We start from the raw sequence: 110,000 nt of genomic DNA, 5'->3' as shown, positions 1-110,000 counted from the left end.
GTGCAAGTGCTTTCGCTCGACGAAGACAAACTGTTTACCTTCACATCGCTGCCGGCCATGGAGCTACTACAGGCATTATTTCCACCATCGCCCACCAGTTTCTGTAAGTCCTTTTCTCTAGCTAGCTGAAACTACTGGGAATTTGCTTCTTCGTTAGGTTTTTCAGCCATTTTGTAGCTCAAAACAATTTTTTTGCAGACGGCAGCGCTTCCAATCAAACAAGCAAGAAAACGGCGCGAACAGTTGAATGGTTTCCAGTTCTGATTGGCTGGTTACGTTATGTTCTTGTTTCTTATTGGCTTAGAGCAGCGGGCTAATATATATTTTAGCCCGCTGAATTTTCCATTTTAGCCGGCAAAATACGCCGCAATGCCCGATGAAATTATTATAATAGTAAATGAGCTTAATTAAAGCCAACAAAAATGCAAAAGCAACGTACGGCAAATCTTTAGTATTGAGTAGAACGGTAACTTCTCTTTCCATGCCAGAAAACTCTAAAATACGAAAACAATACCGAAGGTTGGCCAATAATTGCCAATCACGTGACCCCAAGCTGGGTGGAGGGTTTCGCGCGCTCCACTTGGTGCTTGTCTTACTTTCGCGCTTCCTGAGGCCCACATAGCTGTGATGCATCGACCAATCCCAGGATGGAAACTCATTCTAGTGGGCATTGCACACAGGTACAGTCGTCAACTCAGTTGACTACATACGGGATTACTTAATCCATGGATAACTGTACCGTGACTGTTAGGATGGCGCGCTTTCACCGGGTCGCTGTCCGATTTCCATGGCTGGTGCCAGAGGACCGTCTGTATTCAAGCGGGGGTCACATTTTTGGTTTCGTTGTTTTTTACCCGGAAATAGTCTTGAAATCTGGCCTGGAAGGAGTTACTGCTTTGCTATTAAATTGGTGCATAAAAGAAGTAATAGATAAAGATTGATTGTGGAAGATGGAATTAATGAATTTGAAATGATGATAGACTAGAAATGCTACTCATTCAGTTTAATGCACGTGAAAGAATTGGCTTCAACAAGATTCGAACTTGTGGCTCTCGCGGCGATACTGTAGGAGGCTTAATCCGACCAGGCTATCAAGTACCACGCACCTTTGACTAACAGAATGTGTTGTTAGATTGTAGAGTGAAATGTAGTTTTCCTAGACAGGGGCACAGACTAGAATATCGAAAAATAATTGAGGTAAGCTGCTCAATCGATATCATGATTGCAGATGTTTTTCGACGTCGCATGCCGTGTCTAGTATTGGTAGCTATATGAAGAGACAAAAGCTCATACTTCCCACAAGCATATAAAATTTTCACTACGGATGTTAGAACTGGTCCGCACATTGTCAGTTGGTGCATGGAATAACTCTAGAACAGCAAGATCTCTTTCCATGTCAGAAAACTAAAAAAAACATGAACACTTATATTGGATTTCGGGAAGGGTGCTTCTTACATGCCCAAGGGTATGGGTGGGTTTTGAGAAGGGCACATTAGTCCATATTCTAAGAGGGAGTGTGTTTTCTAGCCAGTCTGCATGAAATAGTGCTGGAATAATATTTCTATTTTTGCTGTTTTGCCCCGAAAAGGGGATAGGAATTTAGGGGTTAGGTCTAAAGAAGCTTCATGGTTAGGATGAAAAAATATCCCTTACCGGGGTAGAGTGATTCTTCCTTGTTTGTTGTTTAAGATAGTGAGCTTTAAACGGAAAATAGCAATGTCAATGATCCCCGAAAATAGCTAAAAACTATTATCACCACACGTTGTGTTACAGAAACTCTCTGACACAGACTTAATTTTACCTGACAAAGCTAGCTGCTAGTGAGAAGGGAAGAAGGAACACTTATTATCACTAGAAATACTCTTAGTCGTCTTTTGGTGCAGCAAACAAAATATTACACATCGGCGATTAATTGGAACAAGAGTGAGTTCCATCTTTTGTCAGCAGCAGTTTTATTTATGATCTTACCTTTTTCTTTAATTTCTTCTTCCCTCAGCTTTAGGGCGTTTTTCCATGGTTGAAAAGTCCGGCAAGAAGTTGTTAAGCTGATGTTTAGCTGAGGGAAAATGACCATCAAGATAATCTCAAGTCATTGGTCAAGAATTAGAAACGACTTTCTTCAAATCTGAAGAAAAAAAAAACCGGACGTAGTCGTGTATTAGTCCATCGTCAGATTTTGATTCCCTTCTCTGTAAAAATTGACAAAAACCGCTTAGGAAGACTTCTAATGTGTATAATGGAAAGTGAGGATTAGAACATCAACTGCTTATTTAGAGATGTTTCAAAACAGCAACAGTAAGGAAATATCGAGGGAGCAAATGCCTTGCTTTGAAAGAGCCACTGTTTTAGTATCGGACATAGGGAATTTATAGAACGTTTGACTGTGGTCCTTGACATGCGCCTTCTGTTAATGGCAGCTTGCCGTAGATGACTTTAATTCAGGTTGAAATCCTCTTACTTTACTGAAAGGTATTTTCCACTGACTCTAATTCCATTTCCTAGTCATCAACTAGTAATCAACTTTTCTTAAGTGGGCCAGTGAGTTCTCTTAGTACTTGTGGCCATGGATAGGTTGCGCCTCAAACTTAGAATTTAGTTGAACCTCGGCCCTTCTGTGACCTCATAAATTCTCGCAAACTTTTTGCGATTGTTTTGTGTATTTGCAGGCGTTTATAATCACTGAATAGATTATGCTTTCAATCTGCAAGTGAGGCTATTCAGAGCAGGAAAATGAATGGCAAAAATGTTTACAGGAATCCTCATTATTTAAGTTTAAACAATGAATTTTAAGGGGTAAAAAGAAATAAAAAGCTTCTTGAACCTAAAAATTAAAACTAAATAAAATAATACCCGAAAATAAAATTAAAAGTTAACATTTATCTTGCCCAAGAAGCAGCCGCAACAGAAATTTTAATAATGTTGTTTTTATGGTAAGTGTTGTATTGTAAATATATAATATGTAAAAATAATAAAATACAAAAAACATTTTCGACGAAGTCCAAAATAAATATTAAATCTTAAATTGAATAGAGTATTTTTTTACTTTTTTAATGTGGGTTCCTGAAAAAATTAGTTTTCCCTGCATTTTACTATGTTCCCAAACTTGTTTCCTGGCAGATAAAAAGGAAAACAGAGCTCTTTCTTAATTTAGAAAGCTTACGTTAGCACTGAATTATTGAGTAAATCAAGGCCGTCGTTGATTCTTCAAAGAATTTCAATTACCGTTACTCAAGAGAACAGGATAAATAACAGGATAATTGTAAGAACTGTACACTTTTTCACTTCCATGATTACCTCTAGAGTGATACCGTAATGTAGATGCATAGGTTAGATTACAAATAAACAAAATGTTTCGTCCACTGTGGCTTGACTAGCAGTCATTTCCAAGAGCCAGCGAGATGAGGTACCGGCCTTATAAACAAGCCATTTGTCTCACTTCCGTAGCTACAGAGTCATTTGTTTATCACAATAATTTAAGTGAATACCTGACTAGTTTTGAATGTGGAGACTTGGGCTACGCCCTTGTTTCCACTTGGGTCTCGTGCTCTCTGAAATGACTGATATCCACGTTACACCAGCCTGGTCTTGTGTTGTTGTTGTTGTTGTCTTATTTTTTCATATTTTGCAACTTTCATTTAACGAGTACAAATTAGCAATACTGAAACTTTAACAAATTTTAAAGATTGGGTGCAACGATAACAAGAGATGGTTTAATATGCAGCTCTCGTGTATCCTAGTTTAAGCTGAATTTGCCCGCAGTCTCTTGCAGCTTGGTAAACGTCGCCTAAATCCAACGAAAAAGCAAGAAAACAAAAAAATGTGTGTGCAGGGCACACCTCCAACAAGAGTTACCAAAAAATCAAAATATTCCCATTCGACCAATAACATAGATCGTGGCTCGCTGTCAATCAGGCTTTCAACGTTCTGATAGCGTTCAAGCTCTCCCGCCCCTCCTCTTCTCCGAGAGCTTACTCGCAGGCTACCGTTTAGACTGCATCCTCCACGTTGTCAGGGACTGGTTCATGGTTCATTTATTTCACACTATTCAGTACACAACATTAACATAGAAAGGCCACGTTTGCATTCTCAGTTTTTGTTATTCGTTAGCACTCGGGGTCTCAAGCCCTGTCTTCTATTGTCACGTGCTGAACTCTGTCAATCAGGCTCGATCTGTTGTCATTGTATTTTACCCATTTAGAGTTTTTCTTTCGCGCTGTCAGGGACGTGAATTTTTATGTTATTTCACAACACTCACATGTCTCGAGGGCTTTGTCGAGTGCCGAGCGAGTTTTCACTCCCTGTCTCTTCATTTTGCCTAATTCTCTCCTGCGTAATACCAAGCGCCCTCAATAGTTTTCATCTGCTTTCCTCACTAACTGTCGTATACTCTTGTTAAATCACGGATCGCTTCAGTGCGTCGAGTGAGTTTTCAATCTTGATCTCTACAACTCATCCGCTCCTATCGGCTCTGGTGCACTGCCATTTAATTCTCGATCTTCTTCTGAGCGATTACTCTCATACACTTTCTGCGACGATCGTTTACTTTCAGTGAGTATGCACTTTTATCCTTTCCTATCGACTCCTGTGCACTGTTAATGAATGCTAACGTTCGAATTCTTTGGAACGCAAATTTAATGTTTATCAGTATAATTACTTTTCGACTGCGGCTCTTACCCAATCCCCGTTCTCTCTGTCGATGTTTTTGAACTCTTGATTTCTTTTTCCGCAACCGGCCTTTCATATTTTTAGGACGAATTCAGTTCCTATCATTTTGGACGGCTCCTTACGAGAGTTCCAAAGTCAGGTAAGCCTTCTCTCTCCCACAGAGGCCTCTTTCGCGACAAGACAACGAGGAGCTCGCGGTGTCCAACGGAAACAAATAAGAGACTGGAAAGAGTGAAATTGTGAGGAGCCCGTTTTCTTCCGTTTTCCGACGATGCAACCCAAGAATTGTAAAAGGGCACCAAAAATTGAGCGGATATTCCTAGTAAAAATTACAGCTGTGAAACCGTAACACGACGCTTCGCCGACGTAATGTCATCATTGTCAAATGTGAACAAATTAATATATATAATATAATATAATATAATATAATATAATATAATATAATATAATATAATATAATATAATATAATATAATATATATATCTTATTCGATGGTTTTACATATAATACGCGCGGATATTTTGCGAGTTGCGTAGTATTTTTCCGAGCCCCGAAGGGGCGAGGAAAAATACGAGCAATGAGCAAAATGTCCGCGAGTATTATATGTAAAACCATCGAATAAGAGATTTATTATTCCACTACAAAAAGATTTTGTTATTTGGGCTTCTCTGTTTTGGTAACAGTTTTGAAATACACCCGGCATTAACTGTCCATCGGTATATGGCGCGTACGAATGATGTAAACAACACAGAAAGCCAGTTAAATGTCTTTAATTTGATTAGATAAAATGAAAAGATAAATGACAAGTGATTGGCATGCTTAAAACTTGTTTTCGAGTCTGCATCGTTTCAAAAACTATTCTTCGTCCAGTCCGGACATTGTTGCTCCTTTTTTCTGCCTTTTCCGTCCGTATTCGCTCTGTTGTAAACCGGTCAAACCGGGACACTACAGTGTATTACGGTCTCATATTTTGCGCGTTCTCTTGACCTTATTTGGTGAAATGACATAATAGTGGAATAATAAAATATAATATAATATATATGTACAGAAATGGAAGTGTGAAAAGCAACATGTAAATTTAATTTGAGCATGAGAACAAAAAAAGATTGACCATTAAAAGATTAAACAACTAAATTTTCTTCCGTATTTATCCTCGAATATAATTTATATTTTCCTTGTCACACTTCCATTTCTGTTGATATACCACCTATGAAGTCATCGAAACGAAGAGAAACGTTTTTCTCGTTAATTTTAGTTTTGAAATATTTATCAAAATCGATGCTTATTAAAAATTACAGTTCGAAGATTTGTATTGTCTGTTACTAAGTGGTGCTCTTTCCACCCCTGGCCTTCCCCCACCTCCGGGGTTTCTATCTCGTTAAAATCGACTTTAAAAAAATTCTCCCAGCGCGAAGCACTCGAGCCAGGCGGGCGCAGAGAACAGTGAAGAAGAATTAACTTACGACTTTGAAAAGCGTCTAGACTGATCAAAGGGTAACAATACAGGCGCAGCAGCACCGATAGCGTTTGACTGATGTTTTGTACGTTTTTCGTCGCTCTCTTCCCAATCAGTCTGCACGTGAACAGCCAAAACGCGGAAAAAAGTTATTGTTTTTCATATTTTATTTCCCCTTTTGCACAGATATACAGTGCTAACCTTCTTTTATTATTATTACATCGTATTTTAAATATAACTTTGGCATCAGCGTTATTGTCATTTCTATAATGAGTTCGGCAAAGCAGCGGCATTGTTCATGAACTCATCGCCTCCTCCAAGAGCCAGATTTCACTGAAAAAAAAAATAACAACAACAACAACAACAAATAATCAAAGGATAATAGGAAAGGTGAATCGTCAGTGCAATGTTCAGTATTATCAGAAAATGCAATACTCCTTTGACTTATTTCAACCACCAGCCTGTAAGACTACTGCACTGAGTGACTAATAATGTCAAATCAAAACAAGTAAGATAGATTTATAATCACACTTCGTATGATTGGCTTTCTCTCTTGACTTTGCTACCGTAATAGACACGCAAAATGCCTCTAGGAGTGCGAACGATCACGACGCGAAAATTTCGCAGTGGCAGCTTCTATTTATGCGTCTCACAATTCGTCGAGCGCTAGGCGTATTCTGTTTCTAGACAACCAATCCTCGGTGATTTCTCTTAAGTCTTCGTCACCACATTCTTTCATGCCTTTCTATTGTTGCTTTCGTACTATCATTATTAGGTAATAATGATAGAACCCTTATCTCTGGCTCTTGCTTTTGATAAATTAATTGAAAATACTTCTCACATTACCTGAGGTCCAACACACTTTGCAGCCGTATACACCTTCTTCACAGCATAGTTCGTCATGACCCAGTCCACAATCTTCGTCACGTTCGCAATACAGTCTATCGCATAACACTGGATCTTCGAGCACAATATCACTAGGACAATAATGGTACACATTCCCCCAGCCTTTGGCTCTTCGGTCCTCTTTTGACCGCCCTGGAATTGTTAACACAGTTGTAAGTCAAATAATAAGAAAATAAATCACTTTATTAAAGTGTCAATGTATTTAGCGCAGAGCACTAATTGGAGACACTTGCCAGATCGAATTGGAATTTAGAAGTGTTGGTTTTTGAGGAGAGGGGAAAACCGGAGTACCCGGAGAAAACCCCCCGGCCAAGGGCGAGAACCAACAACAAACTCAACTCATATATGACGCCGAGTCCGGCAATTGAACCCGGGCCACATTGGTGGGAGGCGAGTGCTCTCACCACAGCGCCATCCCTGCCTCTGTGTCTGAGTCTGCTGCCGTGGAATATTCATCATCATCATTAGGTTCACCGTCATACATCATCTCCGTCTTTACTACGGATATAATTTTGTGTAGAAGTTACAGGAGATAACCTTGTATGTCCTACATATTCAAGCAAAAAACAGAGAAAGGTATGCGCAACTCTGTAAAATACATCATTCTTCAAAATTCGGCGAGAAACGCAAACGTCAGGCCTTGGTTGTTCAAAGAGCGTATCGAGTGAATATATCGCTATCCAGCGGATAAAATGTACTCCAAGCAATACATTTTATCCGCTGAATATCGACTTACCCGCTGGATAAAATTATCCTCTCTAGTTTTTAACAACTGGGGCAGGTCTTAAAATTGGTGGATCGCGATGATTTAGTGTAAAGGTGGCCGCGAAGCTTATAGAGCTGATCATCATCGGAGGAAATGCAAGTGGTTTCTGTACTTCAGGAGCAAATGAAAATTTTAGGAAAAGTAATTCAAATAAATACATTTTCATGTCTGATGTTTAAAGGCAATGACTGAAGCAAATTGTTTTTACTGAAAAATTATGTTTTTCTTGTTTCAACTCATATTTATTCATTTTTGTCACTAATTTTTTTCAATTAGATAATGAGGATTGTGAATAAGTCAAAACCATATAAACATTTGAAAGTCTTGATTTACTTGGGAGAAGAAGTAAGGTTACATTTCATCAAAATTTAAATTGACAGACGTATTTACGTCTATTGATAAACAGAAATAAGTTTCAGTACCTCTGCGTTGATTCCTTGACATCGGGAAGACCTGATGGTATGAAAATAAAGTAAAATATCAAGTATTAAAAAGCTCGAAATTTTCTAACTGAAATAAATCTACAATGTACCCATCTGATAAAAGATCTTTGCTATGAGGTAAAAGTGGTACTGAATAAATAAGAATGCTGTATTAGTGACACAAGCATACTCAAAAAAAAAATCGGAACCTAGTTTAATGGCTAAGCTCCCACAAATCTTCAATAGCTCAGTCGTAGAGCATCCGTCGCGAACTAGTAATCGGAGCTGAAGTAGTAGGTTCGACTCCTATTCAATTGGAAGAACTTGGGTTTTCTCTGTTTGTTTAAACAAGATCGGTTGTAGCTGTTGACGGAAAGCTACTTGGCAGTATTTTCCTCAGGTTGTGGGAGATTAATTGGCTTTTCAAAGATTAAAGAGAAACATTCTTTGTGTCGGACATTATCTTGTACTTGCAAGCGGTCTCAACTTTTATAAGTCTATGCTCAAAATGTTATAGTATGATCTACAATTTGTCTAAAGCCATTGGACAGTACTTTGCAAGTTAAGTTGCCGCCACTCTGGTTCTTTCAGTAAGAAGTAAAGCAGCTAAAAAGTAAATCAAAGTTACTTCAATAACTTTTCACTGTTACTTACAGTTCCAAGGAGGCTTGTTAAAAGGAGAAACGTGAGAACACCCCGCATTGTCTTTTTTTCCTCCTTTTTGAAGTTCTGTAAAAAGCGTTAAAGTAAATGATAACGAGATTCCATACTACACTTCTAAAAAATACAAAACTTGTATGCTTTCAACTAAAAGCTTATTAATACAGGTATCTTTTTTGTACAACTTGTCGCGCAACAAATCCCTCATTGTAAGTTGCGAATTTATGTTGCGCGTGTCATCATCTCCGTACGCAACAAATTTTGAAGCCGTCGAAAGTAGAAATGGCATCTATTTTATGTTATTTGAAAACTTTGCTGCGCGCGTAACATGTAATTCGGGTAATAAGACAAGGCCAATTTGAAAATTTGTTGCGCGGCAATTTGGTCCAAAATGTTGCCGGATATTACTTGGTCTTAACTTGAACTGGATTAAGCTGGGAGCTGTTCGCTTCAACGTTTTCAAAAGAATAGGAAGTTTAGAATCCAAATATTTCAAGAAAGTGAATTTAAAATGATTGGTAAATACAGCTGGATTTTAGCTTAATGGAATATTTTAGTAAAAATAATTTGTACCGAGATTAGTAATTTGACGAGAGCCAAGAACTAACACTGTCTCACAGAGAATTAATATGCGTATATTCTAAATTTATTGTGATGAGGAAAAACAAGGCAAAGTCTTGACTGATAATTCAGGGAAATACCTAGATGTTTTTCTAGTTTTCATTTCAATCAGTCACATTATATGATATTTTTGTCAGTGGACCCAAACGATTGTCAAATACAGCTGGAATCTAGCTTGATATAGTCTTCCATTAAATCGTTCTTGCTCGATGGAGTATTTGCTTATGTCGTTCTTGTAGAAATAATTTGCACGAGATTCAGCTAGCAATTTTATTCGAGCCATGTAAAAGTCACTCCACACGGCAGAAATGATCACGTGACCATGTTTACCCCACATTTGCCGCTCGCTGTTTTTAGTTTCTCAAGAAAATTCAGTAGTTTTGCGTTAACATGAAAGGTCAGAATTAAAATATCAATGCGGTACAAATCAGTCATTTTTTTTTAAATTTCAAAATAGGCCATTACAGGAAAATACCTGGGTTTTATCGATCTTTTTATTTTATTTAAATCAGTCGCATATTTTACGAGTTTTTGTTTGTAGACTTGAAAGATTGTCCAAACACAGCTGGTTCTTGCTTGATAGAAAATTTCGCTGAATCACTCTCGTCAGATTAACTTGGATTGTAAAATGTCTTAACTACTTAAACGGCCGTTAACACGAAAATAAAAAAAAAAATAATAACAACAATAAAATAAAACAATGGTATGGACCCGTTAAAAAGTGGTGCGCTACAAATAGTTTTTGTAAACAAAATATAAACGGCACATTATAAACCCGCCGTGCAGTCCAAAGTTCTTTATTTTGTGCAATTTTCACTTGGCAATTGTTAAACCAAATCCGTTTAAAAGAAAACATTACTATTTTAGCATTCACAATCGTTTACTGTCTATTTTCGACCCTTTGAATGCTAAAATAGTAATGTTTTCTTTGAAACGGATTGGGTTTAACAATTGCCAAGTGAAAATTGCACTTAATAAAGAACTTTGGACTGTACGGCGGGTTTATAATGTGCATTTTATATTTAGTCATTATTATCAAGTAATATCCGGCAATATTTTGGACCAAATTGCCGCGCAACAAATTTTCAAATTGGCATTGCCTTATTACCCGAATTACGCGCAGCAAAATTTTCAAATAACATAAAATAGATGCCATTTCTACTTTCGACGGCCTGAAAATTTGTTGCGTACGGAGATGATGACATGTGCAACATGAATTCGTAACTTACAATGAAGGATTTGTTGCGCGACAAGTTGTACAAAAAAGATACCCGTATTAATAAGCTTTTAGATGAAAGCATACAAGTTTTGTATTTTTTAGAAGTGTAGTATGGAATCTCGTTATCATTTACTTTAACGCTTTTTACAGAACTTCAAAAAGGAGGAAAAAAAGACAATGCGGGGTGTTCTCACGTTTCGCCTTTTAACAAGCCTCCTTGGAACTGTAAGTAACAGTGAAAAGTTATTGAAGTAACTTTGATTTACTTTTTAGCTGCTTTACCTCTTACTGAAAGAACCAGAGTGGCGGCAACTTAACTTGCAAAGTACTGTCCAATGGCTTTAGACAAAGTGTAGATCATACTATAACATTTTGAACATAGACTTATAAAAGTTGAGACCGCTTGCAAGTACAAGATAATGTCCGACACAAAGAATGTTTCTCTTTAATCTTTGAAAAGCCAATTAATCTCCCACAACTGAGGAAAAAAGTGCCAAGTAGCTTTCCGTCAACAGCTACAACCGATCTTGTTTAAACAAACAAAGAAAACCCAAGTTTTTCCAATGGAACAGGAGTCGAACCTACTACCTCAGCTCCGATTACTAGTTCGGATGCTCTACGACTGAGCTATTGGAGATTTGTGGGAGCTTAGCCATTAAACTAGTTTCTGATTTTTTTTTTTCGAGTATGCTTGTGTCACTAATACAGCATTCTTATTTATTCAGCACCACTTTTACCTCATAGCAAAGATCTTTTATCAGATGGGTACATTGTAGATTTATTTCAGTTAGAAAATTTCGAGCTTTTTAATACTTGATATTTTACTTTATCTTCATACCATCAGGTCTTCCCGATGTCAAGGAATCAACGCAGAGGTACTGAAACTTATTTCAGTTTATCAATAGACGTAAATACGTCTGTCAAATTAAATTTTGATGAAATGTAACCTCACTTCTTCTCCCAAGTAAATCAGGACTTTCAAATGTTTATATGGTTTTGACTTATTCACAATCCTCATTATCTAATAGAAAAAAATTAGTGACAAAAATGAATAAATATGAGTTGAAACAAGAAAAACATAATTCTTCAGTAACAACAATTTGCTTTAGTCATTGACTTAAACATCAGACATGAAAATGTTTTTAGTTGAATTACTTTTCCTAAAATTTTCATTTGCTCCTGAAGTAAAAGAGACCACTTGCATTTCCTCCGATGATGATCAGCTCTATTAGCTTCGCGGCCACCTTTACACTAAATCATCGCGATCCACCAATTTTAATTGTTAAAAACTAGAGAGGATAATTTTATCCAGCGGGTAAGTCGATATTCAGCGGATAAAATGTATTGCTTGGAGTACATTTTATCCGCTGGATAGCGATATATTCACTCGATACGCTCTTTGAACAACCAAGGCCTGACGTTTGCGTTTCTCGCCGAATTTTGAAGAATGATGTATTTTACAGAGTTGCGCATACCTTTCTCTGTTTTTTGCTTGAATATGTAGGACATACAAGGTTATCTCCTGTAACTTCTACACAAAATTATATCCGTAGTAAAGACGGAGTCGATGTATGACGGTGAACCTAATGATGATGATGAATATTCCACGGCAGCAGACTCAGACACAGAGGCAGGGATGGCGCTGTGGTGGGAGCACTCGCCTCCCACCAATGTGGCCCGGGTTCAATTGCCGGACTCGGCGTCATATATGAGTTGAGTTTGTTGTTGGTTCTCGCCCTTGCTCCGGGGGGTTTGTCTCTGGGTACTCCGGTTTTCCCCTCTCCTCAAAAACCAACACTTCTAAATTCCAATTCGATCTGGAAAGTGTCTCCAATTAGTGCTCTGCGCTAAATACGTTGACACTTTAATAAAGTGATTTATTTTTTTATTATTTGACTTACAACTGTGTTAACAATTCCAGGGCGGTCAAAAGAGGACCCAAGATCCAAAGTCTTGGCGATGTCATATTATTGTCCTAGTGATATTGTGCTCGAAGATCCAGTGTTATGCGATAGACTGTATTGCGAAGATCACGGAGATTGTGCAGATGACGAAGTATGCTGTGAAGAAGAAGGTGTATAAGGCTGCAAAGTGTGTTGGACCGCAGGTAGTGTGAGAAGTAATTTCAATTTTCAATTTATCACAACCAAGAGCCAGAGATAAGGGTTCTATCGTTATTACCTAATAATGATAGTACGAAAGGAACAATAGAAAGGCATGAAAGAATGTGGTGACGAAGACTTAAGAGAAATCACCGAGGATTGGTTGTCTAGAAACAGAATCCGCCTAGCGCCCGTCTTCACACTAGACGAATTCTGAGACGCATAAATAGAAGCTGCTACTGCGAAACTTTCGCCTCGTGATCGTTCGCACTCCCAGGGGTATTTTGCGTGTCTATTACGGTAGCAAAGTCAAGAGAAAAAGCCAATTATACAAAGTGTGATTATAAATCTATCTTACTTGTTTTGATTTGACATTATTAGTCACTCAGTGCAGTAGTCTTACAGACTGGTGGTTGAAATAAGTCAAAGGAGTATTGCATTTTCTGATAATACTGAACATTACACTGACGATTCACCTTTCCTATTATCCTTTGATTATTTGTTTTTGTTGTTGTTGTTATTTTTTTTTTCAGTGAAATATCCCTCTTGGAGGAGGCGATGAGTTCATGAACAATGCCGCTGCTTTGCCGAATTCATTATAGAAATGACAATAACGCTGATGCCAAAGTTATATTTTAAATACGATGTAATATAAATAAAAGAAGGTGAGCACTGTATATCTGTGCAAAAGGGGAAATAAAATATGAAAAACAATAACTTTGGTGAACGTTTCTTTCCAGCCAGCGTCTCTATCCTGCGAAACAAACATTTCCGTAGGTTTTTCCGCGTTTTGGCTGTTCACGTGCAGAAATTGGGAAGAGAGCGACGAAAAACGTACAAAACATCAGACAAACGCTTGATACGCAGGCTATCAGTGCCGCTGCGCTTGTATTGTTACCCTTTGATCTGTCTAGACGCTTTTCAAAGTCGTAAGTTAATTCTTCTTCACTTTTCTCTGCGCCCGCCTGGCTCGAGTGCTTTGCGCTGAGAAATTTTCAAAACAAACCCTGAATACGAAGGGTTCGATTTTTGGGTAGAATTTTTTTTAAAGGCGATTTTATCTCTAAGAAATCTAACAAGATAGAAACCCTGGAGGTAGGGGAAGGCCAGGGATGGAAAGAGCACCACTTAGTAACAGACAATACAAATCTTCGAACTGTAATTTTTAATAAGCATCGATTTGAATTGAATTGAATAAGCATCGATTTGAATTGAATTGAATTTTGATAAATATTTCAAAACTAAAATTAACGAGAAAAACGTTTCTCTTCGTTTCGATGACTTCATGTCATCATTGTCAAATGTCGAAAAATTAACATAGATGGTATATCAACAAAAATGGAAGTGTGACAAGGAACATGTAAATTATATTCCAGGATAAATACAGAAGAAAATTTAGTTGTTTAATGTTTTAATGGTCAATCTTTTTTCGTTCTCAAGCTCAAATTACATTTACATGTTGCTTTTCACACTTCCATTTCTGTACATATATATCCCACCTGCATTAATTTGTTCACATTTGACAATGATGACATGACGTCGGCGAAGCGTCGTGTTACGGTTTCACAGCTGTAATTTGTACCAGGAATATCCGCTCAATTTTTGGTGCCCTTTTACAATTCTTAGGTTGCATTGTCAAGGTTACCTTCGTTTACTGTTTATTTTCGATCCTTTGAATGCTAAAATAGTAATGCTTTTAAAAACGGATTTGGTTTAACAATTGCCAAGTGAAAATTGCAAAAACTAACGAACTTTGGACTGTACAGCGCCACTCACTACAGGTAGATTTAATGTACGGTTCATCTTGTGCATTTTATATTTTTTTTTCAAAATTTATTTGTACCGCACCACTTTTTAACGTGTCCGTACCATTTTTATTATTATTTGTTTTTTCATTTTCGTGCAAACGGCCCTTAAAGTAGCTTATCAAGTTATCTTTTTTCCTGATTTATCGACTCCTTAAGGCATTTACTACTATAATCCAAGTTATTCTGACGAGAGTGATTTAGTGAAATTTTTTATCAAGCAAGAACCGGCTGCATTTGACAATCGTTTGAGTCTACAAACAAAAACACGTAAAATGTGTGACTGATTAAAATAAAATATATCGATGAAACCCTGGTATTTTCCTGTAATGGCTTTTTTGAAATAAAAAAAATGACTGATTTGTACCGTATTGATATTTTGCTAGCCATACAGTAGATTTAGAGCATTTAATAGAGAGAATTAAAATCACGTTCTCGTCAAACGGCAAATACGAGATTCGCGTTTATGTTTTCGTCAAAAAAATTAGAAAACAGACGAGAATAGAGCAAAAATAATTCTGACCTTTCATGCTAACGAAAAACTACCCAATCTTACTGAGAAACTGAAAACATCGAGCGGCAAATGTGGTGTAAACATGATCACGTGATCATTCCTGAAGTGTGGAGTGACTATTCATAAGAAAATTGCTAGGTGAATCTCGTGCAAATTATTCCTACAAGAACGACATAAGCAAATACTCCATCAAGCAAGAATGACTTAATGAAATTCTATATCAAGCTAGATTGCAGCTGTATTTGACAATCGTTTGGGTCCACTGACAAAAATTACATATAATGTGACTGATTGAAATGAAAACTAGAAAAACATCTAGGTATTTCCGTGAAGTATCAGTCAAGACTTTGCCTTGTTTTTGCTAATCATAATAAATTTAGAATATACGCATATTAATTCTCTGTGAGAAGTGTTATTTCTTGGCTCTCGTTAAATTACTAATCTCGTACAAACTATTTTTGCTAAAATATTCCATTTTCAGTTCACGGCTGGTTCGCTATACAGACAAATGTATGAAAAGTTCAAAACACAACTGGACGCTTTCTGTCACAGCTATATCCCTCTAATTTTTTTCTTAAAATGCTTTTCCTAGTGCCAAAAGTTTCCAATACAAGAATTTTTCAGAAGCGATGTTTTACGGAAAATTATTTGACATCGGATTTCCATACAAACACTGTTATTTCAAGCCTGTTTGCCTACCCGTCAAAATGGCGTCGAAAACCGTGATAAGGCCTATTCACATTGCCCTATTGCCCGTATAACATGTTACGCGCGGAGCAACGTTTTCAAATAACATAAAATAGACGCCATTTCTACTTTCGACGGCCTGAAAATTTGTTGAGTACGTAGATGATGACAGGCGCAACATAAATTCGCAACTTACAATGAAGGATTTGTTGCGCGACAAGTTGTACAAAAAAGATACCCCTATTTATTAGCTTTTAGTTGAAAACATACAAGCTTTGTATTATTTTAGAAGTGTAGTATGGAATGTCGTTATCATTAACTTTAACGCTTTTTACAGAACTTCAAAAAGGAGGAACAAAAGACAATGCGGAGTGTTCTCACGTTTCTCCTTTTAACAAGCCTCCTTGGAACTGTAAGTAACAGTGAAAAGTTATTGAAGTAACTTTGATTTACTTTTTAGCTGCTTTACCTCTTAAAAGGAGCAGAGTGGCGGGAACGTAACTTGCAAAGTACTGTCCAGTGGGTTTTAGTCAAATTGTCGAATATATTATACATTTTGACTGTAGACTGTAGATCACTGTAGACTGTTTATACCGCTTGCAAGTACAAGATAATGTCCGACACAAGCATGTTTCTCTTTAATCTTTAAAAAGGAACTCAATCACTCACAACGGAGGAAAATACTGCCAAGCACCTTTCCGTCAAAAGCTCCAACCGATCTTGTTTAAACAAACAATGAAAACAGAAGTTCATCCAAACAGTAGTCGAACCTATGACCTCAGTTCCGATTACTAGTTCGGATGCTCTACCACTGAACTATACGAGATTTGTGGGAGCTTAGCTATTAAACTAGGTTACGATTTTTTTTTTCGAGTATGCTTGTGTCTTTAATACATCATACTTATTTATTCAGCACCACATTTATTCCATAGCAAAGATCTTTTATCAGATGGGCACAGTGTAGATTTCATTCAATTAAAAAAGTTCGATCGTTTTAATACTTAATATTTTACTTTATTTCCATACCATCAGTTCTTCCCGAAGGCAAAGAATCAACGCATAGGTACAGAAACTTATTTCAGTTTATCAATAGACGTAAATACGTCTGTCAATTTAAATTTTGATGAAATGTAACCTTACTTGTTCTCCCACGTAAATCAAAGACTTGCAAAATTAATATTTATATGGTTTTGACTTACCCATTATCTAATAGAAAAAAATAGTGAAAAAAAATGAATCAGTACGAGTTGAAACAAGAAAAACATTATTCTTCAATAAAAACCATTTGCTTTTCATTGACTCAAACATCAGACATGAAAATGTATTTATTTGATTTCCTAACATCTTCATTTGGTCCTGAAGTACAGAAACCATTTGCCTTTCCTCTGATGATGATCAGCTCTATAAGCTTCGCCGCGGGCCACCTTCACACTAAATAATCACGATCAACTGCCCCAAGTTGTTCAAAACTAGAGCGGATAACTTTATGCAGCGGGTAAGTCGATATCCAGCGGATAAAATATATTGCATGGAGTACATTTTGTCCGCTGGATAGCGATATATTCACTCGATACGCTCTCTGAGCAACCGAGGCCTGACGTTTGCGTTTCTCGCCGAATTTTGAAGAATGATATATTTTAGAGAGTTGCCCATACCTTTCTCTGTTTTTTTTCGCTTGAATATGGAGGACATACACGGTTAAGTCCTGTAACTTCCACATAAAATTATATCAGTAGTAAAAACGGCGATGATGTATGACGATGGTATTAAGAATGATCGATAATTATAATCGTGAACCTAATGATGATGATGATGATAACTTGATTTTATAACTGTGATAACTGTTTTAACAACTTCAGGGCTGTCAAAAGAGGACCCAAGATCCCAAGTCTTGGCGAAGAGGTTTTGTATTTGTCCCAGTGATATTGTGCTCGATGATCCAGCGTTATGCGATACACAGCATTGCGCAGATGACGAAGCTTGTGCAAGAGACTTAACATGCTGTGACGTACATGGTGTATACGGTTGCAAGTTGTGTGTGAAACCAGGTAATGTGACAAGTACTTTCAATCAATTTATCAGGGGCACCCAACGACAGTTTTCTCTCAGATCCTTTGAAACGCTATTTTAGACTATCTGGAGTGCCTTTAAAGCTCTGTAAGTTCATTTCAGGCCGCGCTATAATATTTTTATCTGTTCGGTCATTCTAGGGCAACTTGAGTCTTTTCGAAATTACCAGGGCATCTTTGACCATTTCCCGAAAACCTTATGCCTTATTTCCTTCCCGAAAATCTTAGCTGACCTTTTTTTCGGCACTCGAAACGACATTTGTTTTCCATATCACAAAAGTTCGAAGTGAAAATTCCCTTTAGAAAATTGTAGGGGATTAAGGGCCTTCCGAACAGATAATTTACCGAAACGATCCGTTGGGTGCCCCTGATTTATGACAACCAAGAGCCAGACATAAGTTTTCTTGATATTACTTAATAACGATAGTACGAAAGCAACAATAGAAAGGCATGATAGAAAGTGGTGACGAAGGCTTAAGAGAAATCACCGAAGATTGTTAGTCAAGAAACAGAATCCGCCGAGCGCCCGTCTTCACACTAGACCAATTGTGAGACGCATAAATAGAAGCTGCTCCGTCGAAATTTTTGCCCGTGTTCGTTCGCACTTCCAGAGGTATTTTGCGTGTCTAATAGTGTGCTTATAAAGCTATCTTACTTGTTTAGTGACTGCAGTGGTCTTACAGACTGGTGGGTGAAATAAGTCATACGACTATTTCATTTTCTGATAATACTGAAAATTACACTGGGGATTGACCTTCGATTATTTGTTGTTGTTAATTTTTTTTGCAGAGGAATTTGAGTTTCCAGACATTTGGCGGAGGGGATGAGTTCATGAAAAATGCCGCTACTTTGATGAAATCATTATAGAAATGACAATAATGCTGACATCAAAGTAATATATAAAATACGATTTAATACAAAAAGAAGGTTAGCACTGTATATCTGTGCAAAAGGGAAAATAAAATATGAAAAACAATAACTTTTGTGTACGTTTCTTTTCAGTCGGTGCTCTGGGCTGCAAAGCAAACATTTCTGTAGGTTTTTTCGCGTTGTTCGCTGTTTGACCGTGCGGAAATTAGGACAAGAGCGACGAAACATGTACAAAACATCAGTCAAAGGCTTGATCAGCAGGCTAAAATTTCTCTTTTTTTTCTGAACTATGATAATCTAGACGCTTCTAAAAAGCCTTTTTTTCTTCTGCGCCCGCCTTGCTCGAGTGCTTGACGCTGGGAAACTTTGAAAACAAACTTAAAGCTAAGGTTTAGATTTATGGGGAGAATTATTTGCGATTTTAGTTCTAAGATATCTGATAAGCTAATAACCCCAGAGAGGAGGGGTGGGGAGAGGAATTTTTAAGAACAGGCTGACGGGTGTGTGTCGCGATACAGACATTCGTGAGCCACGGTAACCGGAAGTTACATTACCCGGAAGTCTAATGTTTCCTTTTTTGGCGTGGTTTACCACCTTGCCACGGACAGAAAAAGCTCTTGTTAATGACAGTGGCTTGAAGTTACAAACGCGATGGCGTAAAGGGAAAATTCAATTTCCGGTTGCCGTCCGTGGCTCAAAAACGTCTGTGCTTTTATTCTCCCTTATAATGTGTCTCTTTTTCAATAGTTACTAAAATGTGGTGGCAAATGTTCCACAACAATTCCTCAAATAGGTTTACTTGGTGCACGGGAAAGTGAAAACCGGACAGAAAATTCTCTGGTACCTAAGGATATGCCACGGGCCATTTCCGAGTTCGTTTTACCTCAGTTTTCACCTTAGTGAATGAATATGAGATTGACTTTTCATGTGGCGGTAAATCAAACCGTTTTCATTTAAATGAGAGCGGAATGAGCAATTCGGAAATAGCCTACTATTTTCGTTACCCTTGAAATGCTCTACAGGGAGTGATTTTAAAATGCGGAATCTTGTTTGTCTGAAATGTCAGCCGTCTCCTCCCACTAACCCGCAGGGGGCGCGGTTAGCGGTTTCACGTTAGCCGTCTGCCCATATTTGGGACTTAAGATCCACGGGTGATAACACTGGTGAAGTTTAAGAAATTAGTACAAAAACAAGATGGCTGCTGTTCGAAGGTGAGATGTGAATTTTGATAGGTTTGTTGGATTTTATTGATTAATGAGAGCAGAACACTAAATCACTGACCCTCTTTAAATCAGACAAGACTACAAAGATCTGGTGGACGTTATGCAGCTGGATAACAGCAGTTCTGAAGGCTCGTCTTCGAGCGATGAAGATCTCGATTTCTTATTTCTAGTATGCATTCACATATCATCAGAAATCTGCTGTTATTTTACTTTGTTTATCATAGTTTAACCACAAAGTAATCCGACTGGCAAAACAGTTCCAGCAACAAATAGCCGGCTGCCATGTTTGTTTTCAATTCATTCTTTCGTTCACCTCTATTGTAGCTAAGAAATCGTCTTCAAAATTACGTTTCTATGAAAAAGAACTCGATAAATAATAAGCGAAATAGTCACTAATAAGTAGTATTTCCCCTCAAACGCGGGATTGTGATGTTTTAGGGTGCAAAAAAACTTGCGGTAAATCACTTACCTCTAGAGCGTGGCCTTGTCGTTCAAACGTGAACCTCAAACCGCAAACCTGACGGTAAGGCACTGGTCATATCGCGCGGCCATCGCGCTTGTGAATCGTATCCAAGAACTTGTCATGAACAGATGCTTCGTTTGCTAACACGCCAATGCTCTCTTACTCCCAGAATTTCTTCATTTCTTCCACTAACGGGTCTCCGTGTTTTTTTCTCTGAAACGGCCCCGAAAGGATGCGACGTGTCAAGTCTTAGAGTGTGGCAGGTTGTCAGATTCACTTCAGATTCAGCACTCAGTTCTTGGGGTAAGGGACCGGATAGTACCCATCCAAGAGTCGTTTCATGGCGACAGGACCAAATTCCTCCCGTTTCAGATCTCCGGTAAAGAAACACCAATAGATGTCATTTCCAAGCAAGATATCCACTTCTGAGCCGCAATCCACGACTGGGTAATCCGCGAGTTCTAAATCAACCAAATGTCTGTAAGACTGTTGGGCAAGTTGCACTGATTGATCCTTTAGAGGGCTGCAAATTAGGGGAACTACATGCGCAGTCATCTGAACTGTCGAGCTGTCTACACCAAGTCCTTTGATACAGAAGCCCTTTATACAGATCTCCATTTAAACCAGCTACGCTGAATTGGAATTTCTGTTTAAATAATGTTTATAAATAAATAAATAGAATTCAACGACATCGCATTCTTTCAGTTGCTCATTCTCCTGCCCGAAAGTCTTGATAAGAAGCTTCTCGGATTTAACAGCCGATAGATTAAGCTTGTTCCTGGCATGTTCGGTCATATAGCTTCGGTGACTTCCACTATCAAACAAGATTCGCATAGTGAGACCAGTGTGGAGCTGATTAACGCTAGACACCTCGCCAATAGCAGTTTGCAGAAGGAGAGACGTATTCGAGTCTACGTACACGGTTGTTAAAGAATTCCTTTCCTGGACTTCTCTTCGGCCAGACACTTCTGTTAATATGGCACTGCCTCCCTCTTGACGCGCAGTTGTACATTTGGCATTGCCGCAAATAGACACATGATGTTTTCCTGAGCAATCATGACACGTGGTGCTAGAAGGGCAATTCCGCGCTAGATGACAGCGACGCAAGCACAAGAAACAACGCCCTTGTTGTTTTAATAGATTTCTTCTCGCTCCAATATCAGTTATTGTGGTACAACGTGCGCTGGGGTGCTTCTGTCTGCAGTAAGTACAACTCACAGACTTCTCTTCTGACTGTGTTACTAAAGCAGATGCGGTAGAGGGGCCTGATCTACCCTTAATAAATCTCCCGACATTCGACTTCACTGGGGTCACAACTGGCTCAGACAAGTTGTTTCCAATCAGTTCACAGCGCTCCATTGCTTCAATTTCGCTGTCAAAGGCCCTTAAGAGTACATCTAAGTCCCACTGTTCTTTATCTATGGACTTTGAAATTATTAAGCACAGATTTGCTGGTAGTTTCTCCATCAGAAGGAGTATCAACAACCTCCCATAAGATTCACTTTCCACCCCTATAGCTTAAAGAGCGCGAATGTGGGCCTCAACTTGATCGTAAAGATCCCTTAGACGTTTCAAGTTACTGTCAGATGCTACTGCTGCTATCTTAACGAGAATTTCCATATGAGCATTGATAATAACTTGTGGTTGCCCGAAACGCTTCTTTAGAATGTTTTTCCCCGCTTCATAATTATCGGCTATTAAAGGAAGACCACGAATGGGTGCGGCAGCCGTACCTTCCACTAAGGTTTTAAGATATTTGAACTTATCAACATCTGACAGCGCTTGGTTCTCGTCCACGGCACTTACGAATGAATTCCAAAAGGGAGAGAAAAGCATGGGATCCCCATGGAACCTTTTCAGAGAAATCTTAGGTAGTTTTGTCTTTACCCCAAGGCCATAACTAAACGAATTAGAAGTTACAGAATGAGAGTTGAACTTATCTGAATTGTTCTCCACTTCTGCAAGGAGCACCTCGTCTATCTTCACCATCATTTCATGAATAGACTCTCTGAAATTTCCTGTTTCTTCTATTTCTGCTTCGATTTGATCCTCTTTAAGTAGACCGAGGATTTCGTCATCTAGACTTCCAAGAATCTTGAGTTTCTCTTCAAGAGCAACCCGATATGTTTTCAGCTGATTAACCACGGTGGGCTCGAAACGGTCGAGTAGAGATTGAATCCTTTCCAGAGTTTTCGTGACATATCCCTTATGTCCTCCTCGAATTTTCTTCTTCTTTTTCAGATCTTCGTCCCCCATTTTGTAGATGAAATCCCCTTCAGACGGCGACTTGTCGCTTCTCGATGAAAGTATCTGAAATAATCCTGAGACGGCGAGTTGTCGCTTCTCGATGAAAATTCTCAGAAATTCTTCTTTAGACGGCGACCATACGCTTCCCGGGTCTCGGCACCATGTTAAGAAAAAGTTCTCCTGGAATGGTAGGCTCAAAATCCAAATTTAATCCCAATAAATAAACGGGAAAATGGTAAACAACAAAGTGTGAAAAGAAACTGCAACTCTAGCAAAAAACTAAAAAACTTGTACGCGTCAACAAATCGTACGCACCATAAAAATTTGAAATATCGCGCGCGTGTCACGTGATCACGTGCGCGCAAAGTTCTCCGCAAGGGGGTAGTCTCAACTTTTCAAAGAATTCAAACATCCTGTTCAGTTTTCCAGTGCTGTAGCTATGTACAGATCCGTAAAGTGTACCATAGCTTCATATAGACAGGCTTAAAAGCACAAATGTTATTAACAGTGATCGTTCTGATCCGGAAATGCTGGGTAGTGCAACGTGACACCGTTAAAACAACAATTATCAACTATACCTCGATATAACGAATATTTTGGTTGTTTTCCGCAAATATCTTTCCTTTTAAAATTCAAGAAAATAGCCAAAAATCGAGTTTTTTAAAAATTTTGATGTAGACCACGTTACGAAAATCAATTGACATCACTAGAAAGAACACATTGAAAGTGGTAAAATTTAGCCAAGTTTAGGAATGTTGTCTTTAAAACAGCGTAGATACAGTTTCGTTAAGTTTGAGGCCAGTTTTACGGGCAATTTCCATACAAAAACGTCTGTGAAATCTCCTGAATTCACGGAACTGACATCATCGTGATTTTAAAAGACAAGATTCCGAAACTAGGACCTGTCTAGACTTCAAGGTGCCCGTGCCAGGACCCGGTACCCGGTCACTGGAAAGGACGCTGTACTCCTTGATGACCCAAAGAGAAATCGTTTCCGCATTCGTCCATTTATCGCCAGCCATTATATTGACTGTATCGCATTGAGGTACGAGGAAAAAGGGCGGCAACTGACAAAATCCTGTTCAGAGCAATGCCCTTGCCAAGGACCGGTGCCCGAGTACTCAGGCACCAAACGAAGAGTATGTTCAGACTATTACCCATGCCTGCGAGCTGTACCCGTTCATCTAGCCTGAACGGGGCCTTGTGCTCTTTCCAAAGGTGTCAATTGATTTTCGTTACCTGGTTGATAAAGGTCTACAGGACTGTTGGGCGTGAAGTAATTTTACTTGTGATTTTAACAAGCATCGCAAAGCTCCCAGTGATTTTCCAGTCCTGCTTTCATGCGACTCTGGCCTGTTTTACCCCCCACAGGGTTACCAATCCCCACGTGCACTGCCTTCCCTTAACATTTTCAAAGGTGCTGCGCTAACGGTTCGTAGGTTCACCAAACACATCTCGTTTTACAGATGGTTCACCTATTCTACCAACTGATTGCAAAATAATCGAGAAATAATTTATTAACTAGTAATAATCAAAGATTAGGGTGTGCGATTCCAGGCTCTCTCTCCTTTGCCAAGTTGGTGATGACGTCATCCGCCCCTGCAAAGTCTGCGGGGGATGCGAGATACGTGTCCCAGGATCCATTCATTCGTTGATTGTCCCATACAATCTCGACTCCAACCTGTTTTAGAAGTGCTTTCTTTCTACGTCGAACGCAATAATGTAATGAAAATGACAATCGAATTTAACTTACCACGAAATGATTCTCTGCCGATTGTCATGTGATCATGATCAGGTGATCATGTCAGCAAGGCATGTTGGGTATCGGCGACCAAAAATCCTTAAGTCGACTGTCAAGACAGATTCTCGACGGGAACTGAAAATTGTACACTATGGTTATCCATCTGGGCTGGAGTATGGAGTATGGAGTCAAAACAGTGGAATTAATGATTGGTTCATGCTTAGTGGCGTATATCGAGTTATGGATGCACGCAGGAAGTTTGGAGAGCGCGAGAGAAGCGTGAGAGTCGCTCGAGGTGTAGCCAAGAGCAACTCTAGCTTCTTGAGTGCTCTCCAAATTTCCCAAGTGCATCCATAACTCGATATACGCACAGCTAAAAGCATGAACCAATTCTTTTATAACATAGTGAAAATAAAGTAAACTATTCCTAAAAAACAGCTTTTTTCCTGATTAATTACAAAATTCTCTCTGTACAAAAAAAAAAAAGGTGAAAGTCGTTTCTCATATCGGTTTAATCTTAACGTTTCATTTAACTTCGACAAGCTCTTACAAATATACATTTTTTTATAGTGTTCTCTCTGTAAAAAGTTTTTTATAACATAGCGCGCGCATGCTTCCCTCATCTGAATTGCACACGTCATCGGATGAACGCACGGCCGTGCGTATGTTGAGAAATGTACCATGATGGCGCCAATATTCCATCTGTGATGACTTCAAAGAAGAACTCAAGTGACAGCAACTACTTCTACCACCTTTCGTGTACGCGATTCAATATGAGGGAATAAAAACATGTCACAACAGTTCGATTACAATGTCAAGGTTTGCTTTTACTAAAAGGTTTGTCTGAAAGGCACGTATCAGTGGGTTGAACAGGAAAGGGATTCGGGTCGGAGCGTGCCTCATTTAGCTTGTACGTGACCAAGAAACAACTCAGAGCGCACGTTTCCACTCAAAGAATCTACAGCTATATTCAAATTAAAAAATACATTTTTAGTCCTTTCTACTGGAAAAGTTGTCGGGCGGGAGTAAATGGAGGAAATATTTTTTATGGAAACCTTTTCCTTGATTAGTACTTTAATAACTTTTTATACACGATCCTTGTGGTTTAGTTGAAACAATATTCGGTTTAATCTCGTATTGCCTGAGTTCACCAGCAACCGAGTTACCAACGTTGGATGTAGCGGTACATTTTCATGGAATAAATAATGTTAATTGTCTGAACTGTAAACGGTTTAACTCTTTTAAGGACGTCTGTCTATCAGAGAAGATGTAGAGACCTAACTGCAAAATACCCGACCATTTATTTATTTATTTTTTTTATTTAAACAATATTTGAACACGGCATTTGCTCTAAGAGCAAATAAGTGCTCATCGAGAAAGCTTACGTCGTATCAACTAACCCGCATAAACACATGGCAGAGACGGACTAATTAAGTTCGTTTAGCAAATTTATATTTGCATGTCAATGGAAAAGAATAGATGCACTGTCATTTGTCTCGTTCTTTAAAGCTTTAACTGCATCTTAAAGGGGAAGTATCACCCGAATTTGATATCATTTCAAAATTAAAAAATGTTTGTCTGTCAACTACGACTGCTAGCCTGCGAACGCAGACGTATTGCGACAGCAGGAAACACGTGTGCGTTCGCAGGCTACTACCCTGCTAGCAGAAGTTTCCTTCTGGTAAGTCATGCACGAATTAAGTCGTTCGCGTCTCTAGTATTTCGCGTAGTCGGCTTGTTTTACTTCCCTCGTATTCCGGCTAAAAGACTTGCCAGAAAGAAACCTCTGCTAGCAGGGTATCTGTCAACAGGAACAAAAAAAAAATAATTGTCTAGACTGTCTAGGTTTTGCTATAAATTACAGTGGAACCTCGATTTAACGAAGTCGCTGGGGACCGGCCAAATTTGTTCGTTAAATCGAGGGTTCTTTATATCGAAAGCCTCGATATAACGAACTTGAGGGGAAACGATCAAAATGTTCGTTATATCGAGGTCATAGTTAATGATTGATTTGTAACACAGGTGACGTCTGCCACGGAATTCAATGCTGATGTCGAAATGCTATAGTGCCAATGTCTGTGAGATATAACAAGCCGTTGACTGTCTCTTTACCATAAGGATAAAAAGGATTTATTGACTGTTGATCTGTTCAGCGTTAATCTTCTGTCGCGTGTTGACATTGTAATTCGTTATATCGAGGTAGATTTTACGTTTGGGCTTCCGGATTATGTTCGTTTTATCGAGGTAATATTCCATACATTTTACTGTAACTTTGGCCGGGACATAGAATATAGTTCGTTATATCGAGGACTTCGTTAAATAGAGGTTCGTTAAATCGAGGTTCTACTGTATCACCCCAGTGCAATAATACTGTCGATTAGTGCCTCTGGCCAGACACAGAGTAGGTCGGAGTAGATTGAAATTGAAAGAATGTTAGGCTAACGTTTTTCAAGTTCTCGCATTTTTGTCTCCGAGATGCGCTAGAACAGATCACGAGTTGTTCCTCTCAAGAATTGAGTTGATTTTTGTCGTCTCATTATAGAATTAATTTGCAGCTAAGTGAAGGTCTTATTTCACCATTTTAACAAAAGAGGTCAAAAACGTCATGACACTTCCACTTTTACTTCCCTTTTAAGGCGGGGTTACACCTGAAAGCCGTTTTCACGCCGCTTAAAATCGGTAAAATGGAAATATCTTGTTCGCATTTCAAGCAATACAAAAACCCTCCACTCATTTCACAAATCAATGTTTTGGGGAGTTTTATGAATTTTTGGGTGATTTCTAGGTATATTTGGAAGGAAATAATTTTTCTCGAAGGATTGGTAAAATTAAAAGAAATAAGAAATGTTGAAGATTTAGGGATTTTCTAGTTAATAATTGATAGACGGACACCAAGTTAGTCCACTAGAAACCTGGGGTGCTCTTGCGTGGGTATCAACTGTCTGTTAGTGTTCCAAAAATCATTTTCTTTCTTCTATCCATTCTTAAAACCTCTTCAAATTTCACTCAAATTCAGGTAGAGCCCCGCCTTAAGCTTGTGTGAGTCGTAGCCATTCTTTGTAGGCATTACTTAAGCCGATCCAAAACCCACAAACGTAACAGAGCACTGCCGGAATTTTACCAACTGTAGCGGTCTCGCTCAAGTTAGAAATGAAAATCTCGCTCCCGGGTTGTCACACGCGCAGTCGAGAATACCAAGCCAAATTAGGTTACGATTCTTTCTTTATTGTTCCTTCGTATTCCTATTCTTGTGGCCTCAGGGCACTTATCGAAGCGGTCAACTGAAATGATTACATTAAGAAATTACCTAAATATTCGTTTCTTTTATAGCTAAAAATGATCACAATCCAAGCGCACGTGATATTGAAAAGAACTAAATAAAACAGTCAAGATCTAGTGAAACTAATGGAATAGAAACAACTTACGACCTACATAGCAATGTAATCTTAAACATAAGTAAGTTGTCGCTTACCAACGTTCGCGGGTCTTAATTTCTTCGGAGAATTTCGCTCTAGCTTGTCTTCTAGATCTTGATCTCAAGGGGTCTTAGTTTGAACTGAAACGCGAGCTATGGGCTATGCCTATCTATAATGTGGTAATCACGGCGGTAACATAAATCAAACCACAAAATATTTCGCGACGTATTTGATTCCAACGGAAGCGGTCACATGGCTCCCCTAAATTAATACCTTAATTTACTCTAACCACTATACCTTATTTGCAAACGATAACAAAAATTAAATTTTCTCACTGTTCATCTTATCTATCATCTTAATGTTCATGGCACTTATTAAGAGTTCTCTGATGGCTCCTCGACGGGGATTCCCGGTCTTCACTGATCTTCTGACATCAGCAGCACTAGCTTGTGGATTGGTCTTTCCAGCGTTGACAACGGCTGCCTTCTTCTTCCGTCTGGTGTCAGATTTGGATTGCCAACGTCTAGCATCACCTTCCGTACCAATCCATCCTGGTCTGGTTGGGCCTCAATAATACGACACATCTTCCACTGATTTCTTGGAGTATCTTCATCCTTGACTATCACGACGTCATTGACTTGAAGATTTTCCCTTGGTCGGGTCCACTTCTGTCTGGTTTGTAACGAGAGAAGAAATTCTTTCCTCCACCTGGCCCAGAATTCGTTCGTTAAATGTTGAACCCGTCGCCACCATTTTCTTGAATACAGGTCAGTGGATGGAATTTTCCCGGTGGGGGCAGGACCACCTTCGTTTTCAACGTCAGGAAGTGATTTGGCGTGAGTGGTTCTGCTGTGTCTGATGATGTGGTACCTTCTGCTGTTAGAGGTCGGCTGTTAACTACTGCCTCTGCCTCGCACATGAAAGTCCGCAGAGCTTCGTCGTTCATTTGGTGGCCATTTTTCTCTAGTAGGGCGGAGAGCACACTTCTCACGGTTCTTATTTGGCGCTCCCAAATTCCACCCATGTGACTAGCGGTGGGGACGTTGAGTTTCACCTCGAACCAATCGCAGCTTTCTTTTAGCATCTCTTGTTTTACTTGACTTTGGTCCATTTCCGCTAACGCGTCCTTGAGCTCTCTTCGTGCTCCAATGAAATTCGAGCCATTGTCGCTGCGCATCTGACGCACGGGACCACGCCTACATATGAAACGGCGAAGGGCGTTGATATAGGAGTCTGTTTCCAAGGAGTTGGCAACTTCTAGGTGAATGGCTCTTGTTACTAGGTATGTGAACAATACACCATATCTCTTGAGTTCCTTGCGTCCTTCTCTCACGTACCAGGGTCCGAAATAGTCCACTGCGCAATATGTGAAAGGAGGGGTAGGTGTTAATCTGTCTGCTGGGAGATCTGCCATTTTCTGTTCTTGCACCTTTGCTCTGAGCTTTCTGCAAGTGACGCATTCATGGACCAGCCTGGAGACTACTGAGCCACCGCCTATGATCCAGTAGCCAGAGGAACGAATTTCGTTGAGTGTAATTCCTTTTCCTTGATGTAGAGCCCTTTCATGGTAGTGTCGGGCTAGAAGCTTGCTAACGTGCCCATGTCCAGGCAGGACAATGGGGTGCTTTACATCTTGAGATACGCTAGCTTGCTTTATTCGTCCACCAATTCTTACTAGATTGCTATTATCTAGGAACGGATCCAGACGGGAGAGTGGACTGGCTCCTTTAGGTTTCTGAATCCTGGGTCTTGAATCATTTTCTCTAGGGGTTTCGTAATCTGTAGTTATCTTCTTCAGTTTGCTCATCTCTTCTTTAAAAGCTTCTTTTTGCACGTGTCTTATGATTTCTTGTTCTGCTTCTGTTAACTCATCGACGTCAATCGGACGATACTCGCGCGCTGCGGATCTTGTCTTCACTCCATCCATAGTTGCCTGCTTTCCGCGTGTTCTTTCTAGTAAGATCTTTCGGTACCGCAAGCACAAAGCAACGGCGCGTTTTGCTCTGAACCAGCTTGAAAGGTATTCCAGCCGTTGAAGCAGAGTTGCGTATTGCTCTTTGTTTGTCGTACAAGTTGTAAAGGTGGATGCCTTCCTTACTTCTTTATCGTCAGGCTGCAGGGATTCGGGCACACTCCTCTCTAAATTCTTCCAGCTATCGTGGTGATCCCAAAGGAAAGAAGGTCCTCGTAGCCACCTCGAAGGCTGCAGGAGGTCTTTGGGGCTCAGACCACGCGAGGCATCGTCGGCCGGGTTGTTCTTTCCGTCAACGTACTTCCATTGTTCGGGGACGGTGCGTTCTCTGATCTGCTGAACTCTGTTTGCAACGAAGGTGTGAAACCGGCGTGCGTCATTGTATATGTATGCCTGAACTACTTTGCTATCGGTCCAGAACACTTCTTCGACTTCTTCGTATCTCAGCTCTCTGCTCAGCATCTCGCTAACTCGGACGGATACCAGGGCGGCTGTCAGCTCAAGGCGCGGTATGGTTATCGGCTTCAGAGGGGTAACACGTGCTTTACCCATAACTAGTGAGCAGTTCACTCGGTTTCTTGTGTCCACCAAACGGAGATAAGAACACTGGCCGTATCCTTCTGTGATAGCATCCGAGAAGTGATGTAACTCGACTTTCTTGAGGTTGTCCATTTCCTTTAATTTGAAACATCTTGGGACTTCCATCATCTCTAGAAGGGGGAGTTCATTTCGCCACATTTCCCACTGCATCCGTAGTTCGTCAGGTATGGCGTCATCCCAGCCTATGCTTTCCTTGCATAGCAGCTGCAATATTCTTTTTCCGCGTAGCAGGAATGGGGCCGCGAGACCAAGCGGGTCGTATATCGAGCTTACTGTTGACAGGATGCCACGCCTCGTCAGTGGTTTATCCTTTAGGGTAATACGGAACTTGAAAGCGTCGTTCTCAATGTTCCATTCTACGCCGAGCACACGTTCGGGAGGAAGTAAATCGCGGTTCAAATCAAGTTCCTTGATCTCCTTTGCGCGCGACCCTATGGGTGTGGACTCGACAACTTCTTTACTGTTAGACGTGAACTTGTGCAGTCTAAAGCCTCCTCTCATGCACATCTCAGTGCCGTTCTTGATCAATTCAATGGCTTCTGGTACGGTTGGGACTGACTTAAGCCCATCATCGACATAGAAATTCTCCTTAATAAAGGAAGCTGCTTCTTTTCCAAACTCATTTTCACCGTCATCAGCGGCGGTTCTTAGGGCTAAATTAGCACAGCCCGGAGAGGAGGTAGCACCGAATAGATGTACCGTCATTCTATATTCTGTTGGCTCCTTTGAGGTGTCTCCTTGTTCCCACCAAAGGAAACGGAGAAGGTCACGATGTTCCTCATTGACGTGTACCTGGTGGAACATGCCCTCGATGTCACAAGCGAATGCCACAGGTTCTTGTCTGAAACGGCACAGGACACCAACCAAGGAGTTTGTCAGATCGGGGCCTTGTAGTAGATGGCGATTAAGGGAATGTCCTTGAAAATCTGCTGAACAATCAAAAACTACTCGTAGCTTGTCGGGCTTCTTAGGGTGATACACCCCATGGTGAGGAATGTACCAAACTGTTTCATACTGCTCGGGGGCCTTCTCTGCGTGGCCTTCTTGGAACATCTTCTGCATAAATGACACATAATCTTCCTTGTATTTTGGGTCAGCGGCAAATCGTCGACTTAACTGCTTTAATCGTGCTTCAGCGTGTTTCTTGTTCCATGGTAAGTGAACGTTTTCATTGCGGAGTGGTAAGGGGATTTCATAGTGCCCATCTTCTGCTTTATGAATACCATTAGAGGTAATGTTCATAAACTTTAAATCTTCCTGGGACATGGCTAAGTTCGCATCTTGAGGCTCAGAAAAGTCCTGCTCGAACATTTTCTTGATTGCCAAAGGTGCCATTATCTCCTTACAGCTTCTCAGAGGGATGAACTTGCCAGTTGAAGTTTCTTCGCTTGCTATTTCTCGTGTAGCGACGCGATGGCATCCAGCTGTCATTTCGATTTCATTATCATGATCTCCGTGGTTTCTGGCTCCTACCACTCCCCAGCCCAGCGTTGTGCATATAGCGTACGGGTCGTTTGACCTTCCAGGAACTATGGATCTTGGCTTTAAGGCACGAACGCAATTGTTGCCTATCAGTAGGCCGATGCTCAAGTGCTCTTCATATGTTGGGATCTCTTCAGCAATTTTCTCTAAGTGCTCGTACTTTCGGGCGGTTTCCGGGCGAGGAATTTGTCCACGTTGGCCTGGTATATTCTCTCTTGTGTACGTCTTAGGGAGGGGTATGTCTACTTTGCCGTCAAAGCGTGATACGATGAGACCATCAATTCTTTGTGTGTCAATCTTTTCTATGGCGTGCATGGTGCCCAGCTCTAGCTTAATGAAAGGACCAGTTACTCCAAGCTTGTTTATTACGTCATCGGTGACAAAACAGGTATCACTCTGATCATCTAACACGGCGTAAGCTTTGACTCGACGATCTGGGTCATTCTTGTGGTGAATCCATACGGGGAGAATCATGGAGGTTGTAGTGTTACTGCAGTTTACGCAATTGTTCGTGGCTCTTACGGTTTCCTCGGTGCTTTCTTGTCTCTTTTCTTCAGGTGAAAAACGATGGAGGGCAGTCGCATGTGGCTTCTTACACACCTCGCACTGAGTTTTCTGCTTGCATTGTCGTGCTGTGTGGCCTTGACTTAGACAGGAGAAGCATATTCCTCGCGACATGCAGAGTTCTAATCTTTCTTTGAACAGCTTTTCCGTGAAGTTCTTGCACGCGGCAAGGCCGTGTTTTCCCTTGCACAGCATACACGAACTCGCATCCGGGGGGTGTTTGCACGACGATTCGCTGCCTGTGGTGGTTAGTGCGATGCCATGTTGCTTCTTCCTATCCTTTCTTTCAGGGGTTCGCCTCATCCTATCGGCAGGAAGGTTTCTTTCCTTTTCCAATTCTTTCCTAGTTGAGGTTAGGGCATCGTGCGAGAATACTGGATGATTGGCGTCAAGGGATGCTTCTTGTGTGAAATCGACGAAGTTTGCAAAGGAGTATTCACCACATTTTGCCTCTAGTTTCTTTGCGCTTTCTCTCCACTTATTGCCGTAGAAGATAGGCAAGCGAGCCGCGAGTTCTCGAATCGTTGAGTAGCTCTCGAGTTCCTTTAAGTACTTCACGGATTTCATCGTTTCTTGGGTCATGATAAGAAAGTCGCTGAATTCTTGCAAGTCTGCGCTTGTTATGCATGGCTTCCAGTTCCTCAGTTTATCTCTGTATGCTTCGTAAATTCTAAAGGGGTCTCCGAAGCGTTCTTTCAGTGTTTTTCGCGCTCTTTTGTAAGCATCTTCGGTCCGCAATCCTAGCAAACCACTGATCGTTTTTTGTGCCGCTCCACACGTGTATTCGCCTAAATAGTAAAGCTTGTAGTTGGGGCGAACAACTTGGTCTTCGATCAATGCGTCGAAAGCGTTTTCCCATTTTGGGTACTCTAAGATATTTCCGTCGAAAACTGGAGGCTTGAGAACCGGAACTGTCATTCTTCGCAATAATTCGACTTGCGTTTTCTGTATTTCTGCGTTCTCTTCCTGAATACGCCAAATTTGAGAGTTGTAGTGATGCTCCGGTGATTCGATACTTCTCGCTGATTGGTTGATATCTCGATGAGCCAAAGGCGTGTTGACGTCACGTTGCGAGAGAAAGTGAGGCGATGTTCCCGCGCTTGTATTCGCGGTTTGTTCGTTCACATCTGGTGATTGTTTTGGTGTTCCGACAACAATAGGGTCGTTAACTTCGTTATCTTTCTTTTTAATTTCCTTGCGGGTAGTTTTATCCGCTTGTGGTTGACCAACTGGCTTAGAGTCGGAAATTCTTTGTTTTTCGCTTTGTTTTTGTAACTTATCCGTGGCTTCTTGTAAGACAATGGTGTCGTTTAATTCGGATTCTTGCAGAATCTTCTGAATTGATTCGGCCGCGGAAAGTTCTCCATGCAATTCCTCTCGCTCATGTAAGCGCTCGAGCTCCTTTTCTTGAAGTTTTAATCCGTCTCGCCGCCTTTCGATTTCCTGTCGCCTTTTAAGTGTGTCTAATTTTGCTTTAATTTTCGCGGTTTCGATTGCGGCTCGCTTTGAGGAGGTCGTTGAGGACGTTCGAATGGACGATGCTGATTTTCTGGAGCGTAGCTTTGAGTTTTGCGAAACTAGCTCAACTCTTTCTATTTCTTGGTCTTTTATTCTTACTTTGATGTCTGCTAAACATTCTAACGCCGCATTGTTTACGTCTAGGAATTCGTCATGTATCTCTTGTTCCGTTTCCGGAAGTTCTAATCTGATCAAAAGATCAGTCACGTTTTCGTGTGCGGCTTGAAAGGTTTTTAGGTCAGCTTCTAAACCGTCCTTGCAAGCATTCAGTTTTACAAGGTCCGCTGGTTCTCTTAAGGATGCATAAATGGCGTTCGTACGCGATCGGAGGTCTTTCATTGATCTTTGTCGTTTCTTTGTACCGATTTCTAGACCCTTTTCGGTGCGGTTTCTACTCCGACGCTCCCGACATTCTTCGAATTCTTCATTAGTAACGTGGCTATTTTCTTTGAGGCTTTCATCGCCACCACGTGCTCCTTCAGAAGTACGAACTTCTTTGGTATTTTCTACTTTATCAGTATCCATTGTCTAATTTCAGTTTATAATCCTCTTAGACTTGAGTTCTTAGAGTTCGTTAACCCTCGTTGTTGACTGTAGCGGTCTCGCTCAAGTTAGAAATGAAAATCTCGCTCCCGGGTTGTCACACGCGCAGTCGAGAATACCAAGCCAAATTAGGTTACGATTCTTTCTTTATTGTTCCTTCGTATTCCTATTCTTGTGGCCTCAGGGCACTTATCGAAGCGGTCAACTGAAATGATTACATTAAGAAATTACCTAAATATTCGTTTCTTTTATAGCTAAAAATGATCACAATCCAAGCGCACGTGATATTGAAAAGAACTAAATAAAACAGTCAAGATCTAGTGAAACTAATGGAATAGAAACAACTTACGACCTACATAGCAATGTAATCTTAAACATAAGTAAGTTGTCGCTTACCAACGTTCGCGGGTCTTAATTTCTTCGGAGAATTTCGCTCTAGCTTGTCTTCTAGATCTTGATCTCAAGGGGTCTTAGTTTGAACTGAAACGCGAGCTATGGGCTATGCCTATCTATAATGTGGTAATCACGGCGGTAACATAAATCAAACCACAAAATATTTCGCGACGTATTTGATTCCAACGGAAGCGGTCACACCAACACCGCCAAGTGTTACTAGTTTTACGACGTCAGAGCATTTCAGTGCGATTTACGGCTTATTTGGTTAGTAAATACAGTCAACTCCCTTTATTGCGGACACCCTTGGGACCGCGAGTTAGTGTCCTTAATAGCGAGAGTCCTTAGTAGGGGGAATTTATTTCAGTCAAACGTCTGTAATTCATTTTTCCAGGGATTTAGTTGCTGTCCGTATTATCGGGGTGTCCGAAATAGCGAGGTGTCCGCAAGGCGAAAGTTGACCGTATTATAGAATCTCGATCTTCCGCCTGTACGCTTTCGTACGTGTTGTGCAAGCTAATGAGTTAACGCGTCATTAATTATTAAAGGTAGTCTGTGGTTGTACTGCCCTATGCTACAATTTCCGCGACAAAAATGAAAAATGAAAGACCAGCAAATTTGTCAATTAATTGACAAATTGGCATGCACAACGCGTACGAATTTTAAAGAGCATATAAAAGTCAACTTTCTATCGGGTAAAATGTAAATCATTCAAAGCAGACGCTAACGTCACTGTTCACGCTTGTTTCATCTTCATCAAGTTTGGTGAGTTGTACGGTATATAATTTGTTTTAATTTTTCTTTTGCATTGTTGATTTTTTTTAGTTATTTTAATTGCAATGCGACATTATTATTTATTATTATTAATATGCGAAAGACAGCCATCATATCATGAAATTTTTATCGAATAAAACCAAGAGATAAACGAGGTAGGAGGGTGTCCGCAATAAAGGGAGTTGACTGTAATTCTTGATATAATTGGTCACCTTCAAATCAGTTTTCGGAAATTCGATACCACGTAACTTAAACGAATCTCTAAATCATTCTTTATTAACACAAGGTTAAAACACAGGGTAAGAACGTTTCAGTCTCGAAACATAAATAAAAAATATTTACAATAAGAACATTCAGTTTAGGTTCAACATTGGCCGTAAAATTAGACGTTCTTGAGCAGCGAAAAAACACCCACAAAGCATTACGTGCAGGATATGACGGAAATCCTGCGTAAGGCTGAAAATGTGCAATGTTTAATTTTGGGGCTCACGGATTTAACGTTAAATCCGCTTACTAGAGTTTATTTAAAAAATTAAAAAATTAAAAAATTGAATAAGTGAATGACTATCGCTTTTAGTACGCATGTGCATTTTGCGGAAAGAAAGCCTAAAACAATTAGGCTTGACCTAACGCGAGTCGAGCTTATGGCCTCTACGGTACCGGTGCAGTGCTCTACCAATTGAGCTATCAAGCCAAATAGAGAACTGGTCATTATGTGAATTCGTAATATACCCGTAGATAAAGTGTTGTAAATTTTCATGCAATAAAACAATAAAATACAATACTGGTTTATTTTGAGAAAACTTAGCTATGTAATGGCGTGTTATTGCAGGCAGAGTCTGTCAGTAACACGCCAGCTAATATAAGTGGAGGCTTTTTTTACAACAATTTCTTGAATTCTAAAGAATTTTCTCGTGCCAGTTTGAGGAAAACTTGGAGTCGAACGTGGCCATTTACGATTAGAAGAGACACTATAGCTAGCTGCGAATGCTCTCAGTGAAAACAGTGACTGACTGCATTAAGCCTCGTTATCTTAATACCTTGAATTAAAGGGGGTGGTATTTATTTCACACTAAAATGAAAATGTTTACAAAGATACGATGGCAAAAGTTAAAAAAGTAACGATTGGAGCAGCGCAGCGGGGAACTGAGTAAGGGATGAGAACCCAGAACACCCTACAGGGCTCTCCTGCTTTCCTGGTAAACATAACCCGTTTATCAGATCTTTCAGTTAGTACGCGTGGTGCGATTGGTCAATTTAGCTGGCCGTATTTCACTGTGAACTTTTGAATATAACTATGTGTCATACTTTCGTTTCGCAGATAACTCAATGCGAAGCAGCAAGCATAGCCAGGTGTTTTAAGAGCAAGGATTTTACAACATTCATGAACGGTAATCTTCATGTAGAAGGCGAAGGTTATCAATTCTTGCGAGTGGACGAAGATCGGTTCGTTGTTGCGAAGAAAAAGGAACACGGAGGCCTATCTATGCAATCAAGTAAAAGGGCAGTGGTTATAGGTCACTGCCCTGAAGGGGGTCAGCTTGGTAATACCAACAAAGGAGTACATGTTATTGCAGAATACCTTAAATCTATGAACATGTAACAGAAAACGTGGATATATTAAATTACTATTTCTTTCAACTGAAGGGAACTACGATTCTTTCAAAAGACTTAAGGCATTTTCCGTTTATTCCTGAACTGTTTTCAGTTGTAAAGTAACAATAAATTAATAAGTAATATTTATAGTGTAAAGGATGTGATAATGACGCTGTATAATAGGCCATTTCCGAGTTGCTTTAAACCTCATCATGAAAGCGAGGCTAAGTGCAAAACTTTTCATATGAAAATTACTTTTGTTTGCATATAAATGAAAACCAATTTTCATAATAAAAACTTTGCACTTAGCCTCGCTTTCATAACAAGGTTCAAAGCAACTCAGAAATGGCCTATAGAGTGTGTGCACGGCGGTCATGTTGGAGGACTAAAACAATAGAAGATATTTGCATAAAAATAGAATATATTTCCCAAAGGAAAATCATTGTATTGTTTCGGTCCTCCAACATGGCCGTCGTGCACACACTCTATTGATAGTAACAATAAGTCAATTTTGAGAGCTACACTCGGAGCGCATGATTAATGAATCCGGGCAATGTGGTATGCTTCTTTGATGAAAAAGAGAGGAGATGGCAGAATCTAAGATGCTTAAACATTTTATCGAGCATGCGTAATGTTGGCGACAAGTTTCCGATGACGTAAGGCGTTAAGAAATATGAGTCGACAGGCCCTAGTATAGAAAATTGACTGAAGCTGCCCGAAATGTCGTTTTCACGAGATGTTACAGTTTCAGCAATCTAATTGGCTCCCTACTGACGGTAAAAGGCGCAATCTCGTACACACAGTCCTCAGGGTCTTTGGCCAGCGGTTGGTCGCCTGGCGACCGACCATTAAATCCCCGGCAAAAATAAATTGCAGACGTTTGACTGAAATAATTTCCCGTTATTACGGACTCTCGCTATTAAAGACACTAACTCGCGGTCCCGAGGGTGTAATAATAAAGGGAGTTGTTGTTGTTGTTGTTTTTTTTGCTTTACATAACACAATAATTACAATATTGAACACTGCTTACACTATTTACAATAAATACAATACCTACAATACTGACAATACTTATTGCTTACATTGTTAACAATACTTACTATTTACCAACATTCTAAAGTTTCTTATGCTCTAAGTACACATTTGCATCGGAAGAAACTTGTTTGCAAGATAATTGGCGTTATTGAGGCAGGATAAGCTAACGGATGAAGGACATAGAGAATATCAGGGGCGTTGGGAATAACACTATAACTGAAACGATAGTTTCTACGTGATATCGTTTAGGCAATAAAGGGAGTTGACTATATATAGTATTCAGTCGATTTGTTTGTTGTTCTTTGTTAGTTTAGATTCAATTCTTGACTTTTGGCGTTCTCTTACAGTGCGGTTCTCACTTTTGGATCAGTAGATAAAATCCTTAAGGACGGTGCCTACTAATTCCGTAGTATTTTTGTGCGGTTTCTGGCTATACGGGAAAAGCAGATCTTAGCAAGACCTATTGGAATCCAAAAAGAAAAGTGGGGGTAGCCACGCATTTTTCAGAGATAATTAAGCAGCAATATCTCTAAAAAGCTCCAAAATATAAAGCAATGTATGGGATTCTTTCCTAAATTGAAGCTTAATTATCTCTGAAAAATGCATGGTTACCCCCAATTTTCTTTTGAGATACCAAAAGCATTTGCTAAGTTCTGCTTTCTCCGTACAGTTTTAAACCGCGCAAAAATATTCTTGTATTAGTAGGCACCACCCATAGGAAACCCAATTATCTCGCGATGCGCAGAACGTATGCGCAGTAACAATAGTAGGCACCGTCCTTCAAGTTTCAGATAAGAAACGTCTCACAGTGTTACTTGATGTCGGAGGATACTGGGCTTTTTCTGGGACTTGCATACGACGTTCGAGTACAGGGGGTGGGAAGGGGCGGCTGAGATGCGTAGGGTGGGGTGGGTGTAATAAGATTTAGTGAGAGGGACTGCTGCGAACTTCACAGAACACAAGCGTGAAAAAGTTCCTTTTTCTCCACATGAGAAACAAAGAAAGTAGAAGATAGTTCTTGCACGCTCGGCCTTCGGCTCATTTCCTTTACTCATTTGCTGTGTATCCGACACAAATTAGTTTACACGTACAGAAAAGCAGCCATATGTTTCTTCAGGGAAACTACAAACGGCCAGTATTATACTGTATTCAAAACGAATTAACCTTTATTCTGCTTTGTATTAAACAACAAATACGATATATCGTTAGTCTAACATTTTTAGCCTAAAAAGTCTGGAATAGCAGAACCTGACTTACAAAAATGATCCCTACGAAACTTTTTCTAAAAATAAAAATTAGCGAAATTACTAACGTTTCGAGTTTCAAGTGAAATAAGTATGTAATGTTAATATGTACTAAAAAAATGTCAGATAATACCGTGTGGAATATATAAACGTAACATATTTATTTCTTCACTTGAAAATGATATCATGATGATATCGAAACATTGTGTAATTTCGCTTACTTTATTCTTTAATGTTTATCTACAACTACACCGATTAAAATCTTTCTACCCTAAAACTCCCGCAAAAAAACTCCCTTCCCAAAGAAGTCCCGTAAATCCAAAAACGACATTCGAAACTTCCTGTCATTAATATACCTGAGTTGTTCCCTGGGGGGGGGGGGGGATGTGGGGAGGGGGAAAGCGGGGAATTGACACGAGTTAAATGGGTCTAACTTGACATTACTTCAAAAGCTAATCATCAAATACTGGCGTACAGTGCAATCCGTAGATTAAGTACTAAATCTATTATCCCCTCCAAAATTAATTCGTCACGTGGATGTAATGTTACAAATGTCTCGAATGTGATTCACGCCTCGGTCACTCGTTACTCAGGAAGCATGCAACTTGATTCCTTTACGTAAAACGGATTTACCTAAAGGAAACAAGACAAATGTGCTGTATGGTTTGCGTTTTATGTATTATTATATACAAGCATGTAACTATCCCTTAATCACTTAATCAAAGAATTGTTAAAATGGCCACTGGTGTCTACAAAGCTATCCATGGATATAAAGTCCCTAGAGGAATAGGTGATCGAGCTATTGCATGAACGATCAACTAATTATAATCGTAGAGGAAAACACATCCTCGAGCTACCCAAAGTGAATACAACCATGCACCTATGGACTTAAACCCTGGAGATACACCGCAGCTAAGATTTGGAACGCTCTCCCGGATCAGTTCCGTGCCGCTAACAGTATTGAATCATTTAAGAACTTAATGTCTAAGATGGATTTCTTAAACTTTATATTCTAATTGCGCAAATACATGTAAATACGTATTGCTCAGTTGTAATATCACTATGTAATGATATTGTGATCCGCTCTTAGTTTTAATAATTTTTTTTAACTGTACATACATTTTTAAGCCATTCTCTCTTTTTATTATCATTTTTAGTTTATTATTTTTTTCGTGGTATGTCTGTAAAGTAGCTGATTAGCTAGGACCATTTACCACGTAAAATAAAGGGTATTGTATTGTATTGTATGAAGTTAGCGAAACTCTTACGAAACGCGTAGGATAATCAAGAGTTTTACAATAGGCCTTATCATCGTTTTCGACGCCATTTTGACGAGTAGGCAAACACGTCTTGAAATAACAGTGTTTGTATGAAAATCCGATGTCAAATTATTTTCATAAAACATCGCTTCTGAAAAATTCATGAATTGGAAACTTTTGGCAATAGGAAAAGGATTTTAAGAAAAAAAATGGAAGGATGCAGCTGTGCCAGAAAGGGTCCAGTCGTTTTTTGAACTTTCCATACATTTGTCTGTATAGTGAACCAGCCGTGAAATGCTACTAAAAATAGTTCGAGGGAAAAAAAAAAAGGGAAATGTATGGAAAGTTCAAAACAGGACTGGACGCTTTCTGGCACAGCTACATCCCCCCTATTTGTTTCTTAAAATCGTTTTCCTAGTGCCAAAAGTTTCCAATTCATGAATTTTTCAGAAGCGATGTCTTATGAAAATTATTTGACATCGGATTTCTATACAAACACTGTTATTTCGAGCCTGTTTGCCTACTCGTCAGAATGGCGTCGAAAACCGTGATAAGGCCTATTCAAGTTCGTTCAGTGCTGCTAACTAGTTTAGCCTTTTTCAAAAATTTTCAAAAATTCTGTTTAAAAATACACGCAAATTTTGGCACGTTTTCGTATCAATTAACTAAAGAGTGTTATCCGTTGTTTATCTTAACCTCAGCTGTGTTGGGTCAGAGTTTGTTAATATTTGCTCTGCAATATTAACGTTTAGGGCAAAAAAGTGATATTAAAATACACTTAGCTCACCTTGCATCAGTAATCTAGCATCAAGAGGCGAAACGTTGACTTAAGATTGTGAAGGTAAGATGAATTGACCAACTCTGGTCGTAAAAATGTACAATTCGAGTTAACTACTCCCCAGTGTGCTAAATCACAGGTTTACCATCCTCTGACTGTGTGGTGAACTGTGGTTTTGAATTGCTGTATAGGTTATCAAATAAGCCTTACTTAAGGCAATGTTTAGGCCTTTCTAGAATAATGAAAAACGGGATAAAAACTCTAAAACGGTAGAAATTTTAACATCATTTGCTGTGTTTAACTCATTTTCATCGGTTTAAAAATCACTTAAAAATGCGCAGTTTAGAAAGGTTAAGTTCGAATACGCAAGCAGTAGACGCAATATGTGTTCAAGGCTTCTAGCGTGCATTTGTTAGATTTCTCTACTCGTTTTATTTTTGCAGGTATTCGTCATGAGGTGTTTTGTGTTAGGTGTTGTACTCGTCTTCATCATTTGTACTTTCTGGAGTGTAAGTATAATTAATGTAACCCGGGGCACCTAAGCACAAAACTGTTTTTTCCTGTATTCCTAGGGATAAAAACTCTAAAACGGTAGAAATTTTAGCATCATTTGCTGTGTTTGACTCATTTTCATCGGTTTAAAAAGCACTTAAAATTGCGCAGTTTAGATAGGACGTTTTATGGAGGACTTAAATACACGACGAATTTTTTTCTTTCTAACATTTAAACCGAGTTGGGATATTCGCGACGACGTTTGAAAAGACGCCAATTCATCTTAATGGTTCCATTTTCGCTGCCGTCGCCGTCGCTGTTGCTAAAGCTCCCTAAAAAAAATTCCGAGGCTCGGAAGTCGAAATTATACGATTCCTTGAACAATAAAATGCAGGTCTCGAATTTGGCGAGCATTTCATTTTCTCAGTTAATTAGTTCCTTGCGTTCTGCTGCTATAAAAATACATTTGGTTTTAATTTAGGCTCCTTTTAACAGTTACCAACAACTGTTAATTCTAATCAACTATTCTTTGTAGATCAATGCGATGCCCAGCAACAAGAGACCAAACCGGGGTAATTATCTAAAAAAATTGTTGCATATATATGTAGACATTTTCTTTTGATGTAGATCATAATTTTCCTGGCGATATTGGCACAACATGAAAATAACTTTATTAGACTACAACTTATTCCTATCAAAAGTCCCAAGTTTGGCGTTTCACATTGGTTGCTTTCGTTTTAATGTCATCACATTTAATGGGTTTATCAACAACCAATAGATTTAGTCCTTACAGGAAGTTCGCGGCCGAAAATGTAGGCTCTCAGATAAGAAATAAGTGTAGAATCATAACTTATAGAGCGGTTTTCAATTTAGTGTCGAAAGTAATTTGCATTCACTTTGATATTGCGTTACTGCGCTTTGTGATTGGTTAGAAAAACCGCGTCATTTTCTCCGCCAGTGAGAAGCAAAACCGAAAGCAATTGCGACTTGCTCGCATATGTTTTCCCGCGCTTTGCGAAGGTTGTCTGTATTTACTTGGATTGGGTCAATGCGCTGTTAACATCTGTTGTGATAAGTCAGCGAAATTACTTTGGCAGTTTGGCTTTGGTTTTACGACACTCAATCGAGAACTGCTCTCTATAGCTAATAATCAAATTAATGAACAAGTAGGACTAACTTCAGTTAATTTGACGTTCAGCGGCATGGCTTGGAGGAATGGGGACAGATGAAAATGGTTGTCCCAAGCCACTACCGGGCATGAGTGGTATCTGTGTTATGGCTTGCTCCAGTCATGATGATTGTGATAGAGGTTACAGGTGTTGCTCCAATGGATGTGGATTCAGTTGCGTGCCAATCGACGTATGATCAGTGATCAGGTAAAAACAAAGGACGTCAAAAGGCATCATTTTGCATCTAACCTGAACATGAGGTACATTACTGGTGCTAAATTTGAGCAGCATCACTCTAATATTTCCCGAGATATTCTTTGTACTGAAACGAGTTGGGACGTCATCAATTTTTCAGCAAGAACTTTAATATCTCTGGAGCGAGAGAAGATATTCAAAACAAGTAAACACCATTCTTGTTCTCTTTTAAAGGCCTTTCAATTAAGTATACGTTTTTTTTTTTTACTTTATAGGTATTTCTTTAACAATTAATCTCGTCTTTGATTTTTCAACTCAAAAAAAAAAAATTCACGCTTTAGTTTCCAAAACCAATTAGGTGAATCGGATTGTTAATGGAGTCATTTCGCCCTTCAACGACACCTAGCTACGTAGTCATAAAAAGTCTTACTTATGATGTTTAGCCATTCTTTATACCCAAGTTTATCCAAGGACTTGCAGCCTAACACAGCAAATTTTGTTTTAATGACAGAAAAGATAGTTGCGACGGAATTTTTTCTTTGCTAAAACAATCACAAATTCTTAACAATTATTCCACGAGCGCGCGTTGGATATGAGATGATAGATAGCCAACGAGGCGCGTATCCAACAAGCGCAAGTGGAATAATTGTTTAATTAAAAACAATCAAGAAATATTGCTAGATCTTACTTATTTCGCTCTGTAAGAATAACCAACAAAAAATTTAATGGTCGCCATTTCTCTGCCATGGTATAATGGCTCATATACCGTGGCCGCTAAGCCAATCAAATAACTCGAATTGCATTATACAATGATTCTAACATTTATATCTATGTCTCTCACCCTTGCAGAAAAACTGAGACGGAATGGTGTTCTGTACACGAGCAAGTATAGAGTAGAAGAATACCTTTCCTGTGCATAAGGAACAGATTGTTTCTTTGAGTAAACAATAAATAAACAAATATCAACGGAAATATTGTGTATGTCTTGGCGAGCGTTATTTAAGCAGTGACCAAGCCGCGGTCACTCAAGAAACTGAGGGACTCTTAGGGTGGGTACCCTCTTTTCCTATATATATAGGAAAAGAACGTCTAATTTTTCGGCCAAGGCTGAACCGAAACTGAACGTTTTTTTTTTTTTTTTTCATGTTTTGATCCTGAAACGTTCTCTGTACGTTGATGTGTTACGTGATACACAATTTTCGAAAGCCGATATGAACGTAACCAGGAAAGTCAGTAAAAAAAAGACAATTGTGCTCCGTGTCGTACAAAAATTAAATTTCAAAATCATCAAAATTAACATTTATGAGAAACTACTTATTGCTTAATTAATGTGAGAGTTGACAAAACATAGCTGGAAAAAAGCTCTTTATAAATCTTTCTGTTCTACATTGGGGCAAAGCAAAGCTGTTGTTTCTGCGTAAGTTGTGCGGTTGGCCCAAGGCGGGAGAAAGGGGGGGAGGGGGGGCAATAGATGGTACAAGCACGATTCTGGGTGGTTTCTGATGCTGTGCCACACTCCGAAGCATAATTCACCTCTTCTAGTATCGACACGAGTGATGTTGCAGAGTGAGAGAGCCACACCATAGCTTGTTTCTGGGAAAAGAATACTGACGCAAAGCTCTTTTCTGGACTGCCTCTCCGGTGATAAAGGACCATCACACTTTTGAATGTAACTTAAAGGGGCATTGCCACCTATTTTTAGTGTCACTACGAATAGCCCAAAAACATATTTGTTTCAATGGAATCATAAAAAAAAATATTGGTCGAGGTTTGTTAACAATAACGCTACTAGTGCATAGAAACTACTATTAATTATGTTTGGCTGCGGGTGGCTAGGAAGGAAGTGGATTGCAACTTGAAAATATTGGCCAACTTTTTCAAGTTATTCCTGTGTATTTTAAAGAAGTCGCTACAACTTGACTATGGTATGTTCTTCCTACGAGAAAAACCTTTTGATATTTTCTTCCCGATGTTGCAAGAGCAATGTCATGTTACAAGCCAGGTTCTTTGTCAAATATTCGAGCAGTTTTGACCAAAATACAGCAAAATCATCGTGACAGTGCCCCTTTAACCCTTTCACTTCTATAATCTGAATGCTAATTCTCCTGACCGACTGACATACATTTCTGTTTAAAGTTAGTTCAGAGAATTTGGTTTTACATAAAACAATATCTTTCACCTACTTGATGATTTTCTTTAATCTCACCACCTGTCTGGTTGACAATGTACTGTTAACGTAGGGAGAAATTACATCTTGATCACTCCTGGGAGTGAATGGGTTAAGTAGTCGTGAAAGGATAGCCTGAAAATACTCAGGCTTGAACGAGACCGATTCAAACCCATGACCCCTTGAGATGCCAGTGCAGTGCTCTACCAACTGAGCTATCAAGCCAACTGGGAACTGGTCATATTGTGAGTTCGTAATATATCCGTGAAGGATGGATAAATGAATATGAATATATGAAACATGTATTTTGCACTGCGGATGAAAGATCAAATAGAAGAAAGATCCTCGCAGTTATTACGCAACTTAATCAGTTGCGAAAAGAAAGTCTAAAAAAAATTCAGGCTTGAACGGGATTCGAACCCAAGACCTCTGCGATACCAGTGCAGTGCTCTACCCATCCTCGGAGACGCAGGGGGAGTCAGTCGGGGGAGGGCGAGAGGCGAAATAGCAGGAAGAAAGTTTTCTAGAAAGGGCGAAGGAACGGGCTCCTTCGCCCGTTCTTAAAAACTTTCTTCGTGTTATTTCGCCTTTCGCCCTCCCCCGACTGACTGCCCCTGGGTCTCCGAGGATGTGATCTACCAACTGAACTATCAAGCCAACTGGGAGCTAGTCATTTGTGAGTTCGTAACTGAAATAAATGAAATTCAAAACCTGGATATATTTGAACTGCGAATATAATTTTAAATAGAAGCTAATGGATGAAGGATCGAATGATACTGGTAAAAAACTATTTTCTTAAAACATAAGAGATTAAGCAGAGTTAGAAAACAACTGAAGTTATCACTTTTTTACTTGTTTCATACATTGGGTCACTTCATCCTCGTAAAATGCTTCGTTTCCCATTTTGGTCGACCAAAATTTTGAAAAAATTGAAAACATTGCTGATTTCGATGACCGTATTGTGTACAAGAGTATCAAAGTCCGCGGGGAATATTTTGAGACAAATCATGTCTGTCCAACTAAAAACTTGATAACACGTGTAAAAGTATAGCGATCGTGATCCCTCAAATATGCTAGAAAACATTTTGCGGCTAAAAATTGGCTTATTTTATAGTGAAGAGGAGGTTTTGAATATTGTGAATTTTTTTTAAACGTCTGAGAAGTCGAACCTACTTCACATATCTGGTCCCAGGCTCCAACGCATTCCATGGAAAGAGCGGGAAACAGGCGCGCGTGACTTGATGGGAAGGAAGCGAAACAGTCCCACAACGCCTTGCCCACCACGCGCTATTGAAGAGAGTTACCTAGGAAAAGAACTGCTCTCGCATATAAAAATTTGCAAAAATAATGAAATTGATAAAATGGTGACGGTTTTCGCTAAACTGAGCATCTAGCTAGTATAGATTAAAAGCTAACTACAAGTATCACAAAAATATCGAAGGCTAAGAAGACAAAAGCATCACAAATGAACATGCAGTTCATTAAGCTTCGTCCGAAACCTTACTTTGTTTACAAACATTTATTTGAAAATTCCATCAAGAAATGATGAATTATCTTTGAACATCAGATAATTGATTTACACGCTTTATTTCCGAAACGAACTCGGTGACCCCTAAATTTTTTCCAATTATATGCCACTTTAAATTGCTTATTATCAGATCCGAAGTAAAAGTCCGGCAACAATTATTAATGACCAGGTGAAATATTTTCTCTATCTAACCTAGCTTAATTATATCATGACCTGAGAATTCATCATTACGTTTTAATTTTTGTCCAGAGATCAGTACTTTAAATAAATGTTTCGCATTTTCTCAGTTCAATCTATTTTTAAGTGTATCCAGTAATTGCTAAATCGAGAAGTCGTTGATAGTTTTGCATATTCTCGATTCAGGTAAACAATATCTAACTGTCTGTCTGAATCTCAGCTGTGTTAGCCCAGCCTCAGTCTGCGATATTTGCTCTTAAGTATGACACTTTACATGAAAGCTTCACAAATAATAAACACTTATCTTGTATAATCTCAAAGTCAAAAACACTCAAGAATACTGACGAAGTCGACTTAAGGATAACAAAGGTGAGATTCTTCGTTGGCCAACAAAATGGTGTCTTTAAGGCCTCACTCGCAGCCACCTCCACGAACGCGTTGATGGAAACAAACAAAAATCGTCGTCTATTTCTAAACACTACTTGAGCGAACATAACTCGAACGTGCCTCGTTGTCCTTCAGAACAATTTCACGTGCTAGCTAAATGTTCTAACAAATTTGATTGCCTAATTAAGGAGATGCTTTTCATAAGAAAACTTAAACCATCCCTAAACGTGCAAACAGACTCGATTCGCGCAAAGGTATTCACCTGAAGAACTTGTGATCCTTTGTTAATATGCTGATTTGTAGAGACTGTAAAGTATAGAAATCAAATCTTCGCATTAATTTATCCACTTTGCCTTGAGAATGGTGTCACGATGACGCCGAAACGTCGGCTATTAACTTTAATTTTCGCTTGCTTATGTTTCAGTTTAAAATTGTGCAGATTAATTTTCAGATTTTGTGGCAAAAAATTTTGAAAATTCTTTAATGAAATTCCACCTAGAACCTTCTCTAATGGGAAAATATATGCCGTGCATTTTGATGGCTATAAAAAATGTCGTCTAGGGTGCTGCCAGTTGATTTTGGGAAAGGCGTAACAACAAAGCAGCGTAAATTGATTTCGCGCATTAACATTTAAATGAGCTAGTCCTGTACTAAAGAGTACGGGGGATCGAACCGATATTCTTTTAATTATAAAGGTTCTTAAAAATATGTTATTTGAGGCGTTGTGACCTATGAGTGGTTACGACCGGACGCCGGATTTTCATTTGTGTTGCGGCAGTCCCCGGGGTTCAAATCCTACACCACGATTGTATTTATACAAGTAAATGAAGATCATTTTCCAACTCGGAACTGTTCAGCCGAATGGACTCAACTTTAATTTTAGCTTCATTTGAACTATAACTCTATGCATGCGCGCGCTACCAGTTGTGCCTCCAAACTTCGTATTCTGACGGTTTTCTTCCACACTAAAGAAGGGTTGTATACCCGAAACGTCTTTGTTTTTAAAACATTTCTGACACTTTTCGACATTTCTCGCAGTATCGATCTTACCATTTATACAAGTGTTACCAGTTGTACATTTAAAAAGGACGACTGGTTTGCCGCCTCACCAGTTGCAGCAGTTGGGATGTTTAACCCTTTACCCCCTAATATCAAAGAACAAATTCTTCCATCTTGTCCGTATACTTTTCTTACAAAACCACTGCGGTGAAGTTATTAAAATATCAAGAAAATTCACCTTGGGTGATCATATCCTTAATTCTCATGATCTCAGGGGTTGAATAAGTATTGATATTACAAGGCTAAGATGTTTATGTTCCGTTTTTTCTCTCATCTGTAGTGTCTCCAATTAGCACATCCGTGTGTCGCTAAATTTCAAAAATTATGATTACATTTTAACGATATGGGAAATTAGAAAAACGATGTTCCAAGCTTTTATTTATTTTTTTTTTGCTTAAGTTCCTCGTCAGGTTAAAAGAGACAATTTTTGTCACAGTAATTACTGTCTTTCAGTCATGGCTTACTGTTTAAACGTTTCAGTCTATGATTTTAAAGGATTTTAAACGACGTGGTTGAGTGGTTAGAGGTGCAGACTCGTAATCTGGAATTCGAAGGCCCTTCAGAGAGTCCCCTCTCTGACCACTAGCTTGGATTTGTTTCAGGGTAGTCCCCTGTTCAAATCCTCGGCCACACTTTGTAAATGGCTAACTGGTAAGCCTCCCTGCCAGTTGGGATTTTTAAAGGTTTCTGTTCCGTTTAAAATATTTGTTTAATTACACGGCCCCACAAGCTTCTAGCTTTAAAGTGACCCAACCCTTCCATTGGTTCAGTCTTTTGGTAGATTTCCATATCTTTCAAGAACTCATTTTCGAAAAATTTTTTGAGGAATATTGAATCCTTTTTTTTTAAGAGCGCTAGAAGTGAAGGCAGTCTTGTCGATATTTTCACCTATCGTTTGCATTAGTCCCCCACTCGGCCAAATGTCTCCAAATATGGAGCGTGACGTAAAGGACATCGTGCAAAAATATCCGAAGATTCGCGGTAATGCTTCAATTGTAAACAGAGAAAATGGTTGGAAAATGAGTGTTTTTGGATGCAGCAACTCTCGAAATGAAGAGAAAGGAATCAGCATGCATAAGATTCCTTCTGATAACGATCCGAGGCCTTTTCTTACGTCACAGCTAAGAATGTTAAATATCGGACGCTTCTCATTGGCTCGTTCCTAATGAGCCCACGAGACAAAAATCTGTCCAGCGGGGCTTAAAGCGCGCAAAAATTTAAAAATTTCAGTAACTTTTAGCGCTCGTAAAAAAAAAAAAGGATTCAATATTTCTAAAAAAATTTTGAGAAAATGAGTTCTTTACAGATATGGAAATCTACCAAAAGAAAACAAATTGAAGGGTTAGGGGCACTTTAAATCTAACCGTGTTGAAACAAACTAACATTACTTTTACTTTATTAATCTTCGTTTTTTTTTTCAGGGGCTCTGTCATGAGGCGTTTTATTTTCACCTTTATTTTGTTCTGTATCGTCTGTACTGAGTGGAATGTAAGTCTGTGCCATCTTTTGTTTAAGGGATGTTTTGCAGCCGGCTTACTATAACATCATTGATTTTAGCCACCAAATAGCCTTGTAAGGGGCTGTTTACAAGAAGGGAGGAAGATCCTAGCACTAGGAAGATCCTAGAAGGTGGATCAACCAAGCGACATATATTTTCTATATTTAGTTTGCATGCAAAAAGTTGTAATTGGCCCTAGCACTAGGAACTTCCTAGCTGAGGGATAGGAAGATTCTAGTACTAGGAAGATTCTAGCACCATGTAGACTACCTCCGCTCCGAAGATCCCAGTACTAGGGAAAAAAGAACAAACATGGCCTCTTCTTTTCCTTCTCCACTTGGTAATCAACCTGACCAAAATTTCTGCATCTAGACCAAAGGAAAAGTTGTTACGCCTTCCAGGAACTTCCTTAAGTGCTGGGATCTTCCTACCTCCAAAGTTAAGAAACCTTTCAATATCAACACAGAAAGGGAGGGGGGGGGGGGGGGAGACTGCCAGGTTATGGGGGTCATATAGTTTAAAGTTGGGGTGGGGGTGGGTGGGCCGGTACTTTAGGGGGAAGGGGCGCAGATATTTTATTTGATGTATTGCAATAACAACTCGTGAAAATATGCAAGCAAGACCATCGTTCCATTTTGTATATTGGATTTGTGTCGGTAACAACTGTTCCTCACACAACTGTAGTGCCGAAAGTAATTCTCGTTTGCTTTGGTTTTTCTTTACTGTTGTCTGTGATTGGTTAACGAAACTTGCGTCACTTTCTCAACCAATGAGAAACAAGACCAAACCAATCGTGCCCCGCCCGCACGTGTTTTCCCGCGCCTGGCACCGGTTACTTGTACTTGCTTCGGATCCTGATTGGTTCATTGTATTGTGTACATTTGTGATTGGCCAGAGTAGTTGCTTTGGTTTTACGACACTCGATTCAAAGCCACTCCATTGCGCTTATTCACCAGGCTTAAAATATTCCATTGCGCACATGCTACACATTGACATTTCAATCCTAGCGTTTGCAGGATGTTTGTCCCATGAACCTAGTTTAATGGCCTTAGCTCCCACGAGTCTCCTGTAGCTCAGTGGTAGAGCATCCAAACTAGTAATCGGAACCGAAGGTCTTAGGTTCAACTCCTAATAGGAGCACTCGGATGTCCTTTGTCCCTGTGTCATTTACTGAATAATACATTATTCTCATCTATTGGGTTCATTGAAATTTTAATATTCCGTTGTAAGTTTGATGTCATTTCAACCTAGAAAGAAACAAAACTTCTGGCTGGGGTACTGAAGGCTACTTTTTCAGCAAACCATGCAGAAAATAAAATCATAACTATCAATGTTTTAACATTTTTTTTACACGTTTCTTTAGTTTAATGCAGCTGCTTCCTATATTCGGAAAAACAGAGGTAATCTTGTTTTACTTAGATAAAGTTTCTGTAATTATTATTTACAAATGCTCTTAATAGTAGCAGTCAAATCAAAAGTTTAAAGAAAATGACAAAACCTTTAAGTTTACAAAACATGTTAATCATAATTAGCATTCTATTTTTGTCTACTTTATATAAATTCAACTTCCCACGCTTTGTACATTAACTAACTGAAGATGACAGAAGTCTCTGTCGAAACATGTTTTGTAAACTTAAAGGTTTCGTCGTTTTCTTTAAATTATTATTTGCTAGAGAGAGATAAGCATATTGACACTTTAAGTTATTATTAACACCATGCATTATTTATTTGGACGATGAAAAGCAGACGACTTCATGGATATGACCTAACGGTTTATCAATTTGGGCTTACTTCTGTTATTTTCATTTTCAGCTGCAACTCATATCTCGAAACGAAATGTTTGCCCCAAGCCGATCGTAATTTTTCCATTTTACTAAATTTTTAGGAGACTATACAAAAGCAAACGTTAATTTTTAGAATTCAGTCCGAATTTCTGGTGCGATTAAGGCCTTCCAACAGATTTCACCAAAATGAACCGTCGCGATCGGGTGCGCCTGTTCGTGCGGGTCCCGGAATATTCCGGACGCGCGTGTACGTCCGCGTGGACGGATCCCGGAATATTCCGGGTTTCCGAAAATATTGTTTTACTGACGGCTAAGCTTGGCAAACCTCGGACCTTTGTCGGTTATTGTTCTGGGCCCAACCAAGGAACATGAATAAAGTTCCCGACAGAGTTCCGAAGTCCCGAATTCAATAATAGAATTAATTAGCATAAAATATATTTTGCATGCCAACAAAATAAACAAAGATGGCGGCTAGGATTCTGTTTGTTGACGAATCGAAGGAAAGATAGTTGAAGTTGTTGGCGGAGAGGATAGCGATGAAGATCAAGGGACGAGTGATTCTGAAAGCAGCGGAGAGGAAGATGACAGGAGTGAGCAAGAGAGCGATAGCGAAGAAGAAAGCGACGAAGAAAGCGAAGACGACAGCACGTCTCCCGCGAAGGTTTGACTTCACAGCTGATCGATGACTGAATGTACAGCTTCCAGACAATCCTTCATTCTCTGACTACTTTTATCTCCTTTTCCCCGATAACCTTGTAGATGAGGTAGCAAACCAAACTAATAAATATGCCAGGGAAACGATCGCATCTTTACAGCGAAGAGATCGCTTGCCACAGCACTCGCGCTTTAGAATTGCGTGGCGTGACATCAGGCGAGATGAAAGCTTTTCTTGCCACGATTATTGCCTGGTGAATAGCCTGCGTAGCTGGCGAATAATTGTTTTATTAAGCTGATGGAACTGGTGATCAGCTCTGGTTGCCATTTTAGAGTTGTGTAGATAAGTTTTGGAAGAAATTCGTTTGATTATTTTATGTTTTTCTATAATTTTTGTCAATTATTTACACAAATATTATTCCACAATTGGATTTTGAAATCAGTTTATAAGCAAAATTCGTTTTTATCACTATAACCGGTAAGGCAATTTATTAAGCTTTAATTTGATATATAGCTTGTTGGGGTTTGAACAAAAGTTAAGATTTCGTCGCTGGAGAAAGGCGCCACTGTTTAGTACAAGTGTACTATTGTAAAAAAAGTCCGTCTGAGGGATTGTAACCGGATCTTAAAGTCAGTACGATAAGGGTTAAATAAATTAATGGTCAGTTATATCAACGTTGTAGAAAACCTGCAGAATTAACTGAAGGCAAAAAAATATTGTTAAAATATAATACAGGGATCCTGTACATGCGAAATAGCACCACAGGAAAGTACTGCTCAGTAGCTTTCAGATTTGAATGGTCACACCTTAGGATTTTGAAACTGAACGGCAAAACCACGATGGAGTGTTAAAAGAGTTTTTAAGCTTTTGTAAATTAATAAATAAATGAAATATGAGATTTAAATGGCGTAGTTATCAATGGAGGGTTCGGAGTTTGCCACCATGGCGTGTCGAGGCGGTTTGTTGAGTCCCTGTTAGCCCATCAACAATTATGTTTTCCACTTCCCTAGATTAAAATGAAACAGCATTTTAAACAGGATAGGCAACTGCAAAGACGTTACCGCCTTGTTGCGAGACTGAATTAAGATTAAATCTGTTAATGGAGGGGTACGATAGGATAACTTTATTTAGACACGGTAATTCCATCAGCTATATATATTAATCCTCATCACCTCACAATGTATCTACCTAACTACAATTAAAAAAGGAAAAACAAATAAAATTACAAATGCTGTTTTTCTTTGTGGGCATGGAAAGAGGAGAAAATGGTGGGTGGGAAGCTAGAAGAAAGGGGTGGAGGGATTACACAGAAGCCATGAAACGGGATTGCTAACGGGACGAGACTTTATTAAATGGAAGGGTAAAGCAAATTCATACATAGCACATTTTCATACGAATATGTTAATAGTTGAATAAGATTGGACAAAACAGAAGGATGACAAGGCACGTTTCTTGTACTAATGAACTATGTATATCTTAATGAAAGCAAATAAAGCATTGCCAGGATAAATTTATTAAACTGATCCCTTATGCTGTCTTGATGGCCAATAGCAAGAAACGGCCACATACAGCTATATTAGCATCCAGCTCACCCTCGTTCCCAAGCCTAATCACGCTTTTTGAGCGAGTGTAACTGCCTGTGTGAGGCTTGGGACCGAGCACTTTATCGCGTCTTCCCGATTAGGTCAACGGGTGACTTTAAGTTCATCCGAGCGCAAAGGACGACTGGGGACAAGGCTGGCACCAGGTGTCTCAGTCCAGAGCCGTTTGTTTGGTTTCGAAACTGATGGGATTTTAGGATTTGGGCGATGATTATGCAGTATTTGAAATTGTGTGTGTTTTGTTTCAGAGTGAATACTTATTTGTTTTCTTTTCTTGTTGTTTTGTGGATTTCTCTTTTATTTTTACTAGCGCGTTCGGCAATCCCATTAGAAATCATGAGTAAAGTGGGATTAAGGGAAGATGCGCTAATTAGTACCGTCTCTACCGTAAACTCGTTATCAATTTACAGTTTTCTGACGTCTTTGTATAAAATTGCTAGGCGTTTTCGACAACAATTAGGTCAAAACTCGGTTACATTATTTAGTTATCCTTGCTTGTATTGTGTTTGTAATAGTGTGAATCATTGAAGGTTCGCAAAAACTGACACCCTCGAAAACAAGCCTACAGAAGAGAGACCGGGATTGGTAAAGGATCTAAATTTCATGGGAAAATGTGGAAATCTGCAACACTAGTCTTCCAGGCCAAATGAATGTAAAGTCTGGAAGAAAGGGAAAAAAAAAGTCTCAAGTTTTTGCAGCGCTGTATCATTGGTTACTGAATTGCTAAGACGAGTGAAATCTTTGTTTCACTTTGTCTGGTGGTCGAATTTTATTTATTTTTGTCTTAGTCAAAATACTCAATCACAGAATTGTAAGAAGTCGCTCTACCCTACCCCATTACGATACTGTCTGGTATGTGTTTTGACTAATACGGGCTTGAGTCTCGAAAAGTAACTAATGTTTTGCAACAAGTCTTGAATTTAGCGCACAAACCTTTGCTCCAACCGCAGTTAATCCACAACACAAATTTAGGGTTGTGAATGCACCCTCACCCTCTGTATCCCCTTCCGTAACCAGTCTTCCGCATCAGTTGGACATCTGGTTTAGGTTCACCCACTCACTGAAAGACACTCAATGGATCTTTTTGCTGAATATTTGTTTGGAAGGCCTTAATGACCACAGAAATTAACCTCTAATGGTGATGAAAAACTAGAGTTTAATATCTTTGGTAAAATGTCACGTCAGCTTTTAGTAAACATGTGTAAATTAATCCCCTTCCTTTTTGAAGGACAGAACTGAAAAGATCGTTTCGAGTGCAAATAAAGTTAGCTGGAATTTTCAGATAGCCAACAGCAGCTCGTAAATTCAGCGACTAAGAAATTTACCTGAAGAAATCGAACAGATCAAAATGTGCTAACGTACACAAATATCCCTTTTACGGCGGCGTTTTAAGTTTCGAAATTAAAGAAGTTGTTTGGGTGCACCTGATTGGTTGAGAAGCCTTGGACATTTCTAGTTCACAGTTTGAAAAATTTTATCTGCCACGTTTACTTGCTTAGTTTCGTAACTGGTTCCAACATTAACTTGGTGATTAAAGAGAGGAAAAGCAACACACAAAGAAACCAAGGTGGACGATGGTTCTTTCATTGGTGGACGAGTTGAAGGACTAAATTATAAAGGACTCAAAATGACAGCCGGTGAGTGATTAAGCGACGACTGTCATCGATAACATTTTTTTTTTTTTTTAATATCTTCATAATGAAAAAGGGAGGCCAAGTTCTTCCCTTTCTAATTTGTAAATGTTAAGAAGCAATTAAAGTTGCGAAACAGCTGAATGTGCATTTAGTATATATCGCTGTGTGTATGAGTTAAATCTACAGTGAGAGAGCAAGAAAGTTCAATCCACAGAAGTCCACGAGGTTTTCACATCATATTGCATTTGCGGGAGCAAATTGATGGAATCGACAGATAAGAGCCTTAACTGAACAAATGAACACCTGGTATTGGATTGTAGGATGGCTTGTTTCCATTCTAGCAATCGCTGGAAATGGATTTATTATTTTCCTTGTCGGCAGCAAACAACAGCTCCGCACCAAAACCAACGCCTTTGTTGTTTCACTTGCGGTGGCAGATTTCTGTGTTGGATTGAGCGTTATTCCACTCCCATTCTTCTGCGGTAGTAGCTGCAAATGGCGTGGCCGTGGGTTGTCTTGGCCGAAGCTGGTAAGGTTGCTGTTCGGTTACGCTTCCGTGACGAACTTATACAGTCTAGTACTGGACCGCCACATCGCCGTCGTGAAGCCTTTAAAATACTTGACCTTCATGACAAGCTGACGCGTTAAGCAAATGATTTTCTTTTCTTGGGCAATTCCAGTTGTTCTTGAAATTTTACCATTATGTTTACTTATTTTTTCAAAGCCCATATTTGCTGATATTTTCAATTGGCTGGTCATGATACTCGTTGAGTTCTTGCCATGCAAGAGAGGATCCTCTCTTGTGCCATGTTAATATTCTGCATCGGATCCATGGTACATGTTGTTTTAAAGCAGCGCAGGGTTCGGGCAGCGCGCATGTTGGCTAACGAGTTATGTTTTAACCACCGCGTTCCGTTTAAAACTCACGAGAAGGCTATAGTTAAAATAATGGGAATCGTTGTGGGGATGTTTCTTGTCTGTAACGGTATTTTCATACGTTGTTCCATGGTATCATTCTTTGACTATTTCGGAAGCGCTAGTTGTGACGACGTTGAATATAAACTGCCTACTTTGGTTTTAAACTCTGCTGTTAACCCTTTAGTTGATGCTCTTCTTAAGAGAGACATAAACAACGAGTTTAAAAAAGTGACCTATGTTGTGACATTCAAGCGAGGCAAATGAACACAATGAATTGTTCAAGGTCTTCTACGAAATGAAAACATTAAGGAAAACTAGACGATCTATCGTTTATAGTAAGTATTGGTTCTAACTATTCTAAGTGTTATATCGGGGCGCCCAACGTTAAAATTGTAAGTGAAATACTTCAAATGTCGTTTTTTTCAAAGGCATTTTACAGGCGTTAGAAGACGTTTTCAATTTGTGTACGTAACACAATTTAATCTGTTCATGACACAAATTTAGGGATGTGTATGCATCCCCCCCCCCCCCAACCTTTGTATCCCCTTCCGTTACCAGTCTTTCGCATCTGTTGGACATCTGTTTTAGGTTCACCCACTAACTGAAAGATATTCAATGGATTTTTTGGCTGCATATCTGTTTGGAAGGTCTTAAATGACCACAGAAATTAACATCTAATTGTGATGAAAAACTAGAGTTTAATATCTTTGGTAAACTGTCACCTTAGCCTTTAGTAAATTAACATGTATAAATTAATCCCTTTCGTTTTCGAAGGACAGAACTGAAAAGATCGTCTCGAGTGTTAAATAAAGTTAGCTTCGATTTTCAGATAGCCAACAGCAGCTCGTAAATTCAGCGACTGAGAAATTCACCTAAAGAATTCGAGCAGATCAAAATGTGCTAACGTAGACAAATATCCCTTTTACGGCGGCGTTTTAAATTTCGAAATTGAAGAAGATGTTTGGGTGCACCTGTTGGTTGGGAAGCCTTGGACATTTCTCGGGCACAGTTTGAAAAATTTTATCTGCCATGCACGTTTACTTGCTTAGTTTCGTAACTAGTTCCACCATTAATTTGGTAATTAAAGAGAGGAAAAGCAACACAAAAAAACCAAGGTGGACGATGGTTCTTTCATTGGTGGAGGAGTTGAAGGACTAAATTAAAAAGAAGTCAAAATGTCAGCCGGTAAGTGATCAAACGACGACTGTCATCGATAACAATTTGCTATTGACGTTTTTTTAATATTTTCATAATCGAAAAGGGAGGCCGAGCACTTCCCTTTCTAATTTGTAAATGTTAAAAAGCAATTAAAGTTGCGAAACGGCTGAATGTGCATTTAATATATTCCGCTGTGTGTATGGATTAAATCTACAGTGAGAGACCAAGGAATTTCAATCCACAGAAGACTACAAGGTTTTCACATCATGTTTCATTTACGGGAGCGAATAAAGTGCCTTGACTAAAGAAATGGACACCTAGTTTTGGATTCTAGGATGGTTTCTTTCCATTCTAGCAATCGCTGGAAATGGATTTATTATTTTTCTTGTCGGCAGCAAACGACAGCTCCGCACCAAAACCAACGCCTTCGTCGTTTCACTTGCGGTGGCAGATTTCTGTGTTGGATTGAGCGTTATTCCTTTCCCGTTCTTTTGCGGTAGTAGCTGCAAATGGCATAGGGTACCTTGGACGGAACTGGCAAGGTGGCTGTTCGGTTACGCTTCCGTGATGAACTTATGCAGTCTAGTACTGGACCGCTACATCGCCGTTGTGAGGCCTTTAAAATACTTGACCTTCATGACAAGCCGACGCGTTAAGCAAATGATTTTTTTTCTTGGGCAATCCCAGTTGTTTTTGACATTTTACTGTTACCTTATGTCATTTCTTCAAAGCCTGTATTTCGTGATATTTTCAATTGGCTGGTCATGATAATCTTTGAGTTCTTGTCATGTATTGTGTTAATATTCTGCGTTGGATCCACGGTACTTGTTGTGCTGAAGCATGATCGGGCAGCACGCATGTTGGCAAAACAGTTACGTTTTAACCACCGCGTTCCGTTTAAAACTCACGAAAAGGGTACAGTTAAAATAATGGGAATCGTTGTAGGTCTATTTCTTATAAAAAATAAAACCTTTTTAAGGCCTTAAAAGGCATATTTGTGTACGCCAACACAATTTGATCTGTTTGAATACTTTAGTCGAAGAATTCTTCAGTCGAAGAAAATTTTAGAGAACAGAACCCGATCTCCCGAATTTTACAAGCTGTTCGGATTGGTTTTTCCAAAAATTCCAGCTGACCTTATTTAGCTCTCTTAACGACATTTTTCATCCCTTTGAAAATAAAATGAATTAACTTTTCCATGTTATTAAACTTTTAGCTGACTATACCCATGAAAACGCTAGTTTTTAGAACTGAATTCGAATTTCTGACGCGATTGAGGCCTCCCAACAGATTTCACCGAAATGAAACGTTTTGTGCACCGGTTATTATATGTTAATAGTAAGTTACATAAGTTTTCAGAAATATACATAATTAACCGAAGACAAAAACTGTATATGTTAAAATATAATACAGGGATCCTGTACATGCAAAAGCTAGCAACAGAAAGTACTGCTCAGTAGTTTTCATTTGAATGGCCACACTTTAGGATTTCACCCACGGGCTCAAAAGTTATAATCACCTTGTACAGCATAATAAACAGCACCACAGTAAAGCACTGCTCAGTAGCTTTCATTTGAATGGTCACACTTTATAATTTTCAAACTGAAAGGTAAAACCACGCGATTGCAAACCAGGCAGAGTTGCCTAAAAGCCCGTGAGTAAGGTATAAGACTAGAGTATCAATATTTGGAAACCACCTGTACAGAATAATATGCACTGACTCAGAAGTTAAAACCACGTCTCAAAATGAATACTTGGGGTGTTTAAAGAGGTTTTTAGCTTTTCTTAAGTAAATAGAAATACATATTAAATTAATAAATTAGTAAATAAAATATGAGGTTTAGATGGCGTAGTAAACATTCAAAAACTCAACGGAGGGTTCGAAGTTTTCCACCATGGCGTGTGGAAGCGGTTTGTTGAATTCCTTTTTGCCAATCAAGAAGAATGTTTTCCAGAAATCACTTCCCTAAATTATAACAAAACAGCGTTTAACAGTCAATCCACGTCACGCTTGACCAGTATTTCCAAGAATGAAATTAACATTCGAATTCGTCTGTTATGTCCGGCATTTGAATGGAATGTTGAACATTTCTCTGGAAATCTTTCCGAAAAAGACGCATTAACTGGAAAAAAGATTCAAAATACTTGGGAAACAATTGTTATTCTTGAAATACTTAAAGCTGTAATGTCAAGAAAAATTCATAGCCTTATATCGTCAAAAAACTAGGGAAATTTCAAGGGGAACTCTGAAATCTCGTTGGCGATGTTCAAAACTGACATAAATTTCAAAACTCCGTTCAAATTTCAAAAGTACCTGTCACGCGTGACGTGGATTGACTGTAAACAAGATAGGAAACTGCAAAGACATTACCGCCTTGTTGCCAAGCTGAATTAAGAAAAATATGTAAAGGGAGGGGTGGGAAAGCGGGTAGAAAATAGTGGATGGGAAGCTGGAAGAAAGGGATTGGAAGGATTAGACAGAAGCCATTAAACGGGATTTCTAACGGGACAGGACTTTATTAAATGGAAGGGTAATGCAAATTCATATATAGCACATTTTAATATGAATATGTTAACAGCTGAAAGATAAGATTTGACAAAAGAGAAGGATGAGCGGGCACCTTTCTTGTACTAATGACAAAAGCAAATAAAGCATTACCAGGATAAGTTTCAACTGTGTCGTCCTCCTATCTTGATGGCCAACAACTAGCCGGTTGAGGAAAGATAACATCGGCCTAAGGGAGGTGACGTCATCAGGTTATTCTTCGGAGCAGCCACGAACCGAGATCCGATTATACCGGAAATTGACCTGCATTCACTCTCTTTCAGTAGTAATGGCGGACGACGTCGGGGAAATAAAGACTTCGAACGTTTGTTAGGATTCGTTATGATAGAATACGGAGTTCTTTCCACTTTCGTTTCTCGGCGTCTGAACACTGACCTCAAGGATTTTACGTTCGATTTGTGGAAGAAACGTGGAACTATGAAAACAGTCAAGATTTGCTCAGGTAACATCGACCTACGGGAGGTTAACATCGACCTAAAGGAGGTTAACATCGGCCTACGGGAGGTTAACATCGACCTAAGGGAGGTACGTTTTATAGCACCACGTTTGTATCGTATGTGTTATACTGGCACAATCGTACACATGGAAAGCTTATTTGCAAGCATTAAAACTTACAATCTTGCAGGAACTTTTCTAATCATTGACCTGAGTGTCATTTCATTAATTTTATTACCAACTCATAACATCCGCCTACAGGAGGTTAACATCTCCCTAAGGGAGGTACAGTGGCTTACAGTGTATATTTTATAACTTGTGTATTATAAAAGTCAATTCATAGACATAGAAGCTTACTCTCTAGCAGGGAAACTTGGGATCATAAGGAGCTTTTCTATCATTGACTTGAATTTCATAAATATTTTCATTTTTACCAACTCATAACATCCGCCTATAGGAGGTAAACATCTACCTAAGGGAGGTTATGGTATTATAATAAGGAAGGATGGACTTGAAGAAAGCTTACGAATCTTAAGGGGCTTTTGCATTTCGTGTACATGCCGTTTTAGAATAAATTTATTTATAAAGAATTATTATTATTATTATTATTATTATTATTAATATTATTATTATTATTATTATTACTATTATTATTTGAAAAGCCTTTTAATCTCACTAGAATGAGATTAATGAGAGTTTTCTCATTTTTTTATTTACACTCATAACATGGAATATAATATATTATTATCAACACACTGACCTATGCTGGGCCATTTATATTCATCTAATGAAACAATTTTACGGCCATAAAGATTTGCTGTGAGAGGTGTTATGGGTTTAAATAGAAAAAATGCAGGTGCATTAAAATAGCATAATAGCTGTTATGATGATTAAAGTCAATTGTTTTATTGTTGTTGTTGTCGTTTTTTCTTGGTTGACCCCATCAACCTGTAATTTCCACATTAAATTTTGCTAGAAGTGACTGTTTATGACTGTTGAAATGATAGATCATTTTTAAAACTATAACCCTCAATATGTCAGAATTTATTTTAATTTAATTTGTGATCACTTACAAGAGGTTTGACTGTTTGACTGCTTACTACAGTACATTAACAATATTGGTTTTCTTTTATTTCTTTTCAGAATTCAATACTTAAACTGTGCAGACCGCTGAAGAAACTGCTACTTCAAAGACACCTATGACTCATCAATTCCTCAAAAGACATTGTGTACAACAGATGTTGCTGAACTGTTATTGTCAAGCTTGACCTCTCGTCATGTGGCAAAATTATGTAAAATTTGATATTCAAGTTTGTAGGGTTAATTGACGGAGGATCTCCCATATAATGATGGATTGGATGCAAACAGTCATAATTTTGTTCCTCTCTGGCAGGAAATTGTGTAGATTGGTATATATGTACCACTTAGAGTACAAAGATACAAAATGACCAACATTTTTAAGTAATGTTTAATTGGAAGAAAGATTCTTAGTCCTTTCTAGAACTTAAGGACGGTGCCTACTGTTACTGCGCATACGTTCTGTGCATCTGGAGATACTCGGGTTTCCTATGGGTGGTGCCTACTATTACAGGGATATTTTTGGGCACTTTAAAACTATGCGGAGAAAGCAGAACTTAGCAAGTGATTTTGGTTTCCAAAAAGAAAATTGGGGGGAAATCATGCATTTTTCAGAGATAATAAAGCTTCAATTTGGAAAAAAGCGCCCTACATTGCTTTGTATTTTGCTGCTTTTTAGAATAATTGTTGCTTGGTTATCTCTAAAAAATGCGTGGTTACCCCCAATTTCCTTAAATTTGGCTTTCAATACCCACTACCAAGATCTGCTTTTCCCGCATAGTGATAAACCGTGCAAAAATACTTTGCTATTAGTAGGCACCGTCCTTAAGCTGTTGTGAAAAGAAATCCCAAAAATATAACTGAGGGTCTTTCTTCTACTTAATCTTTCACCTGATATTGAAATGTATCTTTCAAATATCCATATTCAATTACAGTTATGGTTGCTAACCTTTATGGCTATTGAGTCAAAAAGATATGACATAAAGAGCTATTATTTTGTAAGTCAACAAATCAGAACCTCAAGTAAAGGTCAAAATGAAATTGAGCCATGCCATGAACCTTTGAGTGTGCCTTTCAAAAGATCCAAATGCCCACCCCTAAATGTTTTCATTTTCATGTTTAATAAGCTCATGACATGTCATTTGTTATCAAGTAAGCTCTATGCTTCTAAATACGGGTGGAACGTTGTCATGAGTTGGAGAACAAGTCAAATTTGAACAAAACATAAATGCCTTGCCCCCCCCCCCCCCCCCCACCTTCCCACATGGCATTTGACCATGTACCATGCCTGGGAAGAAGGGAATTGAATTTGGCTGGGGTAGAGAAATTGAACTGAATTTACACTGTACCTTTGGCATTGGAGAATTTGGACTTTTCTCTTTTTTTCCCTTCTGTTTGAATACAATAATTATTGAACAACTGAGACAATATAATATATAATGCTCTTTATTCATAATGATAGTACAAGAGAGTGCATGGTAATAGGTAATACCTGTAAATCAATATTGAGATGCCGAAGCCGGGGGCTTATATGGCACAATTCTTACAGGAGATTGGTCAAAATGGTGCAATTACTTTACAGTTTACAAATAAATAAATGAATAAATAGATAAATATTAATGTTAATAATAGTGGTGATAATAATAATAATAATAATAATAATAATAGTAATAATAACTTAAATGAAAAAAAATTAAATAAATAACAAATAATATATTAAATTAAGCTAAGCCGTGTATACGAGAGTTCAAAAGGACATGAATTCACAATTTGATTGGAAGTAATCTCTAAGTTTTTGTCTACAATTCCAGATAGTAAGCGAATTACCTAAATCAAGAGGGTTGTCATTCCAAATTTGAGGGCCTTGTGCATGAAGTGCAAAAGCCCCTTAAAATTCATAAGTTTTCTTCAAGTCAATTCTTCCCTATTATAATACATACTTGCATGGTGCTATAAACATCATGACCTCCCTCAGGTAGATGTTTACATGTACCTCCTGTATACGTAGGTGGAATTCTTATCACTTGGTAAAAATAAAATGAAATTCAAGTCAATGATAAAAAAGCTCCTTATGATCCCAAGTTTCCCTGCTGAAGAGTAAGCTTCTATGCGTATGAATTGAGTACAGAATATCTTTTGTGGAATGAATGAGTCATAGGTGTCTTTGAAGTAGCTGTTTCTTCAGCGGTCTGTGCAGTTTAAGCATTGCATTCTGAAAAGAAATAAAATAAAACCAATATTGTCAATGTACTGTAGTAAGCAATGAGAGAGTAATGTACAATCGTCTTTTAAGGTTTCTTAATAATCATAACATTCTCTCTGACAATCAGTATGGTTTTCGCAAGCATCACTCCACCGCTAGCGCTTATGCTCTTACTTGTTTATATGACAAAATCTCTTCCGCCATTGACAATAAGGAATGCACAGTTGGTATTTTTATAGACTTGTCCAAGGCCTTTGACACCGTTGATCATAACATTTTGATTTCAAAATTAGAGCATTATGGTGCTCGTGGCACTTCACTGAGAGGGTTCGAAAGCTATCTAAGCAATAGACAACAATATGTGGAATTTAATGGTGTCAGTACGGAGTCTTGCGAAATTAAGTGCGGGGTGCCCCAGGGTTCTACACTAGGTCCCCTACTCTTCCTACTCTATATTTAAATGATCTGTGTAACGTGTCAAAGGTCGTGGATTTTATTCTTTTTGCAGATGATACAAACATATTTTTCCCCCACAAAGATTTTAACTTGCTTCCTGGAATCTTGAATTCTGAAACGCTTAAATTAACACAATGGTGTCGAGCAAACAAGCTGTCCATTAACTTTAAAAAATCAAATTTTATGGTTTTTAGACCACCCCAAAGGAGGAAGACACTTGATATATCTATTCAAATTGACAACAATGCAATTGAAGATGTGAAAGAGACAGTATTTTTAGGTGTTATCCTCGATGAGCATTTGTCATGGAAGCCTCACATTCTTAGTGTTTCTAGAAAAATATCAAAATCAATAGGTATTATTTATAAGTCTAGTTTTTGCCTTCCCAAAACCTCCTTACGCTCCTTGTACTATAGTCTAGTTTACCCTTACTTAATTTATTGTGTTTCTGTGTGGGGATCGACATATCAGTCTAATTTAAATCGGATTATTGTTCTGCAAAAGAAGATAATCAGAATAATATCTAAAGTTTCTTTTGATGCTCATACTGGTGTTCTTTTTAAAGAACAGGAGATTTTAAAATTCTCTGACATTTATTTATACCAAATAGGTAAATTTATGTATCTTTTTAAAAGAAGCTTACTTCCAAATTATTTTCGCGATATGTTTACTCTTCCAAGCCAGATACATTCTTATAATACAAGAAATTCCAACCTTTTCTATATACCTTATTGTCGAACTAATCTTCGAAAATTCTCAATTCGGTTTCAAGGTCCTACGCTTTTCAACTCGCTTAGTCGTGAAATTCAAAACAGTGAAAGTATCAGTTTGGCAAAAGACTTAGAAAATTCCTTCTTTCTAAGTTAAATTGACTCTTTGTTGAGCTACACACCTTTTTCTTTTTTTTTTTTTTCTTTCTTTTTTTTTTCTTCTTTTAAAAAAAATTAATTGGAATTTTCATTCAGTACCATTAACTTCTATGGTTTATCCTATAGTTCCAGGACGCCTATAGTTAATAAGCTCCAGGCTTCTATATAGGCTTCCTAGCCTTTAACACATTTCATCTTGTAAATAGTTTAGTAGGAATATTGTGTATCATCTTTAATGTATTTATGTTGTATTTTTTGGTTAATGGCAAATAAAAAATGAAGCAGTCAAACAGTCAAACCTCTTGTAAGTCAGATCACAAATCAAATTAAAATAAATTCTGACATATTAAGGGTTATATTTTTGAAAAATGATCTATCATTTCTACAGACATAAACAGTCACTTCTAGCAAAATTTAATGTGGAAATTACAGGTTGATGGGGTCAACCAAGAAAAAAATGACAACAACAACAAGAGAACAATTTATTGCCTTTCACTGTATTCCATGTTAGAGTGTAAATAAAAAAATGAAAAAACTCATTTATCTCATTCTAGTGAGATTAAAAGGCTTTTCAAATAATAATAATAATAATAATAATAATAATAATAATAATAATAATTATAATAATAATTATAATAATTATTATTATTATTATTATTATTATTATTTATAAATAAATTTATTCTAAAATGGCATGTACACAAAATCCAAGAGCCCCTTAAGATTCGTAAGCTTTCTTCAAGTCCATCCTTCCTTATTATAATACCATAACCTCCCTTAGGTAGATGTTTACCTCCTATAGGCGGATGTTATGAGTTGGTAAAAATGAAAATATTTATGAAATTCAAGTCAATGATAGAAAAGCTCCTTATGATCCCAAGTTTTCCTGCTAGAGAGTAAGCTTCTATGTCTATGAATTGACTTTTATAATACACAAGTTATAAAATATACACTGTAAGCCACTGTACCTCCCTTAGGTAGATGTTAACCTCCTGTAGGCGGATGTTATGAGTTGGTAATAAAATTAATGAAATGACACTCAGGTCAATGATTAGAAAAGTTCCTGCAAGATTGTAAGTTTTAATGCTTGCAAATAAGCTTTCCATGTGTACGATTGTGCCAGTATAACACATACGATACAAACGTGGTGCTATAAAACGTACCTCCCTTAGGTCGATGTTAACCTCCCGTAGGCCGATGTTAACCTCCTTTAGGTCGATGTTAACCTCCCGTAGGTCGATGTTACCTGAGCAAATCTTGACTGTTTTCATAGTTCCACGTTTCTTCCACAAATCGAACGTAAAATCCTTGAGGTCAGTGTTCAGACGCCGAGAAACAAAAGTGGAAAGAACTCCGTATTCTACCATAACGAATCCTAACAAACGTTCGAAGTCTTTATTTCCCCGACGTCGTCCGCCATTACTACTGAAAGAGAGTGAATGCAGGTCAATTTCCGGTATAATCGGATCTCGGTTCGTGGCTGCTCCGAAGAATAACCTGATGACGTCACCTCCCTTAGGCCGATGTTATCTTTCCTCAACCCAACTAGCCAGTCGACCTGCCTGTGCGAGGCTTGGGACCGAGCGCTTTATCGCGTCTTCCCGATTAGCTCAACGGGTGACTTTAAGTTCGTCCGTGCGCCATGGATGACTGGGGACAAGGCTGTCGGGTTTCGAAACTGATGGGATTTTAGGATTTGGGCGACGATAAATTATGCTGAGTTTTTGCGTGTTTTGTTTGAATGTTTGTTTGTTTTCTTTTCTTGTTGTTTTGTGGGTTTCCGTTTTATTTTTACTAGCGCGCTCAGCCATCCATTAAAAATTATGAGTAAAGTGGGATTTAGGGAAGATACGCTTATCAGTACCCGCTCTACATAAACTCGTTATCAATTCCCAGTTTTCTGACGTCTTTGTATAAAATTGCTAGGCATTTTCGACAACAATTCGGTCCAATCCCGGTTCCAATATTTATCTAGCTTTGCTTGTGCTTATGGGGTGAATCATTGAAGATGCGCAAACACTGAAACTCGCAAAATCTAGTCCACAGAAGAGAGACCGGGGAGTTTGTACAGTCTAAAATTCTTGGAAAATGTGGAAGTCTGTAAACACTAGTCTTCCAGGCCAAATGAAGATAAAGTCTGGAAGAAAGGCAAAAACGTCTGGAGTTCTTTCAGCGCTGTAACATTGTTTACGGAATTGCTAAGACGATAGAAGTCTTTGTCTCACTTTGTGTCCTAGTCGAATTTTATTTTAATTTTGTCTTAGTCAAAATGCTCAATCGCAGAATAAGATACGCTAATTTTGTAATCCCAGTGGACAGCAAAGAACAATAGCTCTAATTAGCATGAGAAAAAATGACGCCATAGCAAAAATGTCGAATTAGCACCCGCTCTACGTCTTTGAATAAAATTCCTTGGCGTTTTCGACAACAATTCGGTAAAAAATCCCGGTAGCAATATTTATTTAGCATGCTTGTGTTATGTTTGCTAATGGTGTGAATTATTGATCATGAAGGTTCGCAAAAACTGACACCCTCGAACTGATTAGTCCACAGAAGAGAGACCGGAGAGTTCGTACAGTCTAAAATTCTTGGAAAATGTGGAAATCTGTAAACTCTAGGCAAAAAAAGTCTGGAGTTTCTTCAGCGCTGTAACATTGCTTACTGAATTGCTAAGACGAGTGAAATCTTTGTCTCATTTTGTCCGCTAGTTGAATAGGCTTCATCACGGTTTTCGACGCCATTTTGACGAGTGGGCAATAACAGTGTTTGTATGGAAATCCGATGTCAAATAATTTTCATAAAACATCGCTTCTGAAAAATTCATGAATTGGAACCTTTTGGCAATAGGAAAAGGATTTTAAGAAAAAAATTGGAGGGATGTAGCAGTGCCAGAAAGCGTCCACTCGTGTTTTGAACTTTCCATGCATTTGTCTGTTAGCGAACCAGCCGTGAACTGCTCTAAAAATAGCTCGCGGGAAAAAAAATAGAGGGAAATGTATGGAAAGTTCAAAACACGACTGGACGCTTTCTGGCACAGCTACATCCCTCCAAATTTTTTCTTAAAATCCTTTTTCTAGTACTAAAAGTTTCCAATTCATGAATTTTTCAGAAGCGATGTTTTATGAAAATTATTTGACATCGGATTTCCATACAAACACTGTTATTTCGAGCCTGTTTGCCTACTCGTCAAAATGGCGTTGAAAACCGTGATAAGGCCTATTTTAATTTAATTTTGTCTTAGTCAAAATGTTCAATCGCAGAATCGTGAGAAGTCGCTCTACCCTACCCCATTACGATAATGTCTGGTATGTGTTTTGACTAATAGAGACTTGAGTCTCGAAAAAGTAACTAATGTTTTGCAACAAGTCTTGAATTGGCCGTCGATAAAACCAGGAACATGGAATATTCCGGAACATTCCGGAACATCCCGGAACATTCCGGAACATCCCAGAACAAGAAAAAAAAATTAAGATACAAAAAAAATAATAATAATAAATTAAACAAAAATAAAGAAAAAAATGAAAAAAAGTGTGTATATTTATATAAAATGAAATTACATTGTATCCGAAAAAAAATTCATATAAGAAGAATTACGGAGTAGGTGGAGAGGTGGGACGGTAGTATAAATGGGGTGATGAACTGACCACACTTGATGAAGGCGCAAGAACTTTCCTGCCATTTGCAGCACGTGCTTATCGTCCGCTACGCCAGAAACTGATCAGTTCCGGCTATTTTCAGTGGATTTTATCTTAAAAACAAACAGGCCGAACAGGAAGTTTTGTTCATATGAAAAATAGTTATAAGCATAGAGAACAGCTTTGTAAAAGCAAACAATCTACAAGGAACCGCACAACGAAAATGCTGCAAGTATACGCAGGATCTGTGAAAGATCTAATCAGCCAAAAATATAAATGACTCAAATTTCTGCAAGGCTGATCGGACTGCTTAGAAAACCTAACACGACGGACATGATAGAGGTTGCCGCATTCTGTTGATTCTCGGTTTGGTCTCATTGGAAGGGAAGAGAAGTTTTCGTGGCTTTCGTTCGAGAAACGGGTCCAAGCTCCCGAACGACCAACAAAGGAGTACAAATACGGAACGTGAGGCCCTAAGCGAAGACGGCGGGGAGCCCGGGAGGGTTTTGGTAAAAAGACTGCGCGAACGACTTTTAGCTCCACTCCGAACATCAGGAAATTGATTTTTTGGTCAGCCGAGCCGGAACTGATCCAATTCTGGCGTAGCGGGCGATAAGCACGTGCTGCAAATGGCGGGAAAGTACTTGCGCCTTCATTCAGTGTGGTCAGTTACAACACCCCATTTATCGTAGGTACTTCATATATCCCCTATTATAATAAGGGATACATGAAGTACATACCATTGAAGTACATACTCCATTTATACTACCCTCCCATCTACTCCGTACTTCTTCTTATATGAATTTTTTTCGGATACAATGTAATTTCATTTTATGTAAATATACTCACTTTTTTTTCATGTTTTCCTTTATTTTTGTTTAATTTATTATTATTATTATTATTATTATTATTATTATTATTATTATTATTATTATTATTATTATTATTATTATTATTTATTTTTTTTTTATCTTAATTTTTTTTTCGTGTTCCGGGATGTTCCGGAGTGTTCCGGAATGTTCTGGGATGTTCCGGAATGTTCCGGAAAGTTCCATGTTCCGGGTTTTATCGACGGCCTCTTGAATTTGGCATGCAAACCTTTGTTCGAAGCACAGTCATCCATTACACAAATTTAGGGATGTGAATGCAACTCTCTGTATCCCCATCCGTTACCAGTCTTTCGCATCAGTTGGACATCTGGTTTAGGTTCACCCACTCACTGAAAGACACTCAATGGATTTTTTTGCTGAATATATATTTGAAAGACCTTCATGACCACAGAAATTAACATCTAATAGTGATGAAAAACTAGGGTTTAATATCTTTGGTAAAATGTCACCTCAGCCTTTATTAAACATGTGTAAATTAATCCCTCGAAAAAAATTTAACCTAAAACATTCGAACAGATAAAACTGGACTAGCGGGCACAAATATCCCTTTTAAGGCGGCGTTTTAAAATTTCGAAATTGAAGACTGAGTTATTTGGGTGCACCTGTTGGTTGGGAAGCCTGGGACATTTCTCAGGCAAATTTCAAAAATTTTGTCCACCAAGTTTATTTGCTTAGTTTTGTAACTAGTTCCACCATTAATTTGGTAACTAAAGAAAGGAAAAGCATCACACGGAGAAAACAAGGTGGATGATCGTTCTTTCATTGGTGAAGGGTTTGGAGGACTAAATTAAAAAGGAGTCAAAATGTCAGCCGGTAAGTGATCAAGCGACGACTGTCATCGATAATAATTTGTTATTGACGTATCATTAATATCTTCATAATCAAAAAGGAAGACCGAGAAATTCCCTTTCTAATTTGCAAATGTTAAGAAGCAGTTAAAGTTACGAAACAGCTGAATGTGCATTTAATATATTCCGCTGTGTGTATGAGTTAAATCTACAGTGAGAGACCAAGGAAGTTCAATCCACAAAAGGCCACAAGGTTTACAATCATGTTTCATTTGGGAGAGCGAATAAACGGCCTTAACTGAACAAATGGACACCTGGTTTTGGATTCTAGGATGGTTTCTTTCCATTCTAGCAATCGCTTGAAAATGGATTCATTATTTTCCTTGTCGGCAGCAAACAACAGCTCCGCACCAAAACCAACGCCTTTGTCGTTTCACTTGCGGTGGCAGATTTCTGTGTAGGATTGAGCGTTATTCCATTCCCATTCTTCTGCGGTAGTAGCTGCAAATGGCGTGGCCGTGAGCTCCCTTGGCTGATGATGGTAAGGTGGCTGTTCGGTTACGCTTCCGTGACGAACTTATGCAGTCTAGTACTGGACCGCTACATCGCCGTCGTGAAGCCTTTAAAATACTTGACCTTCCTGACAAGCCGACGCGTTAAGCAGATGATTTTCTTTTCTTGCAATTGGGCAATCCCAGTTGTTCTTGAAATTTTGCCGTTATCTTCACGTATTTCTTCAAAGCCTGTATTTATGACTATTTTCAATTGGCTGGTCATAATACTCTTTGAGTTCTCGTCATGTATTATGTTAATATTCTGCGTCGGATCCATGATACATGTTGTTTTGAAGCAGCGCAGGGCTCGGGCAGCACGCATGTTGGCAAACGAGTTACGTTTAAACCACCGCGTTCCGTTTAAAACTCACGAGAAGGCTACAGTTAAAATAATGGGAATCGTTGTGGTTCTTTTTCTTCTATGTTACGGTATTTACATACGTTGTACCATCTTAGCTGTCGTCTATTCCGTAAACTGTGAGGACGATGAATATAAACTACCTATTTTAGTTTTAAACTCTGCTGTTAACCCTTTTGTTTATGCTCTTCTCAAGAGAGACATAAACAACGAGTTTAAAAAAGTGAACTTTGTTGTGACATTCAAGCGAGGCAAATGAACACAATGAATTGTTTGAGGTCTTCTACGAAATTAAAACATTAAGGAAAGCTAGACGATCTATCGTTTATAGTAATGATGGATCCTAACTATACTAAGTGTTATACATCGGGGCGCCCAACGAGAAAATTCAAGTGAAATACTTCAAATGTCGTTTTTTTTTTTTCAAAGGCTTTTTTTCAGGCGTTAGAAGGCATATTTAATTTGTGTACGTAACACAGTTTGATCTGTTCGAATATTTTAACTGAATTTTTCATTCGCAGAAAATTTTAGGCCAGAACCCGATCTCCCGAATTTTACAAGCTGCTCCGGTTGGTTTTTCCAAAAATGCTACGTGACCTTATTTAGCTCTCTTAACAACATTTTTCATCCCTTCGACAACAATTTAAAAGGAATTAATTTTTCCATGTTAATAATCTTTTAGGAGACTATACCTATGCAAACGCTAGGTTTTAGAACTGAATTCGAATTTCTGACTCGATTTAGGCCTTCCAACAGATTTCACCGAAATGAACCGTTGGGTGCGCCGGTTAATAAATATTAATAGTAAGTTACATAAGTTTGTAGAAATACAGTATACAGAATTATCCGAAGACAAAAGAATTATATGTTAAAATATACTGCAGGGATCCTGTACATGTAAATCTAGCCACAGGAAAGTACTGCTCAGTAGCTTTCATTTGAATGGTGACACTTTATAATTTTGAAAGTTAAAGGTAAAACCACACGATTGCAAACAAGGGAGAGTTGCCCTCAAGCCCGTGAGTAAGGTATTAATATCTGGAAATCACCTGTACAGAATAATATGCACTGACTCAGAAGTTAGAACCACGTCTCAAAATGAATACCCGGTTTGTTCAAGAGCTTTTTTAGCTTTTTTGGTAAATAGAAATATATATTGAATAAATTAACTAATAAATAAAATATGAGGTTTAGATCGCGTTGTAAACATTCATAAACTCAACGGAGGATTCGAACTTTGCCGCCATGGCGTGTGGAAACGGTTTCTTGAGTTAAGAGAAATCTGTAATGGAAGGGGTGGAAAAGCGGGTAAAATATAATGAGTGGGAAGCTAGAAGAAAGAGGGTGGAAGGATTACACAGAAGCCATGAAACGGGATTTCTAACGGGACGGGACTTTGTTAAATGGAAGGGTAATGCAAATTAATGTATAGCACATTTTCATCTGAATATGTTAACAGCTGAAAGATAAGACTGGACAAAAGAGAAGGTTGAGCGGGCGCCTTTCTTGTACTAATAATGAAAGCAAATAAAGCATTACCAAGATAAGTTTATTTAACTGATCCGTCATCCCGTCTTGATGGCCAACAGCAGCAAACGGCCCTATACAGCTATACTAACATCCAGGTCAGCCTCGTTCCCAAGCCTAATCACGCTGTTCGAGCGAGCCGAGCTGCCTGTAAGAGGATTGAGACCGAGCGCGGTAGCGCGTCTTCCCGATTAACTCAACCGGTGACTTCAAGTTCGACCGCGCGCCAAGGACAACTGGGGACAAGGCTGGCACCAGGTGTCTCAGTCCAGAGCCTTTTGTCGGTTACCGAAACTTGTGGGATTTTAGAATTTGGGCAACGATTATGCTGAGTTTTTGAAACCGTTTGTGTTTTGTTTGAATGTTTATTTGTTTCTTTTCATGTTGTTTTTTGGGGTTTCTTTTATTTTTACTAGCGCGCTCGGCAATTCCATTAGAAGTCATGTGTAAAGTGGGATTTAGGGAAGATACGCTTATCAGTACCCGCTCTACATAAACTCGTTATCAATTTCCAGTTTTCTGACGTCTTTGTTTAAAATTGCTAGGCATTTTCGACAACAATTCGGTCCAATCCCGGTTCCAATATTTATTTAGCTTTGCTTGTGCTTATGGGGTGAATCATTGAAGGTGCGCAAACACTGAAACTCGCAAAATCTAGTCCACAGAAGAGAGACCGGGGGGTTTGTACAGTCTAAAATTCTTGGAAAATGTGGAAGTCTGTAAACACTAGTCTTCCAGGCCAAATGAAGATAAAGTCTGGAAGAAAGGCAAAAACGTCTGGAGTTCTTTCAGCGCTGTAACATTGTTTACGGAATTGCTAAGACGAGAGAAGTCTTTGTCTCACTTTGTGTCCTAGTCGAATTTTATTTTAATTTTGTCTTAATTAGTCAAAATGCTCAATCGCAGAATCGTGAGAAGTCGCTCTACCCTACCCCATTACGATACTGTCTGGTATGTGTTTTGACTAATACAGGCTAATGAGTCTCGAAAAGTAACTAATGTTTTGCAACAAGTCTTGAAATTAGCATACATACATACATGCTCTGGCCCTGAGGAAGACTAATTCTATTAGTCGAAACATTTTTAGGCCACGAATAAATCTGCCGTTTGCCGTAGTGCCAGCCTTGCATTCAGTTTTGTATTTTCACGTTCAAGTGACGCCTAGCAAGAGGTCTTTCACAAGAGAGATCCGGCAAAATTACCAGCAAGTTTAATTATTGCGTTGTGTGGACCTCTGCATTCAAAAGTTTTTCCTTTAGCATACAAACCTTTGTTCGAACCACAGTCATCCATAACACAAATTTAGGGATGTAAATGCATCCCCCCCCTCCCCCCTCACCCTCTGTATCCCCGTCCGCTACCAGTCTTTCGCATCAGTTGGACATCTGGTTTAGGTTCACCCACTCACTGAAAGACACTAAATGGATCTTTTTGCTGAATATCTGTTTGAAAGGCCTTAAATGACCACAGAAAGTAACATCTAATTGTGATGAAAAACTAGAGTTTAATATCTTTGGTAAAATGTCACCTTAGCCTTTAGTAAACATATGTAAATTAATCACTGTCGTTTTCCGAAGGACAGAACTGAAAAGATCGTTTCGAGTGCAAAATAAAGTTAGCTGGGATTTTCGACCGGATAGCCAACAGCAGCTCGTAAATTCAGCGAGTGAAAAATTCACCTAAAGAATTCGAACAGATGAAATTGTGCTAACGTACACAAATATCCCTTTTAAGGCGGCGTTTTAAAATTTCGAAATTGAAGAAGATGTTTGGGTGCACTTGTTGGTTAGGAAGCCTTGGGTATTTCTCAGGCACAGTTTCAAAAATTTTATCGGCCAAGTTTACTTGCTTAGTTTCGTAGCTAATTCCACCATTAATTTGGTAATTAAAGAGAGCGAAAGCAACACACAGAGAAACCAAGGTGGACGATGGTTCTTTCATTGGTGAAAGGATTGGAGGGCTAAATTAAAAAGGAGTCAAAATGTCAGCCGCTAAGTGATCAAACGACGGACTCTCAGCGATTATAATTTGCTTTTGACGTATTTTTAATAACGAGAAGGCTACAGTTTAAATAATGGGAATCGTTGTGGGCCTGTTTCTTGTTTGTTACTGTATTTTCATACGTTGTTCCATGGTATCATTCTTTGACTATTTCGGAAGCGCTAGTTGTGACGACGTTGAATATAAACTGTCTATTTTGGTTTTAAACTCTGTTGTTAACCCTTTACTTTATGCTCCTCTCAAGAGAGACATAAACAACGAGTTTAAAAATCAGAAGCTGCTCACTTCCTTGGATTACAAACAGTATCCGTCTTAAGATTTACCTGAGATACAAACTATTTAAATTGGCCGTGAACACCAAATGCCCACATAATTGGAGCGGGCACAAGAGGATTCGAAACGAAATTACCACTGACCTCCGTCAGGCCAAAGCTACGTTCTTCAATGCTTTGTTTACTGAGATTAAGACTACTAAAGCATACTGGAATCTAGTGCGAAAAGCCACTGCACCGAAACAGCAAACTGTTGTTGGCCCACTAAAAACTGAGTCGGGTCATCTTGTTGTAAAGGACGACGAGAAAGCTTACTTGATGAACACCTATTTTGCCTCGGTCGGTGAGAAATTGGCGCTTGATCTCCCGCCTCCAATCGTGCGATCGCTATCTCCTGAGTCAGTGACACAGACGAATATCGTACCATCACTTTCTGAGGTCAACCTCTCTGAATTTGGCGTTCTGCGGCAAATAAAGCTTCTTAAACCCAACAAGGCTACCGGTCCTGACGGTATTTCTCCAAAATTCTTGAAATTAGCTTGTTATGCAGTGAGCCCTCACCTTACGAGCCTTTTCCGATGGAGCATCCACCACGAAACTGTGTATACGAGGGTTGGAAACTTGCAAGGGTGTCCCCGATTTTCAAAAAGGATGACAGCACTGATCCAGGAAACTATCGTCCAGTTTCTCTTTTGTCGGTTCCAAGTAAGCTACTCGAATCTGAAATCAATACCGCCATCGTCAATCATGTGACGTACAATAACTTGATAACTCCTAATCAGTGGGCGTATAGGAAGGTTCACTCCACTGGGTTACTTCTCATTCACCTCACAGAGAAATGGAGGAGGTTTGTTGATGACGACCTCACAGTCGCTGTCGCTTTTGTAGACTTCAGGAAAGCTTTCGATAGCGTATTACACACGATCCTGTTGGACGAATTACGCGGACAGTTCGGCATTGATGGTGAACTTTATGCTTGGCTGGATAGCTATCTTTCGAATCGAAAGCAGTTCACGACGATAAATGGAAAAGAATCTTCGAAAATGTACGTTAGGTGCGGAGTACCACAGGGCTCGGTGTTGGGTCCTACTTTGTTTTCGCTTTTTACGAACAATTGAGACACTTTTATGTACGCCGATGACACTACAGTTTTCAGTATAGGCTCCTCACAAGATGTTGCTTGCAATTTACTAAAATGTGCCCCGGAAGAATTTTACACTTGGTGTCTTAACAACCGCCTCACTCCACATCCTGGCAAGTGCGAGGTAATGTTACTCTCCAAAGCTCGGACTATTGGTCCGCTGCCTGCCATTTATATTGGCAAGTCCATTATTAAATACAAGGCTACGGCCAGGCTTCTGGGTGTTACCTTGGATCAAAACCTGAGCTGGATACCTCATCTGAAAGAAGTCATTAAAAACTTTGCAAACAAATTGAGCCTCCTGAAGAAATCCAAGTTTCTACCCACTCATGTGTGCGAGTCTTTTTACGTGAAGGTTATCCAGCCAGCCATTACGTATGCGATGCCCGTCTGGGGCGGGGTTAATCAGGCAGAGTTATTTAAAACACTGGAAAGTGTTTTTAAGTAATCGTTTTTTAGTAAGTACTGGTGGTAACTATGCTAAGTGTTATGTCGAGGTGACCAACGAGAAAATTTAAGTGAAATACTTCAAATGTCGTTTTCTGTTCTCAAAGACCTTTTTCGTGCCTTTTAAAAGTATGAGGCTGATTTTACTACCAGCACTAGATACTACTTAGACACTAATTTCGTTGTTTTTGTTTAGTTTTGACCATTATGCTGTAATTTTTAGATATTGTCTCAGGGGTTAAAGGTGATCATTCCAAGCCCACAAAGTACAACTTTTTTTAAAAATCCTTTATTTAAACTTTTTTTTTCTGGAAAACAACAACAAAAAAAAATTCGTGCAGAGGGTATCAACCGAAAAAAAAAAGTCCTGCACAAGCACTGAGCAAAAAAAAAATTCCTGCAAACTGAAAATCCCCCACCCCCCCCCCCCCCATCACTTTTCTAATGGTCCGTCCCAAAACATGGGATAACAAGTTTATTTCGCTTCAACAAGACAAAATAAAGTACAAAATCTAACTTAAACAATACAAAAGTTCATTGACTACCATAACTAAAACCAATTTTGGAACACAACTGACGCTCCTCTACTTCACGCTGGGCTAGTTGGGAGGGTGTGGGGTGTGCGCTTATTCGAGGGGGGGGGGGGCGCTTATTAACTTTTTGGACTTTCAGGGTGGGCGCTTATTAACTTTTTGGGCTTTCAAGGTGGGCGCCTATTCGAGAGTGGGCGGTTAATCGAAAATACGGTAACATCTGCTCACATTGCTGTCATGTTTGTTTTCAGTTCCGCCACCGAAGCCAGGCGGCTGTCCTAGTACAAACAAACACTTGTCTCGAAATCAAACTTGTTGGCAGAAAAATGCAAGACTTAATTTTACATAGCATTAAGGCAATCTGTAGCTGATGCTTTCATTGTGCTAGGTTTGAAGTAAAGAAACTCTCAGTATCGCAAAACTCATTAATAATTTATAAGCCCATTGACCTATCAAATTGTCGATAAAACATCAATTGCAGTAGTTTTAAAACCGAAAAACCGCCTCCTTATTAGTATGCGGTGTTTAACGTTTTTCTGGTATGCTAATTTTCAACGCTCACAAAAGCATCATCGTTATGAACTCTCTTGACACACGCTTTTCCAGGAATGTTTTTGAAGCCGTTCAAAAAACTCGCAGAACGTGTTTTATCGGGTCTAAGGCTATGTTCCCACGGGACCGGTCCCAAATGGATCCGACCCTATCCTGGAACGGACCATTTCTGTTCACACGGCACCGTTCCGCTTATCAACGTCAGGCCACACGGGACCCGTCTGTTAAGTTCGTTACTGAATCGAAGTAAAAAAAAAGCAGCTGTTTCTACCTGTTCAGCATGCACAGAATTCACGTTGAAGCTTTCAAAATGGCGCCGAACAAGGTTAAATCGATAGAGGAAGGAGATAAAGCCTTCAGCTGGACGGACGATGAATTATCCCTATTCTTAAAAGTTATTATAGATTACAAAGCCCACCAGGCTTCAAACGGAAAAGATTGGGAAACTGTTGAAAGGAAATACGAAGACATCATTGAAAGGCTTCTCAAAAGATATACTTCCGAGATTTCTGATGGATAACTTTACTAACAGCCATTTGGAGGACGGTCAGCTGCCTTAAGGCAGTTAAACCAAGAAAAATGCCGACCAAAACAGCGACTGTTTCCCTTCTCATGTTTTTCTAGACCGAAGTACGATAAATTCAACTAGTACCCAAGCTTAATTGCGCTGCTAGTACCAAAAGGAACCAATCCAGGTGTTTACACGGTGACAGATCCATTTGGGACTGAAACGGTTCCAAAACTGGACCTGCTATTTTGGAGGTCCAGTTATCGGACCTGATCGGGAACAGATTGACTGTACGGTTAGCAGGTCCCGTGTGAACAAAAGGCCTATCCGTCACGATTTTTAGATCGGAACCATTTGGAACCGGTCCATGTGAACCATTCTACTGCGCCTCGTGATTTTAAATCCCTATAAACCACTGCTGCTCGTGTTTTAAACATTACATAGCGTCCACAAAGGCAATAATTTCAAACCTTGTTTAACAAGACAGCCTTTAAACATGTTGTAGTCCAGGTGTAAACCGAGCATAAGGGAATCATCGAAAAGCTCTCGAGGAAACCAAAGGCTAACACAAATATTAATGCGCAAAAAGTTAGGTCGACTAGCATGAATGTTACAAGTGTGTTATTTATGAAATTTGCAGCTACAGTCGAACCTGTATTAAGCGGTCACCCTCGGGGAATGGCTAAGTGACCGCTTAATACAGGTTGCACAGAATACATCCCTTACTTGGTTAAGAAAGTTCGGCGGTAAAATGGTATGACAAAGGAGAGCATGGTATTGAAACAGACTAGCAAAACATTAATGCCATGCACGATTGTGCAGCTCATTAGAAGCTCAATTGCCTGGCACGCTATTTGTTATCATAGAGGTGGTTTCCTATTACAAGGTGACCGTTTAAAACAGGTCAAGACAGGTCTGTAACGAGTATGGTTACATGAAGTACAAGTCTAGTTCCCGCCTTACGTGTCACGTGACCGAGCTTGTAGGAAGCCATCTTGAAGTTTTGTTGTCGCTGTTCAACCGGAATAAATAAGTTGTGTTTTGCGGACTCTGTGTCTTTCCGCCTGTCGTTACATGGTGTCAGAAGTTTCCCGGATCCACAAGTCACGAAAAGGAATGATTTGTGGCAGAAGCTACCGAATTTATGCCTGAAACCAGTGTTCAAAATAGCGAAAGTCCGGCTTCAAGTTTGATAACCATGGCGAATTTCCAAATACCTCCTCCTGACATACTCGAGCTAAACGATGGTTCGACAGCGTCCAATTGGCGAACTTGGGTTTCTGCTTGGAATAATTACAGGCTGGCTACGAAGCTAGATAAAGAGGAAGAAGCACGCCAAGTAGCAACACTTTTGGCCGTAATTGGAAAAGAAGCGAACAAGGTGTTTCGTACTTTCACGTGGGCCTCGCCAGACGACGCGAAGAAAATCGCTGCAGTTGTAAGCAAGTTCGAAGAGTATTGCATTCCCAGGGAAAACACTATTTACGAACGTTTTCTTTTCTTTACGCGGGATCAGCGGGAATCTGAAACTGTTGATCAATATTTGACGGAGCTTCGCCAAATTGCAGCAAATTGTGATTTCGAGTCAATCACACCCGATCAGCTTCTCCGGGATCGACTGGTGACAGGTACCAAAACTGCCAAGGTACGTGAAAATTTGCTCAAAGAGAAGAAATTGACTCTTGAGAAAGCTATAGATATCGCTCGTGCCGCCGAGAGTACGGCTGTTCAAATGAAAGTTATGTCTGCTGAGTCTGGATTGAGTGCTGTGAAAGAGAAAGAGAAAGAGCAGTCAGAAAATGTCCCATCTGTCAGCAGTGGCTGGATCAAGGACTGCAGATTCTGTGGTAGGAACCACGAAAGACGTAGCTGCCCTGCCTTTGGCCAGATTTGTGCATATTGTAAAAAAAGGAATCATTTTGTTGTCAAGTGCCCAGCAAAAAGCAAGGTGTCTTCTGTCCAAGAGCGATTTTATTTAAGTGCCGCAGGTGTTGGAAACGGAGGTCGTGAGATGGTTACCCTCACTGTATCAAAAGAGTCTAACCCCCTTTCAGGTCACGATGTAAGCTTCTTGATGGACACGGGGGCTGAATGCAATCTTTTGCCCTTGGATGTGTGCAAGAAGGTGACTGGCGATCTGCACTTGAATTTCCTCAATGCACGCGGCAAGTCAATCCTGGTTTTAGCTAATGGAGATGAGCAACCCATCGAGGGCAAAGCCACAGTGTATGTCTCCCGCAAAGGAAACGCACACAAAATTGAAGTCAATGTAGTCAGGGGCCATGGGTATGAGCCCATACTGTCTAAGCAGACAATGCTGAAAATGAACTTGATAAAGATTCTAGACAGTGACCGAGATCCACGCGTCAATGTACTGAAGTCCGACACAGAGCCATTGCTGGAAGAGTATGACGATGTATTTGAAGGCCTTGGAAAGTTGGACGGACAGTACCACATTGTAACAGACGAGTCCATCAGACCTGTAGTGCATCCTCCGCGGCGTTTACCTGTTGCGATGACTGAGCGAGTTCAGCGGAAACTCGAAGAAATGGTAGCTGCTAACATAATCGAACAAGTCGACCATCCTACTGACTGGGTATCCAGTATGCTAGTGGTGACCAAGCCATCCACCGAAGCTGAGGGGGAAATCAAGTTACGCATCTGTTTGGATCCCAGGGATCTGAATCTTGCCATAAAGCGTGAACACTTCCCGATACCGACAATTGAAGAGATTGCAACTAGGCTGAATGGGGCAAAATTTTTCAGTGTTTTTGATGCCAGTAATGGTTTCTGGCAAGTGGAACTTGACGATGAGTCTAGTAGTTTAACAACGTTTAACACCCCGTTCGGGCGCTACCGTTGGAAGCGAATGCCATTCGGCATCAATAGTGCACCGGAAGTTTGGCAGCGCAAAATGCGAGAGCACATTGAGGGGCTTAAAGGAGTAGAAGTAATTGCAGATGATTTTGTGATCGTTGGATTTGGCAACACACCTGCTGAGTGGCAGACAGACCATGACCTGAATGTGCGTGCCTTCCTAGACCGTTGCCGTGAGAGAAACCTGAAGTTGAACAAGAAGAAAGCTCGACTGAGACAGCAAGAAGTTCCCTTCATCGGACACATTCTAACCCGTGAGGGACTGAAACCAGATCCACACGAGGTTGAGGCAATTGTGGGGATGCTAGACCCGACTGATGTCCAGTCCTTACGTAGGTTCCTGGGCATGGTGAACTACTTGGCAAAGTTCCTCCCACGTCTATCCGAAGAAACAGAAGTATTGAGAAAACTCACTGAAAAGGATGCTGAGTGGTGTTGGCTGCAAAGTCATACTGATGCTGTGGCCCATGTCAAGGAAATGATTGTATCTGCACCTGTACTTGCCTACTATGACGTGAATAAGCCAGTGGTCATTCAATGCGATGCTTCCCAAAGTGGACTTGGTGCAGCTCTGCTACAGGAGGAGCGCCCAGTGGCTTACAGCTCTCGTGTGATGACTCAAACGGAACAAAACTATGCGCAGATTGAAAAAGAGCTACTCGCCATAGTTTATGCTTGTGAGAAATTTGATCAGTACATTTTTGGAAGGAGCAATGTAATTGTGCAGTCAGACCACAAGCCGTTGGAAACCATATTCAAGAAGCCAATCCACAGTTCGCCAAAACGCCTCCAACGCATGCGTCTCCGCTTACAGAACTATGACATCCAAGTGGTATACAAGAAAGGAGAGACCATGTTCTTGGCTGACACATTAAGTCGCGCTTACTTGGAAAAGGAACCAGTGAGTCAGACCCAGGACAGTGACGTCCATTCTGTCAGAGAACGACTGTTCGCTTTTGAGTTAGAGCAGATTAAAAAGAGGGTCTGAATGGGGTTAACCGACTAGCGACAAAGGGAGTAAAAAATTACTGACTACCGACGAAACGGGGAAAAAATTATCGACTAGCGACAAATAAATTCTAACCGACAGCCGACATGGTCAGACGTGATAGGGATGTTTGTATTCAGAAAGAACAGCATTTTGATGATTTCTAGCTCAGAAAATCCTTCTTCACCCGACGTAACCACATTAATTCCAAATTTAGCCGAATTATAGAATTTCTCGTCTTCAAATTACTTTAAATCCACGGGATCCTTCTTTTCGGTGAGCAGCGTGGGCTCATTTCTAGAACAACGGCTCGTAATCGGGCTGACAAGACGCCCTGCTGTCTCATTTCAAGAACAGCGGATCACAATCGAGCCGGCGAGACGCCCTGCTGTTGTCTTTTTATTGCTCGTTGTTTGTTCATGCGGTCGGGTCATGACTGGGATTGCTAAAGTCATCGTGAGTTTTTTTCGAAAAGGTGAACCTGGAAGAAGTCGCCATCGAACGTCATCGAAGCAGGGTCCCAGTAGACAAAGAAGCTCATAGAGGAGTATCGGAACTAAAAAAACATCTTACGGAGTTTTTAGGACTAAAGGAGCAGGCACATCAATATGGAATTGGCGGATTTTCGTTAAAGTTATTTCGCCTGGCGAAATCGCCTGAGGGCAAATGCGAAAATTTTGCAATTGTGACGGATGGGCAATGGCAGCTTGAACTTCCAAATTTAATATCGGATGAAAGTAGCAGTGAGCTCAACGGTAAGTGTGGAACGCGTGCAGCGGAGTTTGATGAATCACTTTAGTTCTGTAGTTAAACATAAAGCTCAAATATTAACGTGGTTAAACTCTGGTTCCACCGTTTTTTGTTTGTTGTTTTGTGGAGCGGAATGGTTTTTTTTTCTTTTTCACCGTCCATTTGAATGCGAAAATTGAGAAGAAAAATCTCTACAAAGAAGTAGCGAGTAAATCAGTTTATAAGCTTCTTTCTGATTAATTGGTGAATGAACAACAGTGTAGCTTAACATATTAAAGACCCCGTTTATTTATACACGCCCTTAAATTTATTCGTTTCTGAAAACCAGACTTTCAAATAATATTCAATTCTCTCCTCGAGGGAAGCTACGCACGAGAGATTTCGCTCGATGTGCACGTTTTATACATCTTCACGAGCATTTGCTGATAAGAACTGTGTAAGTTTCTCAAAAGCCTACTAAAGAGAAAACTTAAAAAACACGGTATTTAATATTTTAGTACACATTATCCAAGAGGTCACAAACTGGACCGGAAAGCCAGTAGTGTTGCTGAAGGCGCCGGCTACATCTGATAAAAGCAAGCAGAAGTCAATGAACGACACTGAGAAGAAAGGTGACGAGTCAAAAGTGAGAAGGAAACGGAAATCACGAGAAGAAGCAAAAGAAGATGAAAATCTGGCAAAGAGGATCATGACTGAAGGAGGTGACATCGAGAGAAACGAAAGGCAACAAGGAGACCTTCAAAAGTTTCAGGATGGTAGGGCTGAATTAGCACTTGTAGTTCGTTTACCTGATTTTCAAAAGTCATAAATTTCGCTACTTTGGAAATTCTGCGGTATTCCTTGTTTATAAACACTGCCTTGTTTATACAACGAAAAACGCTCACTTGGTGCGTTCGCTGTGTAAAGATAGTTTCTTTTAAATTCCGGCTAAAAACTGTATTATTATCACTTTGATGGGCATTGTGGCGCATTTTGCGTGCTAAAATAAAGAATTTGCCGGGCTAAAATGTATTTTTAAAAATAAACCAAGACAACCAATGTTCGCGCCGTCTTCTTGTAGCGTTGGTAAAAGAAACCGTGGAGCTATTTTTAAAGCCCAAATCATGGCCGAAAACACAGAAAACAACAAAAAATTTATAAATTCTCAATCTTCTCAGGTAGGGAAGAAGATCTTAAAAAGTTAGATGCTGATTCCATGGCCGATAGCGAAGTGCATGTAAGTTTTGCGGATTCAAGAAAAACAAACTCTGTTTAACCAATTATGCCAAACTGTCAGTCTTGCAATTGCACAATTACTTTCAATACTTACAAATAAGTTAATCCATTTTTTCTTTCACGTCTTTTACGATTCTTCACAACACACATAGGGGAAGATTTTGTAATTTTTAGCCAGCTTTGGTTGATACCAAAGCTGGCTAACTTTTAGCGTTGGTATTTTCATTGTGCGAAAATAAGAGCCCGGCATTCAAGTTATAAACGCTCGCTGTCAAGTTTTTTTTTTTTTTCAGTTTTTTTTTCTTAATACCCTCCAAAGTGATAATGATAGTAATAGAGTTTATGGGTTTCTCTTTGTGGGGGCAGGGCAAAACCTAGGGACAATTCAAAAGAAACTGAAGGATCGGATTTTTTTTTTTTTTTTCAGCTCTGAAGGATTTGAATGGCAGTGTTGCACTAAGCGAAGTGCAAATCAAGTGTGGCATATGTTCAAAAAGCTATGCTTGTCGTCACACAGACAGGACATTTAATGGAAAAGTCAGCTACCTCAAAGCGAGTAAGTAATGATCACTTATCTTTACATATTTTATCAGACTTATGATAAATTAGCGTTCGTGACAGTCTTGCCTGTTAAGTCCTTTAACTATTTTAATATATATTTTGTATTTTTATTCACACTTGAAAATGACCTCATAGAGGTCGAAACGTGACTTTTTAGCGTTAATTTTTATAAAATTTATGAAATTACTCATCCAGAATTGACAAAAAGTAGCTAAACTTAGAGAGATAAGAAACGAATAATCATCATCAAAGAATTACAATGGGAGCACTTATTGAAAAACGTCAACGAGACGACTTTTTTTTAATACTGAAAGGTTAAAAGCGGCTGGAAACCGAGAGAGGGATGCTTAGAGCATGGAAATTCGTGATATCTAAACTAAATACTTAAATAATTACAGACCACTTCGACAAGTGTCTAAGCAGAAAGAACAAGAATGATGCCACTCTTAAGAGTCAAGGTCGCATGGATGCATTTCTCATGAAAGCCAGTAACTCGATATCATCCAAACAAAAGGCAGGAGATATTGCTAACAATGAGGCAGACATGAGCAAAGAGGACTTTGACGGCGCAGATTCCACATTGGCAGAGAAGTAATTTCATTTCAGTTGCTTGTGTGATGAACAAATCAAGAGCTTTCAACGTCATAAAGTTAGAGTCGCGATAAACTGGCGTTGTGCGTATAGCTCCATAGATTGAATGACCTTGAAATGTACAAATTGTTCGGTTTGTTTACCCCAGTGCAAGAGACACGTAAGCCAATAAATGTTATTTTGGCTATTAGTTGTTTTTGGTTGTTTCTTATATTACTTCATTACAGATCATATCGTTTGATTTGCCAATAAAATCGAGCCTAATTTTAGTATACTTCGGCTTGTTAGTGAATATAAAGACGAGTTATTCCCAGATGCCTTGGACTCTGATTACGACAAAGGCTGTTTGGCTGGCCCTCAGGGATCTGTACTGGACATCAGCGTCAAGGAGGACAATCCAAATTATGATGCCCCCGTAGTTTCAGATAATGATACAGATGCAAGTTCCGCTGGGAGTGAAACTGAGAGTGAAGATTCCGAGTTTATATCATGCCCTATGTAAGTGTTTCTGCTTGCGCTCCATCCCTATGTTTTCAGTCTCAAGCTTTCCTACAATTTGTTACACTTTTTTTCTTTCCCTTTCTACCAGCTCACTAAATGACGCTCATCCACTGGCTGTGAAACTCAACAAGCTCATTGAAGATGGGAAGATACCAGAAAGTTGTATTTATTACAAGTTCCTCAATGATCCAATGTCGTTTGCATTGACTGATCCCAAAACTGCGTCTGGCTTTAAATGGGATGACGAGGTATGTGAATTTTTCCCGACCATCAACTACCTTGGAGGTGAGAGAACAAGAAAGTTCGTCCGAGGGCCAGGCTTCTTCGGAACAGGGAGAGGCGGAGAAAAAGAATTCAAATCGTTCGCGGATTTTAACTTGTGTGGCCCCTCCTTAAACGCGACAAAACGATGCCAATCAGGCTACACAACAGAAAGTGGAATGATTAAGCCCCATTTGCAGTCACTCCATTCCCTGCGTCAACATCCAGAAGCAGATCTACGTGCGATTGTTGATAACGAGAAGGTTCGCGCCATCCCAGTAGCTTTAGCAAGTGACGGCACGGCTCTGAAGCCAGGCCTAGAATACGACTCACGTCAAAAACAAGTAATTGGTCTTACACATAGAGTGGACGAGAAATTCGTGAAAAAGCATCCTCTTCCAGACCCTGAAAAGATAAAGACCAATCTAATCACCAACGCAGACGTAACAATTGCGACCTCGCTTGATAACGGTGCTGCGATTCCCGTGGCGGTTAACTTCCGACCCAAATCTGTGACTGGAGAAGAAATATTTTCTTGCATGGAAGATAGTATTAGAACCGTACAAACCTGTCAAAATTGCTTGAAAGGTCAGCGAAGTGTTAAACACATTGTGACGAGTGAGGCCTCAAATTGTTTAGCAATGAGCAAATGCGAAAAGTGCCTAAAAGCAAAATCGGTCTGTGCAAGCTGCAAGAACATGGGACAAGTTTCTCACCACCCTTCTTTAAGGGCATGTGATTCTTGCTCAGATAGAAACGTGACGTGCCAAAACCTAGTTGTTATGGCAGTAGCAACCGACTGCGAGGAGTGCAACAAGAAGGCACTTGTTCGCTTAAGTGACATGGCAGATGGCAAGGAACTGCCACCAGAATTAGAATTGGTAGTTCCCTTGCCAGATGTCGTTCATATTGGAAAAAGCTTTAAGTGTAGCTGGTCGAACTGGTTTATCAACTTAGACGGTGAATTTAGCAATCTCGTGTTGCTTCGAAGCTTACGTGACAATGCGGAGGCGTTTATCAAAAAGAAGCTTCGAAAGTTGCTTTCACTTGAATGCGTTAGGAATAAAGACAGAATGGCTGTCGAACCCATTATTCGTTTAACACGACCAGAAGTTCTCAAAGTGCTGGAGGACGTTAAGTTCGTTGTGCATACCATCGTACCAGAACAATACAGGTTTTGGAAAAGTAACCAACATGGTGTATGCCCTCACCCGATCGCAGTTTCTGAAGGCCCAACAGGCTCGATCCTTGCGCTTGATTACAACTTTGAGACAGGTTTATCAAGACCCCTAACAATAAGATTGCACCAGCCAGCAGATGTCTCTGTTGTGCGAGATGGACTGAAGGATGCTAGGAACTTGTGCTTCATCGATGGGATTGCATTCTTGTGCGAAAGGGGAAAATCTACAATTTCTTTTGTCGACTTCGAGGGAAAAGTGAAGATAAGTGCAAAGCCACTCAAGCGACGAGCTGAACTTCTGAGGCACTTAGAGGCACTATCTCTCCCAACGGATGGAACGGTTCCCGTTTTGCGCGAAAGACTTAAGGACCACTTGGGTGCCATTTCTAAGAACACGGACTGTGCGGAACACGTCCAGATGTATCCTAATCGTCTTGGTAAGCTTTCTGCTGTCTATGCTGCAAGCAATGATTCGTTATTTTGTAGTGATGACGAGAGTCAATATGTCTATCAGATAACATTGACATTTGATGGAGTGACCATTCACGGCAATGCTACGAAATTCACTGCCTATCCATCCAGCATCATAAATCTTTTGTCTATTACTCTACTTGACCAATGTGCATTCTTCTCAGGAGCCTCGAGCCAAGGTGGGCTTTATAAATGTGAACTTAGCGCAAAGACAGTGACCAAAGCTGTATGCAACTCGACTCTTCCTCACGGCTCTGCGGTAAACCAAGTATGCACCTTGAACGGGAGGGTAGTTTACACGGATACAAAGGCGGGAAAGGTTATGCAATACAACCCTGATGATAAATCGGTTAGGACTTTGGTAGGAAGTGGCCACAACAGTTCTTCCGATGGGACACAAGACTCATGCTCATTCAAACAAATCGAAGGGATATGCTCTGTAGACAAGAACTTGTTTGTTACAGATGTTTCCGCTGGAAAACTGGAGATAGTGACGAGCCTCTCAGAAACGGTATCTTTTCTGGGGATTCTTGGCTCCCTTTACGATACCTTTGGAATTCATTCTAAGGGTATGAAACCAGACGGAGTGTCCTTGAAACAAGCAAAAGAGAACGTGACAAAGATTGACAGCTATGTAAAAGACACTGTGAGTTAGGTGAAAGAACGCTACCAGTTGAGCGAGACGTCTGCAACCAATGGTCCACAGGGAACTGTATCACAGAAGACGCAAGTATCTGTGTCTTTGCTTAAAAAGGGCATAGAAAGGCTATACAAGAACGTGGTGGACATTAACCCCCAATTTGTAGATGATCTGCTGCTCGAAACGTTGCTCACAACAGTAGTGGAAAATTTGCACGCTGTTTCGCACCTTAAACACGAGACATTTACGGTACTTACATATGCCCAGGATTTTGGAACAATTTGCAAGGAATCTCTGAAGCGCACATCTAGATGGGCAGCAAAGTACTACACGCATGACAAATCCTACTATCCGGTACCTCAATCCGCCATGCCCCTTTCTGCTATAGCTACCATGACACCTTTGCCAAGTGAGGACATAACACCAGGGATGGAAGGACAGGTCAAAGAGTGGCTAGAGAGTTACAGACCAGTACACCAACGGACGGTTAGGAGTGAGACCACAAAAGATAAGGCTGGGGCCTTGCCGCCAGCTGTCTACGCCGTTCACCACACCGACGAGTCTGAAGAGAGGCTTCGATATCCTGAAGAAAACACTGTATCGTCAGCAAATGCACAACGCGTTGTCAGCATACAATTTGTGGACGAAGGGGATGTTACTGAGGTGTTTGAGGATCACAGAGAAGTACAAATCGATGAGTATGAGACAGATTCGGATGACGAGGAATCAGATTTTGAAGAACATCCAGAGGTTGTCAACAGAGCGTGTGTTACCCGATCCGGCAGGGCTGTTCGTGCATTTGTGCACAGTTAAAAAATCCATTTAACGGTGCAGATTGATACGTATGACAACCAAATTTTTGGCAAAAAAAAAAAGAGAGAGAAAAGAAACCTCGCAGAAAAGCCACGAGAGCCGTTGAATAATAAGTGTAGTGAGTTTTTGTGGACGTCTCAGAAAAAAGACTTCCGTAGCTTACAAATTAAAATTAGTTATCCCAGGGGCTAGAGTGGGTGTTCCATTCTTTGTAGAATTTACCTCTCTTGATTTACTTCGATGCCCCGTAGTCGACAGGAAACAAATTCACATCTATAATAAAAGCTTTGGTGAATTTTATCGGTATACTAGATTTGCAAACAAAAGTGGGGTAGATGAGCACGTTGCTAAATTAAAAAACAGCGTTAACGAGGTTTAAGTGAAAACAAATAATGAATTATTACAAGTATTACACTTCGTCTAGAGTTTAAAGTCTTAAAACTGGGCAAATTGCATAATAAATGTGAATAATTAACGTGTAGTTTTAATTATTAATTGAGATTTATCGACAACCGACAAAGGTCAAAAATCTTAACCGACAACCGACAAAGTAATGAAATTTTAACCGACAACCGACATTTTGACCCCCCCATTCAGACCCTCCTTCTAATGTGTACGCTAATGCCCCAGATCAGCGACGTATCTTACATACAGGCCATCCTTAACATCCAATAAGCAATGAATTAAAAAACAAACAAACAAACAAACAAACAAACCCAGAAAGCATGGGCGGCTTATGTGGTTGCGTAAAACGATCAGTGAAGCTCTGACTTTTATTTTGTCCTCTTTATTCACCACTGTAAAACAGTCATAAAAGCGGATCAAAAGTCGTCCTTTTATCCCCCTATCAATGATATATTGTACCAAAAATATCTCAAGAAGAGATAATGCCATTGCGACAATTAGCCGAAGCTACAAAAACAAAAAAAACAAAAAAACAAAAAGCGCGTATATCGCATTTAAAACTACATCCGGTCAGCAGTTTTGCTACTCGCATTTCCGGTCTACATACGTTTGGTCGTAAACAGGTCGTAAACAACGATTTCTTCGCCTCTCAACCATGCACCACGGAATGTACGGCTCGATTTAGCCGAAGACTTTATTCAGAATCGTCGCAGACATGCATTTGCTCAGCTGTGATCTTGATGCATCTATTCAACTTCCTGGCTGGATTGTATTGATGAATTATTTCGATACTCTACACACGACTGTGTTTGACCTGTTCGACTGTTCTTTATTCGGGTTAGTGCATCATCATCTTTGGTCTAAAAGTAGATGTTCGGCGAGGATAGGCGGTTTGATTTGTCCTTTCCGCTAGAGTCTGTGCAAGATTTGGTCAAGAAAATAGAACGAGCGAACTGAGGAGAGACCCATCCTATACGACAAAAGCATCCTGAAGAAATTCCCAAAAGTTGCAAGGTGGGCTTTGTTTTAATTTATATTTCATCAAATTCGTTGGCCGAAACCTAATCAATCAAATGTAGATAACAGATAAGATGAATGAAAAAACCTCTGAAGCTGATGTTCTCTATCTAAAGCCTGTTTGAACCAAATACTGGAGACCTCAACATTTCCAATTTTGCAAGTTTTTGCAACTTGCCTCGGATGTCTTCAACACCCATGGCCAGAATATAATTTTCCCCAAATAGATTTTATAATATCTATAAACTTCAATATCTATGTAAGCCCTGCTGCCAATTTGGTTTATGTGGAAAGAGTACTTTCGGAGAAATAACGAATATGGTTGTGCTTGTTTTTCTTTCTTGTCAAAATGGCTGACAGGAAACATAGTAATACGAACATTGTCTTCTTGATTATAGAACCCAAAATACTCTAACAGCAAATTTTATAAACTGGGAGAGTGGTTCTACCATGTGTATGAATTTCATTTGAATTGGTTCACATGTACTCGAGAACCAGACTCGTTTATTTTTACTATTTGAGAGTGAATTTTTCGGTCAAAACATAGACCTCAGGCCGACGTGATCAAGTGCCGTTTCCATGGCAACGACGCACCTGCCGATCCAAATATGGCTGTTTTTGTTCTTCCCTCCAGGTAACCTACCTCCACACAAAAAATGAAGGGGGGTTAAAAATTTTCATTTCCAACTTTGCTTCACTTTCCTGGAGAATTGCTCTTAAGTAAGGTTGAACAAGGGAACGCATCTTATTGACTCTCAGTATATATAAGACATGGTTTCATTACAACTCAAGTATACAAGCGAGAGCATAAGTGCAAGCACAAGAGTCCATACAAACTCTTTATACAATGCCTTCGATTACGAAGGTATTTTCGCGCCGTTTATGACTTTGCAGGAAAAGCAGATTTAGCAAGGGTTGTTGAAATCCACAAAGAAAATTGGGGGTAACCATGCAATTTTGAGGATTTGAAGGTAAACGCCGCGCCAAAAAAAAAGGAAAACAATAAAAAGGTTTCAAAAGTCAGATGGACTGATGCTCACTGCGAAACATTTTCAAGTAGAGAAAAAAAAAAGACAGTGAGTTCAGATTTGGCTTGTAGAAGTAAACTTTTTTTTTTCACCACGTTTTTCGTTGTGGAGAAGGCGGGAGACTGTTTAAAAAAACGGAACCCAAAGTGAGGGGCGCGTACAAAGAATTTTGCATGGACGAATCCAACCCCCCCACCCAGCCCAAAAAATGAACGGTTCTTTGATGATAATTCTTTTAAGCCCGTGTTGTTCCTTTTTTCAGAGAAACCGTGTAAAAACTATCTCCCTTATATTTACTGCGGACGTGGCCCAAACCACCAAGATTGTCCACCAGGGTTCACTTGTGTTATTGACCCAGAAGACCGCTTCGCCGTTTGTTGTCCGAAAAGGGAGAATGAAAAGAAAAGGAAATGAGTTTGGAGAAGAAGGCAGTCACGTGCGCCTCATATAGTTAACGTTGACTTCATGTAGACAAGAAAAACAAACCAAACTGATTACAAGGCTGGAATTAAAAATTAACTGATAGATAATATTTCAGAACATGGGCTATAGGAAACATGGGTTTCGATTAAACAGGGATTCCATTTACCTCAAATAAAGTTGAATTACTCACACTGAAGTAGTATTTTGTCTTTTCTGATCGTTTCTCCCTATTTATGTCAAGTAGAATAGCCCTAACATTCTATATCGCCAGCATGCATTCGTGAAGTCTTGGTCACCGTGTCGTGTTATTAAAACTCCAGGCGCGACCGCTAAGCCATTATAACCCCTGGATGGGAAACGTTTTAACCGTTGCTAGGGGATTTGAGCTACTGGCCAATCACTGGACCAAAAATACAATAGACATTGTTTTTCAAATTCGTCTGCACTCGGTAAGAGCATAACCTCCCACGCAGCCTAAAATCGACTGCGTTGGAGGCTAGTAAGAGCACTGCAAACTCCTTCCACCCCTTGCTAGTTGCAAAACGTGACAAAAAGATGACTTTCCCCACACGGAAGGAGTCGAAAACAATTTTGAAATACACGACTGGACGTATTTATTTGAGCTTTGAAATATGCATAGTTTATTGGATTGCTGTTGGCCAAACTGTATATTGAAAGCAGTGACAATTGTTCTAAGTCAGATAAACGAAAGAAGTAGATAAAGGAAGCAAAAGCTAATTTGCATTCATAATATTTTATTCAGGACTTTTCCAAACATTACTTGACGTATTGCAGTCCCAGCTTGAGCGAGCGCCAACTCCAGCTTCTTCGGATGGCTTCAACATCGTATGAATTTGTTGCAGTTCTATTACGGCAGTTAAATTAATAATAATGAGTGAAAATTACTTGCACTTCTTATAAGCTTAAAGAGACAAAGATATTATAGCAACAATCGCTATAATATACCATCGATCCGTAGGTGACGTTAAGAATGTGCTATAGCGAACATTTTTAAGTGAGAATTTAAATACCTGTTTCTTTTGACTCAAGCTTAACCTCATCTTCAGGGCCTCCCTTTTGCCCAGTACTGTTGCTTGGCAACAAAAGTCTAATTCTCGAGATATATATAATCGACAGATTCATAAACCTCTTAGGCAAGGAGTCAAGGTCTTCGTCTCATTCGAGTTCGTCACACTACCTACTAGGCCCTTTGCTTCACGTGGAATTTGTTAACTGATAATTTTTGTGAAAAATTAGTCATTTTTTTGGTGATATATTAACACCCACTCCAAAGCCTGATCTTGAACACGCAAGTTTGCATGACTGTCTCTTAATACCATGGTTCACTGCTATCTCTGTCACTATGAAAACGCACTCAAACCTTAAGTGTCCAATTCACGCTACGAGAGTAGTCTCACTAAAGCTTAGAGAGTTTGAGTTATTGGCGAGTGTTAATTCAGTTTTCTTAAGTCTTAACTTTTTGTTGATACTGCTCCGTTAAAACGGTTCTAGTATCCCGAGCACAATATTACTTAAAACACACGAATCAAAAGGCTTGTGTAACTCATCGCTAGGAAACGGCCAAAATATAAACAACCGTCAAATTAAAAGAGATTTTTGTACTCACAGCGTAGGTGAAAAAGCTACATGTAAACTGTTGGCTGCACGGACGCAGCCTCGACTAGCCAATGCTATCTGTGGGAAGCGACCATTTGCATTTTCTTTTTGTCAAGTAATAAATAAAGTCGAATGTTGAAGTTAGTTGGACAATGGAATTTTAGATGAACGCGTTCTCCGAAAACCAAGTTAAAAAGCTTGAAGTCTGTATTTTAAGACTGCTTTGATAGTAATTAGTTATTTTTAAACGTCATTTCAAGCTGAAACTTGACCGTCAAAAATCAATATTGATACCTTGTCCTTCACCATAAGTCAGTTTTAACATAGCTGACGATCAACATTACAGCTGTCTAAATATTAAGTTGAGTTTAATTTACCATAATGTTTTTGTTTCTACATGGAATTCACTTTTGCGCCAACGCAACAGCGTTTTCTTTGAAACTGAGCTAATTATTTTTGTACAAGTAACACAGTTATTTGCACCATGGAAGGAAAATTCTCAGTGTTTATTTTGGTGATCTGTTTCATCACGCTGGCCAACGTAAGTAACACATGCATTCTAGGCGATTCAAGTTCATAGGAAAAAATTTAAAGACAAAAAAATTGGCAGTAGAATGCAAGATTTTGTGTGTGTTACCCAGGAATCATAACAGATTTTAAAAGCCTTCAGCACCTAGAATCAATGAGTATTTATTTATGAATATTGCAGTTAAAACTTTTAGGTCTGTTCAGCCCACTCTGAAAGAAAACCGGCGATCAGTATTTTCTTGTTGCTGCTGCACTGTTTATTATGCAGTACAAGGTGGTCAGTCTAACTTTTGAGTTTGTAAGTAAAATACGGCCATTCAAGCCAACGCTATTAAGGTGTGCATTTTCTTGGAGCTCAGTGTATTTTTCCATTTTTGCGGCAAATAGAAATAGGAATAAGAATGTTCAATTATTCCTTCAGGTATGAACTAATCATAGAAGGAAAAGGTCATGTTCAGTTGACGGTGGCTGTGGCGCTAATATTAGAGCTACAAATTAAATCGGTAAAAGAAAATTTTTGCCAAAAACCAATGAAGTACTCATTTCTCAGTATCACGAATTCCATTCCTTTTGTATCTCTTTTACTGTAGATAGGTTCAAGAAAGCTTTGCAAGTCCGGCAGACCAAGGTGAATGAATACTTAAGTAAGGTTGAAAAAGGGAACGCATCTTATCGATTCTCAGTATAAAATATGGCTTCATTACAACGCAAATACAAGCGAGAGCATAAGTGCAAGCACAAGAGTCCATACAAACTCTTTATACAGTGTCTTCGATTACAGAGGTATTTTCGCGCCGTTTAAGACTTTGCGGGGAAAGCATATCTTAGCGAGGGATGTTGAAATGCACAAAGAAAATTGGGGATAACCATGCAATTTTCAAAGATAATTAAGCAACGATAATTGTAAAAGCTTTAAAATACATTACCATTTGTGGATTTTTTTCCAAATTAAACGTAATTTCACGAGTATTTGAACGTAATTATCTTTGAAAATGCATGGTTACGCCCAATTTGTTTCTGGATTGCCCTTGCTAAGATGTTCGTTTCCCGCTCAGTCATAAGCCGCCCAAAAATATCTTTGAATTAGCAGGCACCGTTCTTAAGAAATCAGAGATTCTCGGACTATTCGAATTCCGAGATGCGCGGAATGTATTCAGAAGCACCTTCTTTAAAACGCAAGTGCAAGCAAATTGAAAACATTGTATTTTCAAGACAACTACTGAACTGATCATGATCAACATCGGTGTTATTACGTACGCTTATCACGAATCGAAAACCTCCAAATTAAAAATTGGTTACGATAAATTAAATGGGCGTTTGGGATCATTCATCCTTTGCCAGGTGGGTTGAGGATTTGAAGGGAAAGACCGCGCGAAAAGGCAAACAAATAATAACTCTCTTCCAATATCAATTACTTCTTCATCTAGTTTTTTCACTTTGCATTGCAGTTTTTATGTATAAAATCATAAATTGACCAAGCCGCACTTACGCAGCACCATATTTTCTACTTATTAATGACAGCCGAGGTGGCCTCTCTTATAAGCCTGGTGGTTTCTTGAGGTCTCCTCGCCATTATTGTAAATTCGATCATTTCTTTTATTTTTATTAAGGCAAATAAATAAATGATGATGATGATGAAGAACAACAACAACAAAAGGCGTCCAAAGGCAGTTCATCAAAACATAAGCCGTAAGTCAGATGGTACGATGTTCACTGCGTAACATTTTCAAGTGGTGAATATAAGAACTCAGTTCAGATTTGGCGAATAGAAGTAATCTATTTTTTCTTTTTTTCCCGTTTTTCGTTGTGGAAAATGGGAAGGGGGAGGGGGGGAGTATTAAAAAAAGGGAACCCATGGTGGGAGCAAGTATAATTTATTTTACACGGAAAACTCGCCCCCCGCCCCCTACCCCCATCTCCCATAAAAATTAACTGTTCTTTGATAATAATTATTTGAAACTCGTGTTCTTCCTTCTTTCAGGGATAACGTGTGACGAACCGCTAGCTGATGTTAACTGCGGACGTGGTATTAACCACCAACCTTGTCCACCAGGTTATTCTTGTGTTCACGCAGCCGGCAACAAAAAAGTTTGTTGTCCGAGCACCACTTAGAGGCTGGTGCCAAACAATACGGGAGAGGGCAGTCCGCGTGCGCCTCATTTAGTTAACGTTGACTTCATGTAGACAAGAAACACAAACCAAACTGATTACAAGGCTGGAACTGATTCAAATTAACTGATGGAAAATATTTCAGAATAGTCATTTTCTGGCGCTGAAGAAGACTAGTTTATGAAATTAAAAGTTCTTTAAGTGTAATTAATTGACGTAGAAGCGTTTTAATTAGTAGATGAAATAAAATCTGTTATTCTGTCAGTATCTTTTCAATCTTTTCGTGAATAAACATTTCTGATTTGTACGTAATTTATGCAGTTGCTAAAAGAAAGCCTGAAAAAATTTCGCGCTTGAACAGAATTCGCACCCATTGAAGACTCAATTTTTTCAGGCTTTCTTTTCGCAGCTACATAAGTTACGCACATGACTGCAGTGGTCAATCAAACTATTCATTCTTTCCACCGCAGTTCAAATGTATGAATTTCATGTATTTCTCTTTCAATAAACATTTCATTGCCTGTGATGTTGAAAGAGTGACAAGGGACAGAGGTCTTTATTGCATCGCTTCCTTGACAAATTTCACTGTCTTTTCTTTTAATTTTGCATTAAAAGACATAATACTCTGCATTTTCCTCCGTCTTAGAAATGTCATGATGCATTTTCTCTCAGTTCGTTTCCCCTTTAGTACCTGGCCTTTTCTAAACTCTTTGGAATCCACCATACCAAAAATGTGGCGACTGGTATATTTACCCATAATTCTTTGCGTGCGATAACCCTAAATGCTCGTAAAAGCGAACAGAAAAGTTCCAAAAACTTCAAACCTAGCATACACAATGTTGTTAGTTGAAGGACGAAATTCGCGAAAATGTGGCTTTCTATGTACCTATTGGCTGTGTTAGGTTCGCAAGGTATTGTGGTAAAATGTACAACCACCATCCTTTTCCGTACGTAGGATTGTCATTTTGTACCTAAATTATTTCGTTTAAACTTCTCGACTGAAAGTTGCAATCTTTAACCGCGCCTCATCTACATGACTTAGTATTCTAACAACGAAATCACGTATTTTACTGAATATTTATAATTACAGGTAAGGATGGCGAGGTATTTAAGGACAATGCCTACTAATACCGAAGTATTTTTGCGCGGTTTATGACTACGCGCAAAAAGCAGATCTTAGCAAGGGCTAGCTATTGGAATCCAAAAAGAAAATTGGGGGTAGCCATGCATTTTTTTTAGAGATAATTAAGCAATAATTATTATAAAAAGTCGTAAAATAGGGAGCAATGCATGGCGTTTTTTTTCCAATTTGAAGCTTTATTATCTCTGAAAAATGCATGGTTAACCTAGTTTTCATTTTGGATTCCAAGAGCATTTGCTAAGTTCTGCTATCTCCCCATAGTTTTAAACCACGCAAAAATATCCCTGTATGAGCAGTCACCACCCGATAGGAAAACCGAGTATCTCCAGATGCGCAGAACGTATGCGCAGTAACAAAGGTAGGCACCGTGATTAACGTTGCAATGTGAGGCTGATAGAAACTGGTTGAAATTTTACGCATGGCAAAATTATTCGTTTAAAAGCTGGAGAAGGTACTCACGCAAACGACAACGTACAAGGAGATCGTATTACTACATACAGCACCACGGTTCGGTTGCATAAAACATCTTAAGATAAGTAGAAGATTTCTCTAGTTGTGCCCTGCCTTCCAAAGGCCTTCCGAGTTCTTCGTGTATAGGAAGAGGACGAGGAGGCAGACCTACAGCCGAGTGATCGAACATGGAGCTCGAGAAAAACCATACGAACGTACACTGATGGTCAAAATTCCCACCTGTCTTAAGAAGCTCTGATGCAGCTAGGCCCATCCCTCCAAATGACACCAATTCGACCTAATTTCATAGAAATTTCCGCTACTAATTCCAGGCGAAATACTTGCTTCTTCGCTTCGTTCGACGAATGAAAAATTTCTTCCTTTCTTCTTTGTGTCTAGCAGAGTAGCTCTCGAAGATTGTTCTTGCATTTTTGTAAAATTCCAGCACAATTTTTTCCATTTCTAAACGCGTTTCCTTGAGCGAAACATTTTTCATTTTTGGTTGAGGAGCAACTGCAACAAAATGTATTTATGTTTTATTAATTTCATTTTGCTTTGTATGAAAAAGGGTGAGAATAGGCCATTTCTGAGTTGCTTTGACTCTCATTATGAAAGCGAGGCTAAGTGCAAAGTTTTTGTTATGAAAATTAGTTTTCATTCATATGCAAATATAACTAATTTTCATATGATAAGTTTTGCACTTAGCCTCGCTTTCATAGTGAGGTTCAAGGCAACTCGCAAATGGCCTATTAAAAACGAGAGAATGAGGCCAAAGACACATGGTTCAACAAACTTTGCAAGAAAAGTTGCGAATGCGCATGCTGTTCCAAAAAATGGTGCATAGTGCAAATATATACACCGTCCCATGTTAAATGTTGGAGTTCAATGCCTGTGAAACATCATCAAAAAGACCTCAGACTTAACTCATGCGAGTCCCAGGGGCCCCACACGTCCTGAACTTAACCCTATTTCGACAGAATGAAGCAACTAGCAGCGTTTGCATATGGGTGCTAGATTCTTAGCTATCAGTTCAAATACAGTATCAGTTCAATCAATTCAATATCGCATCGCTGTTCGTCACAGTGATTTTGCAGCGCATTAATTACAGTTATCACCATTGTTGGGGCATTGCATAAGGTTACAAAACAAAGCAAAACAAAAAAATTATTAAATACGGTGGTATTTTTTTGCACTCCAAATGTTTATTGTTAGCTTGGCGAGCTCCGTAAGCGGCCATCTATCCCTTACTCGCTTCTCGTAAGCGGCCAGTTTAGTTACGTAGACCTTTTTCGCGTCCCGACAATACAGTATCGAGCATCACCCGAAGATTTCCGGAACCCGAAGATTTCGCGTGATTCCAATCTCTTTGGAGACTTTACGAGAACTGCCTAACACCTGACGATCTCATGACTTTTAGAAATAGCTTGTGTGGAGCTCCGAACCGTCTTCGTTAGCAGCTTATTCTCCAGGCATTGACTACGCCGTTATTGTCAAGTTATTTGCAAGTAGAATTCCCACTATACTCAGGCAAAGTTCAGCTATTTTCAATTCAGCTAAAAGTCTTCTTAACGTTTCTCAGCTATCAGTCAAAAAAGCACCATTTCTCAGCTGACAGTTAAAATGTTGGCCAATTCTGACTCAGTTATTAGTTAACATAATGCAGACCTTTAACTAGGAGTATTGCTACACCCCTGAATGGAACGTCAGTGTACTAAAGGGTTACCCCCCTCCCCCTTCCCTCCTCCAATAGTACGTTCCCGGGAACATATCCAACAAGCGCGAGTGGAGTAATTGTTTCATTAAAAGCTACCAAGAAATATAGCAATTTCATTTTGCAAGAACGATCAGAAAACGATTTAATGCCTGCTATTTCTCGGACGTGGTATAATTAGCAATTATTCCACGAGAGCGCGTGTTGGATATGAGATGATTATAGCCAACGATACGCGTAGCGCCGAGCTGGCTACAATTGTCTAATATCCAACAAGCATGAGTGGAATAATCGTTTTATTGAAAACGATCAGAAATATTGCTATATCGTCCTGATTTCGCTTTGCAAGAACAAACAGAAGACAATTTAATGGTCGCTGTTTCTCGGGTATGGTATAATGGCTCATATATCATGTCCGCTGATATAAGCCAATAAAAACTCTGGAATAACATTATACAATGATCACGTTTTTAATAATTGTTGTTATTGCGTGGCCGCTAAGCCGATCAAAACAATCATCAAGTTTTATAATAAAACAAAGTAGACAAGATAACTTCGTATCCTACCTCGCCGTTCTCGTGCAGCCCGTGCGACTCTAATTATTTCCCAGGTCAGACCACACACTGTTAGGACGGCCAGTATCTTGAGACTCCACCATAAAGCTTCACGGAACAAAACATTCTCGGGATCGAAGAGGTTCATTGCTTGTTCCACCGCTGCGCTTGTGCTGGAAGGCTTAATAACAACGATGATGATGATGATGATGATGATAACAATGATAACACACTTTATTTAAACAACGCATGTGTGTAAGATGGAAGAATGGGTATTGACTCTCTTGTCATTTCTTCTTTTGATAGTCACAACAGGTTATTTTCAAAGAGATTTTAAAATCGGTCAGGGAATTATGAAAAAGAGAGAGAAATATCCAGAAGGATTCTAAACGACCTTTCGCTTTGGCCATCACGGTTGGACAAGAAAACACTTCCTCAAACAGGTTTGGCGTTCCCTTTCTATTTGTTTTCGAATTCGGAAGGACAATATGATATGATATGATATGATATGATATGATATGATATGATATGATATGATATGATATGATATGATATGATATGAGACTAGATGAGATGATGTGATACGATATGGTATGATATGATATGAAATGAGATTGTATGATATCATATGAGACTAAAAACATGATATGATACGATATGGTATGATATGATATGAAATGAGATTGTATAATATTATATGAGACTAAATGACATGATGTGATACGATATGGGATGATATGATATCAAATGAGATTGTATGAGATGATGTGATACGATATAATATGATATGATATGATATATGATATAAGACTAAATGAGATGATGTGATACGATATGGTATGATATGATATGAAATGAGATGATATGATATGATATGATATGATATGATATGATATGATATGATATGATATGATATGATATGATATGATATGATATGATATGATATAATATGACATTTCAACTCGTTTACCTTAATAACTAAACTTTTTGATGCCACATGAGCAGATATCTCGGCAGAGTTCTCCTTCATGTAATCAGCGAAGCATTTTTGGAGTTTTCTGGCGTCACCAGCTAACACCATTCCATAAACTGACGAATGTTCTATGGTTTTATAAATTCTCAGCTCACTGCTGTTAAATAAGTCTCCACGGCTGCCCGCAATTAAAGCGTCCACAAGAGCTCCTGCTACCTCGCGAGCTTGAAGGGCCTCGTAAACCTCGTCGAGACTTTGGTACTCTCGGGCTTTTTAAATTAAAAAAAAAAGTCAGCATTATTGAAGAAGTGTTTAAGGAAGTAAGCAAGCAATCAAACGAGAAAGTAACTGGTGACTGAGTCAGTGAGTGAATAACTTTAATGGACCCTTCTCCAAAATGGCGGCAACAGATTTGAATAAGTTAAAATTGAACTGAATGAAAAACTGATACCAGCACTGGAAAAAGCACCTTTACTTTAGTAACCTGGCTTGCAAAGTTTCAGCATATTAGGTGTTATATCAGCTTAGGAAATGTAAGATGAAATTTGACAAATTTACAGACGTTTGTATGACTGGGGGTATACGTCATACTCCCAGTGGGTATACGTCGTAATCCCAGTCACACAAACGTCTGTAAATTTTTCATTTTTCAACTTACCTATTCTCAGCTGATATTACACCTGATATGCTGAAACTTTCCAGCGTTACTAAAGTAAATGTGCTCTTTCTAGTGCTGGTATACGTTTTTAATTTTAACTTATTTTAGACAGGGTGGCCCAGTAAACAACGAGGCTGGTATCCAGACGGGATAAAACAATTGACAATACTAAAGATATCACAGTTAAAAATAAAATTTATAAATTCCTCATTAAAAGCTACGGTACAAAAAGCTAAGAAATAAGCCTTAGGCTTTAAAGGTTATTGCAATATGAAGTCATACCTGTGTTCATTTTTGCGTTTTTTCTTAATCCAAGGCGAAATTCAGAAGAGTTATGTACAGCCGCTACCTGGAATAGTTCATTTAAACGTTCGGCGATAGGCAAACATACATTTATTTAACAACTAGCTACAATCAAGTACAAAATGGTGGAACAAATTTGCATTTACGATGTCTTCGTGCGCAGGCGACAGAAACACGGTACGCAGGCACGAAAATTATCTGTATACCCCGACCCCCACACCCTTATTTTACCCTCCCTTCAAACGCATTTTAACGACAAGAAAATAAAGGAAATCACTTGGAAATGTGATCTTAATTATCATAAAATTCGCTGTACTTTGGCTTTGAATTTCTCCAGGAAATATTTTAATATTTTAATAATATTTTAATATTTTAATAATTTAATATTTTAATAGTTTGAGAAACTATATCAAACACTCGAAAGAATGTTTCATCCTATTTTTAAACACCTCGAAGTTGGTTAAAACTCGTTTTTTAACCCCACTTCTCGGTATTTGGAAACTGGATGAAAAACTCTTCCTCCTGAGAATGATTATTATTCAGTAAGTGACACAGGCATACACAGATTTCCTTTAGTTTATGATTTGTGAGCGTCTTGCGAGGTATAATGATGATAATGAGAATGATGTATTATTCAAGTAAGTGACACAGGCATACTCGAAAAAAAACTCCGAGTGCTCCTATCAGGAGTCGAACCTAAGACCTTCCAATTACTAGTTCGGATGCTCTACCACTGAGCTACAGGAGACTCGTGGGAGCTAAGGCCATTAAACTAGGTTCATGGGACAAACATCCTGCATACTGCTAGGATTGGAATGTCATGTGTGGCATAAGAAAATGTAATGGACTTTGATACTGAGTACTTCCGTTCCCTACTAATTACTTTAGCCGTAATACCTGATATTGAAAAAAAAAACGATTCATTACCTTGGATCCATATAGTTTGATGTCACCGAAAACAAATTCTGTCGTCAAGGATGAAGTAAGGGAGCCTAGCAACACGGCAATAGTAACCAGGCCAACCAACGTGGCTGTCACAGAAAAAACGCGACCTGCTGGCGACCTGGGAGTCCTGTCCCCGTATCTACAAGATTTACACCAAAAAAACAGACTTTTTTTAATGATAAACTTTATTTACTTTTCATTTACCTTTAGACACATACAAACAAGTAAGTTACAATGCAGTTAGGTTCCCATAAAAAAAGTTATAGAATAAATAAGCATGAACGAAATAGATTGATCCATGCTAAGATATCCACTGCTCATTTTTACGAATACATTTCAATTCCATATTTGCAAGTAATTTAAAAATTTATAAAGTCAGATAATAACTATAAAAGTTACCGTTAAAAAATGTTCAAGTTCAAGTTCAAGGTAAGAAGTAAAATGTGCTTATATACAATTGTGAAAGGACTAATGAGATACTGACTAAAAGCTCCAAGATATCTACATCGAAACAATACAAGAAAATAATAGTGTGAATGATAAAAAAATAACGCTAAAAACAATAAAAGTGGGAACGTTGGATATTAGCATACGAGAAAAACATTAAACACCGCATACTAATAAGGAGGAGTTTATATCCGGTTTTAAAACCACTGCACGCGAATGATGCTTTATCGACCATTTGATAGGTCAATGGGCTTATGAATTATTAATAAGTTTTTGAAATTTTTAAGTGATGTTTTCTTTGGCGTTGCAGTCGTCGTTGTTTAGGTTCCCTAATCACTTACCCAACGGTTGTCATGGTAATAAAGGACCACCATGTTCCTTCCCAGGCTCCTCTAAGACAGGATTTGGGAAACTCCTCTGAATTCTTTGGTGAGTCCTAAAATATATGTAAAAAAAAGTTTTTACAAGAAATTGTGAAATAAGCGATTAAAGATCCAGAACATCACCTTTATGTAAGTTCATACTTAAAGATACAGGATAGATTTTTGTGGTGGCACCGTAATTTACTCGGCATAGTGTGAACAGCCGATTGTCAAGTTGATAAATGCATTTTTCCAGTCAATGAATACTCGGATTTTCTTTTCCTGAGTATGCCTGTGTCATCGACTGAAAAACAAAATATATCTATAACTTCAGCTACTCACCAGGGGCGGGTTGTTCGAAAGCCGATTAACGCTAATCTACTATTAAAAGTTACTCGAGGTTTTCATCTCGCTCTTTAAGAGTGATTTGAAAGCCTAATTTCAAGCTTAAGGCAAACTTAAGAAAAGTCTAAGTCAAAACTGAGGGCCAAAACTATTTTGGAAGAATCTTTATTGATTAGTTATTAAACTCGAATCAAAGTTCACGTTAATCCAGGATTAGCTTAATCGGGCTTCGAACAACTGGGCCCACATTTCCTTCACATGAGCATAGTTTTTCACTCTTTGACTTCAGGTTAGGTACAGACGCAAATTCAGTCTTAACACTTTTTCTAAAGTGAATCCGTCAAGCGTATCCGTCATGGTTTTATTCACGTTATGGTTTTCACACCATCATCGACTCGTTAAAGGGCTTAAGTTTTCTTTGCCGATAGATAAATATAAAGCATAAGAATTGGTCAGGACATGGTTCATTTTACTCGAACAATTACTCTGGTTTCAAATTTGGTATTTTTGTCTTTCAACATCAACGAAATTCATTTCTTTAAACTTCATGCCACTCCTACAAATTCATCTGTTACGCGGTTTACCACATTACACAAAGTGGCTTGAAGACATGAATTTTCTTTTCTCCTGTTAAAAACAATATTTTATTCATTCGCTGCGCACGAGTAAGTTCGTAAAATATTATTTTTACCACTCGAAAATAAAGTTCATTTCTTCGCGCCGCCGTTTAACATCGTCTATGTATGTACACGGCAACTCACCAGATGCCAGATAATTATCCCAGACAGCAAAACAATGGCTGAGTTGATCAAGAGCACAGGCCAGCAACTGAACAAAGAGGAGAGCAATCGTAAAGACGACTTACTAGTCTCTTCTTTAGGAACAATAAACACAACAGCTGGAGACTCCACGATCGGTAAGAACCCATACACTCCCATGAAATTCTGCTGCCCTTTATACCCAAACAGCGGGAAATTTAGGTCACTTTCCTCTACAGTGCTTCTCACTTCGTTATGATCCCGCTTTTCGCTGGGACGATTTACGTCGTTCCCCATGACGTGGACAACAGTCGTGCCATGTTCTTGACACCGCTGACAACAGGAGGGCACCATGTTTTCAATGATGAATGGAAATATGCCTTCTGATTGGTTAGAGCGGTCCATGTAAGGAGGGATGTGCCACCAGCTTGTACTGAATGATGGCGGGCATCTGCAGGTCTCTGGCGAAAAAGAAAAAAAATAATGAGGAAGGTCTTTCAAGAACTTCTGGTCGCCATTTTGAATTGGACTTTCTTTCAACGCGTTCAACTTACGGTCACCGTTTTCAACTGGACCATCACAAAGCGCAAAATTAAGAATTTGTTTGGAATCCAAATTTTGATACTTTACCTTCATATCTGCCACTTAGGACCCTAGATGCTAGAATCATAAAATCATCTCTTAGATCTTCTGTATAATGTATTTGTCTGTAAATCTAACCTTTGGAGGTTAATGTTCAGAGAAATGAACTCCCGGAAATTTTTACAGACCAATGTATGAAAATCTTACACATGCGACTGTATGTTACTCCTTTGATTAACAAATTCAAATTGAAATTCAGCTGCCACATGTCTTGAGTACGTTGCTAATCTATGTTTTAAAAAGCTATTCAGAATTATAGAACATGGCTTCGTCTAATCAGAACAAACATCTACTTAAGCTTATTTCATATTTTTATTTTTTAGCAGACAACCAAATGATCGCAATAGGAAATTAACGGGAAAAAAAACTCACTCACGGAAAATTGTACTTTCCATGATATAGTTGACCATTGCTCCGCGGCGCCAACGCACGTTGGATATGAGATGATAGATGGCCAACTAAGTTGGCTTGTTGATTTCAATTAATTTTGCAAGAACGACCAGAAGACGATTTAATGGCCGTTATTTCTCGTGCATGGTATAATTAACAATTATTCCACGAGCGCGCGTTGGATATGAGATGATAGATAGCGCGAGTGGAATAATTGTTTTATTAAAAACACTCAAGAAGTATTGCTATATATTGTTGATTTCGCTTTGTAAGAACAACCAGATGACAATTTAATGGTCGCCATTTCTTGGGCATGGTATAATGGCTCATATACCATGGCCGCTAAGCCAATGAAATCCCTGGAATTGCATTACACAATGGCCCAGTTTTTAATAACTAATGTGCCATTATACCATCTTTCATCTCATATCCAACGGGCGCTCTTGGAATAATTGTTAAATTGTCCGTAAGGATCTAGCTAATCAGGTTAGTATATTTACTATAGATTCCGAGTTATAGATTACGTTGTAGCAAACGATATTACACACCTGCAAAGACCGGAATGCTGAGAGGCCCGTCCCCCGCCGCATTGAATCCCAGCACTTCAATCTTGTACACAGTGAAGCTGCTTAGTCCTCTCAGTAAGGCTCTTTGGTTTGAAGCTTGGACTGTCACTACTAAAGGGTCCGCGCTTATGTCTGTGTGTCCAGACACTAACACCGGCGTGTAGAATACTTTATAGCCAAGAAGAACCCCATTGTGATACTGAGCTGGAATTGCCTGCCACGTGACCAGCATAGAGTACGGACTTGTGTGGTTGGTGGCATAAACATCTGTGGGCGAACTGCTAGGGACTGTGGGAAGCCGTAAAGAATGAAAATTGTTTTTAATTTGTCACTAAAACAAAGCTAAGTAAAGCTAAGTTATCTTATATAGTAAACAAACTACATGTTATTTCTTTTTAACAGGAGGCTTTTTTCAATTCCTATTTAAAGAATATATACTGTAGAATATTTTAGTTTATCAAAAACTGGATCATTGTATAATGCAATTGGAACGATTTGATTGGCTTAGTGGCCATGGTATATGAGCCATTATACCATGCCGGAGAAATAGAAACAATTAAGTTGTCTTCTCAGTGTTCTTGCAAAGCGAAATCAGCAAAATCTAGCAACATTTATTGATTGTTTTAAATAAAACAATTATTCCACTCACGCTTGTTGGATATGAGATGATTATAGCCAACTCGGCGCGCTATCTATCATCTCATATCCAACGCGCGCTCGTGGAATAATTAATTAATATACCAAGGAAGTGGCTAGTGTTTTTCGCGCGCTCTGATTGGCTACTTAAACTCCGGATAGAATCTGCTATCCACCTCAGTCCTGCCAATGTCACGGATTTCGTGCGCGATTTTAAATTTTTCGCTTATTTAATTTGTCAAAAACAAAGTTCCCAGGGCTCGGTTGTTCGAAAGCCGATTAACCCTAATCCTCGATAAAACTTATTAACCGAGACTTTCAACTTGCTTGTTAAAAGTGTTTTTCAAAAGCTAATTTTAAGCTTATGGGAAAGAAGTCTTAGTCGAATTTAAGGGACTAAACTCTTTTGGGAGAATCTTTTACTGATTAGCAATTAAATTCAAAGTAAAAGTTCACGTCCAGGATTAGCTTAATCAAGCTTTGAATAACTGGGCCCTGGGGCCCGTTTCTCGAAAGACCCGGTAACTTACCGGGCCCGATAAGTATGTTTTTAAACGTTTTTTCGCCGATTACACAGTGATTACAGGCATGGTACTTGGCCAATGTTACTATAGAATTATAAGATTTTAAAATTTAGTACTGAAAGCTAACAAAAATTGACTTCTGTTAAGAAAAATTATCACGAAAATCACTTATCGGGCCCGGTAAGTTACCGGGTCTTTCGAGAAACGGGCCCCTGGAGTGAAAAATCCACATGTTTGTTTGGAGGTGAATAGTGGTAGATATTTTCCTCTCCGCTCTTCGGCTTGGTAAATATCTACTGACTATACACCTTTGTCAATCATTAAAAACTGGATCATTGGATAATTCAATTCCAGAGTTTTGATTGGTTTAGCAGCCATTGCATATCAGGTATTATACCATGCTCGAGAAAATAGCCGAGCGGTCATTAAATTGCCTTCTGGCCTGGCCAGTCTTCCTTGCAAAATGAATCAGCAAGATCTAGGTACATTTCTTTGTCGAGTTTAATAAAACAATTATTCCACTTCGGTGAATAACTGTAATTTACCTATATTTTCCAAAAGGTTCTGGGGTTTTGCTTTAATTTGTTCATGTTATACTCACCCTCCTGTTTTATGGACGGTGTGACAGAGTGAGAAGTAGATGTACTGTTGACAGTATTAGAACTTCTGACGACAGCTTAAAGATGAAGAAAAAAAAGTTTTAAGTAAAGGTTCGGGATAAGGTCAGTAAGAGAAGTGATTTGGGACACTTTCCAACTCAGCTGCATGTATGGAAATTCACTATAATTCATCATAACTACAAGGATTATTTCAGCCAATTTCATATAGATAACCAAACTTTGTGCCTCGTAAAAGATATTCAGTGTTAGGTAAAATCCACCGTATCGTAAAAGACGGGGACTGGGTCATTTACCCATAATTCTTAGCAAACGAAAACTCTAAAGACGCCCATAAAAAGCATCAGGCAACTAACGTGGCGTAGAAATTGGTTTTAGAAACTGCTAGAGTGACTCACTTTGGCTGATGGCTGTGGATCCATTTATGGCGTTTGTGAAAGCTACAAAACGGAAAACAAAACGCGATCAAGGATAAACAAGCAAATAATGAGATGCAGAAAATGGTCGATTTACAGTTAAGCAATATAGTCGCAAATAAATTTCTGTAAATGAAACTGGACTCGAACAGAAGCCCTATGATACAACTTGTGGGCATATATTTGCAAGATATATTTGAATATATCTACCATGGTATGCGTTTAAACGGATTAAAACAGGTGACAGATATAGCGGGAAGAAGGGGCGTCCCCTCCTTATTTTTATACCAAACTCCGATTCGCCATGATTTTTCGTTTCACAAAGAGAAGCAAGTCGAGCAGCCTCCCCACCCACCCCCCCCCCCCTTCCCCTTACCTCCACGTCAGGTAACCTCAAAATCTGAATCCGCCACTCAAAACTTCAAAAAACGTCAGGACTATTCCGCTCCGATTGATGGCTGTGGATCATTACTTAAACGAAGCTAAGAAACGTAGTCTTAATGCAAATGCTAACAACTCGCAGTTACGTACAGAAGCAAGACCATATATCACGATTCAAAAATATGAAAGAGGGACTGGGAATGAGCAAAATTCTCTCTTTCGTACTTCAAATTGCATTGTCAACAAAGTGATACTGAAGCCCTAGTAATTTCGAAAAGACTAACGTTCCCCTAGCATGACGAACAGGTACAAATTTCATAGCGCCAATAAGATACATTTCTAGAGATTTAAAAGTACTCTGG

At 39.1% G+C, this 110,000-nt stretch overlaps 6 protein-coding genes, 4 long non-coding RNA genes and 2 pseudogenes across 14 annotated transcripts in view; 7 read left to right on the top strand and 5 right to left on the bottom strand.

Annotated features, from left to right (window-relative positions):
• Positions 1 to 6,276: 6,276 nt before the first annotated feature.
• LOC146455063 (uncharacterized) lies at positions 6,277 to 9,353 on the bottom strand. 2 transcript variants are annotated; one of them, XR_014859120.1, is made up of 5 exons: positions 9,284 to 9,353; positions 8,870 to 8,944; positions 8,216 to 8,246; positions 6,968 to 7,159; positions 6,277 to 6,454 (listed from the first exon to the last, which is right to left on the bottom strand). It is a non-coding gene; the product is annotated as an uncharacterized LOC146455063 (long non-coding RNA). The 2 variants fall into 2 exon arrangements; XR_014859121.1 differs by lacking the exon at positions 9,284 to 9,353 and having other exon boundaries at positions 8,870 to 9,270.
• A 1,510-nt stretch (positions 9,354 to 10,863) lies between these two features.
• On the top strand, positions 10,864 to 18,850 carry LOC146455062 (uncharacterized). 2 transcript variants are annotated; one of them, XM_085094643.1, is made up of 4 exons: positions 10,864 to 10,940; positions 11,560 to 11,590; positions 17,683 to 17,871; positions 18,682 to 18,850. In XM_085094643.1, exons 1-4 carry the CDS (start codon positions 10,893 to 10,895, stop codon positions 18,717 to 18,719), a joined length of 306 nt encoding a protein of 101 aa, XP_084950769.1. In that variant the 5' UTR covers positions 10,864 to 10,892; the 3' UTR covers positions 18,720 to 18,850. The 2 variants fall into 2 exon arrangements, with proteins under 2 accessions (XP_084950769.1, XP_084950770.1); XM_085094644.1 differs by lacking the exons at positions 10,864 to 10,940; positions 11,560 to 11,590 and adding exons at positions 16,150 to 16,235; positions 16,856 to 16,886.
• A 3,116-nt stretch (positions 18,851 to 21,966) lies between these two features.
• LOC146455061 (uncharacterized) lies at positions 21,967 to 22,704 on the bottom strand. The gene has a single exon (XM_085094721.1). It carries the CDS (start codon positions 22,702 to 22,704, stop codon positions 21,967 to 21,969), a length of 738 nt encoding a protein of 245 aa, XP_084950847.1.
• Positions 22,705 to 28,579: 5,875 nt separating this feature from the next.
• On the bottom strand, positions 28,580 to 34,513 carry LOC146455060 (uncharacterized). The gene has a single exon (XM_085094720.1). It carries the CDS (start codon positions 34,511 to 34,513, stop codon positions 28,580 to 28,582), a length of 5,934 nt encoding a protein of 1,977 aa, XP_084950846.1.
• A 2,342-nt stretch (positions 34,514 to 36,855) lies between these two features.
• Positions 36,856 to 37,301, top strand: LOC146455059 (profilin pseudogene; annotated as a pseudogene).
• Positions 37,302 to 41,603: 4,302 nt separating this feature from the next.
• LOC146455058 (WAP four-disulfide core domain protein 18-like) lies at positions 41,604 to 44,422 on the top strand. Of its 2 annotated transcripts, XM_085094718.1 has the most exons (5): positions 41,604 to 41,673; positions 42,054 to 42,119; positions 42,638 to 42,674; positions 43,301 to 43,470; positions 44,316 to 44,422. In XM_085094718.1, the coding sequence occupies exons 2-4, from the start codon at positions 42,063 to 42,065 to the stop codon at positions 43,465 to 43,467; spliced, it is 261 nt and encodes an 86-aa protein (XP_084950844.1). In that variant the 5' UTR covers positions 41,604 to 41,673; positions 42,054 to 42,062; the 3' UTR covers positions 43,468 to 43,470; positions 44,316 to 44,422. The 2 variants fall into 2 exon arrangements, with proteins under 2 accessions (XP_084950844.1, XP_084950843.1); XM_085094717.1 differs by lacking the exon at positions 44,316 to 44,422 and having other exon boundaries at positions 43,301 to 43,471.
• A 16,340-nt stretch (positions 44,423 to 60,762) lies between these two features.
• Positions 60,763 to 64,318, top strand: LOC146455057 (uncharacterized). Its single transcript, XR_014859106.1, has 2 exons — positions 60,763 to 61,123; positions 62,177 to 64,318. It is a non-coding gene; the product is annotated as an uncharacterized LOC146455057 (long non-coding RNA).
• On the bottom strand, positions 64,215 to 67,179 carry LOC146455056 (uncharacterized). Its single transcript, XR_014859107.1, has 2 exons — positions 66,802 to 67,179; positions 64,215 to 64,322 (listed from the first exon to the last, which is right to left on the bottom strand). It is a non-coding gene; the product is annotated as an uncharacterized LOC146455056 (long non-coding RNA).
• Positions 67,180 to 82,787: 15,608 nt separating this feature from the next.
• LOC146455055 (uncharacterized) lies at positions 82,788 to 84,807 on the top strand (annotated as a pseudogene). Its single transcript, XR_014859088.1, has 2 exons — positions 82,788 to 83,464; positions 83,957 to 84,807. The product of XR_014859088.1 is annotated as an uncharacterized LOC146455055 (transcript).
• Positions 84,808 to 88,222: 3,415 nt separating this feature from the next.
• LOC146455054 (uncharacterized) lies at positions 88,223 to 89,692 on the top strand. The gene has a single exon (XM_085094719.1). The coding sequence runs from the start codon at positions 89,249 to 89,251 to the stop codon at positions 89,690 to 89,692; it is 444 nt and encodes a 147-aa protein (XP_084950845.1). The 5' UTR covers positions 88,223 to 89,248.
• A 4,898-nt stretch (positions 89,693 to 94,590) lies between these two features.
• On the top strand, positions 94,591 to 97,572 carry LOC146455053 (uncharacterized). Its single transcript, XR_014859098.1, has 3 exons — positions 94,591 to 94,723; positions 95,305 to 95,338; positions 96,692 to 97,572. It is a non-coding gene; the product is annotated as an uncharacterized LOC146455053 (long non-coding RNA).
• Positions 97,573 to 98,671: 1,099 nt separating this feature from the next.
• The window catches only part of LOC146455051 (uncharacterized), a 76,529-nt gene continuing 65,200 nt past the window's right edge, over positions 98,672 to 110,000 (bottom strand). The window contains exons 39-48 of the mRNA XM_085094738.1: positions 109,240 to 109,281; positions 108,826 to 108,900; positions 107,047 to 107,352; positions 105,470 to 105,927; positions 104,343 to 104,437; positions 103,537 to 103,693; positions 102,589 to 102,655; positions 101,646 to 101,917; positions 100,688 to 100,856; positions 98,672 to 98,923 (exon numbers count right to left, since the gene is read on the bottom strand). Of these exons, the coding sequence (XP_084950864.1) occupies positions 98,733 to 98,923; positions 100,688 to 100,856; positions 101,646 to 101,917; positions 102,589 to 102,655; positions 103,537 to 103,693; positions 104,343 to 104,437; positions 105,470 to 105,927; positions 107,047 to 107,352; positions 108,826 to 108,900; positions 109,240 to 109,281 (1,832 nt within the window). The 3' untranslated portion in view covers positions 98,672 to 98,732. The remainder of the gene's footprint in view (positions 98,924 to 100,687; positions 100,857 to 101,645; positions 101,918 to 102,588; positions 102,656 to 103,536; positions 103,694 to 104,342; positions 104,438 to 105,469; positions 105,928 to 107,046; positions 107,353 to 108,825; positions 108,901 to 109,239; positions 109,282 to 110,000) is intronic.

Source organism: Pavona decussata, unplaced genomic scaffold (assembly GCF_977016875.1).
Source record: "Pavona decussata unplaced genomic scaffold, jaPavDecu1.1 SCAFFOLD_286, whole genome shotgun sequence".
Lineage (NCBI taxonomy): Eukaryota > Metazoa > Cnidaria > Anthozoa > Scleractinia > Agariciidae > Pavona > Pavona decussata.
The sequence above is the reverse complement of the archived record's forward strand: the minus strand, read 5'-3'. Positions and strand labels throughout refer to the sequence as shown.

Bases quoted from the DNA above. Each gene is read 5' to 3' on its own strand.
- LOC146455062 (XM_085094643.1), top strand. From the start codon at position 10,893: ATGCGGGGTGTTCTCACGTTTCGCCTTTTAACAAGCCTCCTTGGAACT. The intron at 10,941-11,559 runs GTAAGTAACAGT...TCATACCATCAG, and splicing joins TAACAAGCCTCCTTGGAACT to GTCTTCCCGATGTCAAGGAA. The intron at 11,591-17,682 runs GTACTGAAACTT...TAACAACTTCAG, and splicing joins GTCAAGGAATCAACGCAGAG to GGCTGTCAAAAGAGGACCCA.
- LOC146455058 (XM_085094718.1), top strand. From the start codon at position 42,063: ATGAGGTGTTTTGTGTTAGGTGTTGTACTCGTCTTCATCATTTGTACT. The intron at 42,120-42,637 runs GTAAGTATAATT...TATTCTTTGTAG, and splicing joins TCATTTGTACTTTCTGGAGT to ATCAATGCGATGCCCAGCAA. The intron at 42,675-43,300 runs GTAATTATCTAA...TTTGACGTTCAG, and splicing joins CAACAAGAGACCAAACCGGG to CGGCATGGCTTGGAGGAATG.
- LOC146455061 (XM_085094721.1), bottom strand. From the start codon at position 22,704: ATGGGGGACGAAGATCTGAAAAAGAAGAAGAAAATTCGAGGAGGACAT.
- LOC146455060 (XM_085094720.1), bottom strand. From the start codon at position 34,513: ATGGATACTGATAAAGTAGAAAATACCAAAGAAGTTCGTACTTCTGAA.
- LOC146455054 (XM_085094719.1), top strand. From the start codon at position 89,249: ATGCCCCTTTCTGCTATAGCTACCATGACACCTTTGCCAAGTGAGGAC.